At 43.5% G+C, this 144179-nt stretch overlaps 1 protein-coding gene across 1 annotated transcript; it reads right to left on the bottom strand.

Moving 5' to 3' along the window:
• Nucleotides 1-18212: 18212 nt before the first annotated feature.
• On the bottom strand, nucleotides 18213-111812 carry LOC118357596 (calpain-15-like). The gene is given in 13 exon segments (XM_035734870.2): nucleotides 18213-24118; nucleotides 26367-26545; nucleotides 26877-27040; nucleotides 27395-27627; nucleotides 27747-27908; nucleotides 35138-35290; nucleotides 35557-35682; nucleotides 37069-37292; nucleotides 39482-39665; nucleotides 47873-48081; nucleotides 62868-63982; nucleotides 63985-64541; nucleotides 109198-111812. Coding segments are annotated over 13 exon segments (3666 nt in total). The 5' UTR covers nucleotides 109380-111812; the 3' UTR covers nucleotides 18213-23940.
• Nucleotides 111813-144179: the final 32367 nt, after the last annotated feature.

Below are 144179 nucleotides of genomic sequence, written 5' to 3' on the forward strand. Positions count from 1 at the left end.
TGATAAGTGTGTGAATTGGACCATTTAGTGTGTCCTGCTAAGCTTTCAAAGTTTAACGAGTACTTTTGGGTGTCATGGAAAATGTATGGAGTAGAAAGTACAATATTGTATTTAGGAATGCAGTGAAGTAAACGTAAAAGTTCTCAAAAATATAAATAGTAATGTACAGATACCCTAAAATAGTACTTTTTAAGTATTTTTACTTTAGTGCTTTACACCACAGAAGATCACATAATTAGATACATGGATTCACTCTGTGTGCAATAATGGTGGATAACATGATCTTTAAATTACTACTAAATTGTACCCCAAATATAAAATGATTTGAAAGGTGTCTCAGTCGAGTTGTGAAGATAGGATTGCACCGATGGATCGATCGATTTTTATGTTATTACATAGTCAGGAAGAACTTTAGGATATCAGAGCGATGACCAGCATTATCAGCAATATGACTTTCCCGAACCGGATCCTTTGTTTGTATCCCCCATTGAACTGATCCCAGATGCTGTTCCACAACTCTGCCGTCGGAAGAGATGCCCACACGGAGCGGACTTTTAGTCCGACTCAAGAGGTGCACACACCACCCACCACTTCTGAGTATATTACTCGCTAATGTTCAGTCTCTGGATAATAAAGTTGATTAGCTCAGGGCAATGATTTCCTTCCAGAGAGACATCAGGGATTGTAGCATACTCTGACTCACGGAAACATGGCTCTCTCGGGATATACTGTCGGAGTCCGTTCAGCCAGTTGGGTTCTCAGTTCATCGCACAGATAATAATAAATATCTCTCAGGGAAGAAGGAGGGCCGGGGTGTATATTTCATGATTAACTACTCATTGTGGGATTATGATAACATACAGATACTCAAGTTATTTTGTTCACCAAACTAGAATTCCTCGCAATCAAATGCCGACCGTATTACCTCTCAAGACAATTCTCTTCGGTTATAGTCACAGCCGTGCATATCCCCTCTCAAGCAGATACCACGACGGCCCTCAAAGAACTTCAGTGGACTTTATACAAACTGGAAACCATATATTCTGAGGCCGCATTTATTGTAGCTCAGGATTATAACAAAGCAAATTTGCAAAGGACTGTGGCCTCTCCTTCTCCGTGGCCAATGTGAGTAAGACATTTCAGCGTGTTAACCCTCGCAAGGCTGCCGGCCCACATTTGAAAATGGCTGTCTAGCAACCAACTTTACAGAGCTTGAAGCATTTAAAAAATAATAATGGACAAATATTGCACAAGGTGTGCAATGCCCTTAGAAACTTACCCCAAGACTACCAACTGTAAATGCTGCCAAAGGTGTTTCTAAAATATTAGTTTGAGATATTTTGTTAATTCTTAACTATTTATATCATTTTTCTATATTTGGTGTAGATCGATGACAAAAAAACTACAATTAAATCCATTTTAATCCCACTTTGTAACACGACAAAATGTGGAAAAATTGAAAGGGTGTGAAAACTTTCAGAAGGCACTGTATACAAGCTAGCTACATTATACAATGCAAATCAAATTTCAAATCAAATTTATTTATATAGCCCTTCTTACATGAGCTGATCTCTCAAAGTGTTGTATAGAAACCCAGCCTAAAACACCAAACATCAAGCAATGCAGGTGTAGAAACATGGTGGTTAGGAAAAACTCCAGGACATAGGAAGAAATCTAGAGAGGAACCAGGCTATGAGGGGTGGCCAGTCCTCTTCTGGCTGTGCCGGGTGGAGATTATAACAGAACATGGCCAAGATGTTCAAATGTTCATAAATGACCAGCATGGTCAAATTATAATAATCACGGTAGTTGTCGAGGGTGCAACAAGTCAGCACCTCTGGAGTAAATGTCAGTTGGCTTTTCATAGCCAATCATTAAGAGTATCTCTACCGCTCCTGCTGTCTCTAGAGCGTTGAAAACAGCAGGTCTGGGACAGGTAGCACATCCGGTGAACAGGTCAGGGTTCCATAGCCGCAGGCAGAACAGTTGTCCTGAGGCATGGTCCTAGGGCTCAGGTACTCAGAGAGAGAGAAAGAAAGAGAGAATTAGAGAGAGCATACTTAAATTCACACAGGACACTGGATAAGACAGGAGAAGTACTCCAGATATAACAAACTGACCCTAGACCCCCGACACATAAACTACTGCAGCATAAATACTGGAGGCTGAGACAGAAGGGGTCAGGAGACACTGTGGCCCTATCCAATGATACCCCCGGACAAGGCCAAACAGGAAGGATATAACCCCACCCACTTGCCAAAGCACAGCCCCCACACCACTAGAGGAATATCTTCAACCACCAACTTACCATCCTGAGACAAGGCTGAGTATAGCCCACAAAGATCTCCGCCACGGCACAACCCAAGGGGGGAGCCAACCCAGACAGGGAGATCATGTCGGTGACTCAACCCACTCAAGCGACGCACTCCTCCTAGGGACGGCATGGACAAGCACCAGTAAGCCAGTGACTCAGCCCCTGTAATAGGGTTAGAGGCAGAGAATCCCAGTGGAGAGAGGGGAACCAGCCAGGCAGAGACAGCAAGGGTGGTTCGTTGCTCCAGAGCGTTTTCATTCACCTTCACACTCCTGGGCCAGACTACACTCAATCATATGACCCACTGAAGAGATGAGTCTTCAGTAAAGACTTAAAGTTGAGACCGAGTCTGCGTCTCTCATATGGGTATGCAGACCATTCCATAAAAATGGAGTTCTATAGGAGAAAGCCCTGCCTCCAGCTGTTTGCTTAGAAATTCTAGGGACAATTAGGAGGCCTGCGTCTTGTGACCTTAGATAGGTAGGAGCAAACCCATGTAATGCTTTGTAGGTTAGCAGTAAAACCTTGAAATCAGCCCTTGCCAGTGTAGGGAGGCTCGCACTGGAGTAATATGATCAAATTTTTTGGTTCTAGTCAGGATTCTAGCAGCCGTATTTAGCACTAACTGAAGTTTTTATAGTGCTTTATCCGGCTAGCCCGGAAAATAGAGCATTGCAGTAGTCTAACCTAGAAGTAACAAAAGCATGGATTAATTAATTTTTCTGCATTATTTTTGGACAGAAAGTTTCTGATTTTTGCAATGTTACGGAGATGGAAAAAAGCTGTCTTTGAAACAGTCTTGATATGTTTGTCAAAAGAGAGATCAGAGTCCAGAGTAACGCTGAGGTCTTTCACAGTTTTATTTGAGACGACTGTACAACCATCAAGATTAATTGTCAGATTCAACAGACGATCTCTTTGTTTCTTGAGACCTAGAACAAGCTGTTTTGTCCGAGTTTTAAAGTAGAAGGTTTGCAGCCATCCATTTCCTTATGTCTGAAACACAGGCTTCTAGCGAGGGCAATTTTGGGGCTTCACCATGTTTCATTGAAATGTACAGCTGTGTGTCATCTGCATAGCAGTGAAAGTTAACATTATGTTTTCGAATGACAGAGGTAAAATATATAGTGAAAACAATAGTGGTCCTAAAATGGAACCTTGAGAACACCGAAATTTACAGTTGATTCACAGAGACAATCTTTCCAACAGATAAGATCTAAACCAGGCAAGAACTTGTCTGTGTAGACCAATTTGGGTTTCAAATCTCTCAAAAAGAATGTGGTTATCGATGGTATCAAAAACAGCACTAAGGTCTAGGAGCACGAGGACAGATGCAGAGGCTCGGTCTGATGCCATTAAAAGGTCATTTACCACCTTCACAAGTGCAGTCTCAGTGCTATGATGGGGTCTAAAACCAGACTGAAGCATTTCGTATACATTGTTTATCTTCCGGAAGGCAGTGAGTTGCTACGCAACAGCTTTTTCTAACAAATTTGAGAGGAATGGAAGATTCGATATAGGCCGAAAGTTTTTTATATTTTCTGGGTCAAGGTTTGGCTTTTTCAAGAGAGGCTTTATTACTGCCACTTTTTGTGAGTTTGGTACACATCAAATCAAATTCTATTTGTCACATACACATGGTTAGCAGATGTTAATGCGAGTGTAGCAAAATGCTTGTGCTTCTAGTTCCGACAATGCAGTAATAACCAACAAGTAATCTAACTAACAATTCCAAAACTACTGTCTAATACACAGTGTAAGGGGATAAAGAATATGTACATAAGGATATATGAATGAGTGATGGTACAGAGCAGCATAGGCAAGATACAGTAGATGGTATCGAGTACAGTATATACATATGAGATGAGTATGTAAACAAAGTGGCATAGTTAAAGTGGCTAGTGATACATGTATTACATAAGGATGCAGTCGATGATATAGAGTACAGTATATACGTATGCATATGAGATGAATAATGTAGGGTAAGTAACATTATATACGGTAGCATTGTTTAAAGTGGCTAGTGATATATTTACATCATTTCCCATCAATTCCCATTATTAAAGTGGCTGGAGTTGAGTCAGTGTCAGTGTGTTGGCAGCAGCCACTCAATGTTAGTGGTGGCTGTTTAACAGTCTGATGGCCTTGAGATAGAAGCTGTTTTTCAGTCTCTCGGTCCCAGCTTTGATGGACCTGTACTGACCTCGCCTTCTGGATGATTGCGGGGTGAACAGGCAGTGCCTCGGGTGGTTGATGTCCTTGATGATCTTTATGGCCTTCCTGTAACATCGGGTGGTGTAGGTGTCCTGGAGGGCAGGTAGTTTGCCCTCGGTGATGCGTTGTGCAGACCTCACTACCCTCTAGAGAGCCTTACGGTTGAGGGCGGAGCAGTTGCCGTACCAGGCGGTGATACAGCCCGCCAGGATGCTCTCGATTGTGCATCTGTAGAAGTTTGTGAGTGCTTTAGGTGACAAGCCGAATTTCTTCAGCCTCCTGAGGTTGAAGAGGCGCTGCTGCACCTTCTTCACGATGCTGTCTGTGTGAGTGGACCAATTCAGTTTGTCTGTGATGTGTATGCCGAGGAACTTAAAACTTGCTACCCTCTCCACTACTGTTCCATCGATGTGGATAGGGGTGGATAGAGAGCTGTTTATTATGTTCAACATAGGAGGGCCAAGCACAGGAAGCAGCTCTTTCAGTAGTTTAGTTGGAATAGGGTCCAGTATGCAGCTTGAAGGTTTAGAGGCCATGATTATTTTCATCATTGAGTCAAGAGATATAGTACTAAAACACTTGAGTTTCTGTCTTGATCCTAGGTCCTGGCAGAAATGTGCAGACTCAGGACAACTGAGATTTGGAGGAATACACAGATATAAATAGGAGTCCGTAATTTGCTTTCTAATGATCATGATCTTTTCCTCAAAGAAGTTCATGAATTTATTATTGCTGAAGTGAAAGCCTTCCTCTCTTGGGGAATGCTGCTTTTTAGTTAGCTTTGCAACAGTATCAAAAATAAATGTAGGATTGTTCTTATTTTCCTCAATTAAGTTGGAAAAATAGGATGATCGAGCAGCAGTGAGGGCTCTTCGATACTGCACGGTACTCTCTTTCCAAGCTAGTCGGAAGACTTCCAGTTTGGTGTGGCGCCATTTCCGTTCCAATTTTCTGGAAGCTTGCTTCAGAGCTTGGGTATTTTCTGTATACCAGGGAGCTAGTTTCTTATGACAAATGTTTTTAGTTTTTAGGGGTGCAACTGCATCTAGGGTATTGCGCAAGGTTCCTCATTTACGTGGTTAACTGATTTTTGTCCTCTGACGTCCTTGGGTAGGCACAGGGAGTCTGGAAGGGCATCAAGGAATATTTTTGTTGTCTGAGAATTTATAGCACGACTTTTGATGCTCCTTCGTTGGGGTCTGAGCAGATTATTTGTAGCGATTGCACCACCAATAAAATGGTGGTCCGATAGTCCAGGATTATGAGGAAAAACATTAAGATCCACATTAATTCCATGGGACAAAACTAGGTCCAGAGTATGACTGTGACAGTGAGTAGGTCCAGAGACATGTTGGACAAAACCCACTGAGTCGATGATGGCTCCGAAAGCCTTTTGGAGTGGGTCTGTGGACTTTTCCATGTGAACATTAAAATCACCAAAAATTAGAAAATGATAAGCTATGACTACAAGGTCCGATAGGTGCTTCATCATGACAAATAACAGGAAGATTCCTCTTCTGTCACACCTTTATCTGTTTCACCTATCTTGGTGATTATCTCCACCCAGCTCCAGGTGTCACCTGTTTTCCCCATTAGTCCCCTGTGTATTTATCCCTGTGTTTCCGGTCTCTCTGTGCCAATTCGTCTTGTTTTGCCAAGTCAACCAGCGTTTTTCCTAGCTCACATTTTTCCCAGTCTCTGTTTTCTCGTAGCCCTCCTGGTTTTGACCCTTGCCTGGCCTGATGCCGAATCCACCTGCCTGACCACTCTGCCTGTTCTGACCTCAAGCCTGCCTATCCCCTTGTCCTGTTTGGTCTCGCACCTGATCACTGAACCCCTGCCTGTCCTGACTTCGAGCCTACCAATCGCCTGGTACTGTTTGGACTCTGACCTGTTTCATGAACTCCCGCATGTCCCCGACCTGCCTTTTGTCTAACCCTTTTGTTATAATAAATATCGGAGCTCAAACATCTGCCCCCTGTGTCTGCATTTGGGTCTCGCCTTGTGCCCATATCTTCCTTGTGTCGAATACAGGACCCTCAGTGCACATTGTTCATCTAAATCACGACAAACATTGGCCCAATGTCATGACTCGTTCCTCTTCTCTTTCTCGCACCTTTGAACACGAGCCATTCCACCAGTCGGCCAATGGCTACTAGACGCAACTCTGAGCAGACCTTCTTGTGCCGAGGCCAATCAGCCTTCTGACACTCTGTAATGCAGTAGTAGACATTCAGACACCTTTGGTAGTCAGAAGGAGGAGGAGAGAGGATGGAAGGGAAAGGAAAGAACGTGTGAGGACAGGGAACCCTTTTGGTTCATGGAACCAGTACAATACATAATGGAGTTCATGACAAGTGTCATGTTCAAGCAAATAACCACATTTATTTAATTGTTTCTTCATAATTACCTCACCCAGCGTGTGAGTGTTTGTGCATCTGAAACCAGACCGGACTACTTTCTGCAACTGGCTCAGAATTTGAACCATTCCTCCATTTTCTGAAACATCTCTTTCTGAGACATGGAGGCCAAGCACTTTCCCCCTGGGGCTGGGCCACTATGAAGAGGTTGATAGAGAGACAATATTTGCAATTTTTAAATAGTTATTCTAAAGCATCATCCTCTTGTTGCTATAGAAACATTTCCTGCCATGCTGAAAGCTTTTTTACATTTTGAACTTGACAGGGAGAATAAAAAGTAGACCTTTATTTTTTTTTACACACATTTTACATTTACATTACATTTAAGTCATTTAGCAGACATTTTACAAACTATGTCTTTCCAATGAGAATGAGATAACCACAGATTTATCTGGAAATGTATGTAATATAAACATGACACCCTTCACTCAATGCAGGGATGTCTTATTAAAAGGTAAGTCTATGGCTGGCCAGTGGGTTTGGACATGGAGGGGTTGAAAAGGGATCCAATATAACATTCTTTTTTAAAGGGGGGTTATTAGCCAGGGATCAGACCCCTATTCATATCAGATGGGATCAAATTCCACGTCAAACAAAGTCAATTCATTCTGACCACTGTGAGGCACAGATCCCCTTATTTTCAGAGTGGATCATTTGGCCTGTCATGTATGGAGAGAGTTGAGGGAGGGGGCAGAGGCAGGGAGGTTCAGGAAGCCTGGCACATGAAACACACGGCACAATGTATTTCATATAATAAAGCCTTGAATAAGGCCTACTTATTCAACTTGAAATATCTGTAGAAAATATATAGTTCTGTTCGATATGTTATTGGAAACAGATCCAGATGAGAATGTTTTTAAAAGCATGCACATAATGGAACGGCATATTCCTTTAGTATGTTATTACAGCCGATAAGTAAACATCATGTTAACTGTGACAATAGAGTTATGAGACACATAAAATCATCATGGCCTTGACCACATCTGAATCAGTCACTCCGTGCATATTTGAATGCCATAGCGTGTCCTGGTCCGCAATAGTCATTGTAAAACCCATGGGGACATTCAGTGTATTCATTTTGGGATAACATCAACACGAGGCAGGGGAGAGACCATATGGACACATGATAGGCTACCCGGTAATCTATCAATAAATTATCCATCAATAAAGTCAATTACCTCTTGGTATCTCTTGAAGTATAAACACAGGCTGCTGAATTTGCTTGAGTCACAGACCCTTCCCGTTTCGTCAGGTAGTTGCAGTTAGTTCTAGGCTATTCCACTGTTTTCATCCACAGAGTTGGGCGTAGACCTGAGTTTTTGAAATTAACAGCCGACTCCTTTGAGTGGCTATGCAGTTTTAAAATGTTTTATTATTAGAATTTTTTAACCTTTATTTTACTAGGCAAGTCAGTTATGAGCAAATTCTTATTTACAATGACGGCCTGCCGGGGAGAAGTGGGTTAACTGCCTTGTTCAGGGGCAGAATGACAGGTTTTTACTTTGTCAGCTCGGGGATTCGAGACAGCAACCTTTCAGTTACTGGCCCAACGCTCCAACCACTAGACTACCTGCCACCCTACTGTTGATGCTTGAAAATGTACATTCTTAAACCCTGACGTGTACCTATGTTAGCTCTCTGTTGTTGCGTGCCTTTCGTTTGCTGAAATCCGTACTTTATAATAAAAATGTAATCAAATACAAAACACAGACTGTTTCCTTGTTGAGATTCAATTGACACGTGTATTAGCGCTGATTAGGAAACAAGTGGTTGCATTTGATTAAGGATTTATTAAACAGTTTGGATTTCGGCAAACAAAGAAAGTCACGTAACAACAGTGGACAGATATAGGTACAGGTAAAGGTTAATCAAAATGTGCATTTTTAAAGTATCGACTGCATAGTGACTCGAAGGAGCCAGAACTGGAATCTGCACTCAAATCCGTGGATGAAATCATCGTGGAGTTGAGGTACCTGGAAAGATTTTTATATGCTCTACATAATCTCCGGTTTAGATATGTTTTCTGTGGGCCTAAATAACCTTAGTGAGCCTTTAAAAATAGCCATTTTAAAATGATACTTTATCAGACAGATAGGATTTTTGAACATATTACAAGAGTGCATTTACAATTTTAATCCACTAGAGAGAGATGTAGATCTATTCAACATTGACTCAACGTGATGGAATGGATACCACATCTGCACTCCTTGGTTTAGACACAGAATGATTCATAATTCAACTTCAGATAACAATGGGCAATTTAAACACTTTTGGAAATTTCACTTATTTGTGTAAGAGGTTTATAGTATAAAAAAAAACCATGCACAACAGATACAATGGAGATGAACACTATGAGATGGGATCAGGGGCATCGTTCCCCCATTATTTTATGTTTATGTGGGGTCTCTGCATCAGGCTCTATCTTTGCCGTGATGATGTCACTATTTACTCCTTTATTAGCTGTCAACTTGACCTCTCTGCCAGCTCTATTTTTCTCTTGGCGGGTGGACTGGCTGCCTCCAGGTGGTAAGGGTAGGCAACCAACACGTCTGCCACGCTGATCCTCAACACTGTGGCCCCTCATGTGTGTGTGCTTAGTCGCTTCCTGTACTCCCTATTCACCTACGACTGTGTGTCCAAACACGACCATGGATTACAGGCAACACCATCATTACGTTTGCTGAAGACACAACAGTGGTAGGTCTGATCACCAACAACCAGCCTGTACAACGAGAGTGGTCAGACAGCCTAGAGTTAAGTGTACTGACATTTTCAACATCTCCCTGACAAATTGATGACCTGAACAGCATCCTCCCAGTAACTAACATCCATACCCCAAAGATCGCACACTGTACCCCCGCACACTGACGGTATCGTTACCCCCTGTATATAGCCTCGTCATTGTTATTTTATTGTGTTACCTTTTATAATTCTTTACTTGAGTTTTTTGATAAATATTTTCTTAACTCTTTTTGAACTGTATTGTAGGTTAAGGGCTTGTAAATTGCCATTTCACGTTAAGGTCTACACTTGTTGTATTCGGCACATGTGACAAATACATTTTGATTTGATTTTGACTAGATTGTCTAACCCCGAATTACACTGACCTACCTACCTCCTTTCACCATACAGCGTGGAAGACCAGGAAACATGAGTGGTGTACAGCTCCATACCTCAGTGCTCTTAGCTAGCTCGGCAAGTAGCCTTCCTGTCAATTCTGAGCCGTCCGCATGGTCCTGAAACCAGTCTACTAATCACACTAAAATTCATTTTCCTCCTAATTGGGATTGGATTGTTTTTAGTAGCCAGTGAATTAATTAGAGAGTAAAGCTTTTTGTTCACCTGAAAAAAGTGCAGTAATTTAGAAATTACTGCACTCTCACAAATACGCTTTGTCTCCACACGGATGTCTCTTCTCCCTCTCACAAAATTTTTTCAGTTTGCTCTCCAAAATGGTTGTCACTGGTTCAAACAGCCACAAAGTCATAATTATAGTTAAACCCTGCCCAATTCTACAATTTCTTCTTAAAATCTTATTTGAATCCTAAACTTAAAAACACTGTTAGCCTTATGCCTAATCCTAACCTTAAATTAAGACCAAAACGCATTTTTGTTGTTGCCAGTTTTTACTTTGTGGCTGTGAAATATAGTGGAAACCCTCCAAAATCCAACTTGCTCTCTCAACTGCTGACTATCATCACAGATTATCCATTATATTGACCAGATACTAGTGGCTGCTCTAACAATGAAAATAATGGGAAGGCAGTTGGCTATATCGTTAAAAAAACATTTAAACCAAAATGTGCTTTTTGGCTTTAAGGTTAGACATAAGGTTGGCAGTGTGGTTAAGGTTAGGTTTAGAATCACATTTTAAGAAGATCAATTGTAGAAATAGGCAGGGTTTATGAATGTTTGTTTGGCTGTGGTAACTACGTAGTGACGATCAGGCACTCCGATATAAAATGTTTTTTCTCAAAGATGTTACGTCTTACTAATATCAGTATACTCAACCTAATCATTACAAAACTTCTAATTCAATCAAATTAGCCACACGAACAAAATAAGGCATACGTTTTTTTGTTAACCAAATTTGACACTCTCATTGACCAAAAACTCTTCGCTTGGTGAGCAAATAAAAAAAAACACCACCTGCTGGAGGAGACGGATTTTGGTGTAAGTTATCCCTCTCGCTTCGCCTCGTCCTCTCTGCCATAATTTTAGAACAGGGGAAAATTCTAGCCAATGAACGTACCCTGTAGCAGCAGCCTACTTGGTCAGGCTCTCTTACCGGAATTTTGACCACCGAAGATGAAAGTGGTCAGTGAAAGGTGAACAATCGCTGACAATAAAGAGGTAAGTTCAATTGCGTTTAAGTAGAGAAACCAACCAACTAGCTAGCTAGCTAATTAACTATGATTTCAAAGTTGAAATTGAAGTAGGTAGATATTTATTAAAGCAGGCTATTGATTAGGCAAGCTAGGTTAACGTCAGCTAGCTAGGAAGCTAACTAGGTAGCATTTAACTGGATAAAACCTGTGGTTTAACCAAAGATGGTTTTGTTCGCTATACAGTCTTTGGTTTAACTAAGAGCATTATAACTAAGTCAACGAGGGTTTTAGTAGAGGAAGAGGACTTGGAAGACCAGCATGAGAAAGAGTGGCAGAGGAAGGGGGAGGTATTGTGAAAATAGACAGGGAAGGCAGTCACTGTGGAAGAGGGCCGTGATTGAGGAGGGGGAGCCAAGAGAGGTCAGGCTCTGAACCAAATAATAGCCAATATTGTAACCTGGTAACTGCATACTTTGAGATAGTCATATTGAAATACAGATTTGATCCCTTTTACTGTGTCAGTTTTTGTGCAGTATTTTGTGTATGCCAGTGACCCAAAATCTCAAATAATCTATTTTAAATTCAGGCTGTAGCACAACAAAATGTGGATAAAGTCAAGGGGTGGGACTACTCTCTGAAGGCACTGTAATCTGAAGGGGGGTAAACTGGGTCTCCCCTATCCTATTATTTCCTATTCTGATGCACTGATGACAGAGTTCCACTAACAGGGTGGCAATACCCTGGTAATGGAAACCCTGGAGAACAGAGCTCCATTAGGGAACAGCAGGAGAAATGACACGATCAGCCTGTGGCCCTTGACACCAAATCCCAACTGCAACAATGAGTCATCCCCCTGTGGCCACTTGCATTAGCGTGTGTATCATACTGCAGGGTGTGTATTGTAAGTCTCTAGACCTACCTGCAAAGGTTTACATGGCTGTATAACAATCTATACACTAAATATATACAGAGATTTATAAAGGGATATGCCAAAAATATAGAGCCTTTACTTATAAAGATTTTGCATTTTGTTTTTGTGGAGTGCATTCTATATAGTATTTATAACATGCATAAAACATATGCTGTAAGTTATTCTGTAAAATACAAATCACCTTTACCTATAATAATCACATTGTATTAAGAATGCTATATTTCTAAACAGTATTAGAAAATCCATTTACATTATATCGTGCAATATACTGTATATTTTGATATTTATTACTCTAGAAAAGTTTGATATAGAATGAGGCTTACAGAAGTTTGGTGAACATGAGAAGGTACACCCTGAGATAGATGTCTTTAAACTCTATATCTGATAGGACTAGCTCCAAAAGCACTGCCGAAATGAATTAAAGGCTAAATTAACCTGATATGCTCTGGAGTATACGTCTACCCACATAGTGGCTATACCGTGTAGGCCTGTGTAACTTTGAACTGTATATATATATATATATATATATTTATTTATTTCACCTTTATTTAACCAGGTAAGCTAGTTGAGAACAAGTTCTCATTTACAACTGAGATCTGGCCAAGATAAAGCAAAGCAGTGTGACACAGACAACAACACAGAGTTAAACATGGAGTAAACAATAAACAAGACAATAACACAAACAAGTCAATGACACAGTAGAAAAAAATAAAGTCTATATACAGTGTGTGCAAAAGGCATGAGGAGGAAGGCAATAAATAGGCCATAGGAGCGAAAAATGACAATTTAGCAGATTTACACTGGAGTGATAAATGAGCAGATGATGATGTGCAAGTAGAGATACTGGTGTGTGAAAGAGCAGAAAAGTATATAAAATGAAAAGAGTATGGGGATGAGGTAGGTAGACTGGGTGGGCTATTTACAGATCGACTATGTACAGCTGCAGCTATCGGTTAGCTGCTCAGATAGCTGATGTTTAAAGTTGGTGAGGGAAATAAAAGTCTCCAACTTCAGCGAGTTTTGCAATTTGTTCCAGTCACTGGCAGCAGAGAACTGGAAGGAAAGGCGACCAAATGAGGTGTTGGCTTTGGGGATGATCAGTGAGATATACCTGCTGGAACGTGTGCTACGGGTGGGTGTTGTTATCATGACCAGTGAACTGAGATAAGGCGGAGCTTTACCTAGCACAGACTTATAGATGACCTGGAGCCAGTGGGTCTGGTGACAAATATGTAGCGAGGGCCAGCCGACTAGAGCATACAGGTCGCAGTGGTGGGTGGTATAAGGTGATTTGGTAACAAAACGGATGGCACTGTGATAGACTGCATCCAGTTTGCTGATTAGAGTATTGGAAGCTATTTTGTAAATGACATCGCCGAAGACGAGGATCGGTAGGATAGTCAGTTTTACTAGGGTAAGTTTGGTGGCGTGAGTGAAGGAGGCTTTGTTGTGAAATAGAAAGTCGATTCTAGATTTGATTATGGATTGGAGATGTTCAATATGAGTCTGGAAGGAGAGTTTACAGTCTAACCAGACACCTAGGTATTTATAGTTGTCCACATATTCTAGGTCGGAACTGTCCAGGGTGGTGATGCTAGTCAGGCGAGTGCGGGCAGTGAACGGTTGAAAAGCAGGCATTTGGTTTTACTAGCGTTTAAGAGCAGTTGGAGGTCACGGAAGGAGTGTTGTATGGCATTGAAGCTTGTTTGGAGGTTTGTTAGCACAGTGTCCAAGGAAGGGCCAGAAGTCTACAGAATGGTGTCGTCTGCGTAGAGGTGGATCAGGGAATCACCCGCAGCAAGAGCGACATCATTGATATATATACAGAGAAAAGAGTCGTCCCGAGAATTGAACCATGTGGTACCCCCATAGAGACTGCCAGAGGTCCGGACAACATGCCCTCCGATTTGACACACTGAACTCTGTCTGCAAAGTAGTTGGTGAACCAGGCGAGGCAATCATTAGAAAAAACCAGGGCTATTGAGTCTGCCGATACGAATACAGTGATTGACAGATTCAAAAGCCTTGGCCAGATCGATGAAGACGGCTGCACAGTACTGTCTTTTATCAATGGCGGTTATGATATTGTTTAGAATCCCCCCCGCCCCCACTCGCTAAGCCTCCCCAGCTTCTCCTGCACCCAAATCCAGATAGCAGATGTTCTGAAAGAGCTACAAAACCTGGACCCGTACAAATCAGCTCGGCTAGACAATCTGGACCCTCTTTCTAAAACTATCTGCCGCCATTGTTGCAACCCCTATTACCAGCCTGTTCAATCTCTCATTTTTATCGTCCGAGATCCCTATTTGTTCTTAGTTCTGCATTTTTTGAATGGGGCATGCTTATCTAAGTTGGTGAGGAAATTACTTTTAAAGAATGACCAGGCATCCTCGACTGACAGGATGAGGTCAATATCCTTCCAGGATACCCGGGCCAGGTCGATTAGAAAGGCCTGCTCGCAGAAGTGTTTTAGGGAGCGTTTGACAGTGATGAGGGGTGGTCGTTAGACCGCAGACCCATTGCAGATACAGGCAATGAGGCAGTGATCGCTGAGATCCTGATTGAAAACAGCAGAGGTGTATTTGGAGGGCAAGTTGGTCAGGATAATGTCTATGAGGGTGCCCATGTTTACAGATTTAGGGTGTACCTGGTGGGTTCCTTGATGATTTGTGTGATTGAGGGCATTTAGCTTAGATTGGCGGGGTGTTCAGCATATCCCAGTTTAGGTCACCTAACAGAGCGAACTCTGAAGCTAGATGGGGGGCGATCAATTTACAAATGGTGTCCAGGGCACAGCTGGGAGCAGAGGGGGGACGATAGCAGGCGGCAACAGTTAGAGACTTATTTCTGGAGAGATTAATTTTTTAAATTAGAAGTTCGAACTGTTTGGGTATAGACCTGGAAAGTATGACAGAACTTTGCAGGCTATCTCTACAGTAGATTGCAACTCCTCCACCTTTCTATCTTGATGGAAAATGTTGTAGTTGGGTATGGAAATCTCAGAATTTTTGGAGGCCTTCCTAAGCCAGGATTCAGACACGGCAAGGACATCAGGGTTGGCGGAGTGTGCTAAAGCAGTGAGTAAAACAAACTTAGGGAGGAGGCTTCTGATGTTGATATGCATGAAACCAAAGGCTATCAAAACTGGTCGCCTAGAGCGTTGGGGACAAATAATAAAAGGAGCAGCTTTATGGGCGTGGTAGAATAGATTCAGGGCATAATGTGCAGACAGGGGTATGGTGGGGTATGGATACAGCGGAGGTAAGCCCAGGCACTGTGATGATAAGAGAGGTTGTATCTCTGGACATGCTGGTTATAATGGGTGAGGTCACCGCATGTGTGGGAGGTGGGACAAAGGAGGTATCAGAGGTATGATGAGTGGAACTAGGGGCTCCATTGTAAACTAAAACAATGATAACTAACCTAAACAACAGTATAGAAGGCATATTGACATTTTAGAGAGACATACAGCGAGGCATAAAGTAATCACAGGTGTTGATTCGGAGAGCTAGCTAAGACAACAACGGGTGAGACAACAGCTAATCAGCTAAAACAACAACAGGTAAAATGGCGATGACTGGGCAGAGAGGGTCGGTTAACTACACACAGAGCCTGAGTTCACGGCTGGAGCTGACAGATAAACAAAATATAAACAGAATGGAGTACTGTAATTAATAGCTGATGCCTGCTGGACTGTCCATGTAGCCAAGTGATCATAGGGTCCAGGGGGAAGCGATATATGGAACAGGGAAGCCGCAGAGTAGCCGCTACTACGCTCGCACTTGGGCGACGCGGCGATTAAAGTTAGTAGCCCGGGGCTAGTAGAAGCGTCTGCTTCGACTATCGACGGAGGTTTAAGGCACAGCGGATTAAGTATTTGTCGGCAGATCAGTCATGGTGGTGCGGCGTGGCGCAGTGTCGACAAAGGATCCAAGCCAGATGGCGAAAGAGGTATTGTAGTTGTAGTAATTTAGTTTGCTAGCCGGGAGATGCGCCTGGCTCACGGCTAACTGGTGCTAGCTTCGGGCCAAAGGCGTTATCCACTATAGCCACTCGGTAGCAGCGGTGATCCGGTGCCAAGGTCCAGAGCTTACGGCAAGGTTCAGGTGGAGTAGTGGGTTCTAGCCGTGTTTGGGTGGAGTCCGGGTGAATGGAGTAGGCCGGGAGGTGGGCCTCAGGGATAGCTTCGGTACTGGGTAACTCGGTGGGTGCTAGCTAGCTGTGAAGATCAGAAGTAATTGTCCAGGGATTACGGCAGGAACTCCGGCGTTGTAGTGGAGAGAAAGTCCGATACTGGTTGGCTGGCGAGTATTATCCAGGCAAAAAAACAAGGGCTGGTATCTGTGCAGAAGGTAAAGACCGCTAGCAGTGGCTAACAATGACTAAATAGCTTGTAGCTAATGGTGGTTCTTGCTATAAGGTCTAAAAATGAAAAATAATAGCGGTTCCGTATCACATTGGGTGAGGGTTACCGGAAGCTATAATTGAATTAAAATGGAAAAGAGATTGAAAATATAATTGAAATATATACAAAAAAAGACGAAAAATACAAAAGTACACAAGAGGACGAACAAAACACGTCTGCACTGCTACGCCATCTTGGATCTGATCCAAGATGGCGTAGAGGTACAGAAGTTGATGACTGGAACTTCACATACAGTTTCAAAGAAGTGTGAAACAGTGCAGAATAAGGCATATGTTTAAGGCAAAAAAATGCATTGCATAATTAATTTATAGTTATCAAGGCACAAGGCGAAACAATGTTTATTAATCCAAAGGGGTAGGTAAGAGAATGGTCGTGGACAGGCAAAAAGGTCAAAACCAGATCAGAGTCCAGGAGGTACAGAGTGGCTGGTGGTCAAGGAAGGCAGAATGGTCAGGCAGGCGGGTACAAAGTCCAGAAACAGGCAAGGGTCAAACCCGGGAGGACTATAAAAAGGAGAATACACAAACCAGGTAGAATGGGAAAAATGCTGGTTGACTTAGAAACATACAAGACGAACTGGCACAGAGAGACAGGAAACACAGGGATAAATACACTGGGGAAAATAAGCAACATCTGGAGGGGTTGGAGACAATCAGAGGAACAGGTGAAAAAATGGATTTTTCCCACCCTGAAAAAAACCTGGTCCTATCTTGAATTGAGCCAAATTGAAATAACTACAGTATATTAGTATTTTTCATATCTACAGGGCACAAGGAGAGCAAAGCAAACTCAAAGAGTTTCTTACCACGAAGTTGATACCATAGTCGAAAATCACGACAGACAGGCTGTCCATTCTAAATAACTAAACGCATTACTGTACTGAACCACTATGCAGACAAATTATAACAATGCTTGTAAACCAACCAAAATGTACAATACCTTGTCAGGTCTGTTTGAGAGGAATGTGGTCTAGACTTTTATTCTTCACTTGGTCTCGTTCTAGTCTCTTCCTCACTCGAGACTCCCCAGTGAGGGATGGTGAGTGTGAATGGCAGCACCTCGGGTTAGGTGGTGGTTGTGCAACGCTACCACCAAACAGTGGGGCCGGTCGCGAAAACCTTTCCCCTCCGAGCTGGGCTGGGGGGCAAGGCGAAGCGCTGAAGCCTGAGCTTTGAGGTTCAGTGATAAACAGGGGCAGAGGTTGGGAGGGTGTAGACAGTAAGAGGGTTGTTAGGGGGTTAAGTGGTTTGGGAAGGGGTTCTGGGTGACATATGACCTCATGTTCATGGTTATCAAGACACATTCCTCTGCCCCAGCCTCACATGCTGAGGGGCTTTCTGGTGGACAAAGGAAGAAGAGTAACCGATTCTGAAGAGCAAAGTGCACATATCTTCGAACTGTGGCCAGTGAAAACAGAGAATAATATTGACATGTGGTTGTATGCTATAAACATACTGCAGCCACATTTACAATGCATGCAGACATTTTGACTACCTGTACTCTCTGACTGAACAGTAGAGTAGGAAGAAGAGAAAGCTGATACACAAGTAGAGGACATATTAAGAAACTAACAGCTGTATTTTTTAAAATAGTTTTTATTTATTTGGCCCATCGGAACCTGAGATGAAAAACATACATCGTTTTTTTTTTTTTAAGATATAGATTTTCTCCTCAAAATCAATAAAATACTCTATACAGTATATAACATTCCTGCCCAAATAAGAAGAGTTCCATTTTTGTTACAGCAATATGTTGGATTAAAACGGTTGGTTCACTGTATCAGTTGGTGTGGATTACAGCGTTGGAGTCTGTACAGTTTACAAAGAAAGAACCAGATAGATAGACAGAGACTGTGAATAGTCAAAGGGTCGAGATTTCCACACAGTCCACACCACTGGCCATAGTCTATAGAAAACACCAGGGCCCCTTCTGCAAGGAAGAGTCACTAACCACCACAACTCAACACGAGGTGAATGATCCAATGGAACAACACAGAGACAGCGAGAGAACATGAACAAGAAAGACATTTATCGACAACAAAAACATGTAAGCACACACACAACATGCAAAGTGAAGCCACAGAGCCTCATGACACGGACATTTGAGGTGCCTTTGATATCAGGTATATTTCAGTGCAGGTTTCAGTGTCTGACAAAAGCCAGTCCCGCTCGGCTAAAATATATAAAAACATTCATTTTTCTGTCACCTATCAATCAATGGATGTTCACAATCGCTGTACTCATCATATCCACAGAGTACACACTCATACATGTCCAGTATGTATCCCATCTTACTTGGACACGTTTTACACTTGCGATACAGCAGGTTCTCTTGTGCTTTGATCAAATCTTTTTTACTATAATGAATTAACACAGAGAATGGAAATCGACACGGCTGAAATCACAGAGAGCGAACCAACATTATCCTGAAAGTGTTCTGGTACATGTTAGAATTGGACTAAAACAGTGGACTACTTGAACTATATTATGGTCATAATGCCTAAAGTACTGACACTGTCATGGGTATGCTATTCAGGCAACTAGTTGGCTATGCAACAAGTTAGAAGTAGTTTGCACGAGACAGCATGTATCATGATGACATTGTCAGGCTATTTACTTGCCATGACTGGTGTCAAAAAGCCATATTATTAAGTCTTCGTGCAGACTTGGTCAGCTCAAGATCTTATTCCATAATTCTATTATTTCCTGGGACACTACATTAGAACACATGCAACATTGTTTCAGCTTCAAAATTGGGATTTGTGTTGTGAAGTCTGATAGCCTGGTTAAACCAGACTGAACACTGTACAGTGTCAAACAGGCTAGAAGTCCGATAGCCTGGTTAAACCAGACTGAACACTGTACAGTGTCAAACAGGCTAGAAGTCCGATAGCCTGGTTAAACCAGACTGAACACTGTACAGTGTCAAACAGGCTAGAAGTCCAATAGCCTGGTTAAACCAGACTGAACACTGTACAGTGTCAAACAGGCTAGAAGTCCGATAGCCTGGTTAAACCAGACTGAACACTGTACAGTGTCAAACAGGCTAGAAGTCCGATAGCCTGGTTAAACCAGACTGAAGACTGTACAGTGTCAAACAGGCTAGAAGTCCGATAGCCTGGTTAAACCAGACTGAACACTGTACAGTGTCAAACAGGCTAGACGTCTGATAGCCTGGTTAAACCAGACTGAAGACTGTACAGTGTCAAACAGGCTAGAAGTCTGACGACTACGGCGTAAAACATGAATAATAGTTGTGACTTCACATAGTCTCATGGCTCCCTGTGCATTATGGCACACAGCGCACCAAGATTGCCAGAGAGGGAAGAAAACACTACATTCCGCCATTGCATCACCATATTGCAGGGGCCTCTTCAGTGTATGTGTGTGTGAGAGAGAGAGAGAGAGAGAGAGAGAGAGAGAGAGAGAGAGAGAGAGAGTGTGTGCATCTGTGCTTGTGTCTCTGTGCTTGTGTGTGTGTGTGCATGTCCAATAAAACATCTAATTTCTTATTAAAAAGCTACATTTGTTCTCTAATGTGTTGGGGCGTCCCTTAGGGACAGCAGTGCAGATGCTCTGTTTTCGGAGGTTGACGCACCAACCTAACTGAATGCTCAAACAACTCCTCCAACGCTAAAACAAACTCACTTCCTCTTCAAGATCCGGTTCATTAGAACGGGCAATGAAAAACGGAAATTATCATTCCTTATTGGACAAGTCCAGGTAGTCCCTCCGTCACATTTTCTTCCATCTGATGCCTAATAATTATGTATGTATGTTAGTATGTATTCTCCTTAAACTGGAGACTACTAACAATTCAGGAAGACCTACAATGGAGACTTTAATATGACAATGATCCATTGACCTCCACAGTATTTTCCCAACAGGACTTTAACTTTGTGTATCTGAAGAGTTGATGTTAATGCTGGAGCAAGCCTTGATATACATGTACCAAATAGTGAGCAGGCTGACTGAATGTGCAAAGTCAATCAACCTCAGGGAGACAGAGCAGGAGATTGGAAAAATGATCTTGCCTCCTTCGACATTGACTGCTTGACTGAGGGAGAAAGTAAGACAAGGAAGAAAGAGAGAAAATAGAGGCTAAGAGGTTACATTTCCTATTTTTCACGACACCCAGATAGACTCAATTTGCTGATCTGTACCATACGCTCTTTCTCTACCTCTCTTCCCCCGTACCCAAAACTAACAGCTATGGATGAAAAGCAGCTACCGTCCCAAACCTGTCGCCTCATCCGGAGCGACGGATAGCATGGATAACGAACGACAGAATGTCGAGTTAAAATAGGGAGGTCCAACAACTTGAAGATTCCAGCTATGCTATATGTACTGTACAATTAAGTGTATGTGGAAAACTGTATATGAAACCCAATGATTCTGTAACATGTCAAATCAAAGTCCAGCGTTCATATGAAGTGGATAGGAGTTGCCTTGCGTTTGAGAAATAATAACACAGCATTTCAACAGCAGAGAAACTGGGGAGGGCTTGGACAGATGACCGTCAGACAGACAGGAAACAGAGAGATGGGACACTAGGATGGCTTGTTAAACGATTCAAGCACACATACAAAATACAGACCAAAGAATGCTGGCAAAAATAAAAATTAGACTGGCAACGACAACATGGCTTCTAAAAATAGTAAATGATTGTGGTAAAATTGGTAGTCGGGTTTGGCTCACGTAGTTCCAGAGTGTAGAATAGAGGATCATAATTGTACCCCTCTCCCCATCCTGTTGATAGTTGTCAGCTCCACAGGTGCAGGGTGAAGGAGGCAGGACAGGAGCCTGGGGGAGAGAGCACCTAACCCTCTCCCTCCCTCCCTCCCTCCTTCCCTCCATCCATCCCAAACCAAACCTCACACAGCAGAGCCTATTGGATGTAGGACAAAGTTTCCACTAGGCCGAGACGTTGATCTAAGGTACATTTTTGCAGTTCTTCCGCCAATGGCAAAGGTTAGGCTATAAGGAGGGGAAGCTGATCCTAGAACAGCTCAAGGCAACTTCTACCTTGAGTAAGGTGAGTTGGGTCCATAGACCAAGAACAGTGGGTTTCAGGTGGTCAGGTCACGTAGTGGATTGGCTCAGTGGGGGAACAGCCCCAAGGTGGCTCAGTAGTTACAGCACTCCACCCTGACCTCTGAATGACCTTTAACCCTTGAGATGTGGGGTTCCTGGGCATTCATTGACATCTGTTGGGGGGTTAGGGAAGGAACAGGCGCAGTTCTGGCATCTGTCTGTGTAATATACAGTTGAAGTCAGAAGTATAGATACACTTAGGTTGGGGTCATTAAAACTTGTTTTTCAACCACTCCACAAACACTCTTGTTAACAAACTATAGTTTTGGCAAGTCGGTTAGGACATCTACTTTGTGCATGACACAAGCAATTTTTCCATCAATTGTTGACAGATTATTTAACTTATAATTCACTGTATCACAATTCCAGTGGGTCAGACGTTTACATACACTAAGTTGACTGTGCCTTTAAACAGCTTAGAAAATTCCAGAAAATTGTCATGGCTTTAGAAGCTTCTGATAGGCTAATTGATATAATTTGAGTCAATTGGAAGTGTACCTGTGGATGTATTTCAAGGCCTACCTTCAAACTCAGTGCCTCTTTGCTTGACATCATGGGAAAATCAAAAGAAATCAGCCAAGACCTCCAAAAATGTTTTGTAGACCTCCACAAGTCTGGTTCATCCTTGCGAGCAATTTCCAAATGCTTGAATGTACCATATTCATCTGTACAAACTATAGTATGCAAGTATAAACACTATGGGACCACGCAGCCGTCATACCGCTCAGGAAGGAGACGCGTTCTGTCTCCTAGAGATGAACGTACTTTGGTGCGAAAAGGGCAAATCAATCCCTGAACAACAGCAAAGGACCTTGTGAAGATGCTGGAGGAAACAGGTATAAAAGTATCTATATCCACAGTAAAATGAGTCCTATATCGCCATAACCTGGAAGGCCGCTCAGCAAGGAAGAAGCCACTGCTCCAAAACCGCCATAAAAAAGCCACACTACGGTTTGCAACTTTTAGGAAAAATGTCTTCTGGTCTGATGAAAAAAAATAGAACTGTTTGGCCATAATGACCATCGTTATGTTTGGAGGAAAAAGGGGGAGTCTTGCAAGCCGAAGAACAACATCCCAAATGTGTGAAGCAAGGGGGTTGCAGCATCATGTTGTGGGGGTGCTTTGCTGCAGGAGGGAGTGGTGCACTTCACAAAATAGATGGCATCATGAGGAGGGGAAATTATGTGGATATATTGAAGCAACATCTCAAGACATCAGTCAGGAAGTTAAAGCTTGGTTGCAAATGGGTCTTCCAAATGGACAATGACCCCAAGCATATTTCCAAAGTTGTGGCAAAATGGCTTAAGGACGACAAAGTCAAGCTATTGGAGTGGCCATCACAAAGCCCTGACCTCAATCCTATAGAAAATTTAAGGGCAGAACTGAAAAAGCGTGTGCGAGCGAGGAGGCCTACAAACCTGACTCAGTTACACTATTTCTGTCCATTTCATAACTTATTATGGGAAGCTTGTGGAATGCTACACAAAACATTTGACCCAAGTTAAACAATTTAAAGGCAATGCTACCAAATACTAATTGAATGTTTTTAAACTTCTGACCCACTGGGAATTTGAAATAAAAGCTGAAATAAATCATTCTCTCTACTATCATTCTGACATTTCACATTCTTAAAATAAAGTGGTGATCCTAACTGACCTAAGACAGGAAATTCTTACTTGGATTAAATGTCAGGAATTGTGAAAAACTGAGTTGAAATGTATTTGGCTAAGGTGTATGTAAACTTCCGACTTCAGTTGTAACTGGTCCATAGTCAGACATACAGTACAGAGTTGTAGTTGACAAGGCTAGATATATAATTCTTCATTGTTGGTTGGAGGATCTCAGGCTCAGGACAACTCTAGTCACCCAGAAATGCTGATTTAACCTGGGAGGTGTCCCTCATCCCCCACCACATCCAAAAAGGCACATCAATCCACCCTCTTCTCCTAATTCCCAACTGGATCCAGGTGTGTTTGGCAGGGTTGAGTCCTCATCCTTCAGGGATCGAGGAATTAGAGGAAAAGGTGGAGGAGGAAAACCACATGTACTCTGTCCAGCCATCCTCCCCACGCATGCCTCCACAATTACCCCCTCTCTCCAAATGTTTTGTGTGTATTCCAGCTTGATACAGCCCCCTCTTTCCGCACATGTGTGTTCACGTACGCGTGTGTCATTAGCTTGTGTATGTGTGTGTGAGAGGGGGGGGGGCCGTGGTCATAGGGGCCGTGGCCGGTGCAGCCCGTCAATGTCGGGGGTGAGCTGGGGGCTGTGCGTGGCCTTGGTGGGGGTCCAGTCCCCTAGGGAGGCCTGAGCGGCCTTGCGGTGGGCCAGCCGGTGGGTGATGGAGAAGCCTGCGTTGCCCTCCAACTGGGATAGCACTACCAGCACCTGCCTGCAGGGGGAGACACAGTCAGGAAACACTGTCAGGAAACATGACCGTCTTCAACAGAAAGACAAGGTATATGAATAGTGGAGAATATGACCGGGAGAGAACATTGCCAGAAAACTGTAATCATTCCGTGAACAGTGAGCTGGTATATTAGTATGGATTCTACCTATGTATTTCTAGGCAATGTAGAAAACTATAGCCTACTCATATTTAGGAGGTCCAGTTCTTTGTTGTAGGCCTAACCTGTTTACTAGTAGGCCTATAGGCTATCTATTTACTACTGTGTAGTGGGATGAATGGGAGATGGGACGAATGGTAACCTATCCTAACTTGTTGTAGGCCTATAGGCTATCTATTTACTACTGGGAAGTGGGATGAATGGGAGATGGGACGAATGGTAACCTATCCTAACTTGTTGTAGGCCTATAGGCTATTTTGCGAGTAGCGTATAAAACCATCACAGTCCGAAAAGGTGAGGATGTTAACCTGCAATGATTATGAAAATGAAATAAATAGTAGGAAATATATGGATATTTCAAATTATTTTAGAATGCAAAGATAAATTGATTTGCTTTTCTCAATAATGACAAGTGATTGAATCTTGTAATTCAGCTTGGCCTACCTGTTCTTTTTTTTTATGAATAAGAGTGTCATCATATATTCCCCATTTACACAATTACACTTTTGTTGCCTTCTTGCAATGCAATACTTCAACCACTAGAAACTGTGTGTACACATGGTCTAAAATTTGCGGGAGGATAAGCACATTCTCACGTCAAGTTCGTTTTTTATAAATGCCAACTTTTGTACGAAAACTGGTGTACGCATGTTCAGGGGCCGCTTCCGATTTCATTGATCCTTTTCATATTTCAGATAGGCCTAGTTTAGGTGAGTTAAAATGATATACTTCAGTGGTGGTACTGGCTATATGTCTAAAGATGGCTGTAACAACCTTCAATACTTATGGGATGAACATGTAACAATCTGGCTAATACATTATATTTGTGAGGAGGAAAAAGGCTACAGATCATGCTTTCCATCCGATCCTGCAACCTCCGCTGCATAGGCCCACAGGTAGGCCATATGATCCTGCTACCTCCGCTGCATCGGCCCACAGGTAGGCCATATGATCCTGTTAGCTCCGCTGCATAGGCCCACAGGGAGGCCATATGATCCTGCTACCTCCGCTGCATCGGCCCACAGGTAGGCCATATGATCCTGCTACCTCCGCTGCATAGGCCCACAGGTAGGCCATATGATCCTGTTAGCTCCGCTGCATCAGCCCAAAGGTAGGCCATATGATCCTGCTACCTCCGCTGCATCGGCCCACAGGTAGGCCATATGATCCTGCTACCTCCGCTGCATCGGCCCACAGGTAGGCCATATGATCCTGCTACCTACGCTGCATAGGCCCAAAGGTAGGCCATATGATCCTGCTAGCTCTGAACTCCAAAGTGACAATGTGACATAATATCCCTAGTTGATATTGACTGCTAACATGAATGACTTTCAGCTCAAAATCCTGGTCTAAAACGCTGTTTATTTTTTCTGTATCTTGCGTTTTGAAAATGCTTTACCGTTTATGGCTGTTACATTTGGGCAGCGATTGCATGCGCGTGCTCACCCTGTGTACATGTGAATATGCTGCTCCAAAAACTGTTTGGTGGTCAACTATATGAACCGTTTACTTTGCTGGTTCACCAGCAATGGGGCAAAACCCTAACCCTAACCCAGGCCTACTGATCTTTTGGTAGGTCAAAATTGCTTGAAAACGATCATTTACTTATGATGCTTGCATTTTGGATTTGTTGTTAAAATGTATTATTATATAATCAAAATGTGTTGTAGACAAAATAATGAAAAGGGCTGTCTGGTAGCCTCAATACATAGACAAAGAGTTGTAGTTGAATAGGTAATTTCCTCTAGCCTATAGGTTTTTAACTTGACTTGAAAAAACTTGTGACTCGACCTTAGAATGCACGACTTGGACTTGACTTGAGACTCGACCGGTTGTGCTTGGGACTCGACTTGAGACTTGTGACTTGAAACTTGGACCGTGTGACTTGAGACTTGGACCTTGTGACTTGAGACTTGTGACTTGAGACTTGGACCGTGTGACTTGAGACTTGGACCTTGTGACTTGAGACTTGGACCTTGTGACTTGGTCCCACCTCTGCCTATTAGGACCTGTGTAAGCTTACATTCTAAAAATGCCTATATAAACAATGTACTGTTTGGTGTACAGTTGTACCTGTGTAGAGGCGGTACACTGTCGATGGTCTTGAGGCTGCCGCGGGTGGACACTACATTGAAGCTGTCTGTACAGTCACATGACACGTGGAGGTAGTACTTGGGGTGGCGGTTCTCCACCACCACGATCAGCCCCGCCCAGCCGTGGGTCAGGTAGTAGCATGTCATGCCCTCGCGACCCTGCAGAGACAGAGAGACAGACACAGGAACACAGAGGCAGACACACACAAAAAAAACACACAGACAGAAACAAAGATACAGACAGTAACAAACAGACGGACACAAATACATTGTAAATAGTACATGCATACGATTCCATTGGAGTTACACATATGCCTGTGACACAGTCTCTCTCTATTCAATCCTCCTATTATGTTTAGGTAATGCCAGTTTTCTATAACTGGATGTGTTCCGTCTCCAGTAGTGAAATGCTCTTTGCCGTCGCTGTGCGAGTGAGAGTGTGTGTCTGTTACAGAGTAAGTGTACGTGGTGTATGCTACTCCCTCCTCACCTCGTGTCTCTCTCCCTTGTTCTCGGTCAGTAGGATGATGGCGTCGGCCAGCGTGGTAGCGGTAGCCTCCACCTGCTCCACCATCACCTGACGGGAGCTGTAGATGGCCAGAATGTACCCTGGGAAGTCTTGGGTGGGACGCCGTGCACTCGTGGGGCTCGACACTAAAAGAAGACAAGAGAAGATTCCATTTTGTTTCCATTGTGATTGGCTAGGTTCAATCCACAAGCTAGCAGGTTAACTACAGGTGTAAGCATTAGTACTTATGGAATGGACAATATAGTTAGTTTATGACATGGTCCTTGGGAGTCTATGATAGATTCATCTTTACCGGTTCGGAACGTCTATGTTGTTTTTGAATATGTGTGTGTCAATGTTTGTGTATGTGAAAATGGAAATGTATACGAGAACACAAACTTGCGTGTGCGTTAGCTTGTGTGGGCAGTACTCCTCCACCATCCATTCATGCTAATCTGTAGAGGGCTATACTGTATGTATGTGTGTTTGTGTGTGTGTACCTGGTGTGGGCAGCCCCACTCCGCTGATATGCATCTGCCAGTGGTTAAAGGCGCAGCACACCATGGCGTACTCGCCCGGCTCCAGCATCACTTCACAGCCCACAAACTTCTTAACGGCCCGCTTGCTGTGGGCCAGCAGCCGGCCAAGGGTCAACTTGTTGCCACTGCCAAACGATGCTCTGAACACCATGATACACAGGTCCAACAGGTGGCTGTCTGCTGTGTCCGACCGCCTAGAGGATGGAGGGAAGTAGAAATTCAGAAGTTTAAAATATGTATTTTTCATTCCAACAGGTGCCTGTTGAGAAAGAGAAAGAGAGAGAGAGAGTAGAGAAAGAGAGAGCGAGAGTACCTGCTGCCCTCCTGGAAGAGGGCGAACTCCAGCGCGGTCCTCTCCAGCACGGTCAGGGCAGTGACCGTAACAGGACCAAAGGCTCTGCTGGGGAAACAGCCCTGCAACCGCACCTCCTGCCAATCCGAATGGATCTTACAGATGTCAACTGAGTCAAAGTACCTATGGGAAACAAGAAAATACACTGTTAGACAGGATTAGAATCTCTAACTGTGTAACAGAGTCAGTTCAATCCTGAAAAGGACGTGATCTTACGACCTTATGCACACACTCGTCGCTCAAAGCCAATTGTATTGTTGTTAACGGCGCCAGAGGGGATGGCTGACGTTTTGTTGGCTCCTAACCAATTGTGCTGTTGTTAACGGCGCCAGAGGGGATGGCTGACGTTTTGTTGGCTCCTAACCAATTGAGCTGTTGTTAACGGCGCCAGAGGGGATGGCTGCCGTTTAGCTGGCTCCTAACCAATTGTGCTGTTGTTAACGGCGCCAGAGGGGATGGCTGCCGTTTTGCTGGTTCCTAACCAATTGCGCTGTTGTTAACGGCGCCAGAGGGGATGGCTGCCGTTTTGCTGGCTCCTAACCAATTGCGCTGTTGTTAACGGCGCCAGAGGGGATGGCTGCCGTTTTGCTGGCTCCTAACCAATTGTGCTGTTGTTAACGGCGCCAGAGGGGATGGCTGCCGTTTTGCTGGCTCCTAACCAATTGTGCTGGCTGTTTTTGCTGGCTCCTAACCAATTGGCGCCAGAGGGGATGGCTGACGTTTTGCTGGCTCCTAACCAATTGTGCTGTTGTTAACGGCGCCAGAGGAGATGGCTGACGTTTTGCTGGCTCCTAACCAATTGCGCTGTTGTTAACGGCGCCAGAGGGGATGGCTGACGTTTTGCTGGCTCCTAACCAATTGTGCTGTTGTTAACGGAGCCAGAGGGGATGGCTGACGTTTTGCTGGCTCCTAACCAATTGTGCTGTTGTTAACGGCGCCAGAGGGGATGGCTGACATTTTGCTGGCTCCTAACCAATTGTGCTGTTGTTAACGGCGCCAGAGGGAATGGCTAACGTTTTGCTGGCTCTTAACAAATTGCGCTGTTGATAACGGCGCCAGAGGAGATGGCTGACGTTTTGCTGGCTGCTAACCAATTGCGCTGTTGTTAACGTCGCCAGAGGGGATGGCTGACGTTTTGCTGGCTCCTAAACAATTGCGCTGTTGTTAACGGCGCCAGAGGGGATGGCTGACGTTTTGCTGGCTCCTAACCAATTGCGCTGTTGTTAACGGCGCCAGAGGGGATGGCTGACGTTTTGCTGACTCCTAACCAATTGTGCTGTTGTTAACGGCGCCAGAGGGGATGGCTGACGTTTTGCTGGCTCCTAACCAATTGTGATGTTGTTAACGGCACCAGAGGGGATGGCTGACGTTTTGCTGACTCCTAACTAATTGCGCTGTTGTTAACGGCGCCAGAGGGGATGGCTGACGTTTTGCTGGCTCCTAACCAATTGCGCTGTTGTTATCGGCACCAGAGGAGATGGCTGACGTTTTGCTGGCTCCTAACCAATTGCGCTGTTGTTAACGGCACCAGAGGAGATGGCTGACGTTTAGTTGGCTCCTAACCAATTGCGCTGTTGTTAACGGCACCAGAGGACATGGCTGACGTTTTGCTGGCTCCTAACCAATTGCGCTGTTGTTAACGGCACCAGAGGAGATGGCTGACGTTTTGCTGACTCCTAACCAATTGTGCTGTTGTTAACGGCGCCAGAGGGGATGGCTGACGTTTTGTTGGCTCCTAACCAATTGTGCTGTTGTTAACGGCGCCAGAGGGGATGGCTGACGTTTTGCTGGCTCCTAACCAATTGTGCTGTTGTTAACGGCGCCAGAGGGGATGGCTGACGTTTTGCTGGCTCCTAACCAATTGTGCTGTTGTTAACGGCGCCAGAGGGGATGGCTGCCAGAGGGGATGGCTGACGTTTTGTTGGCTCCTAACCAATTGTGCTGTTGTTAACGGCGCCAGAGGGGATGGCTGACGTTTTGCTGGCTCCTAACCAATTGTGCTGTTGTTAACGGCGCCAGAGGGGATGGCTGACGTTTTGCTGGCTCCTAACCAATTGTGCTGTTGTTAACGGCGCCAGAGGGGATGGCTGACGTTTTGCTGGCTCCTAACCAATTGCGATGTTGTTAACGGCGCCAGAGGGGATGGCTGACGTTTTGCTGACTCCTAACCAATTGCGCTGTTGTTAACGGCGCCAGAGGGGATGGCTGACGTTTTGCTGGCTCCTAACCAATTGTGCTGTTGTTAACGGCGCCAGAGGGGATGGCTGACGTTTTGCTGACTCCTAACCAATTGCGCTGTTGTTAACGGCGCCAGAGGGGATGGCTGATGGCTGACGTTTTGCTGGCTCCTAACTAACAAATTGCGCTGTTGTTAACGGCGCCAGAGGGCCATGGCTGACGTTTTGCTGGCTCCTAACCAATTGCGCTGTTGTTAACGGCGCCAGAGGGATGGCTGACGTTTTGCTGGCTCCTAACCAATTGCGCTGTTGTTAACGGCGCCAGAGGGGATGGCTGACGTTTTGCTGACTCGCTAACCAATTGCGCTGTTGTTAACGGCGCCAGAGGGGATGGCTGTTTTGCTGGCTCCTAACGTTTTGCTGGCTGACCTGGCTCTAACCAATTGCGCTGTTGTTAACGGCGCCAGAGGGATGGCTGACGTTTTGCTGACTCCTAACCAATTGTGCTGTTGTTAACGGCGCCAGAGGGGATGGCTGACGTTTTGCTGGCTCCTAACCAATTGCGCTGTTGTTAACGGCGCCAGAGGGATGGCTGACGTTTTGCTGGCTCCTAACCAATTGCGCTGTTGTTAACGGCGCCAGAGGGGATGGCTGACGTTTTGCTGGCTCCTAACCAATTGTGCTGTTGTTAACGGCGCCAGAGGGATGGCTGACGTTTTGCTGGCTCCTAACCAATTGTGCTGTTGTTAACGGCGCCAGAGGGGATGGCTGACGTTTTGCTGGCTCCTAACCAATTGGCTGTTGTTAACGGCGCCAGAGGGGATGGCTGACGTTTTGCTGGCTCCTAACCAATTGCGCTGTTGTTAACGGCGCCAGAGGGATGGCTGACGTTTTGCTGGCTCCTAACCAATTGTGCTGTTGTTAACGGCGCCAGAGGGGATGGCTGACGTTTTGCTGGCTCCTAACCAATTGTGCTGTTGTTAACGGCGCCGGAGGGGATGGCTGACGTTTTGCTGACTCCTAACCAATTGTGCTGTTTTGCTGGCTAACCAATTGGCGCCAGAGGGGATGGCTGACGTTTTGCTGACTCCTAACCAATTGTGCTGTTGTTAACGGCGCCAGAGGGGATGGCTGACGTTTTGCTGGCTCCTAACCAATTGTGCTGTTGTTAACGGCGCCAGAGGGGATGGCTGACGTTTTGCTGGCTCCTAACCAATTGTGCTGTTGTTAACGGCGCCAGAGGGGATGGCTGACGTTTTGCTGGCTCCTAACCAATTGTGCTGTTGTTAACGGCGCCAGAGGGGATGGCTGACGTTTTGCTGGCTCCTAACCAATTGTGCTGTTGTTAACGGCGCCAGAGGGGATGGCTGACGTTTTGCTGGCTCCTAACCAATTGTGCTGTTGTTAACGGCGCCAGAGGGGATGGCTATTTTGTGTTTCCCCCCCCATTTGTTTGTAACTTAGTTTGCACACAATGTTGCTTCTACCGTGTCTTATGACCCAAAATAGCTTCTAGATTTCAGAACCGAGACAAATATGAGTCTGATGCAAAGGATATACTGTTTCTCCCGGACCAGGCTCAAATCCCCCGTCACTCGCATGAAGAAAAGTCGGAGGTACAGTGGGCGTAGATCCGGGTCCCTTGTGAGAATTCATCGGCGCGTGGGTAACCCGAGTCTACCATCTGTCTATTGTCAAACGTGCATTCACTGGAGAATAAACTGGGCGATCTCTGTTCGAGACTATCCTACCAACCTGACATTAAAAACTGTAGTATCTTATGTTTCACTGAGTTGTGGCTGAACGACGACACGGATAATATACAGTTGGCTGGATTTTCGTGCATCGGCAGGACAAAACAGCTACGTCTGGTAAGACGAGGGGTGGTGGTGTGTGTCTATCCCTCTCTCTGGTTTCAAAGCTGAAAGGAAGCGCAAGGGCACACGTGGAGAGATTTGAATCTCTTTCACCTCCTTCCCTCTCATCCCTCACTTCATCTGGGAAAACAAAAAAGAAAAGCAGACTGATGACTGACTAAGAGGAAAATAGGGAGAGATACCTCCTCCTCTTCTAAATCATAGTTCTCTTGTTCCTCCTGGACATCTGAAAAAATCTGATGTATGACCTGTTGGACACTGAAACGTGCACTCATGTCTTCAGCAAAGAGAGAACTGGGGGACTGTCATCTACAGCACCTATATAGCCTTTGATTGCCTTCTCCATTAGTTAACAAGAAATATTTATTTTTGTCTGAAACTGTTTTTATTTTGTCTGTGAACTTGGGTCATGTGTGGGGTCGTGGAGGGGAGATGCTGCACGTGCACAGACAATATAATTGACAGCTTTGGAAAGAAAACACTCGGACGTTTCCAAAACTACAAAGATATTGCCTGTGAGTGCCAGAGAACTGATGTTACAGGGGAAACGCAGATAAAAATTCAATCAGGAAGTGCCACATTTTTTGAAACCGCCTCATGCCAATGACTCCTTATATGGCTGTGAATGGGCCACGAATGAGCTTAGGCTTTCTGTCGCTTCCCCAAGGTGTCGACAGCATTGTGACGTATTTGTAGGCATATCATTGGAAGATTGACCATAAGAGACTACATCTACCAGGTGGTCGCTTGGTGTCCTCCGTTGCAATTATTGCGTAATCTCCAGCTGCAGTATTTTCCATTTGCTTCTGATGAGAAACCAACTGTCACGACTGATATATTATCGAATAGATATGTGAAAAACACATTGAGGATGATTCTAAACAACGTTTGCCATGTTTCTGTCGATATTATGGAGCTAATTTGAAAAAAAGTTTGGCGTTGTAGTGACTGCATTTTCCGATCTTTTTCTTAGCCAAACGTGATGAACAAAACAGAGATATTTCGCCAACACAAATAATATTTTTGGAAAGCATTAACATTTGCTATCTAACTGAGAGTCTCGTCACTGAAATCATCCGAAGTTCTTCAAAAGTAAATGATTTTATTTGAATGCTTTTCTTGTTTTTGTGAAAATGTTGCCTGCTGAATGCTAGGCTTAATGCTATGCTAGGCTATCAATACTCTTACACAAATGCTTGTGAAGCTTTGGTTGAAAAGCATATTTTGAAAATCTGAGATGACAGTGTTGTTAACAAAAGGCTAAGCTTGTGTTTCAATATATTTATTTCATTTCATTTGCGATTTTCATGAATAGAAAAATTTGCGTTATGCTAATGCATTATAGTTTTAGTATTTTTCTGTCGATTTCTCAGCCAAGCAGGATGAACAAACGTGAATGGGAATGAGATGAAAGAAATAAAAGCGGAAATAAATCATTCTCTCTACTATTATTCTGACATTTCACATTCTTAAAATAAAGTGGTAATCCTAACTGACCTAATATAGGGAATTCTTACTTGGATTAAATGTCAGGAATTGTGAAAAACTGAGTTTAAATGTATTTGGCTAAGGTGTAAACCTCTGACTTAAACTGTATATTTAGCCGGACAATGAAATGTTTTATCATTTTCTTTTCATGACCAGGGCCAAGCAAAACACAAAACAATTTGACATGAACCGTTGCATGAGTTTTATTGACAGAGCAAATCCCTGATAAAAAATGAATTTTATATGAATGTTGTAAGTACAGAAACTGTTTGCTCAGTGGGAAATGAATATCCAACTAGTCAGTGACAACTGTGCAGAGTTGTGTTTGTGACAGAAACAATGTGTGTTTATTACAGTATTATAGAGTCTATGGAGCTAGGAACACAAGCATTTCGCTACACCCACAATAACATCTGCTAAATATGTGCAATGTTACCAATAACATTTGATTTGATGTCCCTGGATTTCCTATTATCTTCGATGTTGAAGAACCCTTTACCTTCAACTGACTTTTGTGTAGCTTGTGAGCATCATGTTACATGTGCGTGTTCGTGAGAGTCTCAGCTTTTCATATTTGGCTTGTAATAGTTTCTAGCTCAAATTATTCGGTGTCACACCCTGACCATAGTTTGCTTTGTATGTTTCTATGTTTTGGTTGGTCAGGTTGTGAGCTGGGTGGGCATTCTATGTTACATGTCTAGTTTGTCTAGTTCTATGTTTGGCCTGATATGGTTCTCAATCAGAGGCAGGTGATCGTCATTGTCTCTGATTGTGAACCATATTTAGGTAGCCTGTTTGGTGTTGGGTTTTGTGGGTGATTGTCCTTGTTCCTGTCTCTGTGTTTGCACCAGATAGGACTGTTTAGGTTTTCGTACATTTATTGTTTTGTTAGTTATTTCATGTCTAGTTCCTTTATTAAAGAACATGAATAACCACCACGCTGCATTTTGGTCCGCTTCTCCTTCACCACAGGAAAACCCTTACATTCGGACTCTACAGACTTTTTTGTAAAAAGACCCAGCCTGGGGCCCTTTGGGATCCGCCCTCGTCTCACAAACACTTATCTACCTCAGCTCGCGTTAATCACACAGACGAATGGTTGGTACCAACGTATGCAGAAGACAAAGACGAATCCAATGGTACAGCGTGTTTAAAAGGGGTTAGAAGTCCAAATTGCGCCAGGTGGGACTCATTGAGTTAAATGCTGCGAGGACTTCACCTTGCTTGTCTACCATTTATTTGTCTGTCAAGTACTGTTTACCTTGCTGGATGCTGAGCAGAGTTACTGGGTTCTCTCTCTCTTCTTTCAGATACAGTATATAGGCAGACAGACTCTAGATTCCATTGCTCATTTAATTGACGGAGAAGATGAATTTAACAAAGACAGACAGACTGCACAGAGCATTGGGCCTTGTACCCTACATTGCACCGTTCACTTAATTGACAAAGGAAAACAAGCTGACAGTCAGGAAGGGAGGTGCATCCTTGTTGCAATGCACTCTCAGAGTCTGATTCACAGCCTAGCATTCACTTATTGGACTACCAGGCACTAAGTTTAACTCATGCTACTCAACAAGCTAGCAGAGGTCAGTGCCTCTCAGTTTAAGTCTTACACACGAATGAGTATCTGCTGAGTCAGCTAATTAACTACCAATTAGTGCATTACCTGAAATACCATCTAATTGACTCTTGTTAATGGCACTTGTTGGTTTTAGTGAGAGCACACCCAACGGGTCTCCAACATCGTAGTCACCCATCCTTGACCTTGTCCTAGGTCCTTGGGTGATTGGCACATTAAGACGGGACCTACTTGATGAAGTCTCCATACTCCATCCAGAAGACGCCCTCGCTGCTGCCGTGGGCCATGAGCTCGTGGCGGAGGAGCTGCGGCCAATCAGGCCACTCGTCTGACCAGCTGCCGTTCCACGAGAAGCGACCCCACGGGTTCCTCAACCGCAGAAGTCTGAGAGGGAGAGAGAGAGCATGTCATTACATGAAGTTTTTAAAATGAAGCAATTAAAATGAATGCAATTGGGAAGGACTCATATCAGGGTTTGAAAGGGTTCTTACAACTAACCGTGGTAAAGACCTAAAAGGACAACAATGACGGGATTTCAGAAAAAGAAAGATACATGGCCCTTTTCAACAATAACATATTAGCCCCACCCCCTTATCACTTGTGACCAATTAGCCACACCCTGTCCCACGAATAACCCAATCAGCTCTCACCTGTAGCTCTGCACGTCCCGTACGTCCAGGATAGAGTAGGCATGGCGAGGGCGGAGGCCCAACGACTCATACACCACATCATCCACCTTCATGTTCCCTCCTCCGCATGATGCCCCCATCAGAAACCTACCCACCACACACACGACATAGATAGAGACGCATCAGAATAAGTCCATTTCCATCACCTTAAACTTGGGGCCAAAGTGGACCCAGATGTAAGCCTACTCTTGGACTAAAAAAGTATTCTCCATTGAACATGCTTGTTAGTCAAGGAGTAAGCTTAATCAGGGCCCATTCAATAAGCCTCTTCACGTCTTTTCAAATGAATGATTTGTTATTGACCGAGACCAGGGATGGGCAACTCTTTTATAGGCACGCGGACCAATAAGACACCGACCGGCATGGGGCCCATTTGTATTTTAATTCATATTTATTAGGGATCCATTAGCTGTCGCCAAGGCAGCAGTTACTCTTCCTGGGGACCAAACACACTAAGGCACTTACATTACATATAAATTACATATAAAACAAAATATAAAACAGTACATTATATAACATTATTACACCACTATATATCTACAATACAAAATGTATAATACCACCACACAACAATTTTACAAAGTACGTGGGTATAGAATGCGTGTTCTAGCAGTCGTGTGCGTATGCGTGTATCTACCTACATTTTCTGTGGTGCATGGGTGTCCGAGCCATAGTTTGTTTTGGAAATATTTAGGACTAACTTATTTTTTCCCACCCATGGCAGTCATTTCAGTCGCTGTAGAAGCTGACGTGTAGTGTTGAGTCATCTGCACACATAGACACACTGGCTTTACTCAAAGCCAGTGGCATGTCGTTAGTAAAGATTGAAAAAGGTAAGGGGCCTAGACAGCTGCCCTGGGGTATTCCTGATTCTACCTGGATTATGTTGGAGAGGCTTCCATTAAAAAACACTCCATGTGTTCTGTTAGACGGGTAACTCTTTATTCACAAAATAGCAGAGGGTGTAAAGCCATAATACATACGTTCTTTCCAGCAGCAGACTACGATCTAAGTCTATAATCTAAGTTCCAGCAGACTAAATCTAACAAAACTTCCCGGGACCACCCATACGTACAATGTATGCACACATGACTGTAAGTCGCTTTGGATAAAAGCGTCTGCGAAATGGCATATATTATTATTATTATTTATTATTAAAACTGCCCTGACAATCTTTTTATCATCAATTTCTCTCAGTACAATGCTTATCTTTCATAATTTGGTCAGATACACTTGGATGTGTAGTGTCATTGATAATCAAACATTTGCCTCCATCCTATTGCAAAATGTGTAGAATTGCAGGAAATTTGCTTTAAAACGGCATAATTTCTCTCTGCATGAGGGGGAGTATGGATATGGGTACACAGACACATGAGCCACTGCAGTAATTACTTCTTTCCTTGTCCCATTTGTGCACATCATGATACATTTCAGAGACTTTCTCCAAAGACAAATCTCCTCTATTCCACTCACCCGGCCTCCTTGGAACTGAGCATCTTGGCCCAGATGAGGTCCGTGTCGATGGGCTCCTCGCGTGGGTTGGTGGAGCTGACCTGCAGCATGAGGGAGTCGCACGGTGCCCCTGTCAGCGTGGCCAGGCCCTCGATGGCGCGCCCTGCCTGCAGGGCAAAGTAGGAGCCGTGTAGCTTGGCAAGGGCCTTCTCTATCAGGGCCACCCAGAGTTGCTTACGCTGGGCCTAGGAAGAGAGAGAGGAGGGAGGGAAGGGGGATGGAGAAAGGAAGAAGGAAAGATAAAGAGAAGAAAATAGGGATAGTAAAAGGCAGAGGGGGATATAGGTGGCAAAGAAGGAAGGATAGAGAAAGGAAGGTGATAGAGGGAGGGTGGAGAAAGGGAGGGAGAAAGGTAGTGAAGGGGACAGAGGGAAGTGCATGATGGAGAAAGGGAGGGACAGAACAGTAGGAAAGGGGATAGAGGGAAGTGCATGATGGAGAAAGGGAGGGAGAAAGGTAGTGAAGGGGATAGAGGGAAGTGCATGATGGAGAAAGGGAGGGAGAAAGGTAGTGAAGGGGATAGAGGGAAGTGCATGATGGAGAAAGGGAGGGACAGAACAGAAGGAAAGGGGATAGACGGAAGGAGAGAGAAGATAGAGGGAGAGAGAAACAGACAGAGCAAGAGAGAGGGAGATAGAGAAGGATAGATAGAAGGAAGTATTGGGATAGAAGGAGAGAGAGAGAGAGAGCGAGAGAGAGAGAGAGCGAGAGAGAGAGAAGGAAGTATTGGGATAGAAGGAGAGAGAGAGAGAGAGAGAGAGAGAGAGAGAGAGAGAGAGAGAGAGAGAGAGAGAGAGAGAGAGAGAAGAGAGAGAGGAGAGAGAGAGAGAGAGAGAGAGAGAGAGAGAGAGAGAGAGAGAGAGAGAGAGAGAGAGAGAGAGAGAGAGAGAGAGAGAGAGAGAGAGAGAGAAGGAGAGAGAGAGAGAGAGAGAGAGAGAGAGAGAGAGAGAGAGAGAGAGAGAGAGAGAGAGAGAGAGAGAGAGAGAGAGAGAGAGAGAGAGAGAGAGAGAGAGAGAGAGAGAGAGAGAGAGAGGTCAAATGTATGTTTAACAAATTTTGGAAGAAAACATTGAGTTCATAGGACTATTCCATTTCTGTAGCCTTAGGTCATGAAAAACTGTTCAAATGTAATTAAATAGAGAGAAATGATCTTCTCCAATAACAATAATAAGACCTTCAGTGGTTAATTAAGTGCCCCTACATTTACATTTTAGTCATTTAGCAGACGCTCCTATCCAGAGTGCATTCATTTTAAGATTGATAGGTGGTTGTCCCACCTAGCTCAGTCATACAAAAGTTTGGGGTCACCAAGAAATATCCTTGTTTTTGAAAGAAAAGCACAATTTTCTGTCCATTAAAATAACATAAAATGGATCACAAATACAGTGTTGACATTGTTAATGATGTAAATTACTATTGTAGCTGTAAACAGATGATTTATATAATGAAATATCTACATAGGCATACAGAGGCCCATTATCAGCAACCATCACTCCTGTGTTCCAATGGCACGTTGTGTTAGCTAATCCAAGTTTATCATTTTAAAAGGCTAATTGATCATTACAAAACCATTTTGCAATTATATTAGCACAGCTGAAGACCGTTGTTCTGATTAAAGAACCAATAAAACTGATTAAAGAAGCAATAAAACGCCTATGTAGATATTCCATTGCCGTTTCCAGTTGCAATAGTCATTTACAACATTAACAATGTCTACACTGTATTTCTTATCAACTTGATGTTATTTTAATGGATGAAAAATGTGCTTTTCTTTCAAAAACAAGGACCTTTCTTAGTGACCCCAAACTTTTGAACGGTAGCGTAGCTACTTTATTGTAGAAATAATGATGTACTATCAGCAAAGTCAGAGCGAGTAAGGGGTAAAAAAAGTAAAGTGCGAGTGTTAGTTTACGAGGGGGGTGACGTGGGATTATTTAAGATACTCTATGAAGAGGTAGGGTTTCCCCTCTTTATTTCCTCTATGACATTTCTGAGAACCTCTGTCTCCACCACAGCTGATATTTAAAACCTTGGAATGAATTGAATGAGTGTGTGCGTGTGTGTTTACTCACCAGTTGGAATATCAGGTTGCTATATTCACTGCATAACAATGTGCGTGTGTATGACTAATGACAGTGTTTGAAAATCTGTGTGTGTGTTTTCACTCAACCATAAAACTATTAGGTTGCTATAGTCACTGCATGATCATTTGTTTGTGTGTGTGTATGCCAGTTTGAGAGAGACAGAGAGTGAGTGCTAGACTAGATATAGTTATGTGTGTGTACACAGTGTGTCTGCGTGCATACTATATCCATACACATGTGTGTGTGTGTGTGTGTGTGTGTGTGTGTGTGGTGTATCCCCCCCACCTCACCTGGGAGAAGAGCAGGTATCCATACTCATCGCAGGGCAGCATGTCGTCCACTAGGACGGTTATCCAGGTACCATCCTTACACAGCCTGACCTGGTAAGCCCCCTCCTGGCAGATGCCTCTGGTGATCATCACCCTCTCCACCAGCTCTGGACGCTCTGCCAGCACCGCCAACGCACTAAGGAACCTACAGGGCGGGCAATAAGATAGACAGTCAATTAACTAGGTGATGGGTTGGAAAAAATCTATACAGTATTGCAATATAATTTTTTCCGCTATTATAAATCGATTCTATGTTAAAAAGCACTAGTCGGCTGCACCAAAAGTCCAATATTTCTCCTGCTATAGCTTGTAGTGGAGTTAAGCTGGTCATACCTTGTGTACATCACCTTCCGCGACAGAACCACTGACCTGTTATGGTCGAGTCATGTGGTACTGATGGTGAACGTAACAGCAACTGTAAGTGGAGGCGACAACAGGCAGAAAAAAAGGACATGTCGGAAGACAACATTCTGAGGAAGCAGACTCTAGAGCAAAGGCCTGGGCAAAGGCCGGCCCGCCAGCGACCTGATTCAATGCGGCCCGCGGAATCGAGCTCAGATCACACAAAGAATTTGCGAGAGTAAAGTTTAAAAAAAAAAACGTATTTGTTATGAATACTCGCCTTTGTGTAATGATTTAACGCCCACCGCTTGTGGGACATTTATTTGAAGGCACGTAAATGACAACAGCACGAGGACAGACAGTGACTGGTTTGCTGATGATCTGGTGCTTCTGTCACCAACCAAGGAGGGCCTACAGCAGCACCTAGATCTTATGCACAGATTCTGTCAGACCTGGGCCCTGACAGTAAATCTCAGTAAGACCAAAAATAATGGTGTTCCAGAAAAGGTCCAGTCACCAGGACCACAAATACAAATTCCATCTAGACACCATTGCCCTATGAGCACACAAAAAACTATACATACCTTGGCCTAAACATCAGCGCCACAGGAAACTTCCACAAAGCTGTGAACGATCTGAGAGACAAGGCAAGAAGGGCATTCTATGCCATCAAAAGAAACATAAAATTCAACATACCAATTAGGATTTGGCTAAAAATACTTGAATCAGTCATAGAGCCCATTGCCCTTTATGGTTGTGAGGTCTGGGGTCCGCTCACCAACCAAGACTTCACAAAATGGGACAAACACCAAATTGAGACTCTGCACGCAGAATTCTGCAAAAATATCCTCAGTGTACAACGTAAAACACCAAATAATGCATGCAGAGCAGAATTAGGCCGATACCCACTAATTATCAAAATCCAGAAAAGAGCCGTTAAATTCTACAACCACCTAAAAGGAAGCGATTCACAAACCTTCCATAACAAAGCCATCACCTACAGAGAGATGAACCTGGAGAAGAGTCCCCTAAGCAAGCTGGTCCTGGGGCTCTGTTCACAAACACAAACACACCCTACAGAGCCCCAGGACAACAGCACAATTAGACCCAACCAAATCATGAGAAAACAAAAAGATAATTACTTGACACATTGGAAAGAATTAACAAAAAAACAGAGCAAACTAGAATGCTATTTGGCCCTACACAGAGAGTACACAGCGGCAGAATACCTGACCACTGTGACTGACCCAAAATTAAGGAAAGCTTTGACTATGTACAGACTCAGTGAGCATAGCCTTGCTATTGAGAAAGGCCGCCGTAGGCAGACATGGCTCTCAAGAGAAGACAGGCTATGTGCTCACTGCCCACAAAATGAGGTGGAAACTGAGCTGCACCTCCTGCCCAATGTATGACCATATTAGAGAGACATATTTCCCTCAGATTAAACAGATCCACAAAGAATTCGAAAAACAAATCCAATTTTGAAAAACTCCCATATCTACTGGGTGAAATTCCACAGTGTGCCATCACAGCAGCAAGATTTGTGACCTGTTGCCACGAGAAAAGGGCAACCAGTGAAGAACAAACACCATTGTAAATACAACCCATATTTATGCTTATTTATTTTATCTTGTGTCCTTTAACCATCTGTACATAGTTAAAACACTATATATATATATAATATGACATTTGTAATGTCTTTACTGTTTTGAAACTTCTGTATATGTAATGTTTGCTGTTAATTTCAGTTGTTTTTCACTTTATATATTCACTTTGTATGTTGTCTACCTCACTTGCTTTGGCAATGTTAACACATGTTTCCCATGCCAATAAAGCCCTTGAATTGAATTGAATTGACTGACAGGCTGACACGCACGTCACAGTTACAAATAGTAGATAGCTAGAAATAGCGCAAACATTTGTTTTTCAAAGATTTCAAAGAAAAGGAAAGTAGACAATGAATGTAGGGTGTTCCAGCAAGAGTGGACATCCAAACATTTATTTATTGAGGTATCAGGGAAAGCTGTGTGCTTTGTGTGCGTAGTGAGCATCGCTGTTTTGTCCCGACACTTCCAGACGAAGCATGCAGAAATATAGGAATATGTCTGCTGAGCAGAGGGCAAGTGCATCGACAGAGTTGCTTTCTCAGCTGCAAAAGCAGCAAGGACCTTTAACAAAACTGCAGCAATACTTTGCCCCAGCAAGAAAGAGCTGTTTGAAAATGTTTCCCTGTCAAGATGAACAGTGACACATCGTGTTGAGGACATTGCAGAGAATATGGAACAACAGTTGAAAGACAAGGTAAAGAATTTCACCTATTTCTCCTTGGCCCTGGTTGAGAGCAGTGATGCACCTGACACGGTGCAGTTGTTGATATTCTTATGTGGCATAACCCCAGACTTTGAAATGACAGAGGAGCTGGCTTCAGTGCAGTCAATGAAGAGCACAACCACAGGGAAGGATTTATTGGAGGAGGTTCATAACTGTGTGGCAAAGCTGGGACTGACTTTTGAAAAGTTATCCAGTGTGACCACTGATCGGTGCCCAAACTTGACAGGAAAAAAACATTGGCCTTTTGAAAAGGATACAAGATCAAGTAGCTAAAAGAGGTGATCTGTAAATATGTTCTGAATATGTTGTGGATACAGTCACTGAAGTGGTAAACTTCATAAGAGCAAAATCTTTAAACCACAGACAGTTTGTCTCAATGTTGGAAGAGACAGAGTCGGGTCATGCAGATCTCCCCTACCTCACACACGTGAGATGGCCGAGTTTGGAGAAGGTGCTTAAAAGGGTGTGGGACCTGAAGTCGGAGATTACTGAATTTTTGCAAATGAAAGGAAAATCACCATAGATATCATGGCCCTCGTGAATGAACTGAATTCCAAACTACAAGGGAAGGTCCTTTTTAAACATCACATGTTCTGACTTGTCAAAGCCTTCAAGGGAAAATGACTCCTCCTGACCCGCCAAGTAGAAGCCAACGATCTCACCTACCTTCCCAAAACTACTAGTCTGTTCCCTATCAGATGCCAACAATCTCACCCACCTTCTGACACTACCAGTCTGTTCCCTATCAGATGACCAGCGGGAGAAGTATACATCGCTGCTGCTGCGTGCTTTGAACGGTGAGTTTTCTCATCGTTTTGAGGATTTCAGACTGTTAGAAAATGACATGCTGTTGGTTTCCTCTCCTTTCACCTGAGCTTATCCATCTTCAGTCTGATGCAATGACTGCAGAACTATTCAAAACGATGTCACTGACGAGGTTCTATGCATCTCTCGATGGACAACATTTTCATGCTCAGAATATGTTTGTACTGTTTGGGTCAACCTATGTATGTGAACTGACATTTTCAGTGATGAAATATAACAAGTCAAGTCACAGATCCTCTCTTACTGACTCTCACCTCTCAGTAATCCTGCGCATAGCGACATCAGAAACCAGACCTGACTTCACTACTCTTGTCAATGCCCATCAGACTTCACTCCTCACACTGATTGAGTAGTTTAAATGTAATGTTGAGCTCTCTCTCTTGCGGTTTTGTGCATACCCGTTAACGAGAGTTCTGTCCATGGTGCTGAATGCAGAGTGTACTTTTCCCTCCATTGCACCTGGCCACATGACCTGAGATGTTTGTGTGAGAATGTGTGTGTGTGTGAGCATGCATGCAATCGTTTGTGTGTTCTCGAGATAGAGAATCTGTCTCGAGAGAGGTTCTGGATGATTTTCTAGTATCCTCTCATCGAGACGTTTTCAATAATAACTCAATCCCCCAGTCTGCTCCGGCGCTAGTGCAAGCAGGGCCATCCCCATGTAAATCAAATCAATGCAAATCAGATAAAAAAATAATAAAATCTAAATCCAATTACTTTGGTCGCAGCGATGGAATGCCGGACAATGACGGTTCATGTTTCTAGCTTCTCCGGCCACTCAAGGGCGAGCGAGAGAGGGGAAATGTGATTGGACATGGTTGCGTGGCTGGGGATGTGTAACGTGGACTGCAAATGTGACTGGGGTGTGATTCAGGATGGGAATTGGTTTACCTCCTGTCGTGAGAGAGAAAGGGTGTGTGGAGGGGGCTCTGGGGAGGGTTATTTTTGATAAGCGTGCGTGTGCGTGCGTGCGTGTGTGTGTGTGTATAGGGATGACTACAAGGCCCAAGGACACTCAAAACAAGTACATGGAGAAAACTCTCTGTGTCCAGACCTACATTCCTCTGAATAATCCCCCAGTCAGGTGATGTATCAGTACATCTGGCCGCCTCACCCCTCCCCTCTCACTTTCTTTCTTTCTCTCCCCAGTTCTTTCTTGGTTTATTCTCTCTGTCCCTATCTATCTCTCTCTCTCTCTCTTAAACCTTGGCCTACAATGGTCGGAAATCTAATTAACATAATACGGGGAAAGCTGCCGTTACTGTCAATATTACTCGCCAACGTGCAATCATTGGAGAAATAAACTAGACGAGGTACGGTCATGAATATTCTACCAACGGGACATCAAAAACTGTAATATCCTATGTTTTACGGAATCGTGGCTGAATGATGACATGGATATTCAGCTAGCGGGATATACGCTGTACCGGCAAGATAGAACAGCACACTCCGGTAAGAGCAGGGGGGCGGTCTGTGCATATTTGTAAACAGATGGTGTACGAAATGTTAGGAAGTCTCTAGACTTTGCTCACCTGAAGTAGAGTATATTGTGATAAATTGCAGGCCACACTATTTGCCTAGAGTGTTTTCAGCTATACTTTTCGTGGCTGTTTATTTACCACCACAGACAGATGCTGGCACTAAGGCCACACTCAGTCAGCTGTATAAGGACCACCATAGTCCCTGTGCCCAAGAACACAAAGGCAACCTGCCTAAATGACTACAGCCCGTAGCCATGAAGTGCTTTGAAAGGCTGGTCATGGCTCACATCAACACCATTATCCCAGAAACCCTAGACCCACTCCGAATTTGCATACCGCCCAAACAAATCCACAGATGATGCCATCTCTATTGCACTCCACACTGCCCTTTCCCACCTGGACAAAAGGAACATCTATGTGAGAATGCTATTCGTTGACTACAGATCAGCGTTCAACACTATAGTACCCTCAAACATCACTAAACTAAGGATTGTGAGACTAAACACCTCCCTCTGCAACTGGATCCTGGACTTCCTGACGGGCCGCCCCCAGTTGGTGAGGGTAGGTAGCAACACATCTGCCATGCTGATCGTCAACATTGGAGCCCACTAGGGGTGCATGCTCAGTCCCCTCCTGTTCACCCACAACTGCATGGCCAGGCACGACTCCAACAGCATCATTAAGTTTGCAGACGACACAACGGTGGTAGGCCTGATCACAGACAACGACGAGACAGCCTATAGGGAGGAGGTCAGAGACCTGGCCATGTGGTGCCACAATAACAACCTATCCCTCAACGTAACCAAGACTAAGGAGATGATTGTGGACTACAGGAAAAGGAGGACCGAGCACGCCCACATTCTCATCGATGGGGTTGTAGTGGAGCAGGTTGAGAGCTTCAAGTTCCTTGGTGTCCACATCACCAACAAACTAGAATGGTCCAAACACACCAAGACAGTCGTAAAGAGGGCACGACAAAGCCTATTCCCCCTCAGGAAACTAAACAGATTTTGCATGGGTCCTGAGATCCTCAAAAGGTTCTACAGCTGCAACATCGAGAGCATTACTGCCTGGTACGGCAATTGCTCAGCCTCCGACCACAAGGTACTATAGAGGGTAGTGAGTACGGCCCAGTACATCACTGGGGCTAAGCTGCCTGCCATTCAGGACCTCTACACCAGGTTGTGTCAGAGGAAGGCCCTAAAAATTGTCAAAGACTGCAGCCACCCCAGTCATAGACTGTTCTCTCTACTACCACATGGCAAGCGGTACCGGAGTGCCAAGACTAGGACAAAAAGGCTTCTCAACAGTTTTTACCCAGGTAATCAAATTGTTAGTTTACACATACAGGAAATCAAATGGCTACCCGGACTATCTGCATTGTGTGCTCCCCCCCAACCTCTCTTTTACGTTGCTGCTAGTCTCTGTTTATCATATATGCATAGTCACTTTAACTATACATTAATGTACATACTACCTCTATCAGACTAACCGGTGCCTGTATATAGCCTCTCTACTGTATATAAACTCGCTACTGTATATAGCCTCTCTACTGTATATAAACTCGCTACTGTATATAGCCTCTCTACTGTATATAGCCTCTCTACTGTATATAGCCTCTCTACTGTATATAGCCTCGCTACTGTATATAACCTCGCTACTGTATATAGCCTCTCTACTGTATATAGCCTCTCTACTGTATAGAGCCTCTACTGTATATAGCCTCTCTACTGTATAGAGCCTCTCTACTGTATATAGCCTCTCTACTGTATAGAGCCTCTCTACTGTATATAAACTCGCTACTGTATATAGCCTCTCTACTGTATAGAGCCTCTCTACTGTATATAGCCTCGCTACTGTATATAGCTGTATAGAGCCTCTCTACTGTATATAGCCTCTCAACTGTATAGAGCCTCTCTACTGTATAGAGCCTCTACTGTATATAGCCTCGCTACTGTAGAGCCTCTCTACTGTATAGAGCCTCTCTACTGTATATAGCTGTATAGAGCCTCTAGATTTAGATGCACTATTGTAAAGTGGCTGTTCCACTGAGTCATAAGGTGAATGCTCTCTGGATAAGAGCGTCTGTATATAAATGCCTCTCTACTGTATAGAGCCTCTCTACTGTATAGAGCCTCTCTACTGTATATAGCTTCGCTGTTGTTATTTCTCCACTGTCGCTTTACTGTTGCTTTTATTTCTTTACTTACCTATTGTTCATCTAATACAGGCTCTAAACAAAAAAGGTGCAAAAAAGGTAAGTAAGCATTTCACTGTAAGGTCTACCTACACCTGTTGTATTCGGTGCACGTGACAAATAAACTTTGATTTGATATGTGTTTTCTTTTGCATTGGCTGAGTCTCAATCCACGGCATCCTCCGATATAGCACCCTTCTGCTTATGGGTGGCAGAGCTAGACGGGTGTTTGTCAGACAATGACACATCCCCAAATTCGGTCTTCTCACAAAAATGTCTGTAGCATCCGAACGGTGTAGCCTACAAACTATTGTGACCACTCTCGCTGAGACTCTCATGAACACGATGCTCTCCGTTTTTCACTAGGGCACAAGACTCACCTGAAGGTTCCCGGTACCAATTTATAAAAAATTATGGAAGTATTTATGGAGATAGTTTGGGCTTAAAATAAGGGGATAAATTCATGCAAAACAAACAAAAAAAATGTTTCCTGATCTTCCTTATACTGTATCTCAGATATAGGGCAGACACTTCAGAACAAACTTATCTTAGATTTTTTTTTGGGAGACTGTGTTATTCAATGCATTTCTAATGGCTAATAGCCATAAAGCCAAATTCAATGTCTCATCCCCAAAAAATACCTTAGGGTCTTAAAATGTTTAATCAAATGATCCTTGGTATGCCCATCTTAAAACAATTCCCCCCAGCTTAGACTCTAGATGGTTAAACACCCCCTTTCTCTCTCTACCTGTCTCTCCCCCCCTCCCACCTTCTCCCTCCTCTATCTGCTTTAGGCCCAGAGAGTACATCTATAGTCACTGCTCAATGATAAACTACACTGGCCACCAATGTGCTGTTATTCCCCTTGACCTTTAAGACAAGCGATGAGAGATCCCCTCTCATATGCAGAGTGGAGTTGGTTTATTCTTCAGAAACACATTAGGAATAGTCCAGGGAGGACGGAGACAAACACTGTGTCTAAGAAGCACAGCAGGCACACTGAACGTGGATACATTTCTACACCAAAAGCCACAGACACACAAGCATGAACACGCGCTGCTTAAGGTAGGTTGTACACAGTTTGGTACCCACACGGACACATGCACGCGGACGCACGCACACATAGCTGAGCTACAGATACTACGACACTGCACACGTTCAGTGACAACAACTCACCAACAGTTTCCCAGCAGGCCTTGCAGGATGTCCGAAGGCCGCGGGGTGCGGAAGACGGACCATTTGACGCCCCGGTCCTTGAAGTTGTTGCAGTTGATCTCGTGGGGGCGGAGCCACTTTTTGATTCGCTGCTGTACGCTGTCACCCTCGGGGAAGCCCACGGAACACGGACCAGGGGGGAAGCTGTCGTCTACGAAGTTCACCACATTCTAAAAGAACGAGAGGTATAATACAACTCTGAGACAGAGGATTCATAACAGTCCAGCTGAGAAACAGCCAGAGACGAGTAGTGTCTGATGTAGTAAGTTACTGCCCTGGCACCAAACATTTGCTTGGAGAGGAGAAGGCTGAACAAGTGTAACATCATACTGGCATCAAGACTAGTCGAAAACGAGACTAAGTCACCACACTGAGAGAAAATGTGTATGTTGGCTGCACTCTGGAAATCCCACAATATATTGTAAATGCAGTATGTGTCAACTAACAACATGTCAAATAGCCTCAACATGACATTATCAGGGATCTAAGGTTAGGCCTATAAGCCAGTACAGACGCTAGCCTCCAGATTTCTGTCTGATGTCTGTGTTAAACGAACGATGATACATTTGGAGCCCTGCAGGCCACTGTAGGAGTCACGGGATGCTGAGACAAAAGCACAAGGACAACCGCCGGCACTGAGCGGTCGCGCGGCTCAAGGAGCCTTCCCCTGCTGCTAACACATGAAGATGCACACGCAGCATGGAATGTGCTGTGCTAACATATATCAAAACGCATCTCCCGAGATCAAGAAGACGGCACACTGAATTACACCGTGACGCTTCTGAACACACTGACCCGCGCTCCCCGTGAAGAACTATCAAGCGCTCGCTTGGGCTAAACATGGCCTCTTTGAAACACACACAAAAAATGTCTACTTCAACATAACAGTTTGCATTTAGGCTAACTGACCTACAGTACACAACCTGTGTGTCACACTTTGTCACTGCCAAAACCCTGTTCGACAAACCTGAGAGCACACATACAAAGACTAGTCTATCCTATTCCCTCTGCTCACTGGTGGCAGCAGTTGGATCCCGCATCCTGAACCAGTGGAAAGTACTGTAAGCATCCCGGCGTCGCACAGCCGGTGGAGGAAAATTCATTCGTCATCCCACACAAAAGCCACTTCTGTCGCCCTTCGACACTGTGCCAGACATCGGCAGTAGTACCTTGGCCCCTGTCCCCATTTCCCATCATGCTCCAGCAGATTTAGCCCCACCGGGGGCTATCAGTGACTCACTGGCTCTGTAGTTCAGAGGTATACACCGCCCTGTTTGTTGTTGGGCTTAGCCAGACACCGATAAAGTTTTCTTTGCTTCACAGCAGTTGGGAGAGCTTTCAGCTCTGGCCCTACAGACCTGCAAATATAGGCCTTTTTAAAAAAAAACTTTAGTTCCAAAAACCACTCGCCGACAGCTCAGGACCTCAGAGACGGTAGGGTAGAAGAACTTGGATAAACATGCATGAGGAGCGTGTCCCCTTTCTGCACACGTGGAAATCAAAGGCAGACGAGGACGAAGCACCATCATGACCCGTATAAAAAAATAGGACAGACTGCCACAGCAAGCCAAACAGACAAGACACAAACGGTCACGTGCAGCTTTAGTGTCCCTTCACCTATTCTCGCCAGGTCCAGCTGTTTGTTGTGAGGGCGACAGTGTAACACAGTGCTGGTCTGACTGACTGTCTGACTGTCTCCGATGGAACTGTGTTGGGTAATTCTCAAGGCTGGGCCAATGCCTGAGAGCACTCACAGTTCATGGCTAGACTATTCCGGCTAACAAAACAAACAGCACTCCAGCTGTCTGAGTCTCTATAGAAACCTGAATCAATACGGGGATGTTTGAATGCAGAGAGGGAGTGACTGGCACTCCCTGCAACCCAGTTCGACGCTACAGTCAACCTATTGATCGTGGTAACAGTAGTGATGGATGGCTATTGAGCCGACGTGACATTGGCACAACCCGCCGTCACATAAAAAGAGCACCGATAACGGCGTCATTTACAGTGGCTTATTGTAAAACACGAGCCGCTATGACCAGTTAAATCGTGTGGCGGTTGAAATTTGTCTAAGTGGAAAGTGGTGGTTTGCCTTGTCGCTGTTGCTTTCAGTTACAATCCACATGTAGGCCCGACTGTGTGAATTGTGCTGTTATACATAGCCTCAGCTATTTAATGGAAAATAGAAGGGACTAGAAGAACATATGATGTTGTCAACAGGAAACAATTCATATGTTCAGTTTACTCTGCATTTGGTGGCAGCCGAGTAACAATGTTTTCACCACACGGGGCTTTACAGGTTACAAAGAATGCCAACACGCCTCAGTGTCGTTCCCCTGTATTAAATCGTACAGTGGATGGGCACACTTGGGGCTATTTCTTTATTGCTTAAAACCTCAAGTAGTAGACAATGGAGGGATATTGTCTATGTGGATTGTTGCCTTTGTCCTTAAACTGTCTATATATCTAAATACCATCTTTGCTGCACTCTCATATAGCTTCCTTTCTTGACCTCCTTGTCTGTGACTGAAATAGATGGGAGATATGCCTCCACAACATTGTACTCATCTAAGCTCTCTTATCTTTGACCAAGAAGGACACAAGACCACATCAGGAAATCCAAGACGAACCGTTACATTCTGTAGAGTGGCTTTGGAGTGGTGTGTGGTCTGTGGCACTCTGTGCATGCCAACTCTGAGTGGTAGTCCTATCGTTTATGTACCGGAGGAAGTATTTTATCATCTTGTGATAGGCTGAGGCAGTCATGAGGCACCCTAGGGGAGGTAGATGCACTGCATGGACAGAGTGTGCTTAGCCGACGTCACCCTCCATAAACTGAGATGTGCCGCTCCATGCTCCCGCTGATTACATTCACTTTAGGGAAGTGGATAATTGCTGTTACCCTACTCCCCCGTTTCTAAAAATAGAATGGCCTGTGTTCACCTCAGTGTGCACATGGGTAGTGCCACAGCAACAGAGGAAAGGTGGGGAGTTATGGTGCAAGGGGGAATAGAAGTGAGCGGAGGAAAAGGAGGTTTAAGATAATGGGAGTGAGAGACGAGAAAGAACATATGAACGAATACAGTTTAAGTCAGAAGTTTACATACACCTTAGCCAAATACATTTAAACTCAGTTTTTCACAATTCCAGACATTTAATCCCAGCAAAAATTCCCTGTCTTAGGTCAGTTAGGATCACCAATTTATTTTAAGAATGTGAAATGTCAGAATAATAGCAGAGAGAATGAATTATTTCAGCTTTTATTTCTTTCATCACATTCCCAGTGGGTCAGAAGTTTACATACACTCAATTAGTATTTGGTAGTGTTGCCTTTAAATGGTTTAACTTGGGTCAAACGTTTCGGTAGACTTCCACAAGCTTCCCACAATAAGTTAGGATGAATGGGTCAAAACTCACCTGACAGAACTGGTGTAACTGAGTCAGGTTTGTAGGCCTCCTTGCTCGCACACACTTTTCCAGTTCTGCCCACAAATGTTAGGGCATGTTAAGTCAGGGCTTTGTGATGGCCACTCCAATACCTTGACTTTGTTGTCTTAAGCCATTTTGCCACAACTTTGGAAGAATGCTTGGGGTCATTGTCCATTTGGAAGACCCATTTGCGACCAAGCTTTAACTTCCTGACTGATGTCTTGAGATGTTGCTTCAATATATCCACATACTTTTCCTCCCTCATGATGCCATGTATTTTGTGAAGTGCACCAGTCCCTCCGGCAGCAAAGCACCCTCACAACATGATGCTTCCCAAGGGTGAACCAGACTGGTGGAGGTCTACAATTTTTATTCTGAGGTCTTGGCTGATTTCTTTTGATTTTCCCATGATGTCAAGCAAAGAGGCACTGATTTTGAAGGTAGGCCTTGATTTACATCCACAGGTACACTACCAATTGACTCAAATAATGTCAATAGCCTATCCGAAGCTTCTTAAGCCATGACATAATTTTCTGAAATTTTCCAAGGTGTTTAAAGGCACAGTCAACTTAGTGTATGTAAACTTCTGACCCACTGGAATTGTGATACAGTGAGTTATACGTGAAATAATCTGTCTGTAAAAAATTGTTGGAAAAATGACTTGTCGATGTCCTAACTGACTTGCCAAAACTATAGTTTGTTCACGAGTAATGTGTGGAGTGGTTGAAAAATGAGTTTCAATGACTCCAACCTAAGTGTATGTAAACTTCTGACTTCAGCTGTACATTTAGCCTAATTGTTCCAGAGGAAGAGAGGATCTCTCTAACATCCTTCCTCTATAGCCTGCTTCCCACACATGCTTCCAAAGGTGAACCTGCAACTCACAGAGTAGCATTTGACATGAATAATGCAAGGTAGAGCCAATGTTTTTGCATGATGAACACGATACCCTACACATGGAATGAAATGTGTGAGCGACTATGTTGCAGTTTCAATTTCCCCCCCATTTTCTTGCTTATACATGAGACGATTTAGGCCCAGGTAAACTGGTAAACACCGAAATGCCGATTGAATGGTGTCGACAGCCCCCTCCTGTACTCTCTGTTCACCCATTACTGCGTGGCCATGCACGCCTCCAACTCAATCATCAAGTTTGCAGACGACACAAGGGTAGTGGGCTTGATTACCAACAACGACGAGACAGCCTACAGGGAGGAGATGAGGGCACTCGGAGTGTGGTGTCAGGAAAACAACCTCTCACTTAACGTCAACTATGGAGATGATTGTGAACTTCAGGGAACAGCAGAGGGAGCACCTCCCCATCCACATCGACGGGACAGTTGTGTAGAAGGAGGAAAGTTGTACGTTTTTCGGCGTACACATCACCGACAAACTGAAATGGTCCACCACACAGACAGTGTGGTGAAGAAGGCATAGCAGCGCCTCTTCAACCTCAGGAGGCTGAAGAAATTTGGCTTGTCACCTAAAACCCTCACAAACTTTTACAGATGCACAGTTGAGAGCATCCTGTCGGGCCATACCACCACCTGGTATGGCAACTGCACCGCTCTCAAGAGCAAGGCTCTCCAGACGGTGGTGCGGTCTGCACAACGCATCACCGGGGGCAATCTACCTTTCCTCCAGGACACCTACAGCACCCGTTGTCACAGGAAGGCCAAAAAGATCATCAAGGACAACAACCACCGATCCACTGCCTGTTCACCCCGCTACCATCCAGTCGAGGTCAGTACAGGTGCATCAAAGCAGGGACCAAGAGACAAAAAAAACAGCTTATATCTCAAGGCCATTGACTGTTAAACAGCCATAACTAACACAGAGAGGCTGCTGCCTACATACAGACTCAAATCATTGGCCACTTATAGAAATGGATCACGAGCCACTTTAAATAATGCCACTTTAATAATGTTTACATATCTTACATTACTCATCTCATATGTATATACTGTATTTCATACCATCTATTGCATCTCACCTATTCCGCTCAGCCATATATTTATTTACATGTACATATTCTTATTCCTTCCCTTTACATGGCACCTACCATGTCAGATTGTTCTGAAATCCTTTCTGTAGTTAGAAACAGATGAGATTAGCATTCCTGAAACATTATTTTGTTGAAATATAATTTGATCTGAGTAATTAAGCTAAGTGACTGCACACAAATTGGGAAGTCATTTAATTTAATTCATAGGATTAATTTAATATTCCAAAAATATAGTACCTGCCATTTGATTTGGAGCTAACTTTTTTATAACACTAGCTAGGTTTCTATCGAAATGGCGACATATTATCACGTGAATATTCTAAAATCGGCAAGTATCGATCATCATGTCACCAGGAACAGACACTCAATATTTATTGGAAAGGAGCATCAAGATCACTGTGCATTTTCACCACCCTGTGAAGTTCATAAGTCATTTCATCTGTAACCGAATAAACACTGCGTGACTCCAAGTTTACTTTGGAAAATAAAATCAATATTTGTGCATAAAGGTGTTTCCACAATCATTTATTGCGCAATACATTTTAACAACACAAAAAGATCCCACCATGTCAAACAAACAAATAATCTGTCAGCATTTATAAAATTGTACCAAATGTCCTGTTTCCACCATAGGTGTCTTGATAAAAAAAAAATGTTACACAGTGTTTCTGGATGGAAGCGTGGTTAGTGAGTAAGACATGAGAAATCCACAGAAATGGTCAAAAGCCACATATGGACCCAAAACCAGTTCTCTGACAAAGAGTATGAAGCTGCGGCTCTGAGTTTTGTTTTGTCATGCTATGTAATGTATTCTCAGTGAATTTGGTGTTGTTTTTGTTCTCCTGTTCAGAGAAATTAGTAATCGAAGTTGATAGGTCTATGTGCCATCCTAAACTCAGCAGAAAAAGAAATGTCCTCTCACTGTCAATTGCGTTTATTTTCAGCAAACTTAATTAACATGTGTAAATATTTGTATAAACATAACACGATCCAACAGCTGAGACATAAACTGAACAAGTTCCACAGACATGTGACTAACAGAAATTGAATAATGTGTCCCTGAACAAAGGGGGGTCAAAATCAAAAGTAACAGTCACTATCTGGTGTGGCCACCAGCTATATTAAGTACTGCGGTGCATCTCCTCCTCATGGACTGCACCAGATTTGCCAGTTATTGCTGTGAGATGTTACCCCACTCTTCCACCAAGGCACCTGCAAGTTCCCGGGCATTTCTGGGGGGAATGGCCCTAGCCCTCCCAGACGTGGGATTGAGATCTGGGCTCTTCGTTGGCCATGGAAGACACTGACATACCTGTCTTGCAGGAAATCACGCACAGAACGAGAAGTATGGCTGGTGGCATTGTCATGCTGAAGGGTCATGTCAGGATGAGCCTTCAGGAAGGGTACCACATGAGGGAGATGGATGTCTTCCCTGTAATGCACAGCATTGAGATTGCCTGCAATGACAACGAGGTCAGTCCGATGATGCTGTGACACACCGCCCCAGACCATGGCGGACCCTCCACCTCCAAATCGATCCCGCTCCAGAGTACAGGCCTCGATGTAACGCTCATTCCTTCAACGATAAACGCAAATCTGATCAACACCCCTAGTGAGACAAAACTGTGACTCGTCAGTGAAGAGCACTTTTTTGCCAGTCCTGTCTGGTCCAGCGACGGTGGGTTTGTGCCCATAGGCAACGTTGTTGCTGGTGATGTCTGGTGAGGACCTGCCTTACAACAGGCCTACAAGCCCTCAGTCCAGCCTCTCTTAGCCTATTGCGGACAGTCTGAGCACTGATGGAGGGATTGTGCGTTCCTGGTGTAACTCAGGCAGTTGTTGTTGCCATCCTGCACCTGTCCTGCAGGTGTGATGTTCGAATGTACCGATCCTGTGCAGGTGTTGTTACACGTGGTCTGCCACTGCGAGGACAATCAGCTGTCCGTCCTGTCTCCCTGTAGCGCTGTCTTTGGCGTCTCACAGTACGGACATTGCAATTTATTGCCCTGGCCGCAAATGCAGTCCTCATGCCTCCTTGCAGCATGCCTAAGGCACATTCACGGGGATGAGCAGGGACCCTGGGCATCTTTCTTTTGGTGTTTTTCAGAGTCAGTAGAAAGGCCTCTTTAGTGTCCTAAGTTTTCAAAACTGTGACCTTAATTGCCTACCGTCTATAAGCGGTTAGTGTCTTAACGACTGTTCCACAGGTGCATGTTCATTAACTGTTCAATGAAGATCTGTGAAGTTATTTGGATTTTTATGAATTATATTTGAAAGACAGGGTCCTGAAAAAGGGAAGTTTCTGTGTGTACAGCCTGATATTACCGGGTTCTGACCACTAGATGGGGCTGTTCCTGCTATTAGTTTTTTTATGATCTCCCCCTCCCCTCAATTTTTGAGGGATAGTCCACCCAAATTTCAAAATGCCAAATTGGTTTCCTTTATGGACCAGGTATAACAGCAACCCAAAGATGGAACCTATATTAGTATTTTCACGCTTCACATCCAAATCATCGATAAGTAACAATACTTTTTTTAGATTACTTTAGGACAGTGGTAGGTTATTTATTGATTTGAAAATTAAGTTTGTGTCATTAGATTTGGCGTTGTGTTGCGAGAAATTCTAGGAGAAAAAACAATTGGGTCCACAGAAATTCAGGAGGAAAAAAAATGGGCTGCCCACAGAAACATTTCCAATACCACTCCTTTAGGACAGTTTGGACATGAAGTGTCAAAATGCTAATATAGGTTCCATTGACTTGCATTGGATTTGTGCCACAAATGCTAAAACGTTTGTATTTGAAAAAGTGGACAACAAAACCAAAGCATGGATTGCTGTCATACCTTGGTCATAGACTGCTTAAACCAATACGATATTTTGTATTTGATTATTTAAAATAAATCACATATTTGCAGGAACAGCACCATCTAATGGTCAGACAGAGAATATATACTATATACTCGTTGGGGTTGTTTTGGCGTGGGGTGTGGGGGTCCGTGGGTTGCTTTTTACCATTTCTTTGGATTCCTCATTGTAAAAAAAAAATTGAGTCAAATCATATGTTAGGTACTATATTTTTGAAAATTATGAATCCTATACATAAAAAAAATGGCTGCAATCAATTACACTGAACATATGACTTTCTGAGTTACAGTTCATATATCAGTCAATTGAAATAAATCATTAGGCCCTAATCTATGAATTTCACATGACTGGGAATACAGATGTGGTCACAGATCAATCAATCAAATGTATTTATAAAGCCCTTCTTACATCAGTTGATGTCACAGAGTGCTGTACAGAAACCCAGCCTAAAACCCCAAACAGCAAGCAATGCAGGTGTAGAAGCACGGTGGCTAGGAAAAACTCCCTAGAAATATATATAGTTTTAAGTAGGGGCGTGGAAGTTGCTGGATATTGGCGGGAACTGGTACACGCTACTGTACATGTCGATCCAGATAATCTGGTGAGTACGCAGGCCATGGAAGAACTGGGACATTTTCAGCTTCCAGGAATTGTGTACAGCTCCTTGTGACATGGGGCTGTGCATTATCATGCTGAAACATGAGGTGATGGCGGCGAATGAATGGCACGACAATGGGCCTCAGGATCTTGTCACAGAATCTCTGTGCATTCAAATTGCCATTGCTAAAATGCAATTGTGTTCATCGTCCGTAGCTTATTCCTGCTCATACCATAACCCCACTGCCACAATGTTCACAACGTTGACATCAGCAAACCACTCGCCCACACTACGCCATTAGTCTGTCATCTTCCTGGTAGAGTTGTAACTGGGATTCATCCGTGAAGAGCAAAGTGGCCAGTGGCCATCGTAGGTGAGCTTTTGCCCACTGAAGTTGGTTGCAAAGCCGAACTGTAGTCAGCTCAAGAATCTGGTGAGGACAACGACCACACAGATGAGCTTCCTTGAGATGGCTTCTGACAGTTTGTAAAGAAATTCTTTGGTTGTGCAAACGAGTTTCATTCGTTTTCCGGTTGACTGGTCTCAGACGATTCCACAGGTGGAGGTCCTGGGCTGACGTGGTTACATGTGGTCTGCGGTAGAGGTCGACCGATTAATCGGAATGGCCGATTAATCAGGGTATTTTTGGCCACCGATTTGCCTATTTTTTTTATACCCTTATATAACTAGGCAAGTCAGTTAAGAACACATTCTTATTTTCAATGACTGCCTAGGAACGGTGGGTTAACTGCCTTGTTCAGGGGCAGAACGACAGATTTTCACCTCGTCAGCTCGGGGGATCCAATCTGGCAACCTTACAGTTAGTCCAACGCAATAACGACCTACCTATCTCTCGTTGCACTCCACAAGGAGACTTCCTGTTACGCGAATGCAGAAAGCCAAGGTAAGTTGCTAGCTAGCCAAGGTAAGTTGCTAGCTAGCATTAAACTTATAAAAAACAATCAATCATAATCTCTAGTTAACTACACATGGTTGATGACATGGTTGATGGTATTACTAGATATTATCTAGCGTGTCCTGCATTGCATATAATCTGACTGAGCATACAAGCATACAAGTATCTAAGTATCTGACTGAGTGGTGGTAGACAGAAGCAGGCGCGTAAAAATTCATTCAAACAGCACTTTTGTGCGTTTTGCCAGCAGCTCTACATTGTGCGTCAAGCATTGCGCTGTTTATGACTTCAAGCCTATCAACTCCCGAGATGAGGCTGGTGTAACCGAAGTTAAATGGTTAGCTAGTTAGTGTGCGCTAATAGCGTTTCAAACATCACTTGCTCTGAGCCTTCTAGTAGTTGTTCCCCTTGCTCTGCATGGGTAATGTTGCTTGGATGGTGGCTGTTGTCGTTGTGGTGCTGGTTCGAGCCCAGGGAGGAGTGAGGAGAGGGACGGAAGCTATACTGTTACACTGGCAATACTAAAGTACCTATAAGAACATCCAATAGTCATCCAATAGCCAAAGGTTAATGAAATATAAATGGTATAGCGGGAAATAGTCTCTATAATTCCTATAATAACTACAACCTAAAACTTCTTACCTACGAATATTGATGACTCATGTTAAAAAGAACCACCAGCTTTCATATGTTCTCATGTTCTGAGCAAGGAACTTAAACATTAGCTTTCTTACATGGCACATATTGCACTTTTACTTTCTTCCCCAACACTTTGTTTTTGCATTATTTAAACCAAATTGAACATGTTTCATTATTTACTTGAGTCTAAATTGATTTTATTGATGTATTATATTAAGTTAAAATAAGTGTTCATTTAGTATTGTTGTAATTGTCATTATTACAAATAAATACATCGGCCGATTAATCGGTATTGGATTTTTTGGTCCTCCAATAATCGTATCGGCGTTGAAAAATCATAATCGGTCGACCTCTAGTCTGCGGGTGTGAGTCTAGTTGGAGGCACTGCCACATTCTCTAAAACGACGTTGGAGGTGGCTTATGGTAGAGAAATTAAAATCTCTGGCAATAGCTCTGGTGGACATTCCTGCAGTCAGAATGCCAATTGCACACTCCCTCAACTTGAGACACCTGTGGCATTGTGTTGTGTTATAAAACTGCACATCTTAGAGTTGCCTTTTATTGTCCCAAGCACAAGGTGCACCTGTGTAATGACCATGCTGTTTCATCAGTTTCTTGATATGCCACACCTGTCAGATGGATGGATTATCTTGGCAAAGGAGAAATGCTCACTAACAGGGATGTAAACAAATTTGTGCACAACATTTGAGAGAAATTAGCTTTTTGTGAGTATGATTTACTGGGACATTTTATTTTAGCTCATGAAACATGAGACCGACACTTTACATGTTTTACCCCCTTTCTCTCCCAATTTCGATTGTCTCATCGCTGCAACTCCCCAACGAGTTCGGGAGAAGCGAAGGTCGAGTAATGCATGGTCCGAAACATGACCCGCCAAACCACGCTTCTTAAAACCCGCACACTTAACTCGGAAGCCAGCTGCACCAATGTGTCGGATGAAACACTGTTCAACTGACGACCGTAGTCAGCCTGCGGGCACCCGACCCAACACATGGCTAGGCAACAGAAGGCTACCACACTAACTAGCTAGAGCACGATGAGCCAAGTAAAGCCCCCCCGGCCAAACCCTCCCCTAACCCGGACGACACTAGGCCAAGTGTGCGTCGCCCTAAGGGACTCCCGGTCACGGCCGGTTGTGACACAGCCTGGGATCGAACCCCGTCATTTTCCCCATCGTGTGAAATCCATAGTTTTGGGCCTAATGAATTGATTTCAATTAACTGATTTCCTCATATGAACTGTAATTCAGTAAAATCATTGAAACTGTTGCCTGTTGTGTTTATATTTTTGTTCAGTATTGTTAGGTCCTAAATAACAGAGTAAGACATTTGACGGACACCATAAAAGCTCCAACCAAGTTCATTCACCTAAAGGATCAAACATCTGAACAGACAACGAACATATTCACACACTCACTGATATTTAACCCTTTCTCATATGCTGAGCCCCTCCTTACACATCTGAACAGCCAATACCCCTTTGTTGCCAGACAGAACATTAGTGATATATGTTCTTCCTCACTTCATCTGACCTGACCTCTGCCCAAATTCCTCACTCCTCCCCAACTCACGGCTGTCATGGTGACTTGTTTCAGACTGTCTCTTCTCCTCCCATAACATCCCTGATGGTTAACAATAACATATCCTGACATAATGTAAACGCTATACATTACCCTCTCTGTATCAGTGACATATCCTGACATAATGTAAATGTTATACATTACCCTCTCTGTATCAGTGACATATCCTGCCAATGTAAACGCTATACATTACCCTCTCTGTATCAGTGACATATCCTGACATAATGTAAACGTTATACATTACCTTCTCTGTATCAATGACATATCCTGGTAATGTAAACGCAATACATTACCCTCTCTGTATCAGTGACATATCCTGACAATGTAAACGTTATACATTACCCTCTCTGTATCAGTGAAATATCCTGACATAATGTAAACATTATACATTATCCTCTCTGTATCAGACTGTCTCTTCTCCTCCCATAAGATCCCTGATATTAACAATGACATATCCTGACATAATGTAAACGCTATACATTACCATCTCTCCCTCAGTAACATATCCTGACATAATGTAAACGCTATACATTACCCTCTCTGTATCAGTGACATATCCTGACAATGTAAACGCTATACATTACCCTCTCTGTATCAGTAACATATCCTGACAATGTAAACGCTATACATTACCCTCTCTGTATCAGTGACATATCCTGACATAATGTAAACGCTATACATTACCCTCTCTCCCTATCAGTGACATATCCTGACATAATGTAAACATTATACATTACCCTCTCCCCCCAGTGACATATATTGACATATTGTAAACGTTATACAATATCCTCTCTGTATCAGTGACATATCCTGACATAATGTAAACGCTATACATTACCCTCTCTGTATCAGTGACATATCCTGACATAATGTAAACGTTATACATTACCCTCTCTGTATCAGTGACATATCCTGACATAATGTAAACGCTATACATTACCCTCTCTGTATCAGTGACATATCCTGACATAATGTAAACACTATACATTACCCTCTCTGTATCAGTGACATATCCTGACATAATGTAAACGCTATACATTACCCTCTCTGTATCAGTGACATATCCTGACAATGTAAACGCTATACATTACCCTCTCTGTATCAGTGACATATCCTGACAATGTAAACGTTATACATTACCCTCTCTGTATCAGTGACATATCCTGACATAATGTAAACATTATACATTACCCTCTCTCCCCCAGTAACATATCCTGACATATTGTAAACGTTATACATTATCCTCTCTGTATCAGTGACATATCCTGACATAATGTAAACGCTATACATTACCCTCTCTGTATCAGTGACATATCCTGACATAATGTAAACGCTATACATTACCCTCTCTGTATCAGTGACATATCCTGACATAATGTAAACACTATACATTACCATCTCTCCCTCAGTAACATATCCTGACATAATGTAAACGCTATACATTACCCTCTCTCCCTCAGTGACATATCCTGACATAATGTAAACGCTATACATTACCATCTCTCCCTCAGTAACATATCCTGACATAATGTAAACGCTATACATTACCCTCTCTGTATCAGACTGTGTCTCTTCTCCTCCCATACGATCCCTGATGGTTAACAATAACATATCCTGACAATGTAAACGTTATACATTACCCTCTCTGTATCCGTGACATATCCTGACATAATGTAAAAGCTATACATTACCATCTCTCCCTCAGTAACATATCCTGACATAATGTAAACGCTATACATTACCGTCTCTCCCTCAGTGACATGAATCAGTATATTTCATGATTTCAAAGGTTAAGAAATCAGAACCCCTCAGTATATTGAACAATGAGTGGTGGGGAAAAGGGAGGCCAATCTACATGAGGTATTTTAATCTGGAGAATAGGTTGTAATTCGTTTTTCTCAATTTAGAAAATACCTTGATTCATTTTTCCAGACTGACATTTATGTTGACCCCTTGATAAACGGTCAACCCTCCTGTAATTTGTTAATTAAACATGTTATATCAAAGTTTAGTTAGTTTAGTTAAAATTGGATTTGAAATGCAATTGAACTGACCAATGTGGACTTGCATGCCACCATCTCACCATTACAAAAACCTAATTTCACGGTTTCAATTTATCACCTCTTAATTAAAAACAAATTACGATGAATGTTTCCTTGTGTGAATTGAAGACTGAAACCGACTGGTAGTGTCTATGTGAGAGAAAGTGGAGTCAGAGAGACATGAAGTCTTATGCGGATCAGAAAGTGTACCAGGGACAGCATGGTGTCATAGGTTGACGTTGCCCCTAGATGCTGACACAGGGTAGGAAGTTAGGATGGTCTACGCAAACTTAGGTCAACATCAGTAACAGGACACAGATGCAGTCTGACTAAATAATAAATAAATAATAATTGCAGGAAACTATCTATCTTTAAAACTGCTAAATTCTCTGTACTTGTACATCAACCTGCCTCATGCGCACTGTGAGCTGTTCCGGGTCGCACAATCCAAGGCTCGTTCCTTAATTACTGTCAAGTCCCCCACCTAAGCCCCTTTTCCATCCAGAGAAAACCCTGTACTGTGCTGTATGGCATTTCTGTGTTGCAGTGTGACGCATGTAAAACAACCCTAACGGATTCACTCTTCATGGCACAATGAAATATGCTGTTTGGGAAGCTTCTTGACTATTCATCTCCATTGAAAGAGATGCTAACGTGTCAGTGGTGAGCTCTTAAGAAACAAAATGGCTACCAGGCACCACCCAGCATGAAAAAAATGGTGTTCTGTACATGGAAACGGATTTAAGTTGCTAGCGTATTATGTCAGTTGTCTTGACCCATGCTCTTAATTAAGAAAACTATTAGCTTTTGAAAATCGTAAACACAATCAATTTCCCAACGTCATGTTTCCAGATGGCTTACCTCTCGACAGAAGGTAGTGATGTCCTCCCAGAGTTCCTTGGCTTCGCCCTCGTCGTTGCGCCGCCTCGCCTCCACATGCATGCTCTCCCTCCTCTTAAGCGGCTTGGCCACCTTGCGCAGTGTCAGGTACTGCTGAGGTGTGTGGCATGCTGCGCAGTTCTTGGACTTGACGTCGTTGAGCAGTGTACACGCCGGACAGCCCCACTGCTTCTCCTGCAGCAGTGTGCACGAGGAAGAGAAGGACGAGGATGAGGAAGAATAGGTGCTGGTGGCCGAGGGCGAGGGGTAGACCCGGGCCTGTTTTCTGGCTTTGTGTCCAGAAGACAATGTGGAGGAGGCTGAGGAGCAGTAGCAGGGGCCGGGGAGCCTGCAGTGCGGGCAGCAGTGAGAACTAGGCTCCTGGAAGCTGTGTAGCTTGGAGGAGCAGCAGGCCGGGCACTTGGTCATCCCGGGGGGGTTGCGTAGGGTACACTTGGAGCAGGCCCAGGTGCTGGAGTCCGGACTAGAGGGGTTTGCTGGCGTGAAGCGCACCGACTCGCAGCCCACCAGGTCGATAAGGTCGGCGCCGGCCCGCGACGAGTGGCATGCCTCGCACTTGGACGAGTAACTCAGGTTGGGCAGGGAGCATCCATGGCACTTCCAGGTGGGTGGTGATGTGACGGGGGTCTTGGAGATGTGATAAGGAAGGGGGTGGGTGCCGTCCCCTTCCTCCAGGATGCTGTGGCGCTTGCTGGGGAAGGAGGGCTCCTGAGGCTGGGCGTGCTTGGGCTTGGCAGGGCAGAGGGCAGGGCAGTGCTGGGGCAACACGCAGGCCGTGGAGGGAGAAGTTGGGCTTGGGGCATTGGGGTTAGGATTGGGCGGACGCCCCGGTGGGGGCACCTCTCTCCTGCTGCGGGGCACCGGGTTGTTCTGGAGAGAGGAGAAGGGCGTGAAAGGGGAGGAGCGTGGCGGTGGGGGCAAGTGGCTGTGGGGGGGCTCCTGGGGTTCGCAGGGGGCGGCTGCAGTGGGTGAGTCATCCGTCAAGTCAATGAGGAGCGGGGGGGCAGGGGCCACGTGGACGGGAAACCCTAGCACGGGCGTGTGCACTTCGGGCACCACCAATGCCTCAGGGGGATCTTGGGCAGCGACAGTTTCCTTGGTCCCCCGCAGGCTGAACAAGACAGTGCAACAGGAGTATTATGAAGTGTGCATCGTGGGCACGCCCAGCCCAAGTGGTGGTGTTGCTGCCCCTCGGGTCCACCCGGGCCACTCAGGTCCCCCACCTCCCCATTGCTCTCTGACCTCCTCAATGCCTCCTCGGACGGCTGCTTCCCGCGGGGCTCCAGGAGAACCATGGGAGTCATGACAGGCGTGGGAGTCTCCGGCGGCACGAGGCCATTGGCGATGGTCGCCATGGTTGTGGTCGGTGTGGGGGTGCTTGGCGAGGGTCCAAAGCCACAGATGGTGCAGGCGCCAGAGCCCTGGGGGTTGTTGAGGGTGCAGCGGGGGCAGGCCCAGCGTTGCTGCTCTTCGGAGCTGCTCAGCCTCAGGATCTGGTTTAGGTCAGGCTTCTGGCGAGGTGCCTCACAGATGGAGCATCGCGGCGCCGCCCCTGCGTTTAGGAAGGTGCATCGGCCGCAAGACCATTCGCTGCCTTGCACCGCTGCCGCCATGGAGCCCGGGGAGTGAGAGTGGCTGTATGAAGGTGAGGGGGGAGATATTAGGAGCAGTCGGTAAAAAGAAGAGTTGAGATAAGTAGTAGAAAAAAGAAGAGAGAGTAGAGAGAGAGAGAGCGCGAGAGAGAGATAAAGAGGGGAAGAGAGAGGAGACAGAGATTAGCCAGTGCAGTGGAATCAAATCTCCCTCCTGGGGGCATTGAGGGCAGTAAATCCATACACGATGCCCCTGTGATGAAAGGAGCCAGACAGACAGAGACAGCAGAAGAAGCTGCTGCTTCTATTGCAGGAGAATACAGAGTGAATCCTCTCACAACCATATACAACACTCTCACAACCATCCACCTGACTGACACTTATTGGAATGGAGAAACACCGGGACCTTCTAATCTAACACCTTCTATCATCCTCCCTAAGGCCAATTCTAATGGAGAAGACAGAAGGGGAAATAGAGTGAGTCAGAATGAAAGCACTATATTTATTTAAATAGGCACTGACGGTTGTGTTCCCATCTTGGATTGGGGCTTTGGCCTTGCTGGTGTGTTTAGGCCTATTCTGAAAGAAAGTGATGAACTAGAATAACTAGCATTCTTGTTCAAACTAGGATGTGTTCCAACTAGGAACAGGAAGTGTGTGTTCCAACTAGGAACAGGAAGTGTGTGTTCCAACTAAAAACAATCAAGCTAGGATGTGTTCAAACTAGGATGTGTTTTTAACTAGAATTTGTTCCATCTAGATGTGTTCATACGGCCCGTCCTAGGGGACTGGCACGGTTGACCAACTCTAGAGTGTGCCAGGCTGATGGAGGCGAGGGACCGGGATGCCCCTGGGGACACTCGACACGGGGTGTTGTTCGAGCGGAGCCCATAAATGTCATCACCAATCAAAGCACTCGTGTGTGAACACGGACATGGGGAGGGAAATGGATCAGGTGCTAAGAGCTAGCACCACTAGCACCACTAGCACCAACTCGCTAGCCAGGGTACATCTGTCACTATTAATAATACAGCGTTATACAATTACAACGTGTGTTACAGTGGTGCTACACAGTAGGAAATACATCCATCTCGGCCTTTGTCCGTGTAAAAGTGTAGCAGAATTGACTGGACATTCTTTCGCATTTCTGATGAAACGTAGCCTATTTTTAAGAGTGGTGGTAGATAAGTAACAGAGTGTGTCTGTTCAGTTCATTGTAAAGGCATATGAAGCAGAACTGACTGTAGACGACATCCTAAGAGGTGCGTATCTCCCTTTTAATATGATTCTGTGCACTCTTTTGAAAAGCATTGTGAGTCTATATTCCTTATGCCTTGTACTGTGTGCTTTTATGTAGTACGGGAATATGATAAGCCTTCTCTCTAAGATTGACGGTGATTGGACTGGCCCAGGTAAGTCCCACTGTTCCACTACAGCTCCACTGGAGCACCAGGTGTCCTGGCCAGCTAATTGCCCTTAGTTCAACTCCATTAAACCCTTTCAGGCAAGAACACAGCTACAACCGAAGAGGTCCTTTAATAGACCAAGACATATCTCTCTACTCCTGTTCTAGCCATGGGTCCCAGAGGTGAAGAGAAGGGTCACTTTGAGCTGCGGAGGAGGTGAGAGAGGAGGAGTGACAAGAGGGAGGAGTGCAAATGTTGCTGTGGTGCTATGTATGTGTGTGAGAGATTGAGAGAGAAAGAGAGCGATACAGCAGAGCCAATAATGAGCTACTGTCGTCTACCATTGAACGTCTGACTGACATGTCGTGATACCAACACCTGCATCTTACAAAATAGCATTGAGCTACACTACCTGTCGAAAGTTTCCGAACACCTACTCATTCAAGGGTTTTTCTTTATTTTTTACTATTTTCTACATTGTACACTCCCAAACTACAACATTTTCAGACCAGATAGAACTGCCAAAGGGGGCGGTGTTGCAATCTACTGCAAAGATAGCATGCAGAGTTCTGTCCTACTATCCAGGTCTGTACCCAAACAATTTGAACTTCTACTTTTAAAAATCCACCTCTCTAAAAACAAGTCTCTCACCGTTGCCGCCTGCTATAGACCACCCTCTGCCCCCAGCTGTGCTCTGGACACCATATGTGAACTGATTGCCCCCCATCTATCTTCAGAGCTCGTGCTGCTAGGTGAACTAAACTGGAACATGCTTAACACCCCAGCCATTCTACAATCTAAACTTGATGCCCTCAATCTCACCTCCCCAAAGCCTTAAACACGGGCACCCTCATAGATATCATCCTAACCAACTTGCCCTCTAAATACACCTCTGCTGTCTTCAACCAAGATCTCAGCGATCACTGCCTCATTGCCTGCATCCGTAATGGGTCAGCGGTCAAACGACCTCCACTCATCACTGTCAAACGCTCCCTGAAACACTTCAGCGAGCAAGCCTTTCTAATCGACCTGGCCGGGGTATCCTGGAAGGATATTGATCTCATCCCGTCAGTAGAGGATGCCTGGATATTTTTTTTAAATGCCTTCCTAACCATCTTAAATAAACATGCCCCATTCAAGAACAGATATAGCCCTTGGTTATCCCCAGACCTGACTGTCCTTAACCAACACAAAAACATCCTATGGCGTTCTGCATTAGCATCGAACAGCCCTGGTGATATGCAGCTGTCCAGGGAAGCTAGAAACAAATATACACAGGCAGTTAGAAAAGCCAAGGCTAGCTTTTTCAAGCAGAAATTTTCTTCCTGCAACACTAACTCAAAAAAGTTCTGGGACACTGTAAAGTCCATGGAGAATAAGAACACCTCCTCCCAGCTGCCCACAAGATAGGAAACACTGTCACCACTGATAAATCCAACATAATTGAGAATTTCAATAAGCATTTTTCTACGGCTGGCCATGCTTTCCACCTGGCTACTCCTACCCCGGACAACAGCACTGCACCCCCCACAGCAACTCGCCCAAGCCTTCCCCATTTCTCCTTCTCCCAAATCCGTTCAGCTAATGTTCTGAAAGAGCTGCAAAATCTGGACCCCTACAAATCAGCCGGGCTAGACAATCTGGAGCCTTTCTTTCTAAAATTATCTGCCGAAATTGTTGCCACCCCTATTACTAGCCTGTTCAACCTCTCTTTCGTGTCGTCTGAGATTCCCAAAGATGGGAAAGCAGCTGCGGTCATCCCCCTCTTCAAACTGGGGGACACTCTTGACCCAAACTGCTACAGACCTATATCTATCCTACCATGCCTTTCTAAGGTCTTCGAAAGCCAAGTCAACAAACAGATTACCGACCATTTCGAATCTCACCATACCTTCTCTGCTATGCAATCTGGTTTCAGAGCTGGTCATGGGTGCACCTCAGCCACGCTCAAGGTCCTAAACGCCAAGGCTTTCATTTATCTGGCCAAGGCTCTGTCAATCACCACATCCTCATCGGCAGACTCGACAGCCTTGGTTTCTCAAATGATTGCCTCGCCTGGTTCACCAACTACTTCTCTGATAGAGTTCAGTGTGTCAAATCGGAGGGTCTGCTGTCCGGACCTCTGGCAGTCTCTATGGGGGTACCACAGTTCAATTCTTGGACCGACTCTCTTCTCCGTATACATCAATGAGGTCGCTCTTGCTGCTGGTGAGTCTCTGATCCACCTCTACGCAGACGACACCATTCTGTATACTTCTGGCCCTTCTTTGGACACTGTGTTAACAACCCTCCAGGCGAGCTTCAATGCCATACAACTCTCCTTCCGTGGCCTCCAATTGCTGTTAAATACAACTAAATGCATGCTCTTCAACTGATCGCTACCTGCATCTGCCCGCCTGTCCAACATCACTACTCTGGACGGCTCTGACTTAGAATACGTGGACAACTACAAATACTTAGGTGTCTGGTTAGACTGTAAACTCTCCTTCCAGACCCATATCAAACATCTCCAATCCAAAGTTAAATCGAGAATTGGCTTCCTATTTCGCAACAAAGCATCCTTCACTCATGCTGCCAAACATACCCTTGTAAAACTGACCATCCGAAAAATCCTCGACTTTGGCGATGTCATTTACAAAATAGCCTCCAATATCCTACTCAACAAATTGGATGCAGTCTATCACAGTGCAATCCGTTTTGTCACCAAAGCCCCATATACTACCCACCATTGCGACCTGTACGCTCTCGTTGGCTGGCCCTCGCTTCATACTCGTCGCCAAACCCACTGGCTCCATGTCATCTACAAGACCCTGCTAGGTAAAGTCCCCCCTTATCTCAGCTCGCTGGTCACCATAGCATCTCCCACCTGTAGCACACGCTCCAGCAGGTATATCTCTCTAGTCATCCCCAAAACCAATTCTTTCTTTGGCCGCCTCTCCTTCCAGTTCTCTGCTGCCAATGACTGGAACGAAGTACAAAAATCTCTGAAACTGGAAACACTATCTCCCTCACTAGCTTTAAGCACCAACTGTCAGAGCAGCTCACAGATTACTGCACCTGTACATAGCCCACCTATAATTTAGCCCAAACAACTACCTCTTTCCCTACTGTATTTATTTATTTATTTTGCTCCTTTGCACCCCATTATTTTAATTTCTACTTTGCACATTCTTCCATTGCAAATTTACCATTCCAGTGTTTTACTTGCTATATTGTATTTACTTTGCCACCAGGGCCTTTTTTTGCCTTTACCTCCCTTATCTCACCTCATTTGCTCACATCGTATATAGACTTGTTTATATTGTATTATTGACTGTATGTTTGTTTTACTCCATGTGTAACTCTGTCGTTGTATATGTCAAACTGCTTTGCTTTATATTGGCCAGGTCGCAATTGTAAATGAGAACTTGTTCTCAACTTGCCTACCTGGTTAAATAAAGGTGAAATAAAAATAAATAAATTGTAGGATTTTAATATAATTTATTTGCAAATTATGGTGGAAAATAAGTATTTGGTCACCTACAAACAAGCAAGATTTCTGGCTCTGTAACTTCTTCTTTAAGAGGCTCCTCTGTCCTCCACTCGTTACCTGTATTAATGGCACCTGTTTGAACTTGTTATCAGTATAAAAGACACCTGTCCACAACCTCAAACAGTCACACTCCAAACTCCACTATGGCCAAGACCAAAGAGCTGTCAAAGGACACCAGAAACAAAATTGTAGACTTGCACCAGGCTGGGAAGACTGAATCTGCAATAAGTAAGCAGCTTGGTTTGAAGAAATCAACTGTGGGAGCAATTATTAGGAAATGTAAGACAAACAAGACCACTGATAATCTCCCTCGATCTGAGGCTCCACACAACATCTCACCCCGTGGGGTCAAAATGATCACAAGAACGGTGAGCAAAAATCCCAGAACCACACGGGGGGACATAGTGAATGACCTGCAGAGAGCTGGGACCAAAGTAACAAAGCCTACCATCAGTAACACACTACGCCGCCAGGGACTCAAATCCTGCAGTGCCAGACGTGTCCCCCTGCTTAAGCCAGTACATGTCCAGGCCCGTCTAAAGTTTGCTAGAGAGCATTTGGATGATCCAGAAGAAGATTGGAAGAATGTCATATGGTCAGATGAAACCAAAATATAACTTTTTGGTAAAAACTCAACTTGTCGTGTTTGGAGGACAAAGAATGCTGAGTTGCATCCAAAGAACACCATACCTACTGTGAAGCATGGGGGTGGAAACATCATGCTTTGGGGCTGTTTTTCTGCAAAGGGACCAGGACGACTGATCTGTGTAAAGGAAATAATGGGGCCATGCATCGTGAGATTTTGAGTGAAAACCTCCTTCTATCAGCAAGGGCATTGAAGATGAAACGTGGCTGGGTCTTTCAGCATGACAATGATCCCAAACACACCACCCGGGCAACGAAGGAATGGCTTCGTAAGAAGCATTTCAAGGTCCTGGAGTGGCCTAGTCAGTCTCCAGATCTCAACCCCATAGAAAATCTTTGGAGGGAGTTGAAAGTCTGTGTTGCCCAGCAACAGCCCCAAAACATCACTGCTCTAGAGGAGATCTGCATGGAGGAATGGGCCAAAACCTTGTGAAGACTTACAGAAAATGTTTGACCTCTGTCATTGCCAACAAAGGGTATATAACAAAGTATTGAGATAAACTTTTGTTATTGACCAAATACTTATTTTCCACCATAATTTGCAAATAAGTTCATTAAAAATCCTACCATGTGATTTTCTGGATTTTTTTTCTCTCATTTTGTCTGTCATAGTTGAAGTGTACCTATGATGAAAATTACAGGCCTCTCATCTTTTTAAATGGGAGAACTTGCACAATTGGTGGCTGACTAAATACTTTTTTGCCCCACTGTATGTGAGTGTGTGTATATACTATGTACACACACCACCACACACACACTGAATACGAATATAAATGCAACAGGCAACACTTTTTATATAGTTCATATAAGGAAATCAGTCAATTAAAATGAATTAATTCGGCCCTAATCTATGGACATCACATGACTGGGAATACAGATATTCATCGGTTGGTTACATGTACCTTAAAAAATAAAAAGGTAGGAGTGTGGATCAGAAAACCAGTCAGTATCTGGTGTGACCATCATTTGCGTCTTGCAGCGCAACACATCTCCTTCACATAGAGTTAATCAGGAGGTTGATTGTGGCCTGTAGAATGTTGTCCCACTCCTCTTCAATGGCTGTGTGAAGTTGCTGGATATGGGCGGGAACTGGAACATACCTTCGTCCAAGTGGATCCAGAGCATCCTAAACATGCTCAATGGGTGACATGTCTGGTGAGTGTGCAGGCCATGGAAGAACTGGGACAGCTTGTGTACAGACCCTTACAACATGGGGCCATGCATTATCATGCTGAAACATGAGGTGATGGTGGCAGATGAATGGAATGACAATGGGCCTCAGGATCTTGTCACGGTATATCTCTGCATTAAAATTGACTAAATGCATTTGTACGTCGCTTATGCCTGTCCATACCATAAGCATCCTGCCACAATGGGGCACTCTGTTCAAAATGTTGACACCAGCAAACCGCTCACTCACACAACGCCATACACGTGGTCTGCCATCTGCCCAGTTTAAACCGGGATTCATCCTTGAAGTGCACACTTCTCCAGCGTGCCAGTGGCCATCAAAGGTCAGCCTTTGCCCATTTAGTCAGTGACAACACCGAACTGCATTCAGGTCAAGATCCTGGTGAGGATGACGAGCGCGCAGATGAGCTTCTCTGAGAAATTATTTGGTTGCACAACCCACAGTTTCATCAGCTGTCTGGGTGTTTGATCCTTCAGGTGAAGGATGCAGAGGTCTTGGGCTGGCGGGGTTACACGTGGTCTGCGGACGTGAGGCCAGTTGTACATGCTGCCAAATACTCTAAAACTATGTTGGAGGTGGCTTATGGTAGATATATGAACATTACATTCTCTGGCAACAGCTCTGCAGTCAGCATGCCAATTGCACACTCCCTCAACTTGAGACATCAGTGGCATTGCATTGTGTGACAAAAGTGCATTTGTGACTCGAATCAGGAACCTTGGCGTATTTATTTATTTAAACTTTATTTAGCCAGGTAGGCAAGTTGAGAACAAGTTCTCATTTACAATTGCGACCTGGCCAAGATAAAGCAAAGCAGTTCGACAAATACAACAACACAGAGTTACACATGGAGTAAAAAAAACATACAGTCAATAACACAGTAGAAAAATACGTCTATATACGATGTGAGCAAGTGAGGTGAGATAAGGGAGGTAAAGGCAAAAAAGGCCATGGTGGAGAAGTAAATACAATATAGCAAGTAAAACACTGGAATGGTTGATTTGCAGTGGAAGAATGTGCAAAGTAGAGAGAAATAATGGGGTACAAATGAGAAAAATAAATAAATAAATAAGTACAGTAGGGAAAGAGGTAGTTGTTTGGGCTAAATTATAGATGGGCTATGTACAGGTGCAGTAATCTGTGAGCTGCTCTGACAGCTGGTGCTTAAAGCTAGTGAGGGAGATAAGTGTTTCCAGTTTCAGAGATTTTTGTAGTTCATTCCAGTCATTGGCAGCAGAGAACTGGAAGGAGAGGCGGCCAAAGGAATAATTGGTTTTCGGGGTGACCAGAGAGATATACCCGCTGGAGCGCATGCTACAGGTGGGTGCTGCTATGGTGACCAGCGAGATGAGATAAGGGGGGACTTTACCTAGTAGGGTCTTGTAGATGACCCGGAGCCAGTGGGTTTGGCGACGAGTATGAAGTGAGGGCCAGCCAACGAGAGCGTACAGGTCGCAGCGGTGGGTAGTATATGGGGCTTTGGTGACAAAACGGATGGCACTGGGATAGACTGCATCCAATTTATTGAGTAGGGAATTGGAGGCTTTTGTACTTGTCCACATATTCTAAGTCAGAGACGTCCAGAGTAGTGATGTTGGACAGGCGGGCAGGTGCAGGCAGCGATCGGTTGAAGAGCATGCATTTAGTTTTATTTGTATTTAACAGCAATTGGAGGCCACGGAAGGAGAGTTGTATGGCATTGAAGCTCGCCTGGAGGGTTGTTAACACAGTGTCCAAAGAAGGGCCAGAAATATACAGAATGGTGTCGTCTGCGTAGAGGTGGATCAGAGAATCACCAGCAGCAAGAGCAACATCATTGATGTATACAGAGAAGAGAGTCAGTCCAAGAATTGAGCCCTGTGGCACCCCCATAGAGACTGCCAGAGGCCCGGACAACAGACCCTCCGATTTGACACACTGAACTCTATCAGAGAAGTAGTTGGTGAACCAGGCAAGGCAATCATTTGAGAAACCAAGGCTGTCGAGTCTGCCGATGAGGATGTGGTGATTGACACAGAGTTGAAAGCCTTGGCCAGGTCAATGAATATGGCTGCACAGTATTATTTCTTATCGATGGCGGTTAAGATAGCATTCAGGACCTTGAGCGTGGCTGAGGTGCACCCATGACCAGCTCTGAAACCAGATTGCATAGCACAGAAGGTATGGTGGGATTCCACATGATCGGGAATCTGTTTGTTGACTTGGCTTTCGAAGACCATAGAAAGGCAGGGTAGGATAGATATAGGTCTGTAGCAGTTTGGTCAAGAGTGTCCCCCCCTTTGAAGAGGGGGAAGACCCTCTTTGGGAATCTTTGGGAATCTCAGACGATTCGGAAGAAAGGTTGAACAAGCTAGTAATAGAGCTGGCAACAATTTCGGCAGATAATTTTTCAAAGACAGGGTCCAGATTGTCTAGCCCTGGATTTGGGAGAAGGAGAAATGAGGAAGGCTTGGGTGAGATGTTGTGGGGGTGCAGTGCTGTTGACCGGGGTAGGGGTAGCCAGGTGGAAAGCATGGCCAGCCGTAGAAAAATGCTTATTGAAATTCTCAATTATAGTGGATTTATCGGTGGTGACAGTGTTTCCTATCTTCAGTGCAGTGGGCAGCTGGGAGGAGGTGTTCTTATTCTCCATCGACTTTACAGTGTCCCAGAACTTTTTTGAGTTTGTGTTGCAGGAAGCAAATTTCTGCTTGAAAAAGCTAGCCTAGGCTTTTCTAACTGCCTGTGTATATTGGTTTCTAGCTTCCCTGAAAAGTTGCATATCACGGGGGCTGTTCGATGCTAATGCAGAACGCCATAGGATGTTTTTGTGTTGGTTAAGGACAGTCAGGTCTGGAGAGAACCAAGGGCTATATCTGTTCCTGGTTCCACATTTCGTGAATGGGGCATGCTTATTTAAGATGGTGAGGAAGGCATTTAAAAAATAAATAAAAAACAGACATCCTCTACTGACGGGATGAGATCAATATTCTTCCAGGATACCCCGGCCAGGTCGATTAGAAAGGCCTGCTCTCTGAAGTGTTTCAGGGAGCGTCTGACAGTGATGAGGGGTGGTCGTTTGACAGCAGACCCATTACGGCAATGAGGCAGTGATCGCAGAGATCCGGGTTGAAAACAGCCGAGGTGTATTTGGAGGGCAGGTTGGTTAGGATGATATCTATGAGGGTGCCCGTGTTTACGGCTCTGGGGTGGTACTTGGTACATTGATAATTTGTGTGAGATTGAGGGCATCAAGCTTAGATTGTAGGATGGCTGGGGTGTTAAGCATGTTCCAGTTTAGGTCGCCTAGCAGCACGAGCTCTGAAGATAGATGGGGGGCAATCAGTTTGCATATGGTGTCCAGAGCACAGCTGGGGGCAGAGGGTGGTCTATAGCAGGCGGCAACGGTGAGAGACTTGTTTTTAGAGAGGTGGATTTTTAAAAGTAGAAGTTCAAATTGTTTGGGTACAGACCTGGATAGTAGGACAGAACTCTGCAGGCTATCTTTGCAGTAGATTGCAGCACCGCCCCCTTTGGCCGTTCTATCTTGTCTGAAAATGTTGTAGTTAGGGATGAACATTTCAGAATGTTTGGTGGTCTTCCTAAGCCAGGATTCAGACACGGCTAAAACATCCAGGTTGGCAGAGTGTGTTAAAGCAGTGAATAAAACACACTTAGGGAGGAGGCTTCTAATGTTAACATGCATGAAACCAAGGCTATTACGGTTACAGAAGTCATCAAAAGAGAGCACCTGGGGAGTAGGAGTGGAGCTAGGAACTGCAGGGCCTGGATTCACCTCAACATCACCAGAGGAACAGAGGAGGAGTAGGATAAGGGTACGGCCATAAGCAATGAGAATTGGTTGTCTAGAACGTCTGGAACAGAGAGTAAGAGGAGGTTTCTGGGGGCGATAAATAGCTTCAAGGTATAAATGTACTGACAAAAGGTATGGTAGGATGTGAATACAGTGGAGGCAAACCTAGGTATTGAGTGATGATGAGAGAGATATTTGTCATCTCTCTAGAAACATAAATGAAACCAGGTGATGTCATCGCATGTGTGGGTGGTGGAACTGAAAGGTTGGATAAGGTATAGTGAGCAGGGCTAGAGGCTCTACAGTGAAATAAACCAATAAACACTAACCAGAACAGCAATGGACAAGGCATAATGACATTAACGAGAGGCATGCTTAGCCAGTGATCATAAGGGTCCAGTGAGTAGTGAGGTTGGTTGGGGTCACGGCGATTCAGACAGCTAGCCGGGCCATCGGTAGCAAGCTAGCATAGGATGGAGGTCTGTATTTAGCCACCTCGTGCATTTCCGTCGGTAGATTAGTGGGGTTCTGTGTGGTAGAGGGGATCAATCCAGTTGGCAAAATAGATATAGTTATAGTGACCCAAGAAAAATTGTCCGATAGACATATTCAGATAGCAGCCAATAAGACAGCTAACGATTAGCGGGCTGCAGATGGGCGTTCAGGTAACATCGCGACGGAGGGGCCAGTTGGTTAACTCCCTCGGGCAGATAACGTCGGTAATCCATTCGCGAAGGCCCGGTGGGGCTCCGCATTGGCAGTAAAACGGCTCTGGATAGGTGATTATAGCCCAAGAGTGGCTGATGGAACTCTTCGGCTGGCTAGCTCCGGAATAATTGATGTTTGCTCCGGGATCAACGTAAGCCAATAGTCACACAGATAGCAGCTAGCTAGCTGCGAGATCCAGGTGTAAATGTATGTCGCAAGTCACGACTTCACAGGAGAGCCATTTGAACATAAAACTTTTTTTTTTTAATCAAAATGCATTTTTGGGGGGCAGAAATGCCTTCTCGAACATGTGAACTTTCATGTGCCTTAATAACAAACTTGTATGCCCTCTGTAAATACAAATACAATTCTTAAATTACAAGCCACAGAAAAAGTTAGCAACCTTCCCACTAGCCATAATTGGCTGAGATAATGAGTGGGTTGGACATGCAGAGAGATGATTTCAGACTGGTCTGCCACATTGAATATATTTTGACAGAAAGTCATTTCAAGCTAAAGTGTACTGTTAGCTAGCCAACGTTAGCTAGGGAACCAGCCAGTTGACATTATTATTTGTTTCCCGGAGCTGTTTGCTTTTCTAGATAGAGTAATGTTTGCTAGCTAGCTAACATTGGACCTGGTTGGTTAGCTCCCAGCACTGTGGTTTTGTTGGCACTTTGTTCAATGTTGTTTAACTAGCTAACGTTAGCTGGCTGGCTCATTAGCTAACGTTATGTGACGTGTTAATTGTTTACTTCGCTAGCTAGCTATATGTCTTAGCTATATGTCTTAAGCTAAAGTGTACTGTTAATTAGCTAGCTAGTGTTAGCTGGCTGGCTCCCTAGCGGCCGTTATTATTTGTTTCCCAGAGCTGTTTGCTTTACTAGTTAGAGCCTAATGCATTGTTGGCACTTTGTTCATTGTTAACGTAGTTAACGTTAGCTGGCTGGCTCGTTAGCTAACATTACGTGACGTGTAGAGCACCAGTTGAATATGGCCAGTGTCAGTAAACGTCTGCAGAAAAGCAGAATGAAATTGTTGCCAGCAGAGCTGGTTAGCCTGTTTTCATGTTATCCAGAGGTAAACAAATAATCAGCCAAGAGCATCAGGTGTGTGTTCCGAAAGCGAAACGAGATGGGGGGGTTAATGCTTAAGAGGGTGTGAACGATGCTGAATGGGTGTAGATAAAGAAGAGCTCTTCACTAGATACCAAAACATTTCAATTGCAATTTTCTCAAAAGTGAGTTTACAAGTTGATCAACTTTCAAAGAAGAGTTACTTTCCCCTTGTTCCTCAAATGCAGTGTATGATATGCCATTTTGTAGCTCTGAGTCTCTACTTTTATCCAATGTAAAAAACACACAATTCACATTTTGCTACATACAGTCGTATGAAAATGTTTGGGCACCCCTCCGAGGCTGAATAATAATTTACTCTGTCGGCACAGAAAATGATCACATTGGCATGCCATTCATTTTCTAATAAAAGCTGAGTACTGGGGTATTGTCCAGACAAAGATTTTTAGTGTAGCAATATTAAGTTGTATGAAATTAAATCAGATGTGAAAAATAGGCTATGCAAAAATGTGGGCACCCTTGTCATTCTGTTGATTTGAATACCTGTAACTACTTAGCACTGATTAATTGGAACACACAATTGGTTTGGTGAGCTCATCAAGTACCTTCATCCAGAATCCAGACACTCATTAGAGGCTATGGGAAGCAGCTAGAGGCTGTTATTTTAGCAAAAGGAGGCTCTACTAAATATTGATGCGATTTCTCTATTGGGGTGCCCAAATTTATGCACCTGTCTAATTTTGTTTTGATGCATATTGCACATTTTCTGTTAATCCAATAAACCTAATTTCACTACTGAAATATTACTGTGTCCATCAGTTATTTGATAGATCAAAATGAAATTGCTGATCCAAACACCCAATTATTTATAAATGGAAATCATGGAAATTGTCAGGGGTGCCCAAACTTTTTCATACGACTGTAAGACCTAATCCAGGTGGTGAGTCACATTTTAGAGTGACCTTTTATTGTCCCCAGCACAAGGTGCACCTGTGTAATGATGCTGTTTAATCAGCTTCGTGATATGCCACATATGTCAGGTGGATGGGTTATCTTGGCAAAGGAGAAATGCTCAATAACAGGGATGTAAATAACATTTTTTGAGAGAGACATTTGTGAGCATGAAATATTCTAGGAACTTATATTTCAGTTTATATAATATATAATTTGTCGGTCAGAGAGAGGTGCTGCTGACAAACAGCTGAAAAAGTTGGTGGCACCGGTGGAAGGAGTTAGTACAGAACCCTGTTGTGTCTCTGTGTGTGATCGTGGCCATGTGAATTGTGCCCACTAGTAGCCCAGGGCAGTGAGAGGGAAAGGAAGTCACATTGCTTTCAGAAGCCATTAGTGATAAACTCTCCCTGGCCCGGGCCAGCACTCCTCTCCAACTGGGAATGGACTTAGCTACTGTCCGGTAGTTAACACTAGCACAGAGAAGATAGGAAAAAGCTGCCCTTAGAGAAGAGAAACAAAGTGTCTGGTTAAGTCCTCTTAACCCTCAAAACACTAACAATCAAGCAGTAAGTACTTGAAGGCCATTGCTCAAACATTCACAGTATTCATCTTTCAAACGCATAAAATGAATCAGAAACAAGTATCCATTACTAAAAAACAAGAGGGTTTAGGTCCATCTCTAAAACCACTTTGCTCACTCATAGTCCAACTCCAACCAAAAACAGAAACTGTGATCAGGGCACTTCTCCCTAAAACAATGACAGCAGAAACTGTCCTCACACGACCCTACTGTTACACTTGCAATGTGAAGTGAAGTGAAATTTTCCACAGTACTCTGCTGTTCACTCAATTCTCTATGGCTTAGTGGAGCAGCCCACTGCTAGGGAGAGAGACCATGTTCACACACACACACACACACACACACACACACACACACACACACACACACACACACACACACACACACACACACACACACACACACACACACACACACACACACACACACACACACACACACACACACACACACACACACACACACACACACACACAGGCAAAAGGGTAAATCCATTTGAATTCAATCCATTTTGACAGCACCCATTTCGATTTGAACAAAACCATCCATACATATTTGCTTATTGTAGAAGTGCTCAGAAATTGACTTTTTTTTTTTTTACCTGAATGCAAAAACATTCAAGAGAAAAATGCAGTGCCTAAAACAAAACAAAAATTGTCTACCAGCTACTGTGGCAGGCAGAAAAAAATGTTTATTTTTTTACCAACCACTCAGATTTCCGACCAATCAAAATATATATTTTTGCATTAATTACACCAAAAAAAAACGAAACAAAATGGATGATGTATTCTAAAACAAGGAATGTATTACTATTAAGATGCAATGTGCTATATTGCTAACTTAAGCTAAATATGACAGATGAGACACATTTTCAGCAGCCCCTTTAAAGTTACTGTTTTAACAGGGCCACTCCAGTCAATGTGTGCCTGTGAGAAGCTGACTAGTAGAGGCTACTACGTGACTACAAACATACACCGTTCCAAGGCACTTCCATGGTTTGTCTTGCCCATTCACACTCTGCCTGGCACACACACACAATCCTTGTCTCAATTGTCTCAAGGCTTAAAGATCCTTTAACCACCTGTCTCCTCCCCTTCATCTAAACTGACTGAAGTGGATTTAACAAGTGACATCAATAAGGGATCATAGACTGACAAGGTGAAAGCTATGTCATGTAATGAGCTGGTGTTCTTAATGTTTTGTATACTCAGTGTATCCATATAGGGTTGTCAAACTATATAAACATTTTCACCCCCAAAAATGTTTTAATGGAAATCAATAATTATTTTTGCCCTTAACGTTAATGATTAAAAAAACAAACATTTTAAACAACTAAATAAATCATATTGGAATAAGTTGTATCTTAGTCCCTAATTTACATCAGCTGAGACACAACATGCTCTTGAATACATGTTGGCTGATAAATGTAGCCTATTAAAATGGGTATAAAATGTATTTTTCTGCTTTCAAAGTGGTACCACAAAAATGGTTGGAAGTCCACACATCAGAGAATTTTGACTTGAATGGGAATATCTGTTGTATTAAATTATACTGTCAGTCCTCTTTCAGAAAGGTTTCATACCCCTTGAATTACTCCACATTTTGTTGTGTTACATCATGAATTCAAAATGGACTAAATCAATTTCATCACCCATCTACCCATCTACACACGTTTGAATCACATTTTGCAGCAATTACAGCTCTTGGTAAGTCTCTAAGAGCTTTGCACACCTGGATTGTACAATCTTTTTTTTGCTCTGTGAAGTCGGTTGTTGATCATTACTAGACAGCCAATTTAAGTCGAAACTTTAACTTGGCCACTCAGGAACATTCAGTGCCGTCGTGGTAAGCAACTCCAGTGTATATTTGGCCTTGTGTTTTTGGTTATTTTCCTACTGAAAGATGAATGTCTCCCAGTGTCTGTTGGAAAGCAGACTGAACCAATCCTCAAGGATTTTTGCTATTCTGTTTCTTTTTATCCTACAAAACTCCCTAGTCCTTGCCGATGACAAGCATACCCATAACATGATGCAGCCACCACCATGCTTGAAAATATGAAGACGGGTACTCATTGACGTGTTGTGTTGGATTTGACCGCAACATATCACTTTGTAATCAGAACATAAAGTACGTTTCTCTGGCACATGTTTAACATTTGGAGGTCCACACAGAGAATATTGACTTGAATGGGAACATGTTTTGTTTTAAATTATGCTGTCAATCCTCTTTCAGAAAGAATTCAGACCCCTTGACTTACTCCACATTTTTGTTGTGTTAGTCTGAATCCAGTTTTATCACCATCTACACATGTTAGAATGACGTTATGGCAAACCGGATGTATGTTTTGGAATATTTGTATTCTGTTACAGGCTTCTTTTCACCCTGTCATTTAGGTTACAATGTCGATCTATCGTCAGTTCACAGCCATTCAACTTTCTGAAGGCACTGTAAAATTTACAAATCGACATAGGGTGGGTTAGTCATTTGAAGTAAAAACTAAAAATGTCAATGGTGCACCAGCTACATTGCAGTGGTCTGACGGGATAGTTCCATTCTATGAATTCTATTTCTTGATAGAAATGACACCCACCGATGTATTCAAGAGCATGTTGTGCCTCAACCAATGGCGAGCACAACACAATAGAACCTCAGATTATGTAAAGTAGGGTCTAATCTGCAACATGTGCGAATATGAAAAAAAATAGTAGTTTACACATTTTTTGATAACTGACATTAAGGGCAGAAAAATGTATTCATTTTTATTAAAACATATTTTGGAGGTGAAAATGTTTGTCGATTGACAATGCTGCTTGTAAACTGAAATGATATCAAACTCAAGCGTTTTATCTTTTCCAGTGATGAAGACATGGATGTCTCATGGTATGGTGGGGTATGCAAAATGGATCAACTTTGAGCACCTTTATCTCCTGAATGTTTTGGCATTCAGCTCCAAAAAGCCCCTTTCTGACCATTTCTTCAAAGGGGCAAACATGTATTGGAAGGTTTTTTTTAAATCAAAAAGGGACGCTCTCAAAAAAGGGTTGAAATCGAATGGATTTACCTTACAGACAGACACCTCTCCACAGCCATGCTTCCACTCTGACGGAAGGAATCGAGCATGACAAGACAACCACAAAAAAGGGACACTTCATGTTTTTCAAACAGAATTTCCCCGGCAGCTATTTTAATAACTTTCAGACCTCCTTCTTCATCACCAAAAGTAAAACCAAACTGTTCGCAAAGGAAGGCCACTGTAAAATCTATTGTTATGGTGCTCGCTGGAGCAACATGATGAACTCATTCAATGTTATTGGTTCCAATCACAAATTAACAGAATAAAATAACAATCAATACAAATCCCTCAACAGCTACTGTATTAAATTTGACTTTAGTTTATTTAATAAATATTTTCTTAACTCTATTTCTTGAACTGCATTGTTGGTTAAGGGCTTGTAAGTAAGCATTTCATGGTAACGTCTACACCTGTTGTACCAGGCTGCATCACATCTGGCGGTGATTGGGAGTCCCAGAGGGCGGAGCACAATTGGCCCACCGTCTTCCGGGTTTGGCCGGGGTAGGCCGTCATTGTAAATACGAATTTGTTCTTAACTGACTTGCCTAGTTAAAAAGGTTAAAAGAAAATATATATATATATATTCGGCGCACGTGACATAACGTTTTATTACATTTTTTAAACAGTAATCCATTTCGGTATGCATAATAGTAAAAGTATTTTGCATTGAGGCATTATTAAATCTAACTAATGAAGAGATCATGATCTGGCATAGCCTGTGGTACCAACTTCTTTCTTGTAGGCTTGCGGGAACCCCCACCCACATACACCCACCTTCTTCTGTCCTTGGCCTTGTGTTCTGTGGAGCTGCTCAAAAAGTGCCCACTTCAGCTTCTTAGTGTGGCAGACCTAGGCTTGGGGCCAAGAGCTCTCAGTGGCAAAGAAATGCAAGAGAACCACTTTCCTGCACAAAACCCTGCTGCATTCACATTCGATTCCACTAGCCACCCTACAGCCAAGCTGCCCAGTATACTCCTCCTCATCTTCATTCACTGTAGCCCCGAGGAGAGGACGCTACTGTATCACCTTAACCAATCACTGACAAAGCCACTGGGTTCTGAACCAATCACAGGGCATGAAAGTGAACTAGGAAAGTCAAGGAGCAGAGGGCTTCCCTCCTGTAATGAATAGAGGGAAAGGTAAATAGATTGAGAGCTTAGGGTTACTGGTGAGGAGTAGGTGAACAGAGGAAGGGAGCATAAGGAATAGGGGGGATTATATCCAGAAAAGGTAGTGAACACTATGAATAAAGGGAGGAACAAAAATAAAATCTGCAGTGGAAGGACCAGATAAGAGGGCAACGGTTAAGGCACAGAGGGCCAAGTTAGAGGCAGTCTAGTCAGTGCTGCAGGCAGTGATGATGGAGTATGCCACCATGGCCGGCTGGCTGTGCTCCACATTCTGAGCGCTGGTGTGAGAGCCAAGCCGTGAGCCAAGCCGCCGCCGGCTTCCCCCGCCTCGCCGTTAGACATTTACCTTTGTGTGACAGTCATTAGTGCTGCCTTTCCAAGGTTGGCCCACAGCCCGGTGCCTCAGTCTTGGGAGCGATATTACCCCCCTTAGCCACCGGGGGCACTATTTGTTTGTATTATTCACAACATAAAGCGACAAACACCACTACTCACACCGAAGGACTGGGCTAATCATACTATCTTTGCCAAGTCAGGAAAAAGGGCATAGGGTAAGGGTACCTACTAAGCCTACCAAAATCTAAGTTTAGACATTCCTAACATATACTATCCTAATTTCTGTAAGATAAATTGAGATAAAATGAAAGAGTAATCTCTCATGTGACGTTCTATGACTGTGCTTACAAAAATGTGTTAAGATAAAAACATTTGATAAAATACGTGAAAAGTCCGGACTGGGCTTAATTGGTACCGAATGTACCCTTCAACCTTGTCATGTGTCAGTTCCAAATATCTCTAACGGTCGCCCCAGCGGTAGTTGTTTTATGCACGTGATGTCAGAATGAACTCACTGTTCCAAAATGTGATCGTTACGGAACAGAGCAGTTAACACGCGCTGCCTGCTAATTATCTATCGGCTGTTTCCACAAACTTCTGCCAAGTTTGAATTCAGGTGAGTTCCGCCTCCTCATTAATTCAAAGTTAACAATGTGAACCAAAGAGGTGCGGGGGCTGCCTTAAATCGACATCCACATCTTCGGCGCCCGGGGAACAGTCGGTTAACTGCCTTGCTCAGGGGAAGAACGACAGATTTGTATCTTGTCAGCTCTGGGATTCTTTCGGTTACTGGCCCAAAGCTCTAAACACTAGGCTACCACACCTGATTGAACAAATCAACTAATCATAGACTTCAAATGGTTATAAAAAAAAAAATCTACACCCACACTGGCCTTCTGTGGATAAGAGGCCATGCACAAAGGCCATAACACACACAAGTTTCAATGAGTGATCTGATAGCGGAGTCACATTTGCTGTACGGCTATTCTTGTTAATGAGTTAAACTAGTTTTGCTAAAGCCTGTCTGACGGTTAAAAATCTCCATCTCTACCGTTGTATTACAAAGGTACAGGCGGAGGGCCAAAAAACTTAATCACCTGGATGAATGGAAGACAACAATGGGACAATGGTCCAGGTTGTGCTGTTCTGTGAAGGGAGTAGTACCCAGCGCTGTACGAGATCTTCAGTTTCTTGGCAATTTCTCACATGGAATAGCCTTCATTTCTCAGAAGAAGAATAGACTGACGAGTATCAGAAGAAAGTCTTTGTTTCTGGCCAGTATGAGCCTGTCATCAAATGCTGATGCTCCAGATACTCAACTAGTCAAAAGGCCAGTTTTCAGCTGTGCTAATACAATTGCAAAATGTTTTTTTAATGGTCAATTAGCTAATCCAAGTTTATCATTTTAAAAGACCAACACAACGTGCCATTGGAACACAGGAGTGATGGTTGCTGAAAATGGGCCTCTGTATGCCAATGTAAATAGTCCATAAAAATAAAAGCAATCTGCCGTTTCCAGTTACAATAGTCATTTACAACGTTAAATGTCTACACTGTATTTATGATCCATTTGATGTTATTTTAAATGGATATATATATATTTTTTTTTCCAAAAACAAGCCAATTTCTAAGTGACCCCAAACAATTGAACAGTAGTGTGTGAGTGTGTATATATATATATATATATATATATATATATATACAGTGCCTTGCGAAAGTATTCGGCGCCCTTGAACTTTGCGACCTTTTGCCACATTTCAGGCTTCAAACATAAAGACATAAAACTGTATTTTTTTGTGAAGAATCAACACCAAGTGGGACACAATCATGAAGTGGAACGACATTTATTGAATATTTCAAACTTTTTTAACAAATCAAAAACTGAAAAATTGGGCGTGCAAAATTATTCAGCCCCCTTAAGTTAATACTTTGTAGCGCCACCTTTTGCTGCGATTACAGCTGTAAGTCGCTTGGGGTATGTCTCTATCAGTTTTGCACACCGAGAGACTGACATTTTTTCCCATTCCTCCTTGCAAAACAGCTCGAGCTCAGAGAGGTTGGATGGAGAGCATTTGTGAACAGCAGTTTTCAGTTCTTTCCACAGATTCTCGATTGGATTCAGGTCTGGACTTTGACTTGGCCATTCTAACACCTGGATATGTTTATTTTTGAACCATTCCATTGTAGATTTTGCTTTATGTTTTGGATCATTGACTTGTTGGAAGACAAATCTCCGTCCCAGTCTCAGGTCTTTTGCAGACTCCATCAGGTTTTCTTCCAGAATGGTCCTGTATTTGGCTCCATCCATCTTCCCATCAATTTTAACCATCTTCCCTGTCCCTGCTGAAGAAAAGCAGGCCCAAACCATGATGCTGCCACCACCATGTTTGACAGTGGGGATGGTGTGTTCAGGGTGTTGCTTTTACGCCAAACAAAACGTTTTGCATTGTTGGCAAAAAGTTCAATTTTGGTTTCATCTGACTTGGTGTGTCTCCCAGGTGGCTTGTGGCAAACTTTAAAATAACACTTTTTATGGATATCTTTAAGAAATGGCTTTCTTCTTGCCACTCTTCCATAAAGGCCAGATTTGTGCAATATACGACTGATTGTTGTCCTATGGACAGAGTCTCCCACCTCAGCTGTAGATCTCTGCAGTTCATCCAGAGTGATCATGGGCCTCTTGGCTGCATCTCTGATCAGTCTTCTCCTTGTATGAGCTGAAAGTTTAGAAGGACGGCCAGTTCTTGGTAGATTTGCAGTGGTCTGATACTCCTTCCATTTCAATATTATTGCTTACACAGTGCTCCTTGGGATGTTTAAAGCTTGGGAAATCTTTTTGTATCCAAATCCGGCTTTAAACTTCTTCACAACAGTATCTCGGACCTGCCTGGTGTGTTCCTTGTTCTTCATGATGCTCTCTGCGCTTTTAACGGACCTCTGAGACTATCACAGTGCAGGTGCATTTATACGGAGACTTGATTACACACAGGTGGATTGTATTTAGCATCATTAGTCATTTAGGTCAACATTGGATCATTCAGAGATCCTCACTGAACTTCTGGAGAGAGTTTGCTGCACTGAAAGTAAAGGGGCTGATTAATTTTGCACGCCCAATTTTTCAGTTTTTGATTTGTTAAAAAAGTTTGAAATATCCAATAAATGTCGTTCCACTTCATGATTGTGTCCCACTTGTTGCTGATTCTTCACAAAACGATACAGTTTTATATCTTTATGTTTGAAGCCTGAAATGTGGCAAAAGGTTGCAATGTTCAAGGGGGCCGAATACTTTCGCAAGGCACTGTATATATACACACACACACATATACACACACACACACACACACACACATTTAAATCCGAAAATGGAAGAGGGCTTAATGAGTTATGTGGGTATGTATATAATATGTATGTTTACCCTAGCCCTAGATAGAGAACTGTTTGCAAAGTATTTCTCACATACTTCAGCATATATTGTCCCCTCTTCAACAGTAGGGATTCAGTTTGGCAAATAGGCTATTATACACTGTATACAGTGCCTTCGGAAAGTATTCAGACCCCTTGACTTTTTCCACATTTTGTTATGTTACAGCCTTATTTTAAAATGGATTAAATACAAGAAAATCATCAGCAATCTACACACACCACCCCACAATGAGAAAGTGAAAACAGATTTTTAGAAATGTTTGCAAATGTATCAAACATAAAAAACAGATACCTTATTTACATAAGTATTCAGACACTTTGCTATGAGACTAGAAATTGAGCTCAGGTGCATCCTGTTTCCTTGATCATCCATCTTGATTGGAGTCCACCTGTGGTAAATTCAATTGATCGGATGATGATGATTCGGAAAGGCACACACCTGTCTATATAAGGTCCCATAGTTGACAGTGCATGTCAGAGCAAAAACCAAGCCATGAGGTCGAAGTAATTGTCCGTAGAGCTCCGAGGCAGGATTGTGTCGAAGCAGAGATTTAGCAAAGGGTACCAAAACGTTTTGGGGAAGGCCCTTTCCTGTTTCAGCATTACAATGCCCCCGTGCACAAAGCAAGGTCCATACAGAAATGGTTTGTCGAGATCAGTGTTGAAGAACTTGACTGGCCTGCTCACAGCCCTGACCTCAACCCAAATGAACACCTTCGGGATGAATTGGAACGCTGTCTGCGAGCCAGTGCCTAATCGCCCAACATCAGTGCCCGACCTCACTAATGCTCTTGTGGCTGAAGGGAAGCAAGTCCTCGCTGTAATGTTCCAACAACTAGTGGAAAGCCTTCCCAGAAGAGTGGAGGTGGACCAATATCGTATTAATGCCAATGATTGTGGATTAAGATGTTGGACGAGCAGGTGTCCATATACTTTTGGTAATGTAGTGTATTTATTTATTTCTTAGAACTTAAAGTTAGTTTTTGTAACGTCTTCATACTCACATCTTCCAGAGAGATGGTAATTTTCAGGTTCTCAATCAATATATAATTTCCCACCCTTTTATACTGGGTGAAACATAAATTAAATTGGATAACGCTTTTTAAATAGCTCCATGTACTATATTCTGAAAGAGAGAGAGAGAGAGAGCATAGTCAGTTTCTGCCGTCAATTCTCCAAGCCTCTATTATTCTACGAAACAAAAAAAGAAAGAGATGGAGAAATCACAGACGCAATTTCAATGTTAATATGCACAGCAGTATAAGCCTCCTCTCCAGTTTCACAGGTTCGATATGATATTATCAGAGACAAAGAGGAGGAGGACCAGGCAAACATTCTTCCGAGGCTCATCATGAAAGAATAAAGCTTGGGGGGAAAAAAACTTGATTGATGTTTCATAAATCAGCGTCTTGTTCCCGAGAGTCCTCACCTGGGACACAAAAGCTAATAGAGTCGCTCTTCGGACGACACGGATCTCCTCTGCTGTGAATCATCTCTCACATAATCGTCAAGGAGGATTTCTTTAACTAGCGCCACTTGACAGTTCATTTGACATCACGGTCTTAAAGAATAACGACATCGGCTTCTACTACAATAACACCTGAGAATAAAACTAACATCTAGGCCTAATCCTAGAGAAACAGCAGTCGGGATAGCATGGTGAACATGCTGCTAATCTTGCAGGATGCAAATCCATGTAGCCGATACGTGCTAGTCCAAATTAGCAGTGGAGAAAGCTCAGTAGAGAAACTAAAACAAGGGGGGTCTATGGTGATAGGTGGGAAGGGCTGAGAGTGGCAGAGGGTTGGGATTAAAGAGTTTGTTTGGTAATGTATTGTTGTTATATACAGTTGAAGTCAGAAGTTTACATACAACTTAGCCAAATGCATTTAAACTCAGTTTTTCACAATTCCTGACATTTCATCCTGGTAAAAATGCACTGCCTTAGGTCAGGTAGTATCACCACTTTATTTTAAGAATGTGAAATGTCAGAATAATAGCAGAGAGAATGATTTATTTCAGCTTTTATTTCTTCCATCACATTCCCAGTGGGTCAGAAGTTTACATACACTCAATTAGTATTTGGTAGCATTGCCTTTACATTGTTTAACTTGACTCAAACGTTTTGGGTAGCCTTCCACAAGCTTCCCACAATGAGTTGGGTGAATTTTGGCCCATTCCTCCTGACAGAGCTGCTGTAACGTAACTGAGGCAGGTTTGTAAGCCTCCTTGCTCGCACACGCTTTTTCAGTTCTGCCCGCAAAGTTTCTATAGGATTGAGGTCAGGGCTTTGTGATGGCCACTTCAATACCTTGACTTTGTTGTCCTTAAGCCATTTTGCCACAACTTTGGAAGTATGCTTGGGGTCATTGTCCATTTGGAAGACCCATTTGCAACCAAGCTTTAACTTCCTGACTGATGTCTTGAGATGTTGCTTCAATATATCCACATAATTTCCCCTCCCTCATGGTTCTATTTTGTGAAGTGCACCAGTCCCTCCTGCAGCAATGCACCCCCACAACCTGATGCTGGCAACAACGTGTTTCACGGTTGGGATGGTACTCCTCGGCTTACAAGCCTCACCCTTTTTCCTCCATACATTACGATGGTCATTATGGCCAAACAGTTCTATTTTTGTTTCATCAGACCAGAGGACATTTCTCCAAAAAGTACGATCTTTGTCCCCATGTGCAGTTGCAAACCGTAGTCTGGCTTTTTTTATGGCGGTTTTGGAGCAGTGGCTTCTTCCTTGCTGAGCTACCTTTCAGGTTAGGTCAATATAGGACTCATTTTACTGTGTATATAGATACTTTTGTACCTGTTTCCTCCAGCATCCTCATAATGTCCTTTGCTGTTGTTCTGGTATTGATTTGCACGTCACACACCAAAGTACGTTAATCTCTAGGAGACAGAGCACATCTCCTTCCTGAGCGGTATGCCGGCTGCGGGGTCCCATGGTGTTTATACTTGCGTATTGTTGTTTGTACAGATGAACGTGGAATCTTCAGGTGTTTGGAATTTGCTCCTAAGGATGAACCAGACTTGTGGAGGTCTACAGTTTTTTTTGAGGTCTTGGCTGATTTCTTTTGATTTTCCCATGATGTCAAGCAAAGAGGCACTGAGTTTGAAGGTAGGCCTTGAAATACATCCACAGGTACTCCTCCAATTGACTCAAATGATGTCAATTAGCCTATCAGAAGCTTCTAAAGCCATGACAAATTAATGGAATTTTCTAAGCTGTTTAAAGGCACAGTCAACTTAGTGTATGTACACTTCTGACCCAATGGAATTGTGATACAGTGAATTATAAGTGAAATAATCCATCTGTAATCATTTGATGGAAAAATTGCTTGTGTCATGCACAAAGTAGATGTCCTAACCGACATGCCAAAACTATAGTTTGTTAACAAGACACTTGTGGAGTGGTTGAAAAACAAGTTAAGTTTGTAAACTTCCAACTTCAATTGTATAAAAGTCCCATGTATGTAAAATGTATATGTACAATGTATATGTAGCAAAAAAGCTGTATAAAAAACAAAAGATATTTGTCCTCCAAAGAGGAGTAGGGAGGGGTTCCATTTTTATTTATTTTTTAACTCAGTAGAGAAAAGATTGTGTGACCATTGCACTGCTAAAATAGTTTCCTCCTAGGTTCCCCTGTGGCTGGCTACAATTCTACCTGGCCCAATCATTGGGTGGAATGGGGTGGTGTGTTGTTTCCAGCCTCACTCCCCTGGGGGCCGAGCTGTTAGTAATAATGCAGGTAATCCATACAGCCCCGGGGGCTGACATCAAGGATCCTGGTGTTGGGGATTTTTTTTGTGAAATGTAGAATCAGGGATGAGGTGGGACAACGACGTAGAGGCAAAATAAGAGGTTTATTACAATGCCTAGGAGGTAGACATCTAGAACAAATAGAGGCATACTAGGCTACATCATCTCTGAAGACAGCAGGCATGACTTCGGTTTCTATTCCTTCAGTCTATCAGCATGCTAGATACTACTTTAGTATGGCACTTTAGCATTGGTGGGCACAATATATTTCTGAAATGACACGGGCCTTTTTCTGGTGCCCACTGGGGCTACGTTGGACAGGGGAGGCTCAGTAATGGTGAGCTGTGCCCAGATAAGACTGGCGCTTCAGTAGGTAATTAGCCCGAGTTAGCTTTGCTTAGCGTAGCCTCCTCAGGAGGAGACACTAAGGTCACACTCACAGGGAACTGATTGGCTACAATCTGCCAGTTACGCGCAGGTTATCTGGGTGTTAAGAGTGTAGCTTCCCTGAGAAGATGAACTTGAAGACATGGCAGTGGTTTCTTTCACACCTCACATCTAATGCAGCGGTTCTCAACTGGTTTTACCCAAATTGAACCAGGTCCTCCCAGTCGCAACCCAATATTCACATCGCAAAAAAAGAGTCACCAAAATATAATGTATTTTTAATGAACACTTATTTGAACTTAATATAATACATCAAAAATATCAATTTAGCCTCAAGTAGATAATGAAACATGTTCAATTTGGTTTAAATAATGCAAAAACAAAGTGTTGGAGAAAAACGTAAATGTGCAATATGTTCTATGTAAGAAAGCTAACGTTTCAGTTCCTTGCTCAGAACATGAGAACACATGAAAGCTGGTGGTTCCTTTTAACATGAGTCTTCAATATTCCCAGGTAAGAAGTTTTAGGTTGAAGTTATTATAGGACTATTTCCCTCTATAACATTTGTATTTCATTATCCTTTGAGTATTAGATGTTCTTATAGGCACTTTAGTATTGCCAGTGTAACAGTATAGCTTCCGTCCCTCCCCTCGCGCCTCCCTGGGCTCGAACCAGCAACACAACGACAACAGCCACCACATCGAAGCAGCGTTACCCATGCAGAGCAAGGGAAACAACCACCCCAAGGCTCAGAGCGAGTGACGTTTGAAACGCTTTTAGCGCGCGCTAACTAGCTAGCCATTTCACTTCGGTCACACCAGCCTCATCTCGGGAGCTGACAGGCTTGAAGTCATAAACGGCGCAATGCTTGACGAAGAGCTGCTGGCAAAACGCACAAAAGTGCTGTTTGAATGAATGTTTACGTGCCTGTTTCTGCCTACCACCGCTCAGTCAGATACTTAGATACTTGTATGCTCAGTCAGATTATATGCAACACAGGACATGCTAGATCATATCTAGTAATATCATCAACCATGTGTAATTAACTTATGATTGATTGTTTTTTCTAAGATAAGTTTAATGCTAGCTAGCAACTTACCTTGGCTTACTGCATTTGAATAACAGGCAGTCTCCTTGTGGAGTGCAACGAGAGAGGCAGGTCGTTATTGCGTTGGACTAGTTACCTGTAAGGTTGCAAGATTGGATCCCCCGAGCTGACAAGGTGAAAATCTGTCTTTCTGCCCCTGAACGAGGCAGTTAACCCACCGTTCCTAAGCCGTCATTGAAAATAAGAATGTGTTCTTAACTGACTTGCCTAGTTAAATACAGGTAAAATAAAAGGGGTAAAAATATAACAAATACAATAAATATATATATATTTTTTTAAATCGGTAGGAAAACTTGAAATCGCCCCTAATTAATGGCAGGTCCGTGTAATGGAAGGAGGTTTTCACTCAAAATCTCACAATACATGGCCTATTCATTCTTTCCTTTACACGGATCAGTCGTCCTGGTCCCTTTGCCGAAAAATAGCCCCAAAGCATGATGTTTCCACCCCCATGCATCACACAGTAGGTATGGTGTTCTTTGGATGCAACTCAGCATTCTTTGTCCTCCAAACACGACGAGTTGAGTTTTTACCAAAAAGTTATATTTTGGTATCATCTGACCATATGACATTCTCCCAATCTTCTTCTGGATCATCCAAATGATCTCTAGCAAACTTCAGACGGGCCTGGACATGTACTGGCTTAAGTAGGGGGACACGTCTGGCACTGCAGGATTTGAGTCCCTGGCGGCGTAGTGTGTTACTGATGGTAGGCTTTGTTACTTTGGTCCCAGCTCTCTGCAGGTCATTCACTAGGTCCCCCCGTGTGGTTCTGGGATTTTTGCTCACCGTTCATGTGATCATTTTGACCCCACGGGGTGAGATCTTGCGTAGAGCCCCAGATCGAGGGAGATTATCAGTGGTCTTGTATGTCTTCCATTTCCTAATAATTGCTCCCACAGTTGATTTCTTCAAACCAAGCTGTTTACCTATTGCAGATTCAGTCTTCCCAGCCAGGTGCAGCACCACAATTTTGTTTCTTGTGTCCTTTGACAGCTCTTTGGTCTTGGCCATAGTGGAGTTTGGAGTGTGAAAGTTTGAGGTTGTGGTGTTGCATCAGATGACCTGTTCTCCACAATCACCTGACCTCAACCCAATTGAGATGGTTTGAGATGAGTTGGACGGCAGAATGAAGAAAAAGCAGCCAACAATTGCTCAGCATACAGTGGGGAGAACAAGTATTTGATGCACTGCCAATGGGCTACAGGACAATAGGCAAGCAGCTTGGTGAGAAGGCAACAACTGTTGGCGCAATTATTAGAAAATGGAAGAAGTTCAAGATGATGGGTCAATCACCCTCGGTCTGGGGCTCCATGCAATATCTCACCTCGTGGGGCATCAATGATCATGAGGAAGGTGAGGGATCAGCCCAGAACTACACGTTAGGACCTGGTCAATGACCTGAAGAGAGCTGGGACCACAGTCTCAAAGAAAACCATTAGTAACACACTACGCCGTCATGGATTAAAATCCTGCAGCTCACGCAAGGTCCCCCTGCTCAAGCCAGCGCATGTCCAGGCCCGTCTGAAGTTTGCCAATGATAATCTGGATGATCCAGAGGAGGAATGGGAGAAGGTCATGTGGTCTGATGAAACAAAAATAGAGCTTTCATGTCTAAACTCCACTCGCCGTGTTTGGAGGAAGAAGGAGGATGAGTACAACACCAAAAGCACCATCCCAACCGTGAAGCATGGAGGTGGAAACATCATGTTTTGGGGATGCTTTTCTGCAAAGGGGACAGAACGACTGCACCTTATTGAGGGAGGACGGATGAGGCCATGTATCGCAAGATCTTGGCCAACAACCTCCTTCCCTCAGTAAGAGCATTGAAGATGGGTCGTGGCTGGGTCTTCCAGCATGACAATGACCCAAAAACACACAGCCAGGGCAACTAAGGAGTGGTTCCGTAAGAAGCATCTCAAGGTCCTGGAGTGGCCTAGCCTTCTCCAGACCTGAACCCAATAGAACATCTTTGGAGGGAGCTGAAAGTCCATTTTGCCCAGCAACAGCCCCTAAACCTGAAGGATCTGGAGAAGGTCTGTATGGAGGAGTGGGCCAAAATCCCTGCTGCAGTGTGTGCAAACCTGGTCAAGAACTACAGGAAACGTATGATCTCTGTAATTGCAAACAAAGGTTTCTGTACCAAATATAAAAATTCTGCTTTTCTGATGTATCAAATACTTATGTCATGCAATACAATTCAAATTAATTACTTAAAAATCATACAATATGATTTTCTGGATTTTTGTTTTAGATTCCGTCTCTCACAGTTGAAGTGTACCTATGATAAAAATTACAGACCTCTACATGCTTTGTAAGTAGGGAAACCTGCAAAATAGGCAGTGTATCAAATACTTGTTCTCCCCACTGTATGTGGGAACTCCTTCAAGACTAATTCCTCATGAAGCTGGTTGAGAGAATGCCAAGTAGGTGTGTCCAAACTGGTACTGTATACATTTTTACAGCGTTCCTCATTCCCTCCCTTCCACTCCCTGTCTATCAGAGAAGAGATGATGAGTGAGGCAATTTGACTAAGAGCATAGTAAAAGAAAGATGGGGACATAAAAGTACATTTACTCTACTTTACTCATCTGATTCTACAGCTAACACCAGTGATGGCAGACATCGCTCTACTACAGTATGATCAGAGGAATGAAGCTTCAGACAATGCGTACTTCAGTGATAGTAGACAAAACCTCAGGTGTGGCACACTGAACTTTGGTTACATGATAACAGAGGGCTTGGTGACATTGAGACGTTGGTCAGTAGTAAGAGACACTTTGGTGATATGTTCGAGGAATGAAAAGAAACACAGTTTTCGGGATAAGACACCTAAGATTTTGTGACAATTTGACTAAGTGATAAAGACTAAAGCTTTAATTAAGAGTAAAAGAAGTGAAGACATTCACAACAGAGTTTTTTTTTCTACATCTTAGACGTGAAAACACTCAAAACCACACGACTGACTGTGTGGTAACTGAAGACAGAAGTATCCTGCACTTCATAATAATGTCATTTCTTCTAAAGAGGGCAATGTGGTAAGTGTCAAAACAAATAGGGCTGTGTGTGAACACCAGGTCATATGAGAGAATGAATAGCATATCAAGGCCTAGATCTGTTTGTTTTCTTTGTCTAGGAGCACAAAGCTGGATTTATTTCAGTGGAACGTAACCCATGACCTCTGGTGATATTAAACAGGCAAAACTCATCAGCTCTTGCCCAATATGCAGATTAATAAATAATCCAGCACTTCGTAAAATGGCCTGTTTCCGCGCCTGTACATGAAAGTCAGAATATCTTTAATGACAAGAAGTAGAAGCTTACTATTGAGAAGTCTGAATAAAAACAGCTTGACCAGTCAGCTCTGGAAGGCCATGAATCTTTACACATAATAATATCCCCTAAGACCGTGTCTATTATCCCCATATCACACTCAGTTCGGCTCAGCAGGCAACCTACTCCAAACATCTATTTAGTAGACCTATAATCTAGTTCATACATTCAAAAAATGTCTTAAAGCTTCTCTAGGCTTGGGGGTGCTATTTTCACATCCGGATGGTAGATTTGAATAGAAAAAACTCTAAAGTTTCTAAAACTGTTTGAATAATGTCTGAGTATAACAGAACTGATTTGGCAGGCGAAACCCCAAGCACATTCCATCCAGGGATTTTTTTTTTTAGGTCAATCTGTTATGGTAAGGCCGTTTTAATAGAAATATGCTTGCAGTTCCTATAGCTTCCACTAGATGTCAACAGTCTGTAGAAATTGGTTGATGTTTTTCTTTAGAGAAATGAAGAAGTACGGCTGTCCAGAACGAGGGTCCAGCCTAGGGCTCTCTAATGTTTTGATTCTTTGTTTTCCTCCGGTATTGAACACAGTTTATCCAGTCATAAATTTGATTGATTATTTACGTAAAAAAATACCTAAAGTTGTATTAAGAAAGTTGTTAGAAATATTTGGATCAAGATTACAGGTAATTTATAAGATATTTTGTTGTCATGTTGCGCGAGTTGGAACCGGTGTTTTCTTTAATCAAACGAGCCAAATAAGTGGACATTTTGGAGATATAACGACGGAATTAATCGAACAAAATGACCATTTGCGATGTTTATGGGCCATATTGGAGTGCCAACAGAACAAGTTATTCAAAGGTAAGGCATGAATTAAATCGTTATTTCTGACTTTTGTGTCGCGCCTGGCAGGATGAAATATGATTGTCTGTGGTTGTTTGATGGGGTGCTATCCCCAGATAATAGCATGGTTTGCTTTCGCCGTAAAGCCTTTTTGAAATCTGACACGGCGGCTGGATGAACAAGAAGTTCAGCTTTAATTTGGTGTATTGCACTTGTGAATGTATGAAAGTTAAATATTTGTAATAATTGATTTTGAATTTGGCGCTCTGCCATTTCACCGGATGTTGTCAAATCGATCCCGTTAACGGGATTTGATCCCTAAGAAGTTTTAATAAGAATGATAAACTACAAAGTTAATGGAGTCTATATTCATTCAATCATCATTTAAAGATCCAATATCAAATCAAACCTCAATCAAACCTCAATTCAATGCATTTAAAATAGCAAAACACTTAAAACAATAAAAGGAAAAAACAAGCACGGCAATAAAATAGATCAAATGTTATCAAAGAACATTAAACACAAAAAGGTGTCATTGATTAAAGAACAAGCTAAAAAGACTCGTTGACAAATGTGGCCGGTGAGGTATGCATGCTAAGCTTAATATTTCTTAGTGTTCCAGTATTCATCCAGCACACCAATATTCTTCCAGAATGTGTGTTTTGCTGTCAGCCATGTCTGTGGCTGAAATACGGGACACGTCTCAGGAAATTAGGCATATGTCGCGGGTCACTACTTCACAGGAGAGCCGTTTCAACAAACTTTTTTTGAAAAAATCTAAATGTGTTTTTTTGGCAAAAATGCCTTCTCAAACATGTGAACTCATGTGCCTAACACATAAACACATTTTGATTATTTAATTGAACTCCAACATTATTAGAACTTCATTTTATTGATCTCACATTTTTTCAAATTTAAAAAAAATATTATTTCCTGTTTTACAGCTTCGATGCTCTGGAGCCTGGTGTTGTTGTCGCTAAGGAGCGTTGGGACTCAGTCGGGACCAGGTTTCAGCTGCTGCGCAACGCTGACATCCTTCCTCCCATAGATGGTCTGCCTGGACAAACACCACCTGGACTGGACACAGCTCATACCGTCCCTGGGAGGGGTGCGTCACCTGAGTGGGTTGAGTCACTGATGTGATCATTATGTCTGGGTTGGCACCCCCCCTTGGGTTGTGCCGTGGCGGAGATCTTTGTGGGCTATACTCAGCCTTGTCTCAGGATGGTAAGTTGGTGGTTGAAGATATCCCTCTAGTGGTGTGGGGCTGTGCTTTGGCAAAGTGGGTGGGGTTATATCCTTCCTGTTTGGCCCTGTCCGGGGGTGTCCTCGGATGGGGCCACAGTGTCTCCTGACCCCTCCTGTCTCAGCCTCCAGTATTTATGCTGCAGTAGTTTGTGTCGGCGGGCTAGGGTCAGTTTGTTATATCTGGAGTACTTCTCCTGTCCTATTAGGTGTCCTGTGTGAATTTAAGTGTGCTCTCTCTAATTCTCTCTCTCGGTGGACCTGAGCCCTAGGACCATGCCTCAGGACTACCTGACATGATGACTCTTTGCTGTCCCCAGTCCACCTGGCCGTGCTGCTGCTCCAGTTTCAACTGTTTTGCCTTATTATTATTGGACCATGCTAGTCATTTATGAACATTTGAACATCTTGGCCATGTTCTGTTATAATCTCCACCCGGCACAGCCAGAAGAGGACTGGCCACCCCACATAACCTGGTTCCTCTCTAGGTTTCTTCCTAGGTTTTGGCCTTTCTAGGGAGTTTTTCCGCCACCGTGCTTCTACACCTGCATTGCTTGCAGTTTGGGGTTTTAGGCTGGGTTTCTGTACAGCACTTTGAGATATCAGCTGATGTACGAAGGGCTAAATAAATAAATTTGATTTGAGCTAGACAAACTTATCTTTTTCAGAAGATCAGGGAGTTTTGCCACGAAGAGGTTATGGAAATCACATGCCCTGCACCAAAGTCAAGGGCAGGACAGAAACAGGCTCTCCAAATATAGATTATCTTGTTCATGCGTGGTTCGGACAGACCAGTTCATCACTGGGGAAAGAGTTCCCAGACATCAGCACTATCTGCAGTGCCTTGATTCAAATGGCTCTCCCCTAACAAATCAAATCACAATTTATTGGTCATACACATGGTTAGCAGATGTCATTGCTAGTGTAGATAAATGCTTTGCTTCTAGATCCAACAGTGCAGCAGTATCTAACAGGTAAAATCTGACAATTCCACAACTACTACCTGATAGACACAATCTAGTAAAGGAATGGGATGAGAATGTATAAGTATAAAATATATGGATGAGCAGTGACAGAGCGACATAGGCAAGTTGCAATAGATAATATAAAATACAGTATATACATATGAGATGAGTAATGCGAGATATGTAAAACATTCTTAAAGTTGCATTCTTAAAGTGACTAGTGTTCCATTTATTAAAGTAGCCAATGATATCAAGTCTGTAGGTAGGCAGCCGTCTCTCTGTGCTAGTGGTGGCTGTTTAACAATCTGATGGCCTTGAGATAGAAGCTGTTTTTCTATCTCTCTGTCCCAGCTTTGATGCACCGGTGCTGACCTTGCCTTCTGGATGGAAGTGGGATTAACAGACAGTGGCTCAGGTGGTTGTTGTCCTTGATTATCTTTTTTGCCTTCCTGTGACATCGGGTGCTGTAGGTCTCCTGGAGGGCAGGTAGTTTGCCACCGGTGATGCGTTGTGCAGACCTCACTACCCTCTGGAGAGACCTGCAGTTGTGGGCGGTGCAGTTGCCGTACCAGGTGGTGATACAACCCGTCAGGATGCTCTCGATTGTGCACCTGTAAAAGTGTTTTCGGTGACAAGCCACATTTCTTTCAGCCTCCTGAGGTTGAAGAGGCGCTGTTGCGGCTTCTTCACCATACTGTCTGTGTCGTGGACCATTTCAGTTTGTCAGTGATGTGTACATCAAGGAGCTTAAAACTTTCCACCTTCTCCACGATCATCTCTTTTCTTTTGCGGACATTGAGTGAGAGGGTATTTTCCTGACTCCCTCACCTCCTCCCGGTAGGTCTCATCATTGTTGGTGAATGGGTCTAACACACACACACCATACGTTGCTGCTACTATATATATATTTTTTATCCTGCTACTCAGCCACTTTACCCCTGATTGTATGCACAACAACCTCATCCATCACTGACATCTTTATTGATGTTGTTATTGTACATAGTGTCAATATAAAGAAAATAATATACAGTATCTATTTCTAATATTTCTGATATGCAAGTAACCATTTGGCTGTACCGTTTACACCTTCTGTAGAGACACATCCACTCGGCAAGATGTGGCTGGGGGTTATAGCGTTTCTTTCACATTACCCATCAATTTATACAAGGGAGTCTGGGTAAGTGTCATCTAATATTTATAACATATTTACAGTGGGGCAAAAAAGTATTTAGTCAGCCACCAATTGTGCAAGTTCTCCCACTTAAAAAGATGAGGCCTGTAATTTTCAGCATAGGTACACTTCAACTATGACAGACAAAATGAGAAAATAAAATCCAGAAAAATCACATTGTAGGATTTTTTTATTCATTCATTTGCAAGTATTTGGTCAATAACAAAAGTTTCTCGATACTTTGTTATATACCCTTTGTTGGCAATGACAGAGGTCAAACGTTTTCTGTAAGTCTTCAAAGTTTTCACACACTGTTGCTGGTATTTTGGCCCATTCATCCATGCAGATCTCCTCGAAAGCAGTGATGTTTTGTGGCTGTTGCTGGGCAACACAGACTTTCAACTCCCTCCAAAGATTTTCTATGGGGTTGAGATCTGGAGACTGGCTAGGCCACTCCAGGACCTTGAAATGCTTCTTACGAAGCCACTCCATTGCCCGGGCGGTGTGTTTGGGATCATTGTCATGCTGAAAGACCCAGCCACGTTTCATCTTCAATGCCCTTTCTGATGGAAGGAGGTTTTCACTCAAAATCTCACGATACATGGCCCCATTCATTCTATCCTTTATACGGATCAGTCGTCCTGGTCCCTTTACAGAAAAACAGCCGCAAAGCATGATGTTTCCACTCCCATGCTTCACAGTAGGTATGGTGTTCTTTGGATGCAACTCAGCATTCTTTGTCCTCCAAAAACGACGAGTTGAGTTTTTACCAACAAGTTATATTTTGGTATCATCTGACCATATGACATTCTCCCAATCTTCTTCTGGATCATCCACATGCTCTCTAGCAAACTTCAGACGGGCCTGGATATGTACTGGGTTAAGCAGGGGGACACGCCTGGCACTGCAGGATTTGAGTCCCCGGCGGCATAGTGTGTTACTGATGGTAGGCTTTGTTACTTTGGTCCCAGCTCTCTGCAGGTCATTCATTAGGTCCCTCCGTGTGGTTCTGGGATTTTTGCTCACCGTTCATGTGATCATTTTGACCCCACGGGGTGAGATCTTGCGTGGAGCCCCAGATCGAGGGAGATTATCAGTGGTCTTGTATGTCTTCCATTTCCTAATAATTGCTTCCACAGTTGATTTCTTCAAACCAAGCTGCTTACCTATTGCAGATGCATTCTTTCCAGCCTGGTGCAGGTCTACAATATTGTTTCTGGTGTCCTTTGACAGCTCTTTGGTCTTGGCCATAGTGAAGTTTGGAGTGTGACTGTTTGATGTTATGGACAGGCGTCTTTTATACTGACAACAAATTCAAACAGGTGCCATTAATACAGGTAACGAGTGGAGGACAGAGGAGCCTCTTAAAGAAAGAAGTTACAGGTCTGTGAGAGACAGAAATCTTGCTTGTTTGTAGGTGACCAAATATGTATTTTCCACCATAATTTGCAAATAAATTCATTAAAAATCCTACAATGTGATTTTGTGATTTTCGTTGTTTCTCAACTGCAAAGTATGATACACAACTTTGTAGCTCTGTGTGTCTGCTTTTATCCAACGTAAAGAACACGTATGGCTCTTCAAATAGCTCAGAAAAAAACGTAAAAAACAATAATAATTATAGAACAAAAATAAAAGTAGCCGACTTAATAAATTGTTAAGATATATTATCGGCGTAATACAGAGGAGACACAAACAACTCTGTAATAATAAACCCACAAGTACAATGTTCATCCTGCCAAAATATCTCCTGCCTGGGTCTGCTCTTGTTGCAATGGCAATTCCTCTGGAAACCTGGCTTGCTGTTCAACTGTCCATTGATGAGTGAATTTAACACAAACATTGTAGTGAACATGATCATGTTACATGGACTTTAGTTGTATGAGTAAGGAGGACTGTTACCGCACGACAAGGGATACTGGAGCACCAAGTCTAGGTCCAAAAGGCTCCTTAACAGCTTCTACCCCCAAGCCATAAGACTGCTGAACAATTATTAAAATGGCCACCTGGTCTATTTACATAGACGCCCTCCCCTTTTTACACTGCTGCTACTTGCTGTTTAGTATCTATGCACAGACACAGACACACAAATTACCTCGACAACCTGTACCCCCCCCGCACATTGACTTGGTAGTGGTACCCTCTGCATATAGCCTCTTTATTGTTACAGTGGCAAGAAAGTATGTGAGCCCTTATGACTAACTTATGCAGAAATCAGGTAAGTCCAAACATTTGATCTGATCTACATCCGTCACAACAATAGACAAACAGTCTGATTATACTAATAACACAAGTTATTGTATTTGTCTGTATTGAATACGTATTTTAAACATTCACAGTGTAGGTTGGAAAAAGTATGTCAACCCCGAGGCTAATGACTTCTCCAAAAGCTAATTCGAGTCAGGAGTCAGCTAACCTGGAGTCCAATCAATGAGACGAGATTGGAGATGTTGGTTAGAGCTGCCCTGCCCCATAAAAAAAAGACTCACAAAATGTGAGTTTGCTTTTCACAAGAAGCATTGCCTGATGTGAACCATGCCTCGAACAAAAGAGATGTCAGAAGACCTAAGATTAAGAATGGTTGACTTGCATAAAGCTGGAAAGGGTTGCAAACGACCCAAAACAGAAGTAAATCAACAACAGAATGGCTTGAACAGAAGAAAATACGCCTTCTGGAGTGAACCAGTCAGTCCTGACCTCATCCCGGTTTGAGATGATGTGGCATGACCTCGAGAGCTGTTCACACCAGACATCCTAGAATATTGTGGAACTGAAACAGTTTTGTAAAGAGGAATTGTCCAAAATTCCTCCTGACCGTTGTGCAGGTCTGATCTGCAACTACAGAAAACGTTTGGTTGAGTTTATTGCTACCAAAGGAGGGTCAACCTGTTATTAAATCAAAGGGTTCACAAACTTTTTCCACCCTACACTGTGAATGTTTACACGGTGTGTTCAACAAAGACATGAAAACATAATTGTTTGTGTGTTATTAGTTTAAAACAGACTGTGTTTGTCTATTGTCGTGACCTAGATGAAGATCAGACCAAATTGTATGACCAATTTATGCAGAAATCCGGGTAATTCCAAAGGGTTCACATACAGTACACTGTACATGGCACGTCTCAGGCTGGACACATCGGCAGCCCGGACCTCTAGTCTCCACGAGTGTTGTTAACACCCCGTGGTTCCCCTTATCCAACAGTCGGTGTAGAAACCAACTCTCGAGTGTTCAGAGATAAAACACCTAGGTTCTTCTGACTGGCTGGTCTTCAGAGGTGCAAGGATAATTAGGAGTCTAAAACTAGGGTACTTGGTATAGTGCAAACACTAGATAGAACAGCAACTTGCAGAGTAGCAAGGCCTGAGCTTCTTGCCGGATGAGAGTCTGGCATTACGAGCTGGACTGGAATCTGTGACTTTTCGAAACACAACATTGTGTGTGAAAAAAAAAAGCGCCTGACCTCTGGCTGTACCCTCTGAATATTTCATGACCGGCGCTCATATTTGATGGGTGAATCTGTCAGTGGGGAAGACAGCTGCAGACGTTTGAATCTTTAAACAGAGGAAACTGTCCGACTGGGTTTCAGCAGATAAAGTGTTGCAGAGACAGAGAACCATGCAGGGACGGATGTGGCAATAAGCCCTGGCTTTCGGGAGAAAGAAGAGGTGGCAGAGGCGCAGGCATCGCGTGATGCTGCGCTGCTAATCTGACGGGTACTCGAGCCTCACAGGCAGGGCTGACACAGCATGTCCTTCAACCAGGAAGGTGCTTCAGAATGGGGAGTAGCAAAATAGAGATTTATTCACAGCTATTACCCGCCTGAATTAAACAATTATCGAAATGATACGTTAGAATAATTTCCCCATAAAAAGTTTCCACTCTGCATTACCTTCCATCTCGCATTAACCGGAGACTGAGTTGAATTGAGGAGTTGGAGAAGGATATTCTGAGAGTGGTGGCAGTTTGTATCTCTAACACAAACAGGGATAAGCAAACAGTAATTTATCTACGGGACATACAGTAAAACGTCCATATTATGGCAAGAACAGATGAAATCAAAGTTTGTCACGTGCGCCGAATACAAAAGGTGTAGACCTGACAGTGAAATGCTTACTTACAGGCTCTAACCAACAGTGTCATTTCTAAGTAAAATAAAAAAGGTATTAGGTGAACAATAGGTGAGTAAAGAAATAAAAACAACATTAAAAAGACAGTGAAAAATAACAGTAGAGAGGCTACATACAGTAGAGAGGCTACATACAGTAGAGAGGCTACATACAGTAGAGAGGCTACATACAGTAGAGAGGCTACATACAGTAGAGAGGCTACATACAGTAGAGAGGCTACATACAGTAGAGAGGCTACATACAGTAGAGAGGCTACATACAGTAGAGAGGCTACATACAGTAGAGAGGCTACATACAGTAGAGAGGATATATACAGTAGAGAGGCTACATACAGTAGAGAGGCTACATACAGTAGAGAGGCTACATACAGTAGAGAGGCTACATACAGTAGAGAGGCTACATACAGTAGAGAGGCTACATACAGTAGAGAGGCTACATACAGTAGAGAGGCTACATACAGTAGAGAGTGTATATACAGTAGTGAGGCTACATACAGTAGAGAGGCTACATACAGTAGAGAGGCTACATACAGTAGAGAGGCTACATACAGTAGAGAGGCTACATACAGTAGTGAGGCTACATACAGTAGAGAGGCTACATACAGTAGAGAGGCTACATACAGTAGAGAGTGTATATACAGTAGTGAGGCTATATACAGTAGTGAGGCTATATACAGTAGAGAGGCTACATACAGTAGAGAGGCTACATACAGTAGTGAGGCTACATACAGTAGAGAGGCTACATACAGTAGAGAGGCTACATACAGTAGAGAGGCTACATACAGTAGAGAGTGTATATACAGTAGTGAGGCTACATACAGTAGAGAGGCTACATACAGTAGAGAGGCTACATACAGTAGAGAGGCTACATACAGTAGAGAGGCTACATACAGTAGTGAGGCTACATACAGTAGAGAGGCTACATACAGTAGAGAGGCTACATACAGTAGAGAGTGTATATACAGTAGTGAGGCTATATACAGTAGAGAGGCTACATACAGTAGAGAGGCTACATACAGTAGAGAGGCTACATACAGTAGAGAGGCTACATACAGTAGAGAGGCTACATACAGTAGAGAGGCTACATACAGTAGAGAGGCTACATACAGTAGAGAGGCTACATACAGTAGAGAGGCTACATACAGTAGAGGCTATATACAGTAGAGAGGCTACATACAGTAGAGAGGCTACATACAGTAGAGAGGCTACATACAGTAGAGAATGTATATATAGTAGAGGCTATATATAGTAGCAAGGCTATAACAGTAGTGAGGCTATATACAGGCATCGGTTAGTCGGGCTGATTGATTGAGGTACTTTAACCATATCTACATGATGTACATGTAGATATGGTTAAAGTGACTATGCATATATGATAGACAGAGACTAGCAGTAGCATAAATTTAATTACCGGTCAGGAGTCATGACTTGGGGGTAAAAACTGTTGAGAAGCCTTTTTGTCCAAAACTTTGCACTCCGGTACCTCTTGCCATGCGTTAGCAGAGAGAACAGTCTATGACTTGGGTGGCTGGGGTATTTGACCATTTTTAGGGCCTTCCTCTGACACCGCCTAGTATAGAGGTCCTGGATTGCAGGCAGCTTAGCCCCATTGAATTACTGGGCCGTACACACTACCCTCTGTAGTGCCTTGCGGTCGGAGGCTGAGCAGTTGCTGTACCAGGCAGTGATGCAACCAGTGCTCTCGATGTTGCAGCTGTAGAACCTTTTGAGGATCTGAGGACCCATGCCAAATCTTTTTAGATCAAATAAGCAAAGAGAAACAACAGTCCATCATTACTTTAAGACATTTAGGTCAGTCAATACGTAACATTTCAAGAACTTTGAAAGTTTCTTAAAGTGCAGACGTAAAATCCAAGCACTATGATGAAACTGGCTCTCATGAGGACCGCCACAGGAAAGGAAGACCCAGAGTTACCTCTGCTGCAGAGAACAAGTTCATTGGAGATACCAGCCGCAGAAAATGCAGCCCAAATAAATGCAGACACATCTTAACATCAACTGTTCAGAGGAGACTGTGTGAATCAGGCCTTCATGGTTGAATTGCTGCAAAAAAAAACACTACTAAAAGGACACCAATAAGAAAAAGAGACTTGCTTGGGCCAAGAAACACGAGCAATGGACATTAGACCGGTGGAAATCTGTCCCGTGGTCTGGAGTCCAAATTGTACATTCTTGTTCCAACTGCCGTGTCTTTGTGAGACGCAGAGTAGGTGAATGGATGATCTCTGCATGTGGAGGCTGTGTGGCGCTTCGCTGGTGACACGGTCTATGATTTATTTAGAATTCAAGGCGCACTTAGTGGGACTATCATTTGTTTTTGAACAGGACAATGACCCAACACACCTCCAGGCTGTGTCAGGGCTATTTGACCAAGGAGGAGAGTGATTGAGCTGCATCAGATGTCCTGTCCTCCACAAATCACCCGACCTAAACCCAATTGAGATGGTTTGGGATGAGTTGGACCGCAGAGTGAAGGAAAAGCAGACAATGAGTGTTCAGCATATGTGGGAACTCCTTCAAGACTGTTGGAAAAGCATTCCAGGTAAAGCTGGATAAGACAATTCCAAGAGTGTGCAAAGATGTTATCAAGGCAAGGGTGGCTACTTTGAAGAATCTAAAATAAAAATAAAAATACATTTTGAATTGTTTAACACTTTTTTTTGGTTACTACATGATTCCATATGTGTTATTTCATAGTTTTGATGTCTTCACTATTATTCTACAATGTAGAAAATAGTTTTAAAAAATAAAGAAAAACCCTTGAATGAGTAGGTGTCAAAACTTTTGACTGGTACTGTATGTTATGATCTCCATGGAAAGAGGGAGGAAACTCCAAAATCATAATACAGATGGCGTTAATGAAAACATACCAACACTTCAGGTGTGTCAATCCACTTACAACAATGCATCACAAAACTGTGCATGTGTGCTAAATCCATTGTGATCACTTCAAGACCAGTGTCCCGATTTGGCCTGCCCACCACACAGGCAATAGACCTAATTGGGAAGATACACTGAAATAAGTCAAGACACAAACACAGACAACGCATGTTAGCCAAATCCATGTGGATCAGTTTTAATCCAATTAGAGGGAGAACAGCCAATGGAAGGGAGCCATGGTAAACGCTCACATCCATCATGCTTGGACAAACACAGACGCCTGCAATAGGAAACAACCACGGACCAACAGACAGGAACTTCAGGAGGGGCCGGGGGAATTGGCCAGAAAACCAGTACACCATATAACCACCTAGTTGAATTCATGGGAAAATAATGGGAAAAAAAGGCTAGCCCTGAGATTATGTGAAACTACCTTGAAAGATCAGCTTGGCATCAGGCTTTATTCCTAGGTAACACACTTTAGCATTTCCTGGAACCATCACGAAAAGAGGGAAAACATTCTTCACACCTGATATAGGCTACAGGCAATGGAAAATGTTTACGTTACGTTAGAGACTGGTTTAAAAAAAAACACTCACCTGTTTGTGTTAGAGATACAAACAGGAATATCTACGGGATGTACAGTACCAGTCAAAGGTTTGGACACACCTACTTATTCAAGGGTTTTTCTTTATTTGTATTATGTTCTGCATTGTAGAATAATAGTGAAGACATCACAACTATGGAATAACACATATGGAATCATGTAGTAACCAAAAAAAGTGTTAAACAAATTAAAATATATTTGATATATTTGAGATTCTTCAAAATAGCCATCCTTTGCCTTGATGACAGCTTAGCACACGCTTAGCATTCTCTCAACCAGCTTCATGAGATAGTCACCTGGAATGCATTTCAATTACCAGGTGTGCCTTGTTCAAAGTTTATTAGTGGAATATATTTCCTTCTTAATGTGTTTGAGACAATCAGTTGTGCTGTGACAAGGTAGGGGTGGTATACAGAAGATTGCTTATTTATACCAAATAAGGCTAAGAGAAACAACAGTCCATCATTACTTTAAGACATGAAGGACAGGCCTAGCTAGTTTACATGTTTGGTTGCTTTCTTGAGCAAGCCTAAAACTGTGATGTGAAGAAATACTGATTCACTACACAGACCCTTCCCAAGACCAATGAGTCACTGCTGGGAGAAGCTGATTTTTTTTTAAAAATACACAAGGACAAGACATATTGCCAGTTTTCAGGGGCTGGGATAAACAGCCGGAGAAAGAGTTCCGTGTGGTGCAACAAGACACTAGGGCTATATTAAGGGAGTAAACCCTCACCATGAATCACCAAACGTAAGCTGAGCTCACAGCAGTCTGTTGTTTCTATATTTCATGCTCTGTCACAGCTCAGCTAGGCTTGCCTAACCTCGTTAGACTCATGCAGAAGTGTGTATGTGTGTGGGGTGAGAGTGTGTGTGAGAGTACGCTCAAAGCATCATTGCACATCACTCCTAAAAGACGTGTCATTTGAGGATCTGTGTGTGATTGCGTTGTGTGTGTGTGTGTGTGTGTGTGTGTGTGTGTGTGTGTAAGCAGACCCTCGCCGCTACCAAAAGCAGTGGTTGTACTTGTGGTGAGATGTGCATTCATGCATTTGTGTATTATGAGCTCAGCTGACTGAGGCTGGAGTCTGATTGGTGATGGAGACAGAGGCTTGTTGCTATGGGGATGCACATGAACACAGCAGAAGAGGGTCTCCCAAAACAATAAAGGAGTTCAGTGTATGAAGATGCAAACCGATACTGACAGCACTTTCTATCATCACTCGTATAAAATAGGCCTACTAATAATAAAGACAGGCACTTCCTTCAGCCCAAGCAGGCACAAACTACCTCATGCACAGTTCAATCGGAACCCTACAAGGCCTCTCCAAGAGATTCTAACGTTTGACTGTTAATTAACTGAAGGGCAATTGCAAAGTATTGACAAGCACAGACAATAGTAGCAAGAGATGAGAGATCGAGGGGGCCCACGCTGAATAAACAATGGCATCCATTGTAGGGATATTTGATAGACTTTCTGAAACTCAATACCTAACAACTGGACTTGATGCCTGTAGTGACTCAGCAATAACCTCAACACACCGGAGGAGGAAGCCGATAGCAGCTCCACTGTTCTCCTTCCCGGAGAACTGACCTACGAACCCATTTCACACCTCGACTCGGCCTTCTGTTAGCGGACAGCACATTGACGGACATCAAACAACAGAGCCCAGTGTATCGCGTGTTCTCAAGCGAAGACGATGTCATGGAATCAAAAGTCTTCTGGTCTGGTCGCCCTCCAAAGGATTTGCCATGATACAAGCTCCCCAATCCACCCAGCGAGAGAGTTTGTGCCTGGGTCGCTCGTGCCTAGGTCATGCCCTGGGTGCAATCAACTTGTCACACCAATCCAATCCGGCGCATAGAGCTGTAGGAGGTACTAAGAGGTGGGATTGTCAGATGACAAATCCAGCACAAGTGGATTTTGGATATGATATTGGATATCAAAAATATCAAAGTGGAACTATGTTAAGATCAAATTTGGAACGATACTTTTGATTTAATAATATTGTGTAAGATTTAATGATACTATAACATCGTCAGTGCATATAAAGCGATTTCATTGAAAAGGCTTGAACATTAAATAATAGTAATAAACAATAATAATTAATAAATGTAAATCGTGTCTAAGGCAGCGGCAGGTGTCTGATTTAAAGTGGATCTGAGAGCTCTGAGAATTGCCACACTAAAAATGTCAAAACACCCTTAGGATATGACTCAAATAAAACACACATCACAATATTGCGATCTGCACAACAAAGCCATCTGTCCTTTATGCTCGCTCTAACCGCCCCCAGTGACATCCATCCCTGTGTAATACAACCCCTAGTGTTGCAGAGCATGGCCCATTTCTCTGCTTGCTGGCCATCAACAGGCCTGACCAGTCTGGCCCTGTCGCTCAGGTGCAGTGGACTGAAGTGTTGGCTCTTACCTGCGCTCTCTGTATGGGTGTGGTGGTGGCTGCTGCTGGCGCGTAATGAAGGTGGTGCCCCACACCGGGCTACTGTGGCTGTTCCTAAGCCAGCCCATAGGAGGCGACGACGGGTACGGGGTGCTCGGGAACCCGTGGTCCGACTCGGTCTCTGCGGTGAGAGAGGAGGCAGAACTCCCCATCACCACAGCAACACAACTTTTTCAGTCTACTGGGGTTCTCGCCCTTTGAACCCACAAAGTGTGTGGGACAGGGAGTAGAGGAGTGACAGTGCCTTATGGCTCAGTCTCAGGATTACAGTTTAAGGGTGGGGATAGGAGAAAAAGGTGGTCTAGGCCCGATGAAAACCCTGCTCATGTGTTCTTAGTCCTGCCAAACGTCCAACTGGCACGATTTGAAACAACCCCTATTTTTAAAAAAGGGACAGATTTCATCCTGTTAAGTGACTCCAAGTGTGCTTGAAGATGGCAATATCCAACAATATTGAATGGAAAAGGCAATAACGAGGATATCAGGAGTAATAAAAAAAAAAAAAAGTGGAATACGACAAAGTCTCAAAGTCCAGATCGAGGTGGATTTCCCACAGCGAGCAGGAAGTAGTGTTCAATCAAAGCTGTAATTGGTTGCCCCGAGCACTGATTCCAATGTGGCACTGAGTCTGCGGGAAAATAAACTCACATACTCCTCTCTTCTCTGAAGTGGGTACTATAATTCTCTCTGTCGTAGCCTTCTTAACTAACTACGTGGGCCATGTTGTCTGCAGTGTTCCTTCGTGGCATGTGCAGTCTCATACCTGGTCCAGCATGCTTGAACCCTGTGTCACGCATGGACACAGGCGGTGGAAGAGGCACACACAGAGATGACGTAGTCCTCCGTCAATCAACATCTCTGAGATAATATGGCACAGTTCAGGCACTCGACTGTTTTTTGTTGTGGTTGACAAAACAGGAATAAAAAAAACATAACCGAATAGGAACTGAGAAGTGACTGGCAGATGTCTGGGGCATTTCTTTCTTAGCACTTGAGCCAGAATGAGTTTGTCAAACTCAAACCAAACCATGACATGGATAACAACCTACATTTCTTTTAGCTATTTTCAAATACTTTCCTACTTTTAATATGGCTTTAAATAAGCGTTTAACTCAACACATATCTGAATACACTAAAGTAAAAAACGAATTTCGTTTTGTATAGTTTTTTTACTGTAATGTTTATCTGAGAAGCAGTCTCAGAATGTGAGTGATTCTGTGTGCAGGCACTGCTGCCACACTGACTGAAGCTCTGAATGAATATCCAAGGCTCATCCTTCAAATGTTGACACTTGCCTACAGCTGCTACAGCAGAACACTCGAACCACCATTTCTTTGTGGCTGAAAAGTCGCACTATTCACAACTGACAACTCTGATTGAGGCAATGTCCCGAATAGCAAGCTACTTGAACACTAAAACAAACATGAACTTCGAAATTGAACACAACCCAAAGACAACGTGTGTGCGCATAGAGCGCAATGTACAACACGAACGGGCCACAATGGAAATTGGAAGAGGCTACGGCTCCCAATCCCAACGGCCAGAGAAGTTCGAATATATATTCGACAAGTGCAACCTTCTTAGCAGACTTTCCCCTAATGGTATGCAGTCCTTTTGCCGGTGCGGCCCTGTTACAACACGGGAGATGTCGGGTAGCCTATTCGGAGCTTCACTTCAGTCTGATGATCCCGTTGATGATACGGCCGGTCTGGTGGTTCATCTGTGGGTACAGTGGGCTGTACGTGTGCCAACCTGTCAAAGCGAGTCGGTATGCCAGGGGTAACTACGATGGTGCATTCCGGGTGAGGAGTCCAACGGAGGCGTGAAGTCTAATTATATACACATGCATGTTTTATTCCAAAGAAGACAACAACACGCGAAATGATTACTACTTATATTATTTCAATCTCCCTTATTATCGACATAAAAAAAGCTCAAGTCTCTACAATAGCTCATAGGGACGGGTAGCCTCTTAACTATCAGACGAGCCGCGCCAATATTGATAATGACACATATTTTGGTTATGCCAATACAGCCTCTTGCTCATTAAAATGTCGCGAACTACAATGTGGAAAAGCTTTGCCTACAAATGCGTGCAGAAACATTTAACAATGTATCGAATTACCGTCGGTGCCAGAGCTGCAAAACGGGCGAGTTCAGAGTAAACCATGTAGGCTACAACTGTAGAAATCTGCCAGTTTCCAGTGACTAACTCAGGAGCTGACTAAATGGTATTGATGGAAGGGACTGAGCCGAAATAACAAGCTATTAAAAACGTGAAATTTGAACTAAACAGTCTCATCCAGAATGGATATTAAACGCCAATTCCACTCTCTTCCTCCCGGTCCATTCTCGTGAGCTCATCTCATAATTCCGGTGTTTTATGACGCTGATCCTCGTTGACTTCTACGAGACATCCTCGTTTCGGCCCCGTTGTCGCTTCAGAAATAAATGACTACCCATACTGCAATGCTCTATCCTGGGCCCACAGTATGTCTTTGCACCGGGGGCTGTTTTACATTATATGCATATATTTTCCCCATGGGGTTTAATTCTCCCTCTCTGATAAATGCAGTGGAGGCAGATGCAATCTCTGCCTAAAGGAGGATTACAGCGAGTCAGCAGCGCGCATGCGCATTGGCATGTTGGGCAGAGAACGCGAAGGGCTGCATTCAAGAGATCGAAACGGATAAAAACTATACAAATACTGTAGCCTATTTGTATTGTTCTAAATAAATTGCAGTAAGCTAGGCTACTCTTGACTGGCAGTCTGCCGCAGGCACACTGCCTGCCCTGAAGGACATCGAATCCCGAGCTGAAAAGGTGAAAATCTGTAGTTCTGCCCCTGAACAAGGCAGTTCACCCACTGTTCCTAGGCTGTCATTGTAAATAATTATTTGTTCATAACTGACTGGCCTAGTTAAATAAAGGAAAACTAAAAAAATAAAGCACCTGATGTCACAGGAAGGCCAAATGATCATCAAGGACATCAACCGCCATGGCATGTTCACTCCGCTATCATCCAGAAGACGAGGTCAGTACAGGTGCATCAAAGCTGGGACAGGAAGACTGAAAAACAGCTTCTATCACAAGGCCGTCAGACTGTTAAATAGGCATCACTAACTGGCTTCTGCCCTGAACTTAGTCACTGTCACTAGCCGGCTTCCACCCGGTTACTCAACCCTTAACATAAGAGGCTGCCGCCCTATGTACATGGAATCACTGGTCACTTGAATAATGTTTACACACAGTTTTACTCATGTCATATGTATATACTATGTGTTATTCAAATATTGCTGTATATTCTATGTATTCTACAGATATACTAAATATTAGATCCACATACTTTCCATAAAGTCTATGCATCACATACCAGTCCAAAGATTGGACACACCTACTCATTCAAGGGTTTTGCTACATTTGGACTATTTTCTACATTGTACAATAATAGTGAAGACAAACTATGAATTAACACATATGGAATCGTGTATAAGAAAAAAAAACACAACTGATTGGCTCAAACGCATTAAGAAGGAAAGAAATTCCACTAATGAACTTTTAACAAGGCACACCTGTTAATTTAAATGCATTCCAGGTGACTACCTCATGAAGCTGGTTGGGAGAATGCAAAGAGTGTGCAAGGCTGTCAAGGCAAAGGGTGGCTACTTTGAAGAATCTAAAATATTTTGATTTGTTCAACACTTTTTGTTGGTTACTACATAATTCCATATGTGTTATTTCATTTGTGTTGATGTCTTCACTATTATTCTACAATGTAGAAAATAGTACAAATAAATAAAAACCCTTGAACGAGTAGGTGTGTACAAACTTTTGACTGGCACTGTACATATACATATAATTTTCTTCTTCATAGTTTCAAATCAAATCTTATTGGTCGCATACACATATTTAGCAGATGTTATTGCGGGTGTAGTGAAATGCTTATCTATCAATATCTATCAATTCACAGCAATACTCAGTAATCTAAAAGTAAAATAATGGAATTAAGCAATATATAATATTTGGACGAGCAATGTTGGAGTCTGGGGTATAAATAAGTAAATAAATATATTATATATACATATATATATATATACACTCTGGACTCCGACATTGCTCATCCTAATATTATATTTTTGGTTTAATAGAACAGGGAGTGGTGACTCGGCTTGCCCATAATTGTCTGATGCTTACAGTAATTATCTCTCTCTGTCTGTGTGGGCCTCTGTGGAAGACCTCTTCCTGTTGCCACGTATTGAAAGAAGAACTCAAACTGGTCCGACTTGTGAAATAAAAAGCCCTACTGTATGAAAATGTAAAACATGATACTGACATTTGTGTCGATCAAAAGCTATAGCTTACACAACACACTTCCCCAATGGCAGAAAGATAAACTCTGAGAACACATTGCATTGGTATTAGTAAGCCTACAAGTCTGTTGCACCATTACATTTTGACACTTAACAGATGACATGTAGCCAACAATCGAATACCCTTCGGTTTATCTACAGCATAGCTGAGCAGGCTTACTGATTAGGAAAAAGAAGAAAAAAAATCTCCCCCCCCAACCGCACCCAGCATGATCTTTCTCCATCCCCCCACCGCACCCAGCATGATCTTTCTCCATCTCCCCCCACCGCACCCAGCATGATCTTTCTCTATCACCCCCCACACCCCGCATGATTTTTCTTGATTTTTCTCCATCCCCCACCGAGCATGATTTTTCTCCATCTCCCCCCCACCGAGCATGATTTTTCTCCATCTCCCCCACCGAGCATGATTTTTCCCATCTCCCCCCACCCAGCATGATCTTTCTCCATCTCCCCCACCCAGCATGATCTTTCTCCACCTCCCCCACCCAGCATGATCTTTCTCCACCTCCCCCACCCCACCGCACCCAGCATGATCTTTATCCCCCCACTGCACCCAGCATTTTTCTCCATACTCCCCCCACCGCACCCAGCATGATCTTTCTCCATCCTCCCCCATCGCACCCAGCATGATCTTTCTCCATCCTCCCCCTACCGCACCCAGCATGATCTTTCTCCATCTCCCCCCACCGCACCCAGCATGATCTTTCTCCATCCTCCCCCATCGCACCCAGCATGATCTTTCTCCATCCCCCACCGCACCCAGCATGATCTTTCTCCATCCCCGCCTCCCCCGCACTCAGCATGATCTTTCTCCATCTCCCCCCACCCAGCATGATCTTTCTCCATCTCCCCACCCCACCGCACCCAGCATGATCTTTCTCCATCTTTCTCCACCACCGCCCAGCATGATCTTTCTCCATCTCCCCCCACCGCACCCAGCATGATCTTTCTCCATCCCCCCACCCAGCATGATCTTTCTCCACCTCCCCCAGCATGATCTTTATCCATCCCCCCATCCCCAGCATGATCTTTCTCCATACTCCCCCCACCGCACCCAGCATGATCTTTCTCCATCCTCCCCCCATCGCACCCAGCATGATCTTTCTCCATCCTCCCCCTACCGCACCCAGCATGATCTTTCTCCATCCCCCCACCGCACCCAGCATGATCTTTCTCCATCCCCGCCTCCCCCACCGCACTCAGCATGATCTTTCTCCATCTCCCCCCACCCAGCATGATCTTTCTCCATCTCCCCCACCCCACCGCACCCAGCATGATCTTTCTCCATCTCCCCCTCACCGCACCCAGCATGATCTTTCTCCACCCCCCAGCATGATCTTTCTCCCCCCCCACCTCGCCCAGCATGATCTTTCTCCATCTCCCCCCTCCGCACCCAGCATGATCCCAGCATGATCTTTCTCCACCTCCCCCCCCCACCGCACCCAGCCTTTATCCAGCACCCAGCATGATCTTTCTCCATCTCCCCCACCGCACCCAGCATGATCTTTCTCCATCCTCCCCCATCCACCCAGCATGATCTTTCTCCATCCTCCCCCTACCGCACCCAGCATGATCTTTCTCCATCCCCCACCGCACCCAGCATGATCTTTCTCCATCCCCGCCTCCCCCCACCGCACCAGCATGATCTTTCTCCATCTCCCCCCCGCACCCAGCATGATCTTTCTCCATCTCCCCCACCCCACCGCACCCAGCATGATCTTTCTCCATCTCCCCCCCACCGCACCCAGCATGATCTTTCTCCATCTCCCCCCTCACCGCACCCAGCATGATCTTTCTCCCCCCCCACCGCACCCAGCATGATCCCCCATCCCCCCCACCTCCCCAGCATGATCTTTCTCCATCTCCCCCCCCGCACCCAGCATGATCTTTCTCCACCTCCCCATCTCCCCCACCCCACCCAGCATGATGATCTTTCTCCATCCCCCCCCCCAGCCACACCCAGCATGATCTTTCTCCATCCCCCTCCCCCACCGCATGATCTTTCTCCACCCCCCCACCCCCACACACACACAGTACTGTAACCCTTTGTTACAAGGCACCTGTTCCTGTAGACACCTGTCTGTGAGGCAGACCAGCTGGGTCTCAGACAGAGACAGAGCAAGAGACAGACAGAGAGAGAGTGACAGAGAGAGTGTGCATTTGAGAGAGTCAGTGCCAGCAAGAGATTAAGTTCATTCAGTAGTCACAAACGAAAGCACAATCTGTCTCCACCCAGTGAGGCAAATGGCATAAATATGATTCACATTTAGGTTGCCAGCATGGAAAGTTGTCCTGACTGGAGAAAGATCATGCTGGGTGCGGTGGGGGGATGGAGAAAGATCATGTATCTCCCCTCCATGTCCCCCCACCGATCATGCATCCCCCCCACCGCACCCAGCATGATCTTTCTCCATCTCCCCGCCCCCACCGCACCCAGCATTATCTTTCTCCATCTCCCCCCACCGCACCCAGCATGATCTTTCTCCATCTCCCCCCCCACCGCACCCAGCATGATCCTTCTCCACCCCCCCACCGCACCCAGCATGATCTTTCTCCCCCCCCCCCCACCGCACCCAGCATGATCTTTCTCCACCCCCCCACACACACACACACACACAGTACTGTAAACCCTTTGTTACAATGCACCTGTTCCTGTAGACACCTGTCTGTGAGGCAGACCAGCTGGGTCTCAGACAGAGACAGAGCAAGAGACAGACAGAGAGTGACAGAGAGAGTGTGCATTTGAGAGAGTCAGTGCCAACAAGAGATTAAGTTCATTCAGTAGTCACAAACGAAAGCACAATCTGTCTCCACCCAGTGAGGCAAATGGCATAAATATGATTTACATTTAGGTTGCCAGCATGGAAAGTTGTCCTGACTGTGAAGTATAACACAAGCTTTGACATAAGAGTGGTTTTAATCCTCATCTCCCAAGCACACAACCAGAAAGCTGCATTCAGTAGACAACGTATTATGGCTACGACAGTGCAGTCTTTAAACAGAAGTTTTAAAGTGCAAGACGCATACATATTGGGAAAGCATTACAGTCATTTATTTGACAACGTTTCTTCCATAGGCCATGTCACATTTTATTTCCATTTAGCGTTTAGGAATGTAGTACAGGCTAGTCTACTCTACTCCTCTCTATGGCATGCTTGACTAGCCATACAGGGCAGACAGACAGACAGTCGAACCATATCCTATGTTGCTCACAGCCATGAGGGGTTAGCTAGAGAGCAATGGCTAGTTGACCTGTCATCATGTTCCTACCGCGGCCAAATAAAACAACTCGCAACAAAGTTCCACAAGAAAGCAGCACGAGTTTGTCAGTTTGCCTACAATGTAGCAGCAAGAAATCCCATACTGGGATGACGAGGGACAGCGGGAGACAAGGAAGCCGGGGGACAATTGTAAACAAAGACAACCGTATACCGCGAATATATATGGACATAATCGATATTGTCACAGGCTTTCTGTTTCTGATTCTCCGTCGAAAGGATTCTTACCTCAAGACACGTAGCTGGTGATTTGAGGTTGACGACAAGCTGGTCCTTTCTTGATTTTCGAACGTGTTAACTTTTCTGTATGCGCCAAATGAGAAGTTATCTCAGAAATGGCACTTTGGCGAGCATCAGCTGCCGAAGTCAGTACACTGTTCAATATTACCTTCTCACTCCAGTGCATCCTTGAGCTATTTGTTTTACTAGCTCTCATTTATCATTCATTGAGTTAGGTTAGGTGCTGAATACAGTCACCATGTAGCCTACGTTACATCAAACACCCCAGGAAGGGAATCTCCAAGGGGCCAAAGCAAGTTAAGTATGCGTATAATTCATTCGGGAATATGACCATAAGAACTACGTTTCCCACGGTGCACTGTAAATCTATTGTAATTGTTTTAATCAATCATCAGTTGAAATTGACCTTTTATAAAAAAAAATAGCACTGTTTATTTTCTGAAGTTGTTTATTAAAGACAAATAAATCAATTTATATATCAAAAATATGGGTTTCTATTATTGTATTACATTATGCATACTTATATGCTAGATAAAACACTGCCTTATCTCAGCTCACTGGTCACCATAGCAGCACCTACTCATAGCACGGGCTCCAGCAGGTATATCTCACTGGTCACCCCCAAAGCCAATTCCTCCTTTTGGTGGTCTTTCCTTCCAGTTCTCTGCTGCCAATGACTGGAAGGAACTGCAAAAATCTCTGAAGCTGGAGACTCATATCTCCCTCACTAACTTTAAGCACCAGCTGTCAGAGCAGCTCACAGATCACTGGACCTGTACATAGCCCATCTGTAAACAGCCCATCAATCTACCTACCTCATCCCCATACAGTATGTATGTATTTATTTTGCTCATTTGCACCCCAGTATCTCTATTTGCACATTCATCTTCTGCACGTCTACTATTCCAGTGTTTAATTGCTATATTGTAATTACCCTCGCCACCATGGCCTATTTATTGCCTTATCTCACCTCATTTGCACTCACAGCACTCATAGACTTTTTGCTTTCTTTTGTTCTACTGTATTATTGATTGTATGTTTGTTTTACTCCATGTGTAACTCTGTGTTTTTGTATGTGTTGAATTGCTATGCTTTATCTTGGCCAGGTCACAGTTGCAAATGAGAACTTGTTCTCAACTAGCCTACCTGGTTATATAAAGGTGAAAAAATAAAAACATTTAAAAAAAAATATTATTGTTTTACAATTAATTTTATTTGATTCTATATGACTATACAGGTAGCCTACATCGAATTATTAATTAAGCAACAACCGTTTACACAACCTATCAATAGGCACACGAAACATTTAAAAAAAAACTCACATAAACACATGTTTTACGAATACCAGTGAAATGTAGAATGTATATCTATTTCTATTCCATTTATTTTATGTTATATGAATATCCCAGCGTCGCTGAAACAAAGCCAAAATGAACTGTCCCGCCTAACCTTATTATTTTGCAGACATCTGCTGTCATCTAGCGGCACGACGCAAACGTGCACCTTTCGAAAAAAACAACTGATCTGGGTAAAAGACATTAGATTTAAGAAATACGCTTTTCCCAACTCAGTAAATGCATATAGATAATAATAGAACAACTTTTTTTCCCCCAGAAGGGACTTCAGTTCTGGCATTCGGATTAGGGAGCCAAACATGTAACTGCAGGATGAACATGTAGCCTCTACAAGAAAAACATCAACAGAGCATAACATTTAATTATGAATTTCTACCGTCATATTTTTCAAATCAAATCAAATTGTATTTGTCACATACACGTGTTTAGCAGATGTTATTGCACGAAATGCGTGTGTTTCTAGCTCCAACAGTGCAGTAATATCTAACAAGTAATATCTAACAATACACACAATCTAAAGAAAAGGAATGGAATTAAGAATATATGAGTATTTGGATGAACAATGTCAGAGAGGCACAGACTACGATACAATCGAATAGGATAGAATACAGTATATACACATGAGATGAGTAATGCAAAATATGCAAACATTGGGGTATGCTTGGGGTAGATTTAATGTTCGTGGGTGTAGTTTATACTTTATTATAGGCCTACATAGTGCCACATTTTTCATATTATGTATTTGTTTTTACAATATATTAGAGGACATCTAACATAAACAGTTTATATACATCAATAATGCAAGGGTTTTCTAAGATATCAACATTTGCCAAAATCTGGGAAAAGGTTAATAACATCATATACCAAAGAAATGCCTTGCATAAACTACCTGCACAAAGCTTTTGCATTGACGTGTCACTCGGTGTGTTTGAACCATGCAGGGTTCATATAAGTGTATATATGTTCGTCAGTGTTATGACTTTAACATGTATCATGACAAAGATTGAGCAGGGGGCTATAATATGAATTCTACATTAATTAAGCATTTTGAAATATGAATAATCTAAACGTACATCTCTTGTCCCTCTCTCAATACTAGAAATGGCACCGTGGGCGAGGCAATTAAAACGTTTAAATAAGGGTTTGAGATCATGTGCACATGGTGACCCTGAGCGGTGGGAATTAAACCCGTTCAGGGGTGAAACGTGGGCTCAAGAATAGCGGGAAATACTGTGCTGAGAAAGTTAGACGGTTGATTTTCAGATGTCGGTTAGGTTAAATGTACTTTTTTGGGACTAATATGACAGCTATTCTACAGTGGCTATTTATTTAATTTGCACAGTCTTCGGAATAACATAATCTTTCGGCTTCTGTAAAATCGGCTACATAAACGAACATGCTAAACCGGTCTGGAGTTAGCTACTTGGATTGGAAGACCTCTTTGTGAAGAAAGTATGTGATGGCATCGGATTTGGACGTTCTTTATTGCGCTTGTCACGTTGAAAGACTTGTTCCGCCTTTGTTTGACAATCCAGAGCTGTAGCTGTGCTTTGCTTTTCATACATTTAAAATGTAGCCATTGCTCCAATGTTTTTTTTTTAGACCAAACAACAAAACAGAGCAATAATTTATTTCGGATTTTAGTGTGTGTATCGACTTCAAAGGCCAGCAGCTCTATGTGCACACTGTTGTCATGACAATGCTACGGCAAAAAGGCGCATGGCAAATTGGTGAGGCGTTCCTGCGTGGGACTTCTATTAAACTATTCTACTACAGACAGTTTACAAGTCCATTATCACTAAATAATTCTAATTACGTTGGCTATGCAGTCTAGAATGGCATGGTTCATGAAGCCAAATATTTTAAATACGAATGTTATATTGGGTTTACGTGGGACTGGGTACAGCGTGTGATCCCGCTAGTCAGGAAAGGGATGCTTTTAGGCTGACATTATCTTCTTGTTAATAGCCGGCGCACGTGGAAGTGACAGCCTCTACAATAAATCCAGGAAAGAGTTTAGGCTAGCTGCTTGGAGGAAAACGGAAATCCAGGGGTCTGTTTGTGAGTGTGTGTTTGTTTGTGTGTGTGTCTCTGAATTTTAAATGAAATCAAATTGTATTCGTCGCATACACATATTTAGCCGATGTTAATTGCTGGTGTAGCGAAATGCTTATGTTCCTAGTTCCAACAGTGCAGCAATATCTAACAACACAAACAAATCTAAAAGTAAAAGTATAGAAATATTAGGGTGATTAGTGTCCGAGTCTGGAGTATCAAAAAATGTATATAAGTACCAGTCAAAAGTTTGGATACACCTACTCATTCTAGAGTTTTCTTTGTTTTTACTATTTTCTACATTGTAGAATGATAGTGAAGACATCAAAACTATGAAATAACACATGGAATCATGTAGTAACCAATCAAAATATATTTAAAATTATTCCAAGTAGCCACCCTTTGCCTTGATGACAGCTTTGCGCACACCTGGCATTCTCTCAACCAGCTTCACCTGGAATGTTTTTCCAACAGTCTTGAAGGAACACTTTTTTTGGTTACTACATGACTTCATATGTGTTATTTCATAGTTTTGAGTACTTCACTGTTATTCTACAATGTAGAAAGTAATAACAAATAAAGAATAACCCTGGAATGAGTAGGTGTGTCCAAACTTTTGACTGGTATTGTACACACACACACACACACACACACACAGTGCATTCGGGAAATTATTCAGACCCCTGGACTTTTTCTAAATGTTACATTACAGCCTTATTCTAAAATTGATTAAATATGTTTTTTCTTCATCAATCTAGATACCCATAATGACAAAGCAAAAACAGGTTTTTAGAAATGTTTGCAAATACATTACAAATAAAAACTGAAATTTCACATTTACAAAAGTTCAGACCCTTTCCTCAGTACTTTGTTGAAGCACCTTTGGCAGCAATTACAGCCTCGAGTCTTCTTGGGTATGACGCTACAAGCTTGTATTTGGAGAGTTTCTCCCATTCTTCTCTGCAGATTTTCTCATGCTCTGTCAGGTTGGCTGGGGAGCATTGCTGCACAGCTGGGTTCAAGTCCGGTCTCTAGCTGGGCCACTCAAGGAAATTCAGAGACTCCTGCGTTGTCTTGGCTGTGTGAGATGTTCAAGTCCGGCTGTGATGTTCAAGTCCGGCTGTGAGAGAGAGACATGCAAATAACTGTGCAGCGATGCTCCCCATCCGACCGACAAAGCTTCAGAGGATCAGCAGAGAAGAATAGGAGAAACTCCCCAAATACAGGTGTACAAGCCTTTAGTGTCATATCCAAGAAGACTCAAGGCTGCAATCGCTCCAAAAGGTCTTTCAACAAAGTTATGAGTAAATGGTCTGAATACTTATGTAAATGTGATTTTTCAGTTTTCTTGTTGTAATAATTAGTAAAACAAAATGTTGCTTTGTCATTATGGGTTATTGTGTGTAGATTGATGAAGGGAAAAACTATTTAATATATTTTAGAAAGAAGCTATACTGTAACAAAATCTGAAAAAAGTAAAAGGGTCTCAATAAGTTTTGAATGCAGCAGCCTCTAAAGTGCAGTTTATGAGTAACCGGGTGGTAGCCAGCTAGTAACAGTGACTAAGTTCAGTGCAGGGTACTGGGTGGAGGCCGGCTAGTGATGACTAACAGTCTGATGGCCTTGTGATAGAAGCTGTTTTTCAGTCTCTCGCTCAGCTTTGATGCACCTGTACTGACCTCACCTTCTGGATAAGAGCGGGGTGAACAGGCCGTGGCTCGGGTGGCTGAGGTCCTTGATGATCTTCTTGGCCTTCATGTGACACCGGATGCTGTAGATTTCCTGAAGGGCAGTCAACTGTCTCCCAGTGATGCGTTAGGCTGACCGTAGAACCCTCTGAAGTGCCTACCAGGCGTGATACAGCCTGACAGGATGATCTTAATGGTGCATCTGTGAAGTGTCTTAGGGGCCAAGCCCAATTTCTTCACCGTCTTGAGGTGGAAGAGGCACTGTTGTGCCTTCTTCGCAACACTGTCTGTGTGGGTGGACCATGTTTGTATGTCATTGTGGCAGTGTGCTGAGATTACAGGGCTATGGACTACCCCGAGGGGATGCCAGTTCACAAGGGTGTTTCCTTTGTCCTTCATAAAATGATTTCATCATTGTTACGGATTAGACCTGTATCCAATCTGACTGCAACAGTTATAAACAGGAATATGAATCTCCTGTTCTGCTTAGCTGATTCTGATAGTTGTATTAATTTACAACCCTCCGGTGGATACATTTTTACAATGCTTTCCTCAATGCAATAATAACTATCTCATTGCCTATGGACATTTTAAAGGGTACTTACAATGCTAAACGTCAACTTCCTGTCCGAAAGACTATAAAACACTTGAACACCCCAGGTTTGTGTGTACATGCTGTTCCCTTGCTTCTCTGTCAGGGCATGCAATGACACCTTTCTCCAGCTATACAATCCCATATAGGGCCCAGATACATTTACATTACATTTACATTTAAGTCATTTAGCCGACGCTCTTATCCAGAGCGACTTACAAATTGGTGCATTCACCTTATGACATCCAGTGGAACAGCCACTTTACAATAGTGCATCTAAATCTTTTAAGCGGGGGGGTGAGAAGGATTACTTTATCCTATCCTAGGTATTCCTTAAAGAGGTGGGGTTTCAGGTGTCTCCAGAAGGTGGTGATTGACTCCGCTGTCCTGGCGTCGTGAGGGAGTTTGTTCCACCATTGGGGGCCAGAGCAGCGAACAGTTTTGACTGGGCTGAGCGGGAACTGTACTTCCTCAGTGGTAGGGAGGCGAGCAGGCCAGAGGTGGATGAACGCAGTGCCCTTGTTTGGGTGTAGGGCCTGATCAGAGCCTGGAGGTACTGAGGTGCCGTTCCCCTCACAGCTCCGTAGGCAAGCACCATGGTCTTGTAGCGGATGCGAGCTTCAACTGGAAGCCAGTGGAGAGAGCGGGGTGACGTGAGAGAACTTGGGAAGGTTGAACACCAGACGGGCTGCGGCGTTCTGGATGAGTTGTAGGGGTTTAATGGCACAGGCAGGGAGCCCAGCCAACAGCGAGTTGCAGTAATCCAGACGGGAGATGACAACCATCAGATCCTCCTCTCCACCCTCTCCGAGTAAGTCATTAGCCTCGGGGTTATGGTGGAAAATTACAAGATTATGTTATAATACGGTTGTTTTATGCAACAGAATAGAGGATTCTTATAACTATTGTGTGTGTGTTCTACTGAGGATGGGCCTCTGGGAGATAACACTGACAAAGGAGATGTACGATGTCTTTTGGGTGATAAAACCTAAAGAGCATTCTAGAGCATGAGTTAATGTTTCTGTTCTATACCGTACCAGGGAGACATGGCTCCAGTATGGAGTTAGAGGGCCAGACACTGGTCTCTACACAATGAAAACTGTTGACACAGCAGATACGGTCTGCTATGTATTAATGGTATCTTTCATACAAATCTTAACCTTGTGACCCATTCTATATATCTGCTGTTCGTCATGTAGGTTGAAAGGGGTGTATCTTGGCTATAAAATACCTTTGTACTTTTGTCTCGGGCTATCAACAAATCATCTGAGCGTGAATCGTCGACCAGCTATGACCAGCCATCATTATCGTAGAGCACTCAATCGATTCACTTTAAATGTGTGCGTTGTATTGACTTGCTCCCTTATTAATAAGTGATTAAAGATTTAGTTTAAGTATAACTCTGACTTGTGTGATAAGTTTGTCTCTCCTCATTTGATAGTAAAGAAATTAACCACCACAGGGTTCACATACTTTTCCCATTTTATGCACCCTATGTTTGTCTATTGTTGTGACTTCGATGAAAATCAGGTCAAATGTATGCTGAAATCCAGGTAATTCCATGGGGTTCACATACTTTTTCTTGTCACTGTATTTGAATGGGGTGGGGGTGTGTGTATTTTTGTCAATAACAGCTGGTGCGCGATATCTAATATTCAAGAAGTCTCGAGGTATTGCTCGCCGGAGTACCTTATGATAAACTGTAGACCACACTATCTACCTAGAGAGTTCTCATCTATATTTTTCGTAGCCGTCTATGAAAATGCTCATCCAGAAGCGGCGCTTCTAGTGGCCGAGTACTGTAATGCAGGTAAACTTCAATCAGTTTTAATAAAAATTTACCAGCATGTCACATGTGCAACCAGAGGAAAAAAACTCTAGATCACCTTTACTCCACAAACAGAGATGCCTACAAAGCTCTCCCCCACCCTCCATTTGGCAAATCTGACCATAATTATATCCTCCTGATTCCTGCTTACAAGTACAGTACAAACTAAAGCAGGAAGTACCAGTGACTCGTTCAATACGAAAGTGGTCCAAAGACGCGGATGCTACGCTACAGGACTGTTTTGCTAGCACAGACTGGAATATGTTCCGGGATTCATCCAATGGCATTGAGGAGTATACCACTTCAGTCATAAGCTTCAGCAATAAGTGCATCGACGACGTCGTCCCCACAGTGACTGTATGTACATATCCCAACCAGAAGCCATGGATTACAGGCAACATCGAGCTAACAATTGACAGTGTGATAACGCTCTCGGTAGCCGATGTGAGCAAGACCTTTAAACAGGTCAACATTCACAAAGCCGCGGGGCCAGACAGATTACCAGGACGTGTACTCCAAGCATACACGGACCAACTGGCTAGTGTCTTCACTGACATTTTCAAGCTCTTCCTGACGAGTCTGTAATACCTACATGTTTCAAGCAGACCACCATAGTCCCTGTGCCCAAGGAAGCGAAGGTAACCTGCCTAAATGATTACTGCCCCGAAGTACTCACATCAGTAGCCATGAAGTGCTTTGAAAGGCTGGTCATGGCTCACATCAACAGCATCCTCCCGTATACCAGGAACGGCAGGTAGTCTAGTGGGTAGAGCGTTGGACTTGGAAAGGTTTCAAGATTGAATCCCCGAGCTGACAAAGTAAAAATCTGTCGTTCTGCCCCTGAACAAGGCAGTTAACCCACTGTTCCCAGGCCGCCATTGAAAATAAGAATTTGTTCTTAAAACCTCTTAAATCTACACTTCATTAAAACACACATGCAGGGTACTGTTGTGAATCCAGCCAACAAGTCAGATTTTTAAAATGCTTTTCGGCGAAAGCATGAGAAGCTATTATCTGATAGCATGCAACACCCCTAAAGACCCGCAGGGGACGTAAACAAAATAATTAGCATAGTCGGCGCTACACAAAATGCAGAAATAAAATATAAAACATTCATTACCTTTGACCATCTTCTTTGTTGGCACTCCTAGATGTCCCATAAACATCACTATTGGGTCTTTTTTCCGATTAAATCGGTCCATATATAGCCTAGATATCGATCTATGAAGACTGTGTGATCAAGGAAAAAAACAGCGTTTTATAACGCAACGTCATTTTTGAAAATAAAAAAAGTTGACTATAAACTTTCACAAAACACTTCGAAATACTTTTGTAATGCAACTTTAGGTATTAGTAAACGTTAATAATCGATCAAATTGATCACGAGGCGATGTATATTCTATAGCTGTACGTCTTGAAATAATGTCCGGATAAATCTCATCCAAAATATCCGGTCGGAGACCGGAAGAAATGGGCTGTCTCTTGTATGTTTGACCAAGAAACAAATCCTAGGCAAATGACAAGACTGTTGACATCGTGTGGAAGCTGTAGGTATTGCAACCACGGCTCCAGGTAATGTGGTTTCTATTCAACAATACATTCAAGTGGCGCATTGATATTTTTTCCAGTTTTCAGTGATCAGATTTTCCTGCGCTTTTCGATGAAACGCATGTTCTGTTATAGTCACAGCCATGATTTAACCAGTTTTAGAAACGTCTGAGTGTTTTCTATCCACACATACTAATCATATGCATATACTATATTCCTGGCATGAGTAGCAGGGCGCTGAAATGTTGCGCGATTTTTAACAGAATGTTCGAAAAAGTAATGGGTAGACTTAACAGGTCTGACTTGCATTGTTAAATAAAGGTAAAATAAAAATACCCTAGACCGACTCCAATTTGCATACAGATCCACAGATGTCTCAATCACACTCCACATGGCTCTTTCCCACCTGGACAAAAGGAACACCTATGTGAGAATGCTGTTCATTCACCATTGACCGCTCAGCGTTCAACACCATAGTGCCCACAAAGCACTTCACTAAGCTAAGTCCCTGGGACTAAACACCTCCCTTTACAACTGGATTCTGGACTTCCTGACAGGCCGCCCCCAGGTGGTAAGGGTAGGCAACAACACATCTGCCACGCTGATCCTCAACACTGGGGCCCCTCAGCGGCCGAATAGGCCCCCATTAACATCGACGAGGCTGTAGTGGAGCGGGTCGTACACTGCAGTTCACCTTGTGTCCACATAACCAACAAACGATCATGGTCCAAACACACTAAAGAGCACACAACAACCCCCCCCAGGAGACTGAAAAGATTTGGCATGAGTCTCCAGATTCACATAAAGTTCTACAGCTGCACCCTCGAGAGCATCCTGACCAGTTGCATCACCGCCTGGTATGGCAACTGCTCGGCGCTACAGAGGGTAGTGCGTACGGCCCAGTACATCAAGCTTCCTGCCATCCAGGACCTGTATAATAGGTGGTGTCAGAGGAAAGCCCATACAATTGTCAGAGACTCCAGTCGCCCAAGTCATAGACTGTTTTCTCTGCTACCGCACAGCAAGCGGTACCGGAGCGCCAAGGACCAAAAGGCTTCTTAACAGCTTCTACCCCCAAGCCATAAGACTGCTGAACAATTAATCAAATTCCTATTTACATTTTGTACACTGCTGCTACTCGCTGTTTATTACCTATGCATAGTCATAGATATAGTCACAGTCATAGATCATAACTCTTCTTGAACTGCACTGTAGCTTAAGGGTTTGTAAGTAAGCATTTAATGGAAAGATCTACACTTATTGTATTCGGTGCCTGTGACAAAGTTTGATTTGATTTCATATAGTTGTTTCTGTGTTAAGTACTATCAGTCAAAGAGGATGTCTCAAGTTCAAACGAAACCAGGAGTGCTGATCTAGGATCAGCTTTACAGGCCCTGGTTCTATTGCTGCCGTATGATGATTATCCCTAGGCACTGATCTAAGGTCAGATGTACATCCACCCTGTATGGTTATTTGGGGAAGGAAAGCTGATCTTAGATCTGTGACTAAGGGAAACGTCTTCCCCCTTGTATGACCTCACATCTTTGGCAGATATGTTTTGTAAACAGATGCTGTGTGTCTCCTGGTTTCTCTTGTCTCTCTGATGGTTTTCTTGGGACTAATCTTGTTAGGGACAAATAGTTTTACAGGCAAACGTGTCCATGCGTTTTAATAGCTAGTCACACTTTATTTTAAACAGTGTTGTTGAGTTTGCTGGTTGACTTTCACATGCCAAACGTGCATACACGTACGCGCACACACACACGAACACACACATACACACACTGTCATCCACATTGGAGTAATCACTCTGTTCTGTACACTGAAGTTCAGCAGTTCACTGCTATTCAGCAAAAGCAGAGTGATGCTGCGGAGGATTGATAAGCTAGCTGTCTGTAGAAAGGAAGCCTCTTAAAAGCCTGCCGATAGATCTGTAAAGCCTTCTGTGCCTTTGTGGAGTATCCTGAGTGGCCCCTGGTGCTGGATCCAGACTAGGCTGATAGATACTGTATCCCCAAGGCCTTATTGCTTTCGAAGCATCTTTAACATGAGCAGCATGCTGACAATCTTATGCTTCAGTTTTGACTTAACTCCCCCTAATAAAACTCCACACAACTTCTGTGCTACTGTATGTCCTTTTATTCTGCAAACAACTTCCACACGTTCAATGCCCACCCAACCCAAACCATCTTAAATGTCTTTTATGATTCCTTCACAACCCACAAAAAACCTTAATTCAATCGCCACATGATCGATCACACACAAACTCCGACACATAGATCATTCTCAACCTCTAAACAACCTCCGTAAAACCACAAATCCACACAACCTCTGCTTGACCCTAAACGACCTACTATAACCAGGGTTCCTATTATGACAACTGTCAGAATAACTGTTTCTAGCTGTACACACTGTGTAGTTCCATTCATAAATATGTGTTCCCTCTAGTGCAGAATTTCTCAAACTCGGGGTCGCGGCCACATGTGGGGTCACCTGATTTGCAAATGGGGTCGCGAGAGAAAATCTGAAATATATATATACATTTTTTTACTTTGTTCACGTAACCTCCGGTAGCCACTATATTTTGGTTTGTGGTTTCTTCCTCCAAGTCCCTAGAGGCACCAAAACGTAACATTTAAGAACATTTTGAAGATTATTTGTGGGACAAGGTGCAAGAAAACTAAAAGCTGATTTATCTAACTCAGTAGAGACTAAAGGAATTTCCAGAGTTAATCATCCCTGGGACCAGGTGTAGTAACTCTGTTGTCTAAAGTTTAGTTAAGATGATGATCTTCTACAGTAAGCATGACACATACTGATTATATGATTATTGTAGAGTGTAAAATGTGGTTTCTGCTATCTTCCAACTAGACACCCGCAGCGTTCTAGTGATACATGGCAACCCTAGGATCCTATGATCTGACCACTGCAATATGTCTGTCTACTCTAGGGTCTTCAACTGGACCTGTCACCGGGTCTGCAGTGTCCGGTCATCATCATATTGCATACCATACCCAGTTCTGTTACAAATGTTTTATAAAATTCAGGTGCAGTCAGGAAAAGCCCTGTCCAATCCAGGCCTCAGGATGCAACAGTTGAAGGGGATATCTCACGTGACCATGCAGGTGGATGCAGGGAGCGGTTTGAAAGACATCTGAGGCAACAGACACAATACTTTGGGGAAAAGTGAGTTCAATAAATTTGCAATGCGAGAGCTGACTGGTAGAGGTTAGTTGACATTAAACTTGGATCCGGCAACCAAATATTTAGACTTGAACCTCAAGGACTAGGCTGATACTGGGCTGTTACGTATCTATACACAGACAGCCTCCGAGACAAAGTAGTTCCAGTGTTCTCTCTCTCCATGTTTCCGCCCCTACTGTTTCTCCTTTGACCTCTAATGTGTAGCAACATCTCAGCTTTGCCTGTGCTCCCCTTGCTCTCTTTCACCCATGTTGTCTGAGTGTGTAGTTAGCTCCTCTCATTGGAGTCTCTCTCAGTCCGTTAGAATGCAAGTTTGTTGGAGTGATGAAGGGCCACCTCACTGACACAGTCACACACTTGAACTTTACCCTCTGATAGAGTGAGACAAGTCTCTTTTAGGGTACAGGATAGTGAGAGAATGTGGTGTTGGTAGTTTTAGAATTGGTAGTAAAAACGTTTTTAAAAACTTGTTATCGAGGGGTAGATGTTTGTTAATGACAAATTACGTAATGAGTGGGTTTGTGAGTGTAGGACAGTTAGTGTATTAGTGTTTTTTAGTAGTGTGAGAAGTGGTGGTCTGGGTTTGTGAGTGTAGGACAGGTTGTGTATTTGTGTATTTTAGCAGTGTGAGAAGCGGTGGTCTGGGTTTGTGCTGTTGTTGGGTATGTAGTATGAGATGGAGTGGTCTGTGTTTGTGCTGTTGTTGGGTATGTAGTATGAGATGGAGTGGTCTGTGTTTGTGCTGTTGTTGTGTATGTAGTATGAGATGTAGTGGTCTGGGTTTCTACTGTTATTGGGTATGTAGTATGAGAAGCAGTGGTCTGTGTTTGTGCTGTTGTTGGGTATGTAGTATGAGATGGAGTTGTCTGTGTTTGTGCTGTTGTTTTGTATGTAGTATGAGATGTAGTGGTCTGGGTTTCTACTGTTGTTGGGTATGTAGTATTAGAGGCAGTGGTCTGTGTTTGTGCTGTTGTTGGGTATGTAGTATTAGAGGCAGTGGTCTGTGTTTGTGCTGTTGTTGGGTATGTAGTATGAGATGTAGTGGTCTGTGCTTGTGCTGTTGTTGTGTATGTAGTATGAGAGGCGGTGGTCTGTGTTTGTCTTTTGTCTCCCCATTTTGCTTTACTACCTGATACAATAAATTATGCTTGCCAATCACTTACCCCAGGTAACAGTACACCATGCACTGCAATCACCTGGCCCCTAGGTTCAGGAGGTCTGGTGCGTGGAGGAGGCACCGGATGGACCGGGCTGTGGGGGATCACTGGAGCTCTGTTGCAGCCTTGGCACCATTCCTCCAGGCTGGATGACTACTTTAGCCCAGACCCTCCAAAGTGCAGGCACAGGTTGAACCGGGCTGTCGGTGAGCACTGGAGATCTGGTGCATACCACTCGCACCTTTCCCTTAGGCTCAATACCCACATTCGCCCGGCACGGGCGGAGCGCAGGCATAGGGCGCACTGCACCCTCCCAGCGCCCCAGAGACACAGCACGCCCTGCCTAGATGTCCACTCTCACATGGCACTTGCAGGGGGCTGGCCTATAGCGCTCCGGGCTAGGAGCGCGAACTGGCAACAACGTGTGCTTGACCGCATAACATGGTGTCGACCAGTACAATGCTTCTTCCGGTAAGCACAGGGAGTTGGCTCAGATCTATTGCCTGACTCCGCCAATCCCCCAGTATGTCCCCCCCCCCAAAAAAATGGGGGCTGCCTCTCGTGCCTGTTGCGCTGCCTTACCTCATATCGCTGCCACTCAGTTTTTGCTGCCTCCAGTTGTTTAACTTGGGTCAAGCGTTTCGGGTAGCCTTCCACAAGCTTCCCACAACAAGTGGGTCAATTTTGGCTCATTCCTCCTGACAGAGCTAATGTAACTGAGTCAGGTATGTAGGCCTTGCTCGCACATGCTTTTCCAGTTCTGCCCACAAATCTTCTATAAGATTGAGGTCAGGGCTTTGTTATGGTCACTCCAATACCTTGACTTTGTTGTCCTTAAGCCATTTTGCCACAACTTTGGAAGTATGCTTGGGGTCATTGTCCAATGGGAAGACCCATTTGCGACCAAGCTGTAACTTCCTGACTGATGTTTTGAGATGTTGCTTCAATATATCCACATAATTGTCCTTTCTCATGATGCCATCTATTTTGTGAAGTGCACCAGTCCCTCCTACAGCCCGACAACATGATGCTGCCACCCCTGTGCTTAGCGGTTGGGATGGTGTTCTTCGGCTTGCAAGCCTCCCCCTTTTCCCTCCAAACATAACTATGGCCATTATGGCCAAACAGTTCTATTTGTGTTTCATCAGACCAGAGGACATTTCTCCAAAAAGTACAATCTTTGTCCCCATGTGCAGTTGCAAACCGTAGTCTGGCTTTTTTATGGCGGTTTTGGAGCAGAGGCATCTTCCTTGCTGAGCGGCCTTTCAGGTTATGTCGATATAGGACTCGTTTTACTGTGGATATAGATACTTTTGTACCTGTTTCCTCCAGCATCTTCACAAGGTCCTTTGCTGTTGTTCTGGGATTGATTTGCACTTTTTGCACCAAAGTACGTTCATCTCTAGGAGACAGAATGCGTCTCCTTTCTGAGCAGTATGGCGGCTTCGTGGTCCCATGGTGTTCATACTTGCATTATATTGTTTGTACAGATGAATGTGGTACCTTCAGGCATTTGGAAATTGCTCCCAAGGATGAACCATACTTGTGGAGGTCACAATTTATTTTCTGAGGTCTTGGCTGATTACTTTTGATTTTCCCATGATGTCAAGCAAAGAGGCACTGAGTTTGAAGGTAGGCCTTGAAATACATCCACAGGTACACCTCCAATTGACTCATATGATGTCAATTAGCCTATCAGAATCTTCTAAAGCCATGACATAATTTTCAGGAATTTTCCAAGCTGTTTATCTTCTTATGGGCAGATGGGTCGCGTCCCACCTGGCCATGAGCCGGTGAAATTGCAGAGCTCGAAATTCAAATGACAGAAATATAAATATTTAACATTCTTGAAAAAAGTATTATACATCAAATTAAAGCTTAATCCAGCCGCTGTGTCAGATTTAAAAAAGGCTTTACGGCGAAAGCACACCATGTGATTATCTTAGGACAGCACCCCGGGTACAAAACCATGAATAACATTTTTCAACCAGGCAGGTTGCAACATGAAAGTCAGAAATAGACATATAATAAATGCCTCCCCTTGGCACTCCAAAAGGTTCCAGTTACATCACATATGGTCCTTTTGTTCGATGAAGTCCTTCTTTATATCCATAAAAACTCAGTTTAGCTGGCACGCTTCAGTCAATAATCCACCGGTTTCCCTCCTTCAAAATGCATACAAAATGAATCCCAAACGTTAGCAATAGCGTTATAATAAATGTCTTACCTTTGAAGATCTTCTTCTTAACTTAACTTAAGGGGGCTGAATAATTTTGCACGCCCAATTTTTCAGTTTTTGATTTGTTAAAAAAGTTTGAAATATCCAATAAATGTCGTTCCACTTCATGATTGTGTCCCACTTGTTGTTGATTCTTCACAAAAATATACAGTTGTATATCTTTATGTTTGAAGCCTGAAATGTGGCAAAAGGTCGCAAAGTTCAAGGGGGCCGAATACTTTCGCAAGGCACTGTATAGGGGGCGGAGGTTGGGGTGTCTCGTGAGAATTAGTCGGTGACTGTGTAAACCTCTTCCACCATCCGTTCTATTGGCCAATGTGCAATCACTGGAGAATAAACTGGATGATCTACGAAAAACTGTAATATCTTATGTTTTACCTGAGTTGTGGCTGAACGACGATACAGATAATATAGAGCTGGCTGGGTTTTCCGTGCATCGGCAGGACAGAGCAGCTACGTCTGGTAAGACGAGGGGTGGGGTGTGTGTCTATTGGTCAATAACAACTGGTGCGCATGTCAAATATGAACCTTTTCACACATACCAACAGGTGGGTATGAGCGCTCTACAGTGGTCCCTGCAGCGTATGCTCAAACTGGTGTGATTAGAACTCTTATTTAGAACGTCCAGATTCGATTGATGCAGCAGGCAGAATTTGAGCTGGCCACACTGTTTTTTTTTCACAGAAACATTTTACACAAACACAGTCCTTACAAAGTTATGTCCTGAATGTGACCATTTTATTTTTGGATGCAATGTTCAGACATTCAGAGAAGTAGCACAGCAAAACGTATTTTTCATCCAAACCGGAAAATGTAGGCTACATTTGTCCTAGCGCTAACTGAGAAAAGATTGATTATTCAGTTCCTTTCATTCCTTCACCATTCTTTCACCTCATTATAACATCTTTGGTCTGACAGAGTTGGAAAAAAACAGCAGGTCCAGGACAAGGTAGCACGTCTGGTGAAAAGGTCAGGGTTCCATATTCCATCTGCTGCAGGCAGAACAGTTGAAACTGGAGCAGCAGTACAACCACTTGAATTAGAGACAGCAAGGTGTCAATCCCCTTCCGGAGAGAGAGAGAGAATTAGAGGGAGCATACTTAAATTCACACAGGACACCGGATATGACAGGAGAAATACTCCAGATATAACAGACCGACCCTATCCCCCAACACAAACTATTGCAGCATAAATACTGAGGGCTGAGACAGGAAGGTTTGGGAGACACTCTGGTCCCGTCCGATGATACCCCAGACAGGGCCCATCAAAGATGGGACCATCAAAGAGGCAAAGCATCAATTCAGGACTAAGGGAAGCACAGCCGCAAGTTGCCCAGTGACACGAGCCTATCAGACGAGCTAAACTACTTCTATGCTCACCTCGAGGCAAATAACACTGAAACATGCACGAGAGCAGCTGTTCTGGAAGACTGTGTTATCACGCTCTCCGCAGCCGATGTGAGTAAGACCTTTAAACAGGTCAACATTCACAAGTCCGCAGGGCCAGACGGATTACCAGGACATGTGCTGTTAATTTACTGCTGCTCTTTAATATTTTTGTTATTTTATTTCAGATTATTCTTTTTATTTATTATAATTTTTTAAAACTGCATTGTTGGTTAGGGGCTCGTAAGTAAGAATTTCAGTGTACACCTGTTGAATTCAGCGCATGTGACTAATAACATTTGATTTGATTTGGATCCTGGACTACCTGACGGGCCATCCCCAGGAGGTACGGTAGGCAACAACACATCTGCTATGCTTGCCCCTCCTGTACTCCCTGTTCTCCCACGATTGCGTGGCCAAGACTCCAACACCATCATTAACTTTGCTGACAACACAACGGTGGTAGGCCTGATCACCGACAATGATGTGACAGCCTATATAGAGGAGGTCAGAGACCTGACAGTGTGGTGCCAGAACGACAACCTCTCCCTCAATGTGAGCAAGACAAAGGAGCTGATCGTAGACTACAGGAAAAGGAGGGCCGAACTGGCCCACATTTACATCAACGGGGCTGTAGTGGAGCAGGTTGAGAGTTTCAAGTTCCTAGGTGTCCACATCACCAACAAACTATCATGGTCCAAACACACCAAGACAGTTGTGAAGATGGCACGACAACACCTTTTCCCCCTCAAAAGGTTCTACAGCTGCACCATCGAAAGCATCCTGACCAGTTGCATCACCGCCTGGTATGGCAACTGCTCGGCTTCCGACTGCAAGGCACTACAGAGGGTAGTTCGAACAGCCCGGTACATCCCTGCCATCCAGGACCTCTATACCAGGCGGTGTCAGAGGAAGGACCTAAAAATTGCCAAAGACGCCAGCCACCCTAGTCATAGACTGTTCTCCCTGCTACCGCATGGCAAGCGGTACCGGAGCGCCAAGACTAGGTCCAAGAGGCTTCTATAAACAGCTCTACCCCCAAGCCATAAGACTCCTGGACACCTAATCAAATGGCTATTCAGACTATTTGCACCCCCCCTTTTACACCGCTGCTACTCTCTGTTGTTATCATCTATGCATAGTCACTTCAATAACTCTTCCCACATGTACATATTACATCAACTAACCGGTGCCCCCGTACATTGACTTTGTACCTGTACCCCCTGTAAATAGTCTCACAATTGTTAGTTTACTGCTGCTCTTTAAATACTTGTTACTTTTATTTCTAATACTTATCCGTAATTATTTTTGTGTTTTTATTTTTATTTATTTTGAAATCTACATAGTTTTTTCAGTTTTTGGTTTTAATGTTAGTATTTTTTACAATTATTATAATTTTTTTAAACTGCATTGTTGGTTAGGGGCTTGTAAGTAAGCATTTCATTGTAAGCTGTTATATTCGGTGCATGTGACTAATACAATTTGATTTGATTAGATTTGCTTCTACAAGGTTGCAGTGACACATCCATAACCTGAGAGGAAACCCAATTGCATACCAGACAGAATACTGTAGACATCAAGAAAGCCAGTTGATAATTGACAAGGTTTTCAAACACTTTTGAAGGCTAAAGCTAGCTAGCTAACCTCCTCTACTCCTGATAAGCTGGACAATAGAACATTTGAAAATTCACCCAAGGCTAAAAAACTGCCAAAGAACATTGGCTGAGCTGGAACAGTAGCGCGAGGCCATAGTCAATTCATTGAAATTAACCTTCAGTGCGCCTCTTCTTACTGGAGTGAAGCTTAGACTTCCATTTTCCATAAATGGCACCAAAAAATGTCTCCCTTATTTTTTTACCACAACAATTCGTTTTTTGTACGAAACAAAAAAATAACTTTTGTAGAAAGTAAACATCTGCACCTCGATTGTGTCAAGTGTGCAACTTCTGACTGTTTCTGGTCTAGCAGTCAATGACAGCAGTGTACCTTATATACAGTGCATTTTGAAATTATTCAGACCCTTTGACTTTTTCCACATTTTGTTACGTTACAGCTATATTGATTAAATAGATGTTTTTCCTCATCAATCTACACCCAATACCCCATAATGACAAAGCAACTTACTTAAAAAATGTTTTTTTAAAAATCAACATAAATACATTTACATAAGTATTCAGAACATTTACTTAGTTCTTTGTTGAAGCACCTTTGGCAGCGATTTCAGCCCATGATTACGTTCATATGAAACATGTCTAGAACATTCATATCTTAAATTCTTAGAACATGGTAACCATGACAGGTGTGGCATATCAAGGAGCTGATCATGATCAGGTCAGCATGATCAGGTCACCATGATCAGGTGCACCTTGTGCTGGGGACAATAAAATGGCACTCTAAAGTATGCGGTTCTGTCACACAACACAAGTTTTGAGGGAGCGTGCAATTGGCATGCTGACTGCAGGAATGTCCACCAGAGTTGTTGCCAGAGAATTTAATGTTAATTTCTCTACCATTAGCCGCCTCCAATGTAATTTTAGAGAATTTGACAGTACGACAGCAGACCATGTGTAACCACGCAAGCCCAGGACCTCCACATCATGCTTCTTCACCTGTAGGATCATCTGAGACCAGCCACCCGGACAGCTGATGAAACTGTGGGTTCACACAACCAAACAATTGTTGCACAAACGGTTAGACACCGTCTCAGTTAAGCTCATCTGCGTGATCGTTGGTCTCACCAGGAGTTGTAACTGACTTCTGTGGGCAAATGCTCACCTTCGATGGAGAAGTGTGCACTTCATGGATGAATCCCGGTTTCAACTGTACTGGGCAGATGGCAGACGTGTGGGCGAGTGGTTTGCTGATGTCAACATTGTAAACAGAGTGCCCCATGGTGGCAGTTGGGTTATGGTATGGCAGGCATAAGCTATGGACATCAAACACAATAGCATTTTACCTATGGGAATTTGAATGCACAGAGATATCGTGACAAGATCCTGATGCCCATTGTCGTGCCATTCACAGCCCCATTTCACAACGATCTGTACACAATTCCTGGAAGCTGAAAATGTCCCAGTTCTTCCATGGCCTGCATACTCACCAGACATGTTACCTATTGAGCAAGTTTGGGATGAACTGGATCAATGTGTACGATAGCATTTTCCAGTTCCCACCAATATCCAGCAACTTCACACAGCCATTTATTAAGAGGAGTGGGACAACATTCCACAGGCCACAATCAACAACCTGATCAACTCTATGCGATGGACATGTGTCGCTCTCCATGAGGCAAATGGTGGTCACACCAGATACTGACTGGTTTTCTGATCTGTGAGCAAGAAATGCATACCTGTATTCCCAGTAATGTGAAATCCATAGATTAGGGCCTAATTAATTCATATCAACTGACTGATTTTCTTATATGAACTGTAAAATCTTAGAAATTGTTGCATGTTGTGTTTATATTCCAACACCATGAGGTTGGAATAATACTGTGCAATTGTGAACATGATGATAATGCCCTTTTAGTGTAGGAGCTGTTTGAAAAGACCACCTCAAATGTCAGCTTGTTTTGGTGGGATGGAGTTTTGGCCTCTCTGGTGACATCACCTGGCTGGTGACATTTAGGCATGCCTGGTGATATCACCAATTAGATAATATACCAATAAGACAGAGAGTTCCAAACCTCTCTGCCAATAACAGCTAGTTTTCCGTTTTCCCCTCCCCACTCAAACCACTCCTAGATAGTCCTAGCAAAATTCTTGCTTGAGAAATTGCTCTTCCTTAGAAGTTATTTTTTCATTTTTTTTATTTATTTAACCTTGATTTAACTAGGCAAGCTACTGTTGATTCCTTTGGACCATTTTGATTGAAAAGAATCACAGTAAGGTACTTCATTTTTACCCAGAAATGATTTGATAAGCAGATTTTAAAAACTGCTGCATTGGGCTGTAAATTGTTACCAAGAAATAAAGAAAAAATGAAATTGAGATAAAAATGTCTGCATTGGACATTTATAAGCACGTAGCAATTGGGGTAAATGGGGAGTTCATGTGGTGTTGGAGTTATCGGAAATACTAGATTACGAGATTAGGAGGTTTCACTTGAACGACCCTCCATGTTGTAGTTTCAAGTCGGAAAGTCAGAGATCATTTTGTTACCAGAGCTGCCGAGTTGTGACATCATCTCTGACCTTTACCTTTTCAACCTAAAAATGACAACAAATCCGTTTTTGACATTTACAAACTGATAATGTTGATAATGTTAATAATGTAGCTACTTTGACCATATTGTCAATGTTAAGCAAGGTAGCTAACTTTATTATGTGAATGTGAATTTACCAAAAGTACCTTACTCTGGGCACAACGACAGATTTTTCACCTTGTTGGCTTCAGGATTGAAATCTGCTACCTTTCAGTTACTGGCCCTCAGTCTAACCTCGAGGCTGCCTGCCGCCCATATAGTGTCTACTAATCTAAGTGACTATAAGAGTATCTGCTGAAAGACCATATTATTGTACTGTTATATTACCGATTAACTGTTATTGATTTGTCACACCACCAGATATTTGCAGAGGAAGCTGCAGAGGCCTCTATTGGCCAAGTCCCGTACACTACCCAGCAACCCCCAGTCGCCTACAGTGGCCAGGGTCCACCACTCAGACCTGATTGGTGGGAGTCGTCTTCGTAGGAAGTCTTTGGCCTGCACCAGCCACCAGCCCAAGGCCTGCACTCGGCCCCCGGCAGGTTAGAAAACACATTACTGAGAAAGGGCACAAGGACATGTCTTGTTTTCTCTGTCCCTCTGTTTCTCTCTTTCTCTCTCCCACACACTTGCCAGATACAAACAACCACAAGATAAACCTGCTTCTCACAATGCTTGTGCTCCTGGGGGCTCTTTTCAATGTCCATAAGTAGCCTACCATGTAACCTTGACCCCAGGCATAATTGTGCATAGGTGGAAGTGTCTGGTGAATGCGATACCTACTTTGAGGGCATAAGTATTGAGATGGTAGCTAATCGTTTTTTTGTAAGTGTCTTTGTATAAAAATACACAGCGACTTCAAAACATTTCGGCACTTAAAGCATTCTGCTCATGGCACAGCAGGCTTGAAATTCATTCAAATGTAGCCCTTTGTCGAGATGACCTGCTGTTTCCCAGGTCTCTCCCACATTCCCGCCAGTGACGCACACCATGAGCTGGTATACATGCGAACGGCGGTGCTGAATACTGATAGAAAACTGCTGCTGCTGTGTATGTTTGGTAGCCTGTTAGACGGTTGTCCATCAATTCAGAGGGGAGCCAGAGCTTAACAAGCTTTCGGATTCCTGTCAGATATGCAGTGAGGCACGCCTTCCCATCTCTTCCGCCGCGCCTTTGATATCGGATTCACTTGATACAAAGTGCACCCTCTGCCTAGACAGGGAACATGTCTGACTGTCGTGGATATATTCTACTTTTAGATCAAATGCGTGTTTCCTTCACCTAAGCCAGTATCTCTAGACTGGATAGATGATACGATGGATGACGACACATGGAATGTCACGCCCTGGCCTTAGTATCTTGTGTTTTCTTTATTATTTTGGTCAGGCCAGGGTGTGACATGGGTATTTATGTGATGTGTTTTGTCTAGGTTTTTTTTTTGTAGGTTATGGGATTGTGGTTTAGTGAAGTAGTCTAGGAAAGTCTATGGTTGCCTGGAGTGGTTCTCACTCAGAGGCAGGTGTTTATCGTTGTCTCTGATTGGGAACCATATTTAGGCAGCCATATTCTTTGAGTGTTTCGTGGGTGATTGTTCCTGTCTCTGTGTTTGTTGCACCAGATAGGGCTGTTTCGGTTGTTCACGGTTTTTGTATATTGTTCATGTTATCATCTTTATTAAAGATGTATAAAGATAATCACGCTGCATTTTGGTCCTCCTCTCTTTCGACAGAAAACTGTAACATGGAAGTTCAAAGGGCAAGCACTGTGGACATAGGCTACCTTTTGTATGTATGGACATGAAGCTATTTCATGGTTTGTCAAGTCTTATCTGCTGTTGCATACTTTGCAAAAGTTTGACCTACACTCTTAGAAAAAAAGGTTCCTTATAGAACCAAAATGGGTTCTATTGCTTGCTTCATATATGGAACCCCTAAAAGTTATATATAGAACCATTTTATAGGGTTCTTTGATAAGAACCCTAGAGGTTCTTCTTCACTGACCCAAAATGATTCCATATAGAAACCTGCATGGTGCCATTTATGAATTGTGGCTACTACTATTAAATTATATTTGCTAATAATATAATTGAATAAACAATGAAATAACAGACAAAAGAATACCAGCATAGTTTTTTAAATGTATGGTCATTATATGCAAAAATAGTTTAGAAATGTGCACTAGTGGCTCAGGGAGGCATCGCTTTGTTTGAACAATGCCCCACGTCAAGGCTGAATTCTTTACAATACAATATTCCATTAGTTACAGCGAACAACAATATGTGTGTCTTCTGCTCCCTTCTCAACCCGCCCCCCAAACAGCAGACCTCACACATACAGTTCACATTCTCAACCCGCCCCCCAATCAGCAGACCTCACACATACAGTTCACATTCTCAACCCGCCCCCCAAACAGCAGACCTCACACATACAGTTCACATTCTCAACCCGCCCCCCAAACAGCAGACCTCACACATACAGTTCACATTCTCAACCCCCCCAAACAGCCCCCAAACAGCAGACCTCACACATACTAATCAACCCGCCCCCAAACAGCAGACCTCACATTCTCAACCCGCCCCAACCCGTCCCCAAACAGCAGACCTCACACATACAGTTCACATTCTCAACCCGCCCCCCAAACAGCAGACCTCACACATACAGTTCACATTCTCAACCCGCCCCCCAAACAGCAGACCTCACACATACAGTTCACATTCTCAACCCGTCCCCCAAACAGCAGACCTCACACATACAGTTCAGGTTCAAGCTGCAGTGCAGCTCCCCTGGATGAGTGTTGTGGGGTTAATTAAGGGAATTGGTCAAGAGTCCAAATGTAGGGGAATTCTTTGAGAATGTGAACCAAGCAGCCATTCAGTTGTCAGATCATTTACACCCATTTTTTCGTTCTGGGTTTCGACCCAGCCACCTTATGACCAGAGATCCAACTCCTTAGCCGCTGGGAAGCCTATCGCCAGTACAGTATGGGTTGTTGCCTAACTGGTTCCAGAGAATAAGATAGAAGGAGCAAAAACATGAGTTAATCTTTAGAAATAAGCACAAGTTAATCTGCCAAAATGAAGACAAAATACTATTCAGACATACGGTGTAATTATTATGATATAGAAGACCTACTTACAGTGGGGCAAAAAAGTATTTAGTCAGCCACCAATTGTGCAAGATCTCCCACTTAAAAAGATGAGAGAGGCCTGTAATTTTCATCATAGGTACACTTCAACTATGACACGCAAAATGAGAAAAAAAATCCAGAAAATCACATTGTAGGATTTTTAATGAATTTATTTGCAAATTATGGTGGAAAATAAGTATTTGGTCACCTACAAACAAGCAAGATTTCTGGCTCTCACAGACCTGTAACTTCTTATTTAAGAGGCTCTTCTGTCCTCCACTCGTTACCTGTATTAATGGCACCTGTTTGAACTTGTTATCAGTATAAAAGACACCTGTCCACATCCTCGAACAGTCACACTCCAAACTCTACTACGGCCAAGACCAAAGAGCTGTAAAAGGACACCAGAAACAAAATTGTAGACTGAATCTGCAATAGGTAAGCAGCTTGGTTTGAAGAAATCAACTGTGGGAGCAATTATTAGGAAATGGAAGACATACAAGACCACTGATAATCTCCCTCGATCTGGGGCTCCACGCAAGATCTCACCCCGTGGGGTCAAAATGATCACAAGAGCTGTGAGGAAAAATCCCAGAACCACACGGGGGGACCTAGTGAATGACCTGCAGAGAGCTGGGACCAAAGTAACAAAGCCTACCATCAGTAACACACTACGCTGCCAGGGACACAAATCCTGCAGTGCCAGACGTGTCCCCCTGCTTAAGCCAGTACATGTCCAGGCCCGTCTGAAGTTTGCTAGAGAGCATTTGGATGACCTAGAAGAAGATTGGGAGAATGTCATATGGTCAGATGAAACCAAAATATAACTATTTGGTAAAAACTCAACTCGTCGTGTTTGGAGGACAAATAATCAACTCTGCTTACCTTTAATACAGTGAAAAATAGTGCTTATTGGTAGGCTACTTGCAAGTTCAACCACCATCCACTTGCATGTTCATGCTGGAATGAGTTGGTTTTTGAATCGGAATGGCAGTTACATTTTGAATTGACCAAAAGGTTCTATGTAGACACCTTGTTTTATCGAAGAGTGTATGTTTTTATTAAAACACATGATTTCCTCTTGCTTCTAGCTAGCATTTTGTTTTCAACAGCACTGGTTTAATATGAACCTTGTTTGCCACTCAGACCTCAGCAAAAATGTGGCAAAATATGAAATCGATCTGCCATAGAGAGCTACGGGTGTCAGGGGTCAGCTAGCAATTTTTATCATCTGTCATTCTGGTTGTGCATAATAGGAGCGTGCTGCCTCAGTGCTCATAGAAATAGGCTATGTGGCCTGCGCGCCAAGCTTTAGAGTCAGTACACTGAGTACGAGAAAATGACTTCCACTTATGAACGGCAATGAAATATAATCATCAAGTCTGATTAAGACAAAATGTAGCAATTGATGTGGAATTGCCTTTTACACTGTAGAAGCATTTTATTGGTTGTAATTGCCAATTGGTTAATTATATGGTCCAGGTACTTACTGTATATGTACTGTACCTGTTTGAGCTCCTGTTAGACACATTTGGTTTCTCAAGGGGAGGTGGTGCAGTCTTGCCCTCTACCTGTGTCCATTTAGACAGGCCAGGTTAAGCCTGGTATAGGGCTGTTGCCCATGTACATTTTGTAAAGCTACTTGGATATTTTGTATGATATGGCACTTTCACCATTGGTTCGCCCAAGCCCTGTAAATAAATCTGAGCACATCCACCTGCACATCAACCTGCCTTGGCTTCTGCTGATTTCATGCCCTTATGACTGTTACAAGGTCACTATTAAGAGCCACAGAACTGACTCGCTCCTTCCCCAACTCTTTGCCTTTGCCTTCCCCCTGTGTGACTGTGAAGGAAATAAAAACTCTGAAAAATAATGGAGAGGCAAAGGCATGTAGAGTAGAAATTTTTTTTTAAAGGTTCCCAATTAGATGACAAATAGGCACAAGTCAGTGAATTTCAGATTCAAGCAGGAACAGTTGTTGCAAACCTTTCCCTCTCTCTCCCTTTATCTCTTTTTCTTCTCTCTCTCCCTCTCCGAAAAAGATGGATGCTAATTGCAAGCAGCAACAGTTGTCCCAATCCATCTCGCTCTCTCTCTCTCATTCTCTCCCCCTCTTTTTCTTTCTATCTGTCATTGTGGTGCTGGTGAATCTCTAATATGGTCACACATTGGGCAGGAGGTTAGGTTTTATAATATTATTAGTAGGGCAATGCTTTATAGAATGTTATTAGCACCAGGGCCAATTTTATAGAATGTTATTAGCCACCTCATTTTGTGGGCAGTGAGCACATAGCCTGTCTTCTCTTGAGAGCCATGTCTGCCTGTCTCCTCATGAGAGCCATGTCTCGCCTAATATGGCGAGTAGGCGCCATATTACTCTGTGCCGAATGGCGAAGAGGAGAAGACTGAGGGACACATGAGGTAGGCAAAGTCTGAAACATTCTTTCTTCTTCACTCTTTTGAGTACCGAGCTACGGTTGCTTGGTTGGATAGTCACGCTGTAGCGCGTGACTGTTCTGGAATTCCTCCAGATGGTACCTAAGGGTGGTATTCTGCTGCATTGCAGAGTCCACTTGAGCACTTAGAGTACTGATTTTAGACACGTGAGTGTCGCACTTGCTCAGTTCGAACTCATACTCATCTGTCATGGTTTGCAGATAGAGGTCTTGAGTAGGGAG

The sequence above is a fragment of the Oncorhynchus keta genome, chromosome 24, assembly GCF_023373465.1.
Source record: "Oncorhynchus keta strain PuntledgeMale-10-30-2019 chromosome 24, Oket_V2, whole genome shotgun sequence".
NCBI classification, from domain to species: domain Eukaryota; kingdom Metazoa; phylum Chordata; class Actinopteri; order Salmoniformes; family Salmonidae; genus Oncorhynchus; species Oncorhynchus keta.